Raw genomic sequence first — 142,125 nt, 5'->3', positions numbered from 1 at the left:
GGGTGTGGCAGTGACGGCGGCTGGCAGGGCTGGAGGTGGGGGCGGCAGCGGCCATGTGGTTTGGGCCAGGGGTGATTCGGATTGTCCTGCTTTGCGGCAGGGTCTCCCTGCTCCAGGCATGGTGGCCGTGCCGAGGGAGCCGTGCAGGGACAGTCACTGCCGTTGCCATTCTCCATGCCTGTCCCTCAGGACAGATCACCATCAGCGCCCTTGGCATCTGTGGCCTGGCTCGCACAAGCAGCCTGAGGTTGTGGCAAGGGCACTAGGCCAGGACTCACAAGTTCTTGAGTTGGTCCCAGTGCTGTCAAGTGGCTGGTGCGCACAACCTCTCGGGGCCTTATTTCCTCCATCTGCAAATGGGTAGGTGCCCGCTCACCACTCCAGTCTGCTGCGATGCTCAAAGGAGAACAGCAGCCTGATGCTTAGCACCTTGGCCGAGGTTCAAAGGGGCCAGGGCTTGCGTGCCCTGAGTGTGGCCACCTCCGAGCTGGGTGAACTTGGGCAAGCCACTTAACCGCTTTGTGACTCCCTCCTCCCATCCACACCATGGTGCAACAGTAGTATCCACCTCTCAGGGTGGTTAGGAGGGCCGGATGGCGATTGCTGGAGGAAACGGTAGCTCTCATTTGCAACTGGAAATGAATGGGAAAGTCCCTCGTAAATGACGCAATGTCCTAAATACAATTAAGGGAGGCTTCTATGATGCTGGGTAATGGCATTCTCCTCCAGTGCTCTTTGAAAAGTCTGCAGAAGGTAGGGCCCTGGAGAGGGAGCCCCACGCCCTCCCCAGAACTGCAGGGCTAGGAGCAGGGTTTGGGGCCCTGAGAAGCAGTCCTGGACACACACCGTCCCCTTCATTCCCTCAGAGCCACACCCACGGGGAGCTCTCCAGGGTGGGGCAGGGAGAGGATGCGGGGCTCTCCGCAGAGTTCCCTCCTCTGTGACAACCTGCGGGATCCAAAATAAGGTGACCGTAGTGGGGAACGGGCCATCTTATTTGCTCTGCCTGGTTGGTGGGTTGCTCTGAAAAGGACATAGCTTCCCGTCCATGCTCTTCCTGCCAAAATCACTTGCCCTGAATTCAGTCATGCAGACGCAGCGGAAAACCCAAACTGAGGGACAGCTTGTAAGATAACTGGCCTGGAGGCTTTAAAAAGAAAAAAAGCAGGTGTCCCAGATGCCACAGAAGGGGAGCTGGGTTGGAGAGACATGACAAGTGCCCGCAGTGCTTCGACTGATCTGCGATTGGCTCCTGGATCAAAACAAAAAGCTCTGTATAAGAAAGAACACTCTTGGAGCAACTGGGGAAAGCTAAAAAAGAACCATATGCTAGCTAGGGGATTCATCAGTGCAGAGGTTTGTGAGGATGATCGTGGCAAGGTGGTTGTCTAGGAGAATGTTCTAGTTCTTAGAGCGCGCCTGGGGAAGCATTTAGAGGTGGAATGTCCTGTCTACAACTCTCAAGTGTGTGTGTGTGTGTGTGTGTGTGTGTGTGTGTGTGTGTGAGATACGCACAGAGAGGAAAAAAAGCAGGGATGACAATCCAAGTGAAGGGCGTATGCACGTGTGTTGTACTATTCTTTTTTAAAAATTTTATTTATTTATTGGACAGAGACAGTGAGAGAGGGAACACAAGCAGGAGGACTGGGAGAGGGAGAAGCAGGCTTCCCACTGAGCAGGGAACCCGATGCAGGGCTCAGTCCCAGGACCCCAGGACCATGACCTGAGCCAAAGGCCCAATGACTGAGTCCTCCAGGTGCACCTGTACTATACTTTTTTTAAAAAAAGATTTTATTTATTTTTGCGGGAGAGCAAGCGCACAAGCATGGGTAGGAGAAGGGGCAGAAGGAGAGGGAGAAGCTGACTCCCCCTGAGCAGGGAGCCTGACACGGGACTCAATCCCAGGATCCTGGGATCATGACTCCAGTCGAAGGCAGATCCTTAACCGATTGAGCCACTCAGGTGCCTGCATGATACTATCCTTGTAACTTTTCTGTAGGCCTTGAAAATTTGTGAACAAGAAGTTTGGAGATAAGTCCTGTGGGGCCGTCACAGAAGTGTCCGACGTCTGTAGGACAAATTCGCCTCAACAACGTCTAGGGTGAAGCCAGAGTCCTAGGGTCAAGGGGAATCCCATACCCAACTTTTGCCTGATTACAGCCCAAACTCTGCCTAATCCCCCTCACCCCCCACCCCCAGCTCTCTGTGTTCCTTACGGCCGAGGGGCCAGCACCCGCCCCCTCCATGCCAGGCCCTGGACAAGCCACTGAGCCATGAAGATGTGGCCTCTGCTTGGTCAGAGTCCACGGTTCATGGGGGTCAGCCCGCATCACTGCAGAGTGTGTTGTGGGTACGGGAGTCAAGGACTCACAACAACTCACAGGGGTCCCGGGGGAGGCGGAAGCAGAAAATATAATGGCAGCCACTCTGGGAACTGGGAACACCTAGGGGCCAAGCGCAGAGCTAGGCTTTCGCTGGGCATCCCTGTGTCTCCTCCTCCCCGTGGCTGACCATGCAGGAGGCACTTTTTTAACAAGGTGGAAGTTCTGATTCAAAGAATTCAAACCACTTGCCTAATGTCACACAGCTAGAGGATGGCAGCCAGTCTCGGCCGTGAAGGGGTTTCAGAAGCAGACTGGGAGAGCCAGGCACGCCAGGCAGGGAGTGGGACAACCGAAGGGAAGACGTGGAGGGAGGAGGGCACGGGGCGGGGTTTTCAGCCTGGGCACTGGTGACGTTGTGAGCCCAAGAAATCTCTGTTGCAGAGGCTCTCCTGTGCCTTGTGGGGTGTTAGGTGGCATCCCAGCCTCCTGGATGCCGGTAGCCCGTAGCGCCCTCCACTCCTACCTGAAACAACTACAGTCGTCTGCAAACATTGCCGGACAGCGGGGCTGAACACCTGCCTCCTGCCCGGAGGTGAAAGGCCACTCTCGGCGTAGCCCGGCTCCTGGCTGGCAGTGGACGGGCGGACAAGCCCCAGTGGGAGTTCTGGTCTACCTCTGCAGTTTCCTCCCACAGAGCGGGGAAGGGAAGGCTGGACCTGGTGTACCCCACACACTGCTCTTCCCTCCATCGCTGCCCTGGTGGCTCTCCCTGGGGATCCAGCGAGTGACAGCCCCATTGGGACCCGTGAAAGTGACCAGAGACAGGCCAAGCCCTGTTCATCACCCTCAGGCCCGGAGAAGTTCTCCCCTGCCAGCACCCCAGTGTTCCATCCCGCAGTGTACTTCTAGGGGTCCCGGTGGCCTCAGGGTGCCTGGCCAGGCCTGGCATTCCAGACAGTCAGCAATGAAGGGAGGGATCCTGTACATGAGCTGACCCCTACCTCCATCCCTACCCAGGGCGGCTAGAGTTCTCCCTGCAGCCCAAATGAGGGTGCTGCTCTCCAATTTTATTTTATTTCATTTCATTCATTTTATGGTTATCTATTTATTTATTTATTTGACACAGAGAGAGAGAACACAAGCAGGGGGAGCAGGCTCCCTGTTGAGCAGGGAGCCCAATGAGGGGCTTGATCTCAGGACCCCGGGATCATGACCTGAGCAAAAGGCAGACACTTAACCGACTGAGCCACCCAGGCGCCCCCCTCCAGACAATTTTAAAAAGACTCCAAGCCAGGTGTCTGGGAATTTGCCATCAGCACTAAAGTGCAGCCAGTATGTGGTGGTATGGCCAAGCCAGCGTCCTTCTCCACCCCAGCCGACCTGGACCTCTGGCTTCCCCGAAACCAGCCTCTGGAGCCTCAACATTCTTCTAATGGGGACCCTCCAGAACCTCCTCCCCACCCCTACCCTTCCCTATCCCACCCCCACCCGGCTGCCCTACTGATTGTTAGGTATTTTGACCATCTCTTTGTCAGCCAGCAAACATTTATTGCAAACCTATCAGGGGCCAGATCCTATGATAGGCACTGCTCTCAGCGTGTTCCTGAGCCTCCAAGGGAGAGAGCCATATGAACGCCTTAACATAGCACAGCAGGTGTCAAGACACTGGCCCGTAGAGAGTGCCCTGGGGGCCCCACGGAAGTGGAAGCACTTGCGGGGGATTCTCAGGTATGCAGACTGGGTCTTGAAGACTAAACAGAAGTTCATAGTGAAAGACAAGGGGAGGAATTCCAGGACGAGGGACCAACATGTGCAAAAACACAGGTCATCCATAGGCTGTGGAGAGAAAATATTAGAGCCCATATTTATACTCATTTTTAGTCTCATACTTATTTTCTGTTTTATAGACACTTAATGATGCACATGACATATTAACATAGTTATATATAGAACATTTATATAGACATATATAACATTGATATATGTGTATATAATATGTATGTAAAATATATGTATAATATGCATATATGTATATATAAATACATATTATATATAAATTTATATAGAAGTATAAGTACTTAACATGTATATAATATGTGATTTATATGTATATATGTAACATTTATATAGATATGGTTTATTTTGAATATATGTATTTTGAGGTGCACATCCCCACATTTTTCCTGATATATAATCCAAATTTTGCCGAGCCTGGTTCAGGACGTGCTGTATTTGAAGGGCATGTAAATGCCCAGGATGCGGTGTCTGGGCTTGGAGCTAGCCATGGGCGTGCATCAGGGAGCCAGCCTCGGGCGCTGGGTGGGAAGGAAGGGAGCAGTGTTTAGAGCGAGTGGAACAGAACAGGGAGGAGGAGGAAGTAAGCGAAGCAAGTGTTTCTCAGCCTGGCTGCCCTTTGAATCACCTAAGGAGCTTCTAAAAAAGTCCTCACTCCTAGCTCCTTTGATTTTTATTGGCCTGGAGTGAAGCCCAGACATCATCTTCTTTTAAACTCCCCAAATAATTCCAGTTGTGCCCAGAATTGAGAACCACTCCCCCAGATCAGATTTTTTCAGACTTTTCATGCTTGTGTGCTCCCTAAAAGGATTTTGGAAAACAACATACCCCTTTTCATGTTTGTAAGTTGATGTCCAAATTTTGAATCATAATTTTGTTTTATTTAAAAAAAGTATTTGAGAGAGAGAAAGCACAAGTAGAGAGGCAGGGAGAAGGAGAGGGAATCTCAAGCAGACTCTGTACTCAGAGTAGAGCTGGGCTTGGGGCTCATTCTCATGATCCTGAGATCACAACCTGAGCCGGAACCAAGAGTCTGATTCTCAACCGACTGCACTACCCAGGGGCCCCCCCATCATAATTTTAATAGTGGCAAATATATCATTTCCTGCATGTTATATATATTTTCTCCAGAACTCAGAGTTGCAAATTTGGTTTATTTAATTTATGGAAAAGGTCTGCCATAGAAGCTAATTATCAACATCAGAATCCATTGCCAAACCAGTCGGTCTAATTAGACTCTTTGTCAAAAGAAAATCTGGGTACATTTTTCAATTCAGACAAATATATTAATACATAGCCTTGTGACAACCATCTCACTTCCATATTCTACTTCTAAGCTAAATAGTATGCAGAGTCTTGTCACCTAGAATTGGTCCCTTCAATGTCAGAAAATGCTTTGTCACCAATATTTATAGCTGATACTCAGTGTGCTTTTCTGAAGGGTCCCTCCCTCAGGAGTGTACACACTCTAATTGCCCCTTTGTTCAGTCCCCAGTGGTTGGCACACATCTAGATGATGCACCATGGTCAGAGTGGGGTTGGGTGAAAAGTAAACCTTACTTGGAAAGCTAAGTGAGACTAAAAGGGAAAACTGGCTTGATGTTTGACTGCAGAGGCAAACAGGTTCATTTTAGAAAGAAGGACCTGGAGAAGTTGAGGATCTGGAAATTGGTATCTTTTTAAAATTGTTCATGGTAGATCGATACATGTATGGTAACTTGTTACAAGGAAGATGCCTATGCAGTTCTGTGGGGGCCAGTGTTTTTTCTATGTATGCTCATGAGGGGGGGAAAAAAAGAGCTCTGATCCCTCCCTCACACCACACACATTAATTCAAGATGGGTCAGAGACCTAAATGTGCAAACCAAACAGTAAACCTTCTGGAAGAAAACACGGGAGGGAATCTTTACAAACAGGCAAAGATCTTTTGTGCAGGACATAAAAGGCTCTTCTATAATTGTTTTTAATTTAAGTTTTAGTTAACACACAGAGCAATATTGATTATAATTTTTAACTGATAAATTGGACTTCATTAAAGTAAAAACCTCTGTTTATCAAAAGATGTCATTAAGAGAGTGAAAGGGCAAGAGAAGGGGCGCCTGGGTGGCTCAGTAGGTTAAGCCTCTGCCTTCGGCTCAGGTCTTGATCTCAGGGTCTTGGGATGGAGCTCCGCATTGGGCTCTCTGCTCAGCAGGGAGCCTACTTCCCTCTCTCTCTCTGCCTGCCTCTCTGCCTGCTTGTGATCTCTGTCTGTCAAATAAATAAATAAAATCTTTTAAAAAAAAGGGCAAGTGAAGACTTTCACAATGCATATATCAGACAAGGGACTCATGTCCAGCATATATAAAGATCTCTTTCAAATCAATGAGAAAAAGGACAACCAACCCAACCAAAATTTGGGCAAAGACTTGAAAGAGAGGCTATTTAAAGGGCTAGTAAGCATATGAAAATGCTCTCAACACTATTAGTCATCAAGGAAATGCGAAACAAAACCTCAGTGAGATTCTGTGATACTCATCAGAATGATGAAAATTGAAGCGATCAACAGTAAGAAAAGTTGTCAAGGATATAGAGCAGCTGGAGCATTTCTACATTGCCGGAGGGAGAATAAATCAGTAAAAACCAGACCTACCCCTACTCTGGTCTCAGAAATTCCACTCTCAGGCATATATCCAAAGCAAAGTGGTAGCTGCAGTTCAATTAGTGTGCAGGCAATAAGGAGGTACTTGTAGAGAATTTAGGAGAGTGATAAAAACTAAAGTCGATCTGCTTTGGGGGCTCCTGGCTGCAGTTGGTAATGTTTGACTCTTGATCTCCGGGGGTTGTGAGTTTGAGTCCCATGCTGCGACAGAGTTTACTTTAAAAAAGGGGGGGGCACCTGGGTGGCTCAATGGGTTAAAACCTCTGCCTTCGGCTCAGGTCATGGTCTCAGGGTCCTGGGATCGAGCCCCACATCGCATGGGGCTCTCTGCTCAGCGGGGATTCTGCTTCCCCCTCTCTCTCTGGCTGCTTGTGATTTCTGTCAAATAAATACATAAAGTCTTTAAAAAAAAAAGATAATCTGCTTTTTATTATCACTATGCACCAGGATCAGCCATTCTGAACAATGATAAAATGTCCGCTACCCCAGAACATCTTTTTTGGCCTCAGTTCTAAACAATGGCTGCAATTAGCATTGAGTTTTAAAAATGCATGTATAAGCTTCAATGAGCATAGTTGCAGTACAAAACCTTTCAGGAGCACTACATTCTTCATGGAAGCTAATTTGGAGGACGTCCAGGTACGCACTTGGCCCCCAGCACACATGGGTTCTGTGCATTCGTGTATCTAGTTAGTGAGGGGTTGTTTTTAATGGTGGTAGAATATATGTAATCTGCAATCTGCCATTTTACCCATGTTTGAATGTACAACTCAGCAACGTCAGTTACGTTCATATTGTTGCGCAAACATCACCACCACCCATCTCCAGACCTTCTTGTCTTCCCAAAGGGAAGCTCTGCCCGTTAAACCCTCACTCCCCACCCCTTGTCCTCCTGTCTCTTGGTAACAACCTCTAATATACTTTCCATCTCTATGAATTTGTCTACGCTAGGTACCTGCTGTACGTGGAATCCTACAGGATTTGTCCTCTTAGGTCTGGCTTATTTGACTTAGCCTAAAGATCTCAAGTTTCATCCATGTTGTCACATGTATATGATTATATCTCCCCCTCTATTGATTGATTGATTGATTGATTTTATTTATTTGACAGAGAAAGACAGCGAGAGAGGGAACACAAGCAGGCAGGGGGAGTAGGAGAGGGAGAAGCAGGCTTCCTGCTGAGCAGAGAGCCCAATGCGGGGGTCGATCCCAGGACCCTGGGATCATGACCTGAGCCGAAGGCAGATGCCCAATGACTGAGCCACCCAGATGCACCATATTTAAAGATTTTATTTATTTATTTGGGAGAGAGAGAGGGAACAAGCTGGGGGAATGGCAGGCAGAAGGAGAGGGAAAAGCAGACCCCCCACTGAGCAGGGAGCCCTCTGCGGGACTGGATCCCACGACCCTGAGATCATGACCTGAGCCGAAGGCAGACACTTAGCCCACTGAGCCACTCAGGTGCCCCATGATTACTTCATTCCTTTTTATATCTGAATCATATTCCATCATACCTGCATTTATTTTATTTTTTTTAAAGATTTATTTATTTATTTGACAGACAGAGATCACAAGTAGGCAGAGCAGCAGACAGAGAGAGAGAGAGAGAGGAAACAGGCTCTCTGCAGAGCAGGGAGCCCAATGTGGGGCTCGATCCCAGGACCCTGGGATCATGACCCGAGCTGAAGGCAGAGCTTTAACCCACTGAGCCACCCAGGTGCCCCACCTGCATTTATTTTGAGAATAATTTCCTGAAGGTTCAGGACCATGTAACACTTATAGGCACCTTATATAGAAAAATTTTTTAAAGGTAACTATTGGTAGGTGCAGCCAATTAGATGGCTCTCCCAGACAGAAAGGAAGGAAGACAGCCACCAAAGAATATGCGCCTGACAACTCCATTGACATCAACTTTAAAGACATGGGCTGCCTGGGTGGCTCAGTGGGTTAAGCATCTGCCTTTGGCTCAGGTCATGATCCCGGGTCCCTGGGATCGAGGCCTGCATCCGGCTCCCTGCTTGGCAGGGAGTCTGCTTCCCCCCTCCCTCTGCCGCTCCCCCTGCTTGTGCGTTCTCTCTCTCTCTGACAAATAAATAAAATTTAAAAGAAAAAAAGTAAAGATAGACAAGTTTTTCTAAAGTTTTTTTTTTAATCCCAGTTAGTTCACATAGACTGTAATGTTAATGTCAGGTGTACAATACAGTGATTCCTCACGTCCATGCATCACCCCAGGCTCATTGCGACACGTGCCCTCCTTCCTCCCCATCCCCTATGTCCCCCACCACCCCGCCTGTCTGGGAACCACCAGTTTGTTCTCCATAGTTAAGAGTCTACTTCTTGGTTTGTCTCTTTCTCTCTTTTTTCCCTTTGCTCATTTGTTTCATTTCTTAAATTCTACATAGGAGTGAAATCAAATAGTATTTGTCTTTCTGTAACTGACATTTCACTTAGCGTGATACACTCCAGCTTTATCCGTGTCATTGCAAATCGCAAGATTTCATTCTTTTCATGGCAGGATAATATCCCATAACATTTTATGGAGTAATAGTCCGTATTTCGTATCGATATCTCATATCTTCATTGTCTCTTCTATTGATGGACACTTGGGCTGTTTCGTAATTTGACTATTGTAAATAACGCTGCTCTAAACTTTGGGGTGTGTGCAACCCTTTGAATTCGTGTTTTGTATTTTTGGGTAAATTCCCAGGAATGTGATTATGGATCATAGGGCAGTTCTACTTTTAAGGTTTCGAGGACCCTCTATACTGTCTTCCACAGGGGCTGCCCCAGCCTGCATTTCCACCAACCGTGCGCGCGGGCTGCCCTTTCTCCACATTCTCCCCCGCACCTGTTGTTTCCTGTGCTGTTGATTTTAGCTGTTCTGACAGGTGCGAGATGACGTTTCATTGTGGTTTTGATTTGCATTTCCCTGAGGCGGAGTGATACTGAGCATCTTTTCATGTGTCTGTTGGCCGTCTGTCTGTTTTCTCTAGAAAAATGTCTAGTCATGTCTTCTGCCCATTTTTAATCAGATTATCCATGTTTGGGGTGTTGGGTTTCATAAGCTCTTTATATATTTTGGATACTAACCCTTTATCAGGTATGTCATCTGCAAATATCTTCTCCCATTCTGTAGGTTGCCCGTTGTCTCGTTTTGTTGATTGTTGCGAGAACAGGCAAACGTAACCGGTGGTGGAAGAAGTCGGGACAGTGGTTACCAGGGTGGGGGGGACAGTTATTGACTGACGGTGGTGGATACTCAGACGTATACATTTATACAAATGTATCGAGCTTTATACTTTGGATTAATATATTTCACTCTATGTAAATTATTCCTCAATACAAAAGAAAAAAAAATGCAGGCTCCAAAGGGGCAGAGATTTTTGTCTGTTGCGCTCAGCTCTGTATCCTCAGAGGCTAGAGCAGGGCCTGCACGGGGTAGCACGCGGAAGCACTGAACGAATGAATGAGCTTCAGACAGCTCTCAGCTCTGTGACAGCATTGCTCTTACCATGTAAGTCCTGCAAGGCTACGTGTATGGATCTGTCTCCCTCGTCACGTCAGTTTCTGGCCTTGGGGATCAGGGACCTGGTGGAGGGGCAGTGAGCAGCGAGGCTGGTCTGTGCCTGGATCAGGACAGTTTGAAGACCTCAGTACATTCCCCCCATCCCCTTTAAGGGAATCACGATGGGTTGGTCTCTGGAACCACGGAGCATTCAGGATGCATTCCCAGGACTTTGAGATGGACCATCAGTGTTAATAGAATGAAGGAAGGAGAGAAATAAGGACCCTGGGGCCATACCGACCCCAAAGCCCTTCGCATTCCCCAACCTTAGACCACACTGTAGGCTCCACTCCAGCCCAGGGTCCCTCTGTGGCTGCCGGCTCAGCTGGGAGGTCTGCCCCTGACCCCCCACAGCTCTTCCAGGTTCTCGTCTGTCCCACTCTATGGTGGACGCTCCCTTCTGATTGCCTCCAGCAGCTTCCCTGCCAATCTCTCTCTTTCTCTCTCCTTTTTTGAATAGAATTTTTTGAAATGTTATTTCTTTTTTTTTGTTTTGTTTTGTTTTTAAAGATTTTGTTTATTTATTTGACAGACATAGATCACAAGTAGGCAGAGAATCAGGCAGAGAGAGAGAGGAAGGGAAGCAGGCTCCCCGCTGAGCAGAGAGCCCAATGCGGGCCACTATTCCAGGATGCTGGGATCATGACCTGAGCCGAAAGCAGAGGCCTTAACCCACTGAGCCACCCAGGTGCCCCGAAATGTTATTTCTTACCACACAACCATGCATGTTTATTTCTTCTCCTCTCTTTAAAAGAGTTCAGTGGGTCTCTTTCCTCTCTCTCGCTCCAGACCTCTCTTGCTGGTCTCCAGCTCCCATGTCTGACCTTCCAGCATGACTCATCCTGAACCTGACTTCCCCAAAGCCTATGTTCACATGGAACGCCTTTTAAAACCAAGAGAAATTTGGAGAGGGCAGTGGCTTTATTCACAAGCGCTAATAATCCCTGTTTAGGTCTTTTGTCAAATTACAATCCAGATGTGGCAGTGGATCAGGACACCCAGGAGGGGCCCTTCACAGAAGTGACAGCAGTGAGAAAGCTCCCCGAACACTGGCTCCAAGAGCCGAGCAGTGACAGAGACACACCTAGTCATGCCTGTCTAGCACCGGAGAGCTGTTCTCCAACGGAGGGAGGCGACCAGTTTCTTGTTTTCAGTTTTTAAATCCTTGGGGATAAAGCAAAGGACACTGGATTAAAAGCAGCAGGAAGGATTGGGGCTCCAAATCGGAAGAATTGCCAAAGTGATGGTGAGAACACGGAACCTGGGCGTGACCTGTCAGGAGCAGTGGGGCAGGCCCCTTCTAGAAAGCCCTGAGCACAAAGACAATTCCTGATTCAGCTGAATTTATGGGCCGAGCTGGAGCCAAGCCTGGTCGTCATGACCTACCACCGTTGCAGGGCCAGTGAGCTACGTCGATGGGGAGGCAGGGTCACCAGATGGCCAGGGAGTCTGTCCCAGCCAAGGAGGGCTTCTGGGTGGGGCTGGTTCTGTAAAGGCCTGTCAGGAGCCCAGAGCAACAACAGATTGACCTGTGAGGGTTAGCTCTTGTCCATTTTCCTTCCTGACCAGCTCCTCCGCATCTGTCAGGATTCAACACAGGTACTGCCTCCTCCAGGAAGCCCTCCCTCAGGGTTCTGAGCACACAACAGCGCACTGCGGACTCAGTTGCTTCCATCTCCAGACTACAGATCCCTGGGGGTGGGGCAGTGGGGGGTCACCATTGTGTCCCTTGTGCTTGACATGCTTGGAAATTAGAAGGGAGTGAAGGAAGGAAAGAGGAAGGGATGGAGAGAAAGACAAAGGGAGAAGGGAGAGAGGGAGGAAGAGAGAGGGAGGGAAAGAGTGAGACAGGAGGATGGAAGGGATTGGGGGAAGGGAGGAAGGGAGGGAGGAGTGGAGGAGGCAGGGACTCCCTGCCCAGAGCTGACACAGATGCCCGAACTCACCCCTGTTCCATAGACAGAGGTTTGCCCATAGCAACGCTACCCCAGGCTTTCTGGCAGCTGGGACTCGGACTGCCCCACATCCCACCCCCACGGCCCCCACTGCAGGCCCAGTCCAGGGAGAGGGGCAGCCCAGGCTGGCGGTCCCTGAGCATCTGGGCTGGGGGTTGCAGGGGCGGTGATGGGCACAGGCTGGTGGGTGAGGGCAGACAGCTCCGGGGGACCAAGGGAGAGCTCCGTGGCGAATTGCTATTAGATCTGGTTCTTGTTCATTTCCACTTGATTCACACAATTCCCGAGCTGCGTTCTTACGGGGAAATGTGCTTTCATTTAATTTAATGTTTTCCACAAAATGATGATAACCTTCTTGTTCTTCCTGAATATAAAGGAAAGAAGTGCATTATAGCAAATAGCAACAAAGAATACAAGAATGACCTGAAATCCCAGGTAAGTGTTATCAACATGTTGTTGCTATCATTCTAGAATTTATATATCCACATATGTACATTAACATATTTTTTTAAGGTTTTATTTATTTATTTGACAGACAGAAATCACAGTAGGCAGAGAGGCAGACAGAGAGAGAGGGGAAGCACGCTCCCCGCTGAGCAGAGACCCCTATGCGGGGCTCGATCCCAGGACCCTGAGAGCATGACCCAAGCCGAAGGCAGAGGCTTAACCCACTGAGCCACCCAGGCCGCCCCATGTACATTAACATATTTAAATGTAGAAAGGATTTTTGAAAGCAGATACAACGGGAATGGTACTGTACATCGGGCAATGCAACCTGCTTGTTTCCGTTCAGTGATGCCTTGTGAACGCTCTTCCGTATGAGCAAATCCATTTTTGCATCATGATAGCACCTGTCAATATTTTGAGTGAATGAAGGTCCCGTCATTTATTTATTTAACCTTTTTGAACATTTAGGATTTCCCCCCGGGTTTTACTGTTAAAAACGACCTTGGGGAAGATGCAGCCCTCGTGGCGTCATTTTTAGGACACACAGACCCAAGCGCACTACAGAACGTGGTGGAGTTCAAATCACAAGTTTTAGAAAGAACTTGCTTGTAAATCAGCGACTGCGTCATTCGTTGATGTCAAAAATTGTGGTAAAAAATCGAGAATTGGGCAATATCTGAAACTGAGATGACTGTGAGTGAGATGAGAAAGGGAGGGGTTTTGTCCCAAAAGGAACACTGCGGAGATGTTATCTATCGATCATCAATCTCCCGTCCTTCCCTCCTTCTTCTTTCTGTCTTTCTCTCTTCTTTCTTTCCTTCCTTCCTTCCAAAAATAGACCTCTCCACATACCTTTGTTTTGAACAGACTGTTGCCTGTAATCATTCCGCCTACCAGTTAACTGACAGCAGAGTATACAAAGATATTTGTACACCCATGTTCACAGCAGCGTTGTGCATAATAGCCAAAAGTTGGAAGCAACCCAAGTGTTCGTTGATGGATGAAGGAATAAACGAAATGTGGTATATGTGTATAATGGAATATGAATCAGCCTTTAAGAGGAAGAAGATTCCGACACATGTTACAATGTGGATGAAACTTGAGGACCTTTTGTGAACTGAAATTAGCCAGTCACGAGTAGACAACTACTGTATGATTACATTTATATGAGGGACCTAGAATAGGCAAATTTGTAGACAGAAAGAAGGATGGTGGTTGCCAGGGGCCAGAGGGAGGGGAGAACTAGGAGTTCATGTGTAATGGGATGGGAACAGAATTTCAGTTTGGGAGGATGAAAAAAAGGATGAGAAATGTCGTGATGTTTGCAGTGTGCGTGGACGTCATGTTACAGAGTCGTACACTTAAAAACAGTTAAAATGGTAACTTTTATGCTATGTATATTTTACCACAGCTGAAAGTTAAATTTTATTTTATTTTAATTTTGAATTTTTTAAAAGATTTTATTTATTTTATTTGACAGACAGAGGTCACAAGTAGGCAGAGAGGCAGGCGGAGAGAGAAGGGGGAAGCAGGCTCCCTGCTGAGCAGAGAGCCCGATGTGGGGCTCAATCCCAGGACCCTGGGATCATGACCTGAGCCAAAGGCAGAGGCTTAACCCACTGAGCCACCCAGGCACCCCAAATTTTATTTTATTGTTAAAAGATTTTATTTATGTATGTATTTAGAGAGAGAGAGAATGTGAACACATGAGTTGGGGGGAGGGTGGAGGGAAATAGACAATCTTCAGCAGACTCCATACTGAGCACAGAGCCCCATAGATGAGCTCAGTCCCACAACCCTGAGATCATGACCTGAGCCTAAATCAAGACTCAGAGGCTTAACTGACTGAACTACCCAGGTGCCCCTACATGTTAAATTTTATTTTATTTATTTTTTTAAAGATTTTATTTATTTATTTGACAGACAGATCACAAGTAGGCAGAGAGGCAGGCAGAGAGAGAGAGAAGGAAGCAGGCTCCCTGCTGAGCAGAGAGCCTGATGTGGGGCTCAATCCCAGGACCAGCAGAGAGCCCGATGCGGGGCTCGATCCCAGGACCCTGAGATCATGACCTGAGCCAAAGGCAGAGGCTTTAACCCACTGAGCCACCCAGGTGCCCCTACATGTTAAATTTTAAAAACTCAAAAGAAGGGGCGTCTGGCTGACTCGGTTGGAAGAGCATGTGACTCTCGATCTGAGAGGTAGGAGTTTGAGCCTCAAGCTGGGTGTAGAGATTACTTAGATAAACAAAACTTAAGGGGAAAAAGCTCAAAAGGCAACAAACCCTCATGGGAGCATACACAAGTCACTACTAAGACGAGTGTCTGGAGTGGGTCGGGTGGGGACTGAAGTGAGAAGCAGGTGGAGAAGGGAGGTAGACTTTCACTATGTGCCTTTAATACTTCTCTAATGAATGTATCGCCTGTTCAAACATTAAATATGTCATAACTTGTTTAAAGAAAAAGAAAGTTCTTTCTGATATGGAGCCAAAGATCTGTCCTACAACCATGTTGAACAAGACAGATGCCTCCTCTAAGTGACAGCCCTTTAAGTCCTTAAGAAGATAATCTGCTGACTCTGAGCATCTTCTTCAGCTCATTCTGTTCCTCCTTCTCAGTACCGGGGGACTGATCACTGCAGAGGGGTGTCTGAGTCTGCGGACTCTCTGGCGGACACCTGTAGTTTGGGAATATTCAGCATCTACTTCTCCCCTGTCCCATAGCACCCTGCCTCTCCTTTGGAGAATCTCCTACTGTGCACAGTCTCTGAAACAGATGTCCCAGCATCCCAATATGAAAGCAAAATGTAGCGGTGGGTCCTCCCTCTGTCTACACTGGCCCAATTAGAAGGAAAGCATGTGACTCAACCCATGAACTCCCTTTTCCTGGGCTTTGGTCTTCAGAATATTTCAAGGAAGCTGGGCACCTAAAGGTCCTATGTATTCTAGCAGTGATGGGCTAGACTGTTTGGATGGGACAGTCTCTATGCTCCTCTTTTGTGGGGGTACCTGCTGCCCAGGCCTCCAGACCCCCTTGGTTCTGGCCCATTTGCCAGTCCTGGCCTTCCAGCCTCCATCGATTGTGAGCCCTAAAGGCCTTACAAAATTTTTTGCTTAATTTAACCAGAACCAACTTCTATAGTTTATGAGCAAGAATCCTGTCTGAAAAAAAAGCCCCAACTGACATATGAATTTGGAGGATGTGACATTGAGTTTTCCCAGGATGGCCTCAGCAATTTCTCCAACCCCACATGCTTGTTGACAGTATAACCTCGCCACTCCTTCCATGGAGAGGTGGAGTCTAGGTCCCCTCCTCTTGAGTCTGAGCAGGCTTCTACAGGTAAAGTATGACAGAACTGAATGCCCTGTGATTTCTAAAACTAGGTCATAAGAAGCCATGTCTTTTTTTGCCTGTCCCCTTAAGAGGCTTGCTCTGGTGGGGAAGCCAGCCCCCATATAAGAAACCCAACTACCAAGTGACACCTGGATGGCTCCATTTGTTAAGCATCTGCCTTCAGCTCAGGTCATGATCCCAACATCCTGAGATCAAGTCCTGCATTGGGCTTCTTGCTCAGTGGGAGGTTTGCTTCTCCTTCTCCCTCTGCCTCCTGCTTACCCTGCTTGTTCTCTCTCTCTCTCTGACAAATAAATAAAAACTTAAAAAAAAAATAAATCCAACTACCAAGATACTGGACAGTCCCAGATGGAGCTCCCAACCCACAGCCATCATCAACTGCTGCGAAGTGAGTGTCATCGTGGACATCCAGCCCAGTCGAGCCTTCAGATGATGACAGCCCCATTCCACAACTGCCTGGGGGAACCTCAGCAAGAATATCCCAGGTGAGTCTTCCCAATTTCCTAACCTGTAAAATTATGAGCAAAAAAAAAATTTTTTTTAAGTAGGCTCCTCCTCCGGGATAGAGGCCAATGTAGGGCTTGAACTCATGTCCTTGAGATCAAGACCTAAGCTGAGATCAAGAGTCAGGTGCTTAACCCACTGAGTCAATCAGGTGTTCCCCAAAAAAGATTTTTTAAGCTGCTATGTTTGGGGATGATTTGCTAAATAGCAATAAAAACTGGACATTCTGGCTGACTTGGTTGCTTACTTTGCCCCACAAAAAATTGTATATTGTCAACCAAAAGAAAGATAATGTGTTAAAAGCAATAAAACTTACATTTATTGGAGCGCCTGGGTGACTCAGTGGGTTAAGCCTCTGCCTTCAGCTCAGGTCATGGTCTCAGGGTCCTGGGATCAAGCCCCAAATCAGGCTCTCTGCTCAGTGGGGAGCCTGCTTCCCCCCCCCCACCCCTCTCCCCACCTCTCTGCCTGCTTGTGATCACTCTCTCTGTCAAATAAATAAATAAAATCTAAAAAAAAAAAATTAAAGAAAAAACCCTACATATATTGAGTCCTGCCACAGGACAGATCCTTTTCATACATTACCTCATATAACCCTCCCGAGTCTGTGAGCTGGAGACAACTTTTCACTGGTTGAAACGAAGCCAAGACAAGACTGTAGCTCACTGAGTGTCAAACTCAGAGCTGGTGTTCTTCCTGCTGGAACAAAGCACCCAAAAGCAAGAGTAAAGGAGCAAGTCAGGGAAGAAAGTTTAATTTAACCACATGACATTGCAAGATTATAGATGACTACAGCTATGTGATTGTGGTAAAGGGATTAACGTGCCCCTGTTCCTTGGGCCCATGCATTGGTCAGATGAGTGGCTGAACATGTTATCCATGTGGAGAGCCTGGTGGTGAGAATTTCTGCAGAACCTTTTGGTGCATTCATGCTTGTAAATCACCTCCACTAATTCTCAGGTAAGCCTGTTAAGACCTGGGCTGAGGCCCCCAGCAGGCAGTTAACTTGAAGACGAAGAAACAATGTATTAACATTAAGATGGGACATAGGAGGTGTAGTAATCCCTGGGTGAGTTCCTACCATGAGCAGGGCACCTCCTGTACATTATCCCATCCCTAATGCCTACACAGTGACATCAGTATTCCCCGTGGAGGGAGACACATTTGCAGCTGATTAAATTATTTGTCCCCAACATCACACAATGAAGAAGAAGTGCAGGCCAGAGAAGGGTCTCATTGGGCTGGAGTGTAGGGACCCAGAAGGCAGCCGATGGCCAGCGAGGCCCTGCGCTGAGACACAAGCTTAGGAGCCACCGTGAGCTGAGGGCACAGACCGCAGGACCTGGAGGAAGAACTAGCAGGGTGTGGGGTCCCCAGCAGGCCATGAGGTCAACAACACTAGAGAAGGGGCGATGTCCCCATGGACCTACAGGAAGTCTCTCCTCTGACCCCCTCTCAGCAGCGCTCACAGCCTTCAGAGCAGTCATAACATGGCATGGGTCTAGGTGTTTGTTACTGATCGCGGGAGACCGTCACAGCCGACCCGCAATTCGTCGGCTCTCTCCAGCCACGTGCTTCCGCGAAGCCCCGCCTCTTAATGCCGGGGTCCGACCACGTGACCGGCGTGCGCCAATGACGAGGCAGCGAGCGTCAGCGGCGCGGATGATGCAATCAGGGCGTGAGAAGCACCTGCGCGCGGGGCCTGCCCTCTGGGGACACTGCTGTCAAGGGCAGAAGCCGGGGCTAGGGGTCCTGCCTAGGGGTCCCTCCGTGAGAAAAATCTCAGACCCCTGCGTGTATTTCCAACCCGCACTAGCTGTGCAAGTAAAAATAAAGGCGGGGGAAGGGGGCGCGGCTCTAGCCGATTCAAACTGCACAACCTAGAGCTTTGGTTCAGTGGGTGTCACCCAGAGGGAAGCACCCGAAACCGGAGCTCTGCTGCGCATGGCAGGGCACTTGCCCCCTCCTAGGCTGGGGCGGCCGAGTGGGGCCTCTGTTTATGTGTACACAGCTGGGGGTGGGGTAGGGAGGCCATCCAGAGAGCAGCCAGGTGTAGGGCGCCCTGAAAATCTCTGGGAAGGCCAGAACTTCAAGGCTGTTTGGTCCTCCAGCCCCTCACTGAGTGTGGAGGGGGATAAGGTCTCGGGTCCCTTTAGTCATAAGGCTACGAAGAAGCTTTCCTGGTGGGCAAGTGGGTGGCGTTCAGTTGTCCTGCTAGAGTGATCATGTGTCCCATGGCCCAGGGCAGGCATGTTTACACCTGCTCTCCTAGTGTAATTATTAATACTGCCCCCTCTCACTCTGGTTTTGGTAATAACTAGGGTCACCCTAGTTATGGTCCCACTTGATCCCCAAAACCAAAGGAAGAAGATTTTTTTTTTCCTTTTTTTAAAGAGAAGGAGCTGGGGAAGGGGCAGACGAGGAGAGGGAGAGAATCTTAAGCAGGCTGCCCACCCAGTTCGGAGCCCAACGTGGGGCTTGATCTCTCGACCCTGAGATCATGACCTGAGCCGAAATCAAGAGTCGGACGCTTAACCGACTGAGCCAGCTGGATGCCCCAGGAAGATGTTTTTAAAAGAGAACGTGTCCAGGAATGAGAGATACAAACGCTTGTCTTGCCCCGTTGCTGACAAATGGGGCGGGGGTAGGGGGGTGGGAACCTTGGAATGTTTTCTCTGGCTGAATCCAAGAGATTGGATCAGACAGGCCTCTTCTAGCTGGGGAGTTAATGTGAGATGTGAGTCAATGGGGGAATCTGTTTTAAGACCTTTCTGAACCCAAACCGAATACAAGTAAGTACAAAACAGACAAACAGTAAGGAAATGAGCGGCCTTCTCAGTGGTCAGGGAAAATGTTGAGCACCTGGCAGACGCGGTGAAACACTGAAGGGAAAACTGTGAAGCGGTCCAGAAGGCAGTCTGTCCTGGAGGTTGGACAGGACCTGGTAGGAGGGGAAGGGAAGGGAAAGAGGAAGAGACTTAGGGACCAGGAGGTTACGGTGTCATAGAGTCGGGAGAGGGGAGGGGAACGCTCCAGGCAGTAGGGCCAAAAGGTATCAGTCCTCAGGGACATGAACATTCTCGGCGTCACCTGGACCTCTGGAATTTTCATCATATGCGGCTCCGTCCTGCGGGAGGCCAGCTGCAGCATCCCAGGCATGGGAAGAAAGATTTCCTAATCCTCTCTCCCACTTAGGACTTAAATTGGCTGAGCCTACTTGCTCAGGCTCCCCATGGTCTCCCCATGGTCACACGCAAAGGAAACACCGATTTTACTTCAAATGTCTTGTTTATGCATTTCCTGGAGGCTTTCCTGGACTTGGGGTCAGGGCAGAAAAGCGAAATCATCTCCTCCAATGTCAGGCAAAATCCTCCTTAGCCATCTCTAACCCTAGACACCCACTTCTCAGTGCGACTTCGGCTCATTTGATTCCCCTTCCCTGTAAACTGTAGAGCGGTGGTTCTCAAAGCAGGGTCCCCAGACCAACAGCAGAAGCCTTACCTGGACACCTGTTAGAAATGTAAATTCTTGGGACCTGTGGTATGCAGAATTCTGCCCTCTCCCAATTCTTAATTCCCAGAACCTGTGAAAATGTTACTTTACTTGGCAAAAGGACCGTCCGATTGATTAAATTAAGGGTCTTGACCTGGGGAGATTATCCTGGGTTATCTGAGTGGGCCCAGTAAAATCAAGAGGTTTCTTATAAGTGAAAGGGGGAGGCTGGTGTGTTGGGGGCGGAGAGGGAGATGTGGACAAAGGAGAAGCAGGAGGATACGACCGTGGGCTCTGAAAAAGGAGGGAAGAGCCTCAATCGAGGCAGAGGGGCTCCCGAAGCTGGGGCAGACAAGGGAACCGGCCTCCTCCAGTACTTCCAGAGGGAACGCAAAACTGCCAGCACCTTGACGTCAGCCGGCTGAGGCTTGCTTCGAACTTCTGACCTGTAGCACTGTAAGGTAATAGATTTGTGTTGTTTAAGCCAGTAAGTCTGTGGTGATCTGCTAAACGAAGCAATGGCGTGGACCTCGAGGGCATTACGCTAAGAAAAAGAAGTCTGACAGAGAAAGACACATACCATATGGTTTTGCTTATAGGTAGAATCTAAAAAACAAAGCAAAACAGATAAAAAATCAGAAACAGACCCATAAATACAGAAAGCAAACTGATGGTTGCCGGAGGGGAGGAGAGGAGGAGGGATGGACAAAATGGGTGAAAGGGAGTGGGAGATACAGGCTTCCAGTTATGGGGCGAATAAACCACGGAAATAATAGGCACAGCATAGGGAATGTAGTCAGTGATGCTGTGACAGTGCTGCGTGGTGACAGGTGATAGCCACACTTGCGGTGCTCACAGCGTCAGCATAGAGTGAATCATTAGGTTGTACGCCTGAAACCAGTGTAACCCTGTGTGTCAACTCTGCTTTGATTAAAGAAAAATGCAACAGTAGGAAACTAACATGGGCTCCAACCCCCACCGGCTGAGTCAGAAACGGCCCTGGGGCCCGGCACCCTCCCTGTGTGTCCCAAGCCTTTCCTGGGGTGCAGAGATGAGCTCAACTTTGAGAACCAGTGCTCCCAAACAGTGTGGGGACTTTCACTGTGCGGCAGACTCATCTGGGGAGTTTCTAAAACATATGAACACCCAAGACCCCTGTCCCTCCCCCCACCCAAGGTCTGAATTAATTGGTCTGTAGGAGGGCTCGGGCACCCCGCTTTCAAAAGCTCCATCTCTGATTCTGGTGCCCTGCCAAAGTTGAAAGCTGAGATTCCCTTCCCTTTCCTGCTTCAGCCTCTGCCCACCCCCCCTCCACCCCCACCACGGGTTTCCCGGTTTTCGGTTTTCCTCTCTGCCTTTTCTTCCCTCTCTGGGCTGAACAGTCAGTGGGACTTCATCCTGGGATGGTACGGGACAGGTTTGCCAGTAGTACTACTAATTAAAGAAAAAAAACCCCATATATATATATACATACACCCATATATATATATGCCGGTCACAGTCTCAACAGTGAAGGGTAGAGATTGAGTCACACATACTCCTAGAAGGAAAAGATCTTGGAGAAGCCGCTGGTCCAGCCACATTCTTCCCAGATGAGAAAACTGGATCCCGGAAAGAGGACGTGACTAGTTCAAGGTTATACAATGAGTGAGGCTCAGAGCCTGGGACAAAATCCTAGTTTGTCGCCCGCTGTCCTTTCCCCTGCCCAGGTCACTCTGAGCCAGTTCCTTGGCGTGAAAAGCTGAGGGTTCAGGGAAGAGGGCTGGCGCTTTAAAACCATCCCCCAGGTCCAGGCAGAAGGGGGCCTGCGCAGTGAGCAGGTGCCAAACCCTGTGGAGGTGACCTTGGGCTGGGGGTGGGGGGTGGGTAAGGCAGGAGAGATTCTGATGGCCCGAGATAAGCGAGAGTTTCGGGGGAGGAGAGGCACTCAGCTGAGACTATCGCCAGCAAGCGGAACAGCTAGCCGGCTCCCAGCCACCAGCACGGGGCCCTGGGCTGGGGCGATGAGGGAAGAGAGGGCGGACGGAGGAGGGAGCCGGGGGCAAGGACCTGCAAATACATAATCACCCTCTCTCCCCCACCCCCGCAGGGGCCTCCTGCTAACCGGCGGGGCATCATGGTGATGGTCCCCCGTTTGGCCTCAGGTGTCCCCTTGTTAACCTCCCTTCAGCACCTGCAGGACCCTGCCTGGTTATAAAGTGGCAAGTTCAGGAGGGGCGGCAGCTTGGTGTCTTCAAAAGCACAGGCAGGGGGCGCCTGGGTGGCTCAGTGGGTTAAGCCTCTGCCTTGGGTCATGATCTCAGGATCCTGGGATCAAGCCCCACATTGGGCTCTCTGCTCAGCGGGGAGCCTGCTTCCCTTCCTCTCTCCCTGCCTGCCTCTCTGCCTACTTGTGATCTCGGTTAAATAAATAAAATCTTAAAAAAAAAAAAAAAAAAGCACTGGCAGTGTTTGGAATCACACAAATGCAGATTCAAATCCCACATTGGCCGGCACTGTCAGCCTGGTGACCGGGGCTCTCTGAGCCAGTTTGCCTTCCAGTGAAATGGGGCCAAGGATCCCTGGCCCTTGTGAGGGTTTTGAGGAAATGCCTACTTCCTCTGCCCAAAAGTGAGGATGGTGGTGGTGCTGGTGGGGGCAGTAGCACCTGCCTGATTGCGCCTGACGGAGTAAGTGAACTCGTAGATACGAGAGGGTTCTGGCGGGGCTGGGCTCAGTGGGCGTGGCAAAGCGGCAGACTTTTTTTCTCCCCCCCCCCGCCTCCTGTTTTGTGGTGCCCCCAGAAACTCTAGTTGCATGATAGGACCTGAGAGGTTTCCCAATCTGCAGAAACATCCATAAGACCTAGAAAAAAATGATTGACTTCGAACTACGAAAGGAAACCCGTAAAGTCAAAATTAGTGAATGCTTTGTTACATGTACTATCACTTTAACATTATGAACTGCGTTCCTAAACATTTAAAAACATTAGAAATTCAAAAAAAAAAAAAAAACATTAGAAATTCCTTTTAGGCCGGGTTTTCTTATCCTGCAAGAATTGCGGGGATGATAAGGAATCAGAACCAATCATAATTTAGGTAATTTGTGACCAAATACCTGAAAGGCAAAAATTGTAAAAATCATTTTAGTAGATCACTGGGATGGGGTTGAAAAATGCAAAAAATGTAAATCTGTTAAAAATGTATAAATATGTAAATATTTACATATAAAAAGTTTAAAGAGGGGTGCCTGGGTGGCTCAGATGGTTAAGTGTCTGCCTTCTGCTCAGGTCCTGATCCTAGGGTCCTGGCATCCAGCCCCTCATTGGCTCCTTGCTCAGTGGAGAGCCTGCTTCTCCCTCTCCCTCTGCTGCTCCCCCTGCTTGTGCTCTCTAGCTATTTCTGTCAAATAAATAAATAAATTCTTGGGAACCTGGGTGGCTCAGTGGGTTAAAGCCTCTGCCTTTGGCTCAGGTCATGATCCCAGGGTCCTGGGATCGAGTCCCGCATCAGGCTCTCTGCTCAGCGGGGAGCCTGCTTCCTCCTCTCTCTCTGCCTGCCTGCCTACTTGTGATCTCTGTCAAATAAATAAAATCTTTAAAAAAACAAACAAACAAATAAATAAATAAATTCATTCTTAAACAAAAAAAAAGTCCTTGAAAAAAAAATGTAAAGAAATGGAGACACTCCAAATTCATGATGATCCTTTCCTTGGCAGTGAGGGGGGAGGGGAATACAGAATGTTTCAACTACCTTGGTAACTTTTTATTTCTAAGGGAAGGTGGCGACTACCATACCACATTATTATTTATAATAATAAAGCTAATTCTGTATTTTTTTTTTACTTATGAAAAATGCAAGGAAAGTTTAAAATATGTTTTGGCAACAAAAAGAAAAAGAAATGTCCCCCATCATTTCAAACGATTTTATGTCAAGTTTATATTTAATGTGAAATGTGTGTGGAAGGGGGATCCTTTAAAATGTTTTCCATAATGTAAGGCAGGGCTTCCAAAAGCCCTGGGCTCCTCCAGGCCCCAGAGCCCTTACTTGGGATGAAGGATCAGCTGCCACCGTGGGCCTTGCAGAACCCAGTGGATGTGTCTTCTTCATGAAGCGTATGTCTGTCTCGGAGTGGATTTGTCTGTCTCTCCCTGTGTCCTGAGTAGGGGGGTACAGCTACATGGTGTAGGTACATGGAGTAGTGAGAAAGCCAGACAGTTCCAGGAATAGTGGTCTGAGCCGACATGGGGGCCGCTCCCCAAAGCAAGGCTAGAAGAGGTCCCGCCGTGTGCGACAAGGTGCTGGCTTGGCCAGATGGCCTGAGAGGTGCCTCCTTCACCTCTGGGGACTGGAAGTGGCTGTCTGAGGCCTGCCGATTAAAAAGAGATGTTGATAAGGCACATGGATGAGAGGGAGCCGGCAGGTTTCTAGGGGAGCCTTGCTGGGTAGGGAGGCAGAGAGGGGAACAGTGTGTGGAGTCTCAGAGATGAAAGACAGGGAGACGGAGAAGGGGGGCTGTTTGGTAGTATACGCCAGACTGCCCAGAGCATCCCCGGGCCCCACCCAGGGCCCTGGCTCATTGGAGCGCCCCAGAAAAGGGAAAGGTCCTAAATAAGAATCTGGGGGACGCCTGGCTGGCTCAGTTATTTGAGCGTCGGACTCTTGATCTCAGCTCAGGTCTTGATTTCAGGGTTGTGAGTTTGAACCCCGTGCTACTTTAAAAAAAAAAAAAAGGTAGAATCTGGAGAAAGCCTTCCTACCTCTAGAGAAGATGGCAAGGGACCTCTGGGCCAGTCCTTTGCTGGATCTGACTCGGGGCCTTGTTTGGCTTGAGATTAGAAGCCAGAGTCCAGGGGCGCCTGGGTGGCTTAATCGATTAAGGGTTCCACCTGATTTCAGCTTAGCTCATGATCTCAGGGTCGTGAGATAGAGCCCCCTCTCCCTCTGCCCCCCCCGCCCCACCCCACCACCTGCTGCTCTGTCTTATAAAAAAAAAAAAAGAGAGAGAGAGAGAACCAGAGTCTAAGGAAGAAGTCAGCCAGCACCTGATCCCCGGGGCTGGGCAGTGACCGCTTTGTCATCTACTCCTGGGTGTGAAAGCAAGATAAAGATGCGACATAATCAAATAAATCTGTGTCTCTGTCCCAGTTCCCCATAAGGGACTCCACAAAACCTTCGTAGATTGCTAAGTGACAAGACCACTAGGAGCATCTTTTGTTCTAATATTTGGTCTTTGACCCTAGTTCTTGACACAGAGTTCCTAAATCCCTTGGAATTTCCTGGGTCATAGGGGTGTCTTTTGTTCTGGGGCGGTGACCCTGGGTGGGCTCCTAGATAGCTTCTAGGCTGCTCACCAGAGAGACGGACCCGTGATCAGAAGCCTGGAATTTTCAGGAGCACCCCATCCTGCAGAGAGGGGAGAGGGGCTGGAAATGATCTTGCCGACATGAGGCAGCCATAAAACCCCCCGTCAGGGGTTTGGCGGGCTTCCAGGTTGGTGAACACATCCACACAGGGAGGGTCAGGCGTCCCGATGCCACGAGGACAGAAGCTCCTGCATTAGGGACCTGCTCAGTCCCTGCCCCGCCCCGTGTGTCTCTCCTCTGGCTGTTCATCTACGTCCTTTATCACGTCCCCAGGGGGCGTGTACAGGAGACATGAGAAGTTTCTTCACTCGAAAGGTTTCCATGAAATTCATTTTTTAAATTTTATCCAGCGACTTTTATTTATTTTTCTTAAGGTTTTATTTATTTATTTGAGAGAGAGAGAGAGAGAGAGAGAATATGAGTGGGGAAGGGGCAGAGGGAGAAGCAGGCTCCCTGCTGAGCGAGGAGCCTGATGTGGGACTCGATCCCGGGAGCCTGGAATCATGATCTGAGCCGAAGGCAGCGGCTTAACCAACGGAGCCATCCAGGAGCCTTTGGACAATCATTTTTATTTTCACAGATCTCACCTTGTGCACTGTAATAATACTAATTCACCTTTACTGGATTAACCTTTTCCAGGTGCCATGAGCTTTACATTTACTAAAGTGCTTTCTATGGATCAGCTTGAGTCCTTGGAACAACTCTGTAGGGTTGATACTATCAACATCCTCATTCGAAAACTGAGGATCAGAGAGGTCAAGTGAATTTCCTGTAGTCACACAGCTGGTGTGTGGTGGAGGTGGGACCCACCCCAGAGCCTCCCTCTCAACCACGACACTATCCTACAAGCTCAAGCATGCCAATCTCTGACGTCCACAGTGGGACTCGAATGGGCCTTTCTCCCATTCACCACACGTCATGAAAGTTGCCAAGATTCCTGTGTGAGTGGTGGGGGCAGTGGAGGGATGGGGGCGGAAGGAGGCTCCGGGAAGGACTGAACTGAATGTCCCTCCAGCCTACTGGTAGTTGGACGTAAGCTGATTTAGAGAATAAGCAGACGTGCTATTTCTCATATTCTTGGTAGTAGCTGCAAAGCCTGCTGGCCCTACACCCAGATCTTATTTAATTCTCAAGGGAACTGTGTGTCCATTTCACTGATGAGGAGAGAGAAGCTCCTAGAAATTCAGAGACTTGTTCTGGGAAGTGGCAGAGGCTGCATTCCAGCTCCAGCTCAGCCTCCCAACAGAGAACTGCTTAGACTTCTCCAAAAAGCCAAGGGGGAAGGTGGGCAGGTGCCCCACACCCCTTCCGTGGGGGTGGCAAGGCTGCGTGAGCCCGGGCTAAGGAGCTGGGAAGGGAGCAGTTAAGGGAAGGGTAGCGACCACTTCAAGGTGTCCTTCAAGCCAAGTTTTCGAGGGAGGAGTAGAAAGGAGCCAGCAGAAAAGGGGGAGGAGGGAGAGAAAGCATCAGGTGTGAATCTCAGGACCCAGGCAACAGGCTCCGGGCCCAGGGGCCCTTTGGACAGTGCAAGTGCACGGCTGAGAGCTTTGCCCAGGGTCCCTATTCCTCAGACTCAGCTCCCTTCCTTTCCTCCTGTCCAGCATTCGTCAGGGCTGCGCTGGCCAAGGGAACTCACAGTGCAGCCTGGTCCTGGCTCCCTCCCTCAGCCCCCCTGAATTTTGTCACGTGACCCAGCCTGGGCAAGTCACACGGCTTAAGTCCTTCAGCTTCTCAAACTTCAGCGTGTGTTCAGTCGCTGGGATTGGTGCTAAGACGCAGATTCTGACTTGTCAGGTCTGGGATGGGGCCTGGCATTCTGTCTTTCTGTCCTGATGTCAGGCAAGGCTGCTGGGCCAAAAACCACATTTGGAGTGACATCCTGGAAACTGTCTACTGAGTCCCTGAGGTCTGCCAGGCATTGTGCAAGCTCCCTCTGCACTCGTGCTGTGTACTAGTTACAGCGCTGTTCTGAACCGGGGCTTAATATATACTTTTCAGAACAGGGAACCGAGGGTCAGGAAGGTGAAATATTTTACAAAGTAAGTAGCAGAGCTCGGCTTTGAACTTGGGTCTGTCCAACTCTATAGCTGATGCTGGGCCTTCAGCTGGGTAGAGGGACAGCTACGGGCTGAATTGTGCCACCACCCCCCCCACAAAAAAAAAAAAAAAAACCCTCAAAAGGTGAAGCCCTAACTCCCAGTGGGGATGCGTTTGGAGTAAGGAAGTAACTAAGGTTTAATGAGGTCATAAGGGTGGCTCCCTGATCTGATAGGACTAGTGTCCTTATAAGAGGAGGTATCAGAGGGATGCATCCTCTCTCTGCTGTGGGAGGAGGGCTCAGTGAGAAGCTGACCAGCTACAAGCCAGAAAGAGAGGTTGTACCAGGAACCAAATTGGCCAGCACTTTGATCTTGGGCTTCTAGCCTCCAGAACAGTGAGGAATAAATTTCTGTTGCTTAGGCCACCTGGTCTGTGTCTATGGTACTTTGTCCAGGCAGCCCCAGCAAACTAAGACAGGGACCCAGCTATTACCAGTTAGCCAAGGATGACAATTAAAATGAATGCCCCACCCCCCGCATGGAATGTTGTTCAAACTGAGTGGTACTGGAGGAGACCCAAGATGATGGTGATGACGGTGACAGTGATGGCGGTGATGGCAGTGATGGTGATGACAGTGATAGAGGTGATGGTGGTGATGATGATGGTGGTGATGACAGTGATGGAGGTAATGGTGATGACAGTGATGGTAATGATGGTGGTGACGGTGATGACGATGATGGTTGTGATGGTGATGGTGATGGTGGTGACGGTGATGACAGTGATGGTGGTCATGATAATGGTGGTGATGTTGATGGTGATGGTAGCAATAATAATTCACACCCAAGCCAAAGCCACCTGTACCCTTCACAAAATGAAAACACAACAAAACAAGCTCAGGACAACGTAGTTATCCAAAACCTCACACTCTAAATCCACGCATGTTTCAAGAGACGACTGGAAATGATACAGTAGTCAGGTACCATCCACTAATTTGCTCCCTGTTCAGAGATGACTGAGTCTTCGTCCTTGTGGGGCAGACAGATAAATAAACAAAGCCTGCTTCCTAGGTTAGCCAGGCCCCCCGCGCCTGTGTGTCAGTACAATATAGGAGTGTGGTAGATTCGATGCCTGAGAGGTTCTCCCAGGGGAAAAAAACTAAAAAATTGAATGCTGAGGAAAAGATGAAACACAATGTCTTTTTAAATGAATCACTGAATTGACACAAAAATGAGCAATCCACAGACCCGCAAACCGGAGTTAAGAAGCCCCAGAGCCTGCCAGTACCCTGAGGGTTTCTGCAGGACACTGGAGACCATGAGCTTTTGCATTCTGCGGCCTTCCCTTCCCCAACCCCCTGTGAGAGATAAACCTTCGGGTCCACCCAGGATGTAGGGGAGAATGTATGCATGCATATATACATATATTTTACTGATGCAAAGACTGTATGGCACGTCATTTATAAATAATAATAAAACATAAAATAATAATAATAATAATAAAACATACACTTTACTGTAAATTTTTTAATAAAGATTTCATTTATCCGAGAGAGAGAGAGAGAGATCACAAGCAGGCAGAGAGGCAGCAGAGGGAGAGGGAGAAGCAGACTCCCCACTGAGCAGAGAGCCCGATGTGGGGCTCGATCCCAGGACCCTGGGATCATCACCTGGGCCAAAGGCAGACGCTTAACCGACTGAGCCACCTGGGCTCCCCTATTTACTATAAATTCTACACCGTTGATTTGCTTGATTTTTGCCAAACTCTCGCCTCCTTAGCCGACTTACGGTTGCCATTCACTGTAGTCTTAACGTGAATGTTGGTGAACACTTTTCTCGTTGATGTGAACGAGGAAGAGGAAATGAAACAACCGAGACGTATTGGAACTTCACTCACTAGTCAGTAACGTGAGCTGTTGCTTTGCTTTGGCAGAGAATTCTTTTCCAGTGGTGGGAGAATACTTCCTCAGGTGTGTGTGTGTGTGTGTGTGTGTGTGTGCGCTATTCAGAGCCTAATGGCCACAGACATAACACACTTTGCAGTTTAATCTGAATTATGATCATTTCCCCATCGCTTTCTTAGGTCGAGACAATAAAACATTAAACCAAGGCTTGATTTGCGGTTCTTAGGACGGTGTGTGGCACACGGGAAGGACTACCGAAATGCCGGCTATTATTTATTATTATCTGCGGTCCAAGTCACCCAGGGACGTCTCCTGAGTTTGAGTGCGGCTGGCTGCTGGCTTGTCTCCACATGTGCCTGGAGAGTTACGTTCCTGGGTCAAGTCCCAGAGAGGGGCAGGAAGGTGGGCAGACCCTGGTGGTTAGGGAGGAGTTCGGGCTGGGGGAGTGGATAATGCAGTGGGTCACGGGCAGTGAGCGTCTTCCCCTCCCACCCACCACGTGCTGCGAGGGTAGACGGCTGGGGCCCAGGACAGGCACGGGTTCCATCCCCACAATGGCATCAACAGAGTTGAGTCAGAGCGCACTGTTTAGACATGGCTCCTCTCTACCATTCTGCTAATAGATTTGGGTAACTCCCCAAATTCTAAATTTATGGGCGTGGTTTTCTTTTTCTTCTTTCCTCCCTTCCTCCCCACCCCTGCACCACCATATCTACTGCAGCTGGTCTCTGGGAATCTTGGGGATCAAAGGCTCATGGGGTCCCAGGACCAGGGTGATACTACCCATTGGGCTCTGGGAACATCTGGAGGGAAGTATTCATCACAGGAGGCCCTTAAGTTTGAAACAGGCCCCAGGGAAAATGTGCTGGGCTGGCTTGGAAGGCATTCGGCTCTCCTTTGTATGATCTGATTTAGAAGACTGACTCTTCCGTGCCAGGAAAGGTGAAGTTCATTGCCAAGGTAGACAAGACTGCGCTTGGCAGACTTCACCAGTGGAACAGGGATTCCCTCACTCAGCACCTGTCTTACTGGGGCCACCCCCGTACCCTGGGGCTTCATATTTTAGTGGGGGCCCGCTCCCCAAATGACTTGGGATTGTGGACGTGGAGGGCGTGGATGACATGGGCTCTGCCTCTCTCCCACCAATGTTTTCTCCTTCACTCTTCAGTCGCAGGCCTGGACAGATTAGGTGGCAGATACTCAGAGTTGTTGGCTGCAAACAACTCGTTTGGGCGCGTGTAAGCAGAAAAGCAGAAAAGCTTTTGTGTGCCTCTGAGAGGCTGGGCTCAAGCGCTGGGGCAAGGCAGAGCTGCCGTAAGGAGATCTCATGGTCGCCCCAGTGGAGTGTGGCCAGATGGGGGCCCTCCCAGGGCCGATGCTGAGCACACAGCTCTGCCACCACCACCCGCAAACTGGCACTCACTTCCCAACTGCTAGGCTCCGAGGTTGCATCTGATCGGTGGACGAGGGTCACACGTCTATGCCCTAACTGCAAAGGAAGCTGGGAAGGTATGTTTCTGATTTCTACTTTAGGGAGACACAGACTCCAAAGGTGGACGCCATCCTAAACACCAGAAAGGTGTTTGCGGGCAGCCGAGAGGAAGGATAAATATTCACACATAATCAGTGATGTGAAATCACATGACCCGGAGCCAATGACCTGCCTTGAGAATGGCCCCCGGGGCCCCGGCCCTGTTGCCTGGGTCCTGAGATACTCACCCTCTTGCTCCTGAAGGCGGTCCTGCCCCTTGCCAGGAGACTGCCTCCTCTCTGCATCCCGTAAGTGATGGTTTAATTATTGCTTGTATGTTTGATTGGGGTCTTTGTAGGCAAATGCAAATACTTTCAAGGGCCAGGCAGGTAAATGAGTGAAGCAAGTAGGCAGAAGGGTGTGCTCGGGGCAGAAGGACTGAAGGGGAGGCCATTCCCCAGATGTTTCCATTTGGAAATATGGACCCAGTGACCAGATAACTCTGTGGACTTCTCTCCACGAAACATCCAGATTTAACAATAACTGGTCAAATATTCTTGATCTGTTAAAAAAAATTTTATTACAAAAAACTCCAAATGTACGGAAAAATAGAAGGATGGTATAATGAACGATCACATCCAAATATACTCCTCACTCGGATTTAACACTTGGAACATTTTGCCATGTTTCATCTACTTTTTTTCCTGCCTATGTATTTTATAAGTTTTTATTTTAAGTCATCTCTACACCCGATGTGGAGTTTGAACTCACAGCCCCGAGATCAGGACCCACATGCTCCACCAACTGAACCAGCCAGGGGGGGCCCATCCTGTTGAAGTATTTTAATGTAACAAAATCAGAAGAGCTAATAAAATATTTTATCCTTAAGTACTTCAATAGGTATCTCTTCAAAACGTAGATATTTTCCTAAGTAGTAGCTACTTAATAATACTTAAAGTTAACAAATAGTCTTTACTCCGTTTTCTTTTGCTACCCCAAAGGCGATGCTTTAGATGGATTGTTCAAACCAGAGTCCAATCGAGGACCAAGAATTGGTTTTGATTGTTATGTGTCTTAAGTATCTTTAATCTAGAAGAGACTGGCACTGTTTTGTTTTGCTATTTTTTGTGTGTGTGTTTACGGATACTGATTTGAAGAACTCAGACCACTGTCTTGTCAACTGTCCTATGTATCTAGACAGGTCTGATGGTTTCCTTGTGATGTCACTTACCTTGTTCCTTTATCTTCTGCATTTCCTGCAAACTGGAAGTTAGATCTAAAGGCTGGATTAAATTTATGTTAGCATTTTGGCAAGCATGTGTCGTGGGGTGATGCTGAATGCCTAATCCGTGATCTCAGAAGGCCCAGGTCGCTGTCGCTATTAGTACAGATGTCCGATGAAAGACTAGGTTGAGATGATTCCCTACCTTATAATTATGTATTTTCTTCCTTAGATCCATCATTGCCCCAGAAACACTTTACCAGATAGGTTAGCATCCACTGATACTCCTTGCCCTAATCAATTACTTCATTAGGGATTGCAAGAGGGGTTGCTATGCCTTCAACATTTACAAGCCTGCATTGCTCAGTACAGAAGAGCTTTCTTGTGTCATCAACTGGGGCTACGTGGTTCTCCTGAAACTGGAACTATGGGTTCCTCCTGGAAGATAGAAAAAAATGCAGCATGTTTTGGCTTTAACATTTCTCAGAGTAAGGAGTTGGTGTAACAGCTTTGGCCAATCCCGTAGTCCCCTTTATCCTGGGGGTATGTTCTAAGACCATGGATAGTACTGAACCACATATATACTATGTTTTTTCCCATACATACATACCTACAATGAAGTTTAATTTATAAATTAGGCACAGTAAGAGATGAATGACAATAAAATAGAACAATGATAATAAGAGCAATATGCTGTATGTAATATATCGTATGTAAGTAATATACTATACTAAGACTTATGGGAGGGCAGACTCTCTCTCTTAGAATATCTCATTGTTCTGTACTCATTCTTGTGATGAGGCGAGATGATAAAATGCCCACGTGATGAGATGAAGCGAAGTGGGAGACGTAGGGCCAGTGGCTTAGCGTTAGGCTGCTACTGGCCTTTTGATCGTTTCCCTCTAGGCTGCAGTTGACCGAAACCACAGATAAGGGGGAACGACTGAAATGACAAAGTGTTCTCCTTTTTTAGCATCATTGTGGACGGCTGGATTTTTCTGTGTTCAATGTTGTATAATCAATGAGAGACTTTATTCTTCTCTGATGCTCAAATTGTACTGGCTTTGGCCAGCGGACCCCTTCGAGATGGTTCTGTGGGAAGTTTTTTGGTTTTTTTTTTTACCTCTCTCTGCTGACTTTGGTCACCTTTCCCCTTCCAGGCACAACGTGATGTCTCTGATTCCCAAGGGAACGGTTCCTGCTCCAGCCCTGACATTAGCCATTTCTGCAGGAATTTCAGGTTCTTTCTCCAAGTATTTTAAAGGCAGCGGGCAGGTGAAATAAACCATGTTCCTCGGCTGGATACAGCCTATGGCGTGCTAGTTTGCCACCTGGGGTTTCCAGTTTCTGTGGTTTTATGCTACGAGACACGGGCAATCGAATGTCTCTGCATTTGTTGTTGCTGTCGTTGTATTGTCATTCTTACTTGTTGATTATTGTTCTTAAACAATAATCAGTGTTCTTAAACAATAACAGTGCAGGACCCACCTATCCATAAACGACTCCACTCACTGTAGCCTGTGAATACGCTCATTTCATGCAGAATCCTAAGGAATAATTTTCTTTCTTTTTTTTTTTTTTAAAGATTTTTATTATTTATTTGACACAGAGAGAGATCACAAGTAGGCAGAGAGATGGGCAGAGAGAGAGGAGGAAGCAGGTTCCCCACCGAGCAGAGAGCCCAATGAGGGACTCGATCCCAGGACCCTGAGATCGTGACCTGAGCCGAAGGCAGAGGCTTAACCCACTGAGCCACCCACGCATCCCAAGGAATAATTTTCTAATCATCTAGGTTTGTCTTGTCAGCTGCCGCATTTGGTCCCACTTCCTTGGGATTATGCTGTGTCCCTCTCACACCTTCCTAACTGTGACAAGGTGAGATCTCCATGATATACTCTTACGTGGGTGACAAGCAGCAGGTCCTTAGAAATCGGCATTCTCATCCCACGCTATTGGGAGTGTACATTTGTGTCACTTTTCAGGAGGACAGCATGGAGTATCATTCAGGGCTTCTTCATTTACAAGTGACAGTAAAAAAATCGTACAAAACTAGCTTAAACAAACAAGCAAAGGATAGTCATTGACTCAGTTAACTGGGAAGACCGAGGGAGGGATGGCTTCAGGCACAGCTGGATTCAGGACATGGCTAAGACCATCAGGGCTCTGACTCCTTATTTCTTGACTGTTTCTCTGACTGTGTCGGCTTTATTTTCATGAGACTTGATCTACATGGCAGGGAAGACGGCCTCTTAGAGCCTCAAGCCTGTATCTTTGTGGCTTCAGATCAAAAAGGGAGAGAAAGGCCCCCTCTCACAGAAGCTTCATATAAAGTCTCAGGGAGTACTCTGATTAACTCTCTTTGGATCTTATGCCCATCTCTGAATTGAACATGCAGGCAGGGGAGGAGAGTACTCTTGCTGCCTCCAGTGGCAAGTTCAGCCCTGCAGAGGAGAGGTTCAAAGTGACCGACAGCCCACAAGGGCCAGAGAGCATAGGGGAGGTGTGGCTCCCTAAGGGAAAAACAAAAGGCTGTTATTAGAAGAAGTGGGACAAAGAATTCTGAGCAGGGAAGCACATGAGATGTCCCTTACATTCAGAAAAAACAAAAAAAAAGTCAACAAAGACTTTAAAGCAGCCTGCCTTCCATCTAAGAGAATGATTCCACATCAAAGAATTCCTGAAGAAAAAAAAAAATCACAGACAAGGGCAGATTTGAGTCCAAGGATGTTCATAGTCACAACACTGTTTATAATAGCAAAATACTTTAAGAATCTAAATTCCACTAAGAAGAGATTAAACAACTTAGTGCACATCCGTGTTATTGGGAGGCTAAGCAACGAGCGAAAATGATCATTATTTCCTTGTATTTCATGACCAGGAAAGACCTCCATGATGCACTGTTAAGTAGAAAAGGCAGGCTACAAAGCAGAACACATATTATAATCTCATTTTTTAAATTGGGTAGATACCCATTGGGAAATAAACATTGTCAGGAAAACACATCGCAGGCTTAATAGAGGTTACCTTTGGGTGATTATTTCAATTTATTTAATTTGTTTATCTGAATTTTCTATGATAAGTACATATTACTTTTTTATAAGAGATCATTTTTTTTAAGGAAAGAAATCAGGATAAACACACAAAGACACTCAAAGAATAGACGTAACAAGCAAGGACACAGAACGGGGGTGACCCATGGCCATGGGCACGAGGTCAGAGAGGCTTCAATGCAAGGACTCCAGGCCTGGAGGCACCTGGGGGGACACTGCACCCCTAATCATCCACTCTCCTTCCCCGTCATCTTCACGACTCCCAGTTACCACACTAATCGCAGGGTGGGGTGGGCAGGACGGGCTGACCCGGCAGGCTGCCACTGGCCCTCAGCGGAGAGAAGTCAAGTCGTCCTCGTCTTTGCCCTCCTCTGTCCCTGCCCATGGATGCCGCCTTTTTCCAGCCAGCCCTATCCCCACTCCAAGCCCTGCCAGTTCCGGCAAGAGCAGCTCAGGCTGGTCCCCGGGGCTCTCAGGTTAACTGAGCAATCATCCAACCTAGGAGTAAAAGCCAGCGGGCCAGGAGGCAGGGAGGGCCGATAGTGACCTGGGAGGCTCCCATTGGCCTGGTGCCCTGACGTTCAGCTCCCCAGCATGGGCTCAGCAGACCCCACCCCAACTCTTCCTTTTACTCCCCCAAGGGCTGGGATAAAAAGCTTCCTCCCTCCAAAGACCTCCAGCTCCAGACCAAAGTCAGCCTCTGCACAGTGCCTGTTGTGGGGTGCTGGGCCTTCCAGCCTTGGGTCCCTGCTGTGTCTCCACTTGGCGAACGCTGAAGGATCTGTCCTCTAGAGGCCTTGATATCATCTAAATTGTCAGCTCTAACTTGATTCCCTCTTTTAGACAAGCACAGTGGGCGGTCCTCTCGAGTCTCTAGTAGCAAATTAAAACCGCCAGAATTAGAATCTCTGGCTACGGAGAGAACCAGAGCCACGAGGCACAATTTGCTGGATGTTTTGTTTCCCAAGAGAAAGGGGGGGTGGGCAGAAAATCACTATGGTTAAGTGTTGGGAGGAAGGGGCACTTCAGGCCAATAAAGGAAATATATATTCAAGAATTGTCTGGAACACTCCTGTTCTAGCATATAAAATTCACATAAATTTTATATGCTACTCCATGATATAGCTATATGTCTTTTTACAAGATTTTTTTTAAAGATTTTATTTATTTATTTGACAGAGATCACAAGTAGGCAGAGAGGCAGGCAGAGAGAGAGGGGGAAGCAGGCTCCCTGCTGAGCAGAGAGCCCGATGTGGGGCTCGATGTGGGGCTCGATCCCAGGACCCTGGGATCATGACCTGAGCCAAAGGCAGAGGTTTAACCCACTGAGCCACCCAGGCGCCCCTTTTTAAAAGATTTTTTAAAAAGGTTTTATTTGTTTATTTGAGACAGAGAGAGCATGAGTGCGGGAAGGAGCAGAGGGAGAAGCAGACTCCCTGCAGAGCAGCAGGGAGCCCGAGGCGGGGCTCGATCCCAGGACCCCGAGATCATGACCTGAGCTGAAGACAGAGGCTCAACTGACTAAGTCACCCAGGTACTCCCTTTTTCAATATTTTTAATGAAAAATTTCAAACATAATGGTTTTCACAGTGAACATGTCCCTATAGCCATCACCCAATGTTTACTATTAACATTTTATTATATTTGCTTTATCATATCTCTCCAACTCTCCATCCTTCCATCAATACATTTTATTTTTTTATGCATCTCACAGTAAATTGCAGACATCAGTGACTTCCCCCTAGTTACTTCAGTATATTTATCTTTAACTCGAGCTCAGTATTGTTAATGGTTTTAAAAAATTCATTTTAAGTAGGTTCTATACCCAATGCAGGACTTGAACTCATGACCCTGAGATCAAGAGTTGTGTGCTCTACCAACTGAGCCAGCCAGGCTCCCCTGTTTTTAGTTTTTTTGAAATGAAATCTACAAGCAATGAAACACAGAATCTTAAGTGTGCATTTGCCCAATTTTCACAAATACATAAACTTGTACACCCCAAGACATAGAACAAGACCTAGAACCCTACCATCATCCCAGAATGTTTTGTCGTGCCCTTCCCTGTCAATACCTGCCCCCCAGGCTCTCAGAGGACACCGTTGTTTGGGTTGTTTCCACCATTGGTTAGTTCTACCTGTTCTAGAACTTTATAGATATTGAATCATACAGAATGTACTCTTTTGTGTAAGGCTTATTTCACTCAATATAATGGTTTTGAGTCACCTTTGTTGCTGCACATACCAGTAAGTTATTCTTTTTTTTTTTATCTAGAGTAATATTCCATTTTATGAATATAGCACTATTACCCATTTTCTTATTGACGGATGTCTGGGTTGTTTCCAGCTTTTTGGCTATTGTGAAGAAGTTGCTATGAACATGCCTGTATAAGTCTTTTTGTGGACCTAATTTCATTTCCCTCAGCTCAACACCTAGAAGTGGATCATAGGGTTGGTGTATAACTAGTTTTAAAAGAACTGGCTTTTTCTAAAGTGGTTGTATTATTTTATATTCCCACTAACAATATATGAGAGTTCTGGTTGTTCCTTATTCTCATTAGCCTTTGGTGGGGGTCAGTTGTTTAAAATTTTAGCCATTCTATTGCCTATGTAGTAGGATCTTATTGTTTTTTTTTTTTTAAGATATTATTTATTTATTTGACTGACAGATCCCAAGTAGGTGGAGAGGCAGGCAGAGAGAGAGAGAGAGGAGGAAGCAGGCTCCCCACTGAGCAGAGAGCCCGATTCGGGGCTCGATCCCAGGACCCTGAGATCATGACCTGAGCCGAAGGCAGAGGTTTAACCCACTGAGCCATCCAGGTGCCCCAGGATCTTATCGTTTTGATTTGCATTGCCCTGATCATTAATAATATTGTCTTTCGTGTGCCTATTATCCATTCGTGTATCATCTTTTGTGAAACATCTGTTCAAATCTTTTTTTTTTTTTTAGTTTATTTATTTTGACGCACACAGCGCAAGCATGCAAGCAGGGGAAGGAGTAGGCAGAGGGGGAGGGAGAAGCAGCCTCCCCACGGAGCAGACTTGCTTTCCTAAGAAACATTTGGGTTTCCTAGGAAGCCACAGAGATATTCTCTGTTTTCTTCTAAGAGCTTTATGGTTTTAGCTTTTATGCTTGCATCTATGATCTGTCTTGAGTTTCTTACTTTTTGTGTATGGTGTGAAGTAGGAGATAAGGCTCTTTTTTTTTCTATTTGGATATCCAGTTATTCTAACCCCATATATTGAAAGGATTTTTCTCTCCCCCTTGGATTCCTTCGGCGCCATTATCAAACATCAAATGACTAAATAAGCGTGAGTCTATTTTCAGCTTTCTGTTCTGCCCCTTGATTTATTGGTTGATCCTTATAATGGTACCATGCTATGTTGATTAGTGTAGTTTTATAGTTAGTCTTAAAGTAAGGTAATGTAAGGCTTCTAACTTCTTTTCAAGATTGCTTTGGATAGTCTGGGTCCTTTGCATTTCTGCATAAGGTTTAGAATCAGCATGTCAATTTCCTTAATTCTATAAGGCTATGGAGATTATGATTTATGAATTAAGTCTGTGAATCAATTGAGGAGAATTAACAGTACCGAGTCTTCTAATCCATGAACATGGTATGTCTCTCCATGTGTTCAGATCCTTTAAAAATTTCCCTCAGGAATGTTTTCTAGTTTTCAGTGTGTAAATTTTGCATACTTTTGTTAAATTTATTCTTAAGTATTTTCTGATTTTTGTTTTTATTGTAAATGGATTTTTTTTTTAAGGGAGGGGAGGTGTAGAGAGAGAGAGAATCTTAAGCAGGCTGCATGCCCAGTGTGGTGCCTGATGTGGAGTTTGATCTCACAACCCTGAGATCATGACCTGAGCCAAAATCAAGAATTGGATGCTTAACTGACTGAGCCACCCAGGCACTCCCGGATTGAATTGTTTTTTAAATTTTACTTTTCAACTATCTACTACTAAAAAATATGGAATGCTTCACAAATTTGATTTCATCCTTGTGCAGGGACCAAGTTAATCTTTATCATTCTTGTTTCAGTATACGGGTTGCCAAAGTCTAAAAACATAATATGATCCACTCCTGTGAGGTTTTTTTTTTTTTTCAAATATTTTATTTATTTATTTGACAGACAGAGACAAGTAGGCAGAGAGGCAGGGAGAGAGAGAAAGGGAAACAGGCTCCCTGCTGAGCAGAGAGCCCCATGCAGGGCTTGATCCCAGGACCCTGGGATAAGGACCTGAGCCGAAGGCAGAGGCTTTAACCCACTGAGCCACCCAGGTGCCCCCACTCCTGTCAGTTTTTAAGATATGCTTCAGGCAAGGAAGTCCCTTCTTTCCTGGGGCTCCTTGTGCTCCTGGCATATGGCCACAGACCCCTACACAGAGCATTATGGGATCTCTGCCCAGAGTACCTTCTCCTCTGGGTCATTATCTGGCTCTCTGAGGTTGGATGCCTACATTCTCCTCTACAAACTCCACACAATCACATCAGCTGTGATTTTGTAAAATGATTTATCAGTCCTAAAACATGATGGCAAAAAAAAAAAAATGCTTCCTGAACAAAGACCTGATCTATTGGCTCCTTCCTCACATTCATCCCCAAGTATGGAGAAAGAAAATCCTGTCTCATGGACCTAAGGATATCCAGAAAGAGTGAGAAGAGAGGCACATCTGTTAGGCTCTTTAAAATCCATTTCTAACCCCTTGGGTGGGTCACTGTGAGCCTTGAGGAGAAGACAATGCCTTCCTCAAAAGTTGGGTGGCCACAGCCTGCCGGTGCTCTTAGAGCACAATGGAATGCTCTCGTGAGCCTCAGATGAGACTGGCCTGACATGCTTTCTAAGCGAACCGCAGTTTCACACATTCCTCTTTTTCAGTTGTAGTGAAATACACATATCATAAAATTGACTGTTTTAACAACTTTTTAAAAAGATTTTATTTATTTATTTGACAGAGAGTCAGCGAGAGAGGGAACACAAGCAGGGGGAGTGGGAGAGGAAGAAGCAGGCTTCCTGGCAAGCAGGGAGCCCGATGCAGGGCTCGATCCCAGGACCCCGGGATCATGACCTGAGCCGAAGACAGACACCCAATGGCTAAGCCACCCAGGTGCCCCTGTTTTAACAATTTTAACGTGAACAGTTCAACAGCATGAAGTAAGTACATTCACACTGTTGTGCAAACATCACCCCCATCCATCTCCAAGACTGTCTCTCATCCCATATCACAGTTCATCTTACAAAATATGTTCCATCTGACCTACGCTTTTGAAGAATGAACTAAAAGAAGATCCCCCAGCTCTTCACTCCTAAACCCCTCGGCAGCCCTGGGATTCACCATGGGTAGAGATCCTTCGTCCTGACACCTATTGGCCCGTCGGGTCCTCACTGGCTCAGCCCAGCCCAGATCCTCCCTCCTGAAGGGGTGGGGTGGGTGGATTCCTAGCGGGTGGGGCCTCCACATTAGCTTTCGCCTTCCTCTGTGGTCTGGCCTTGGATCCAATAGGGAGATTGTGGTCCTGCCCACCCCCCCCCCCACTCGTCTGGCCTTGGATCCATTAGGGAGATTGCGGTCCTGCCCACCCCCCCCCACTCGTCTGAGGTTTCCGTCCCTTCCCGCCCTTCCATCCACCAGGCCCCACAGTGTTCCTGAGCTTCTACAAGCCCCCACCAAGTGTAGGGAGGGGAATTTGAGACCCTTCCTCAAAGGTGACGCTAACCTCCCGTGGGCGGAACCTGAGGCTGGTGATCATTCTCCCGGAGCTGACCTAGTAGGTGTGGCAGACTCAGGCTTTGGGCGGTTATAACTGACTTCAGAGAAGTTGGATTCTAGAGTTTCTAGAGCCCGATCAGTGGCCCCAGGATTGCTGCATTAGCCCCATCTCCCAATGGGCTTCTGTGAGGAGCCCGGGCTTCCTTCCCAGGGAACCTTCCTTTCATCCTTGGGTTCTCACATCAGTGAATGGACCCAGTGTTCCAAACCATTTCCGCAGGACCCAGGGTGAAGGATTTCTGAGCCCTGTGCAGGCCTGATAAGGCAGGCCTGGGTCACGCCTCACTGGCTTCAGCCACAGCTTGGTTTTCTCAGCCAGAAAACAGGGCCAGTCCCACAGACTCTGGGATCACACTGGCCTCGGACCCAGTTTCCCAGGGAACACTGCTGGGGTAGGAGTAGACATGAGGTTTGAACAAGAGACTGGGGTCCCAGACCTGTGGCCAGCAGGGGTCAGAGAGATGACAGGGGCAGGGGTGAAGCAAGGACCACCCAGGCTGCACCCCTCCTCCACCACACGTCTGAACCACAGCCCTGCCCCTCCAGTAAGTAGAGGGACCACTCTGTGAGCTGTGTGACGTCCAGCACCTTACTTAGCTTTTCTGAACGTACTTACCCAGAAGGGGTTTGGGAGATTAAACGTGAGTGCGCCTAGTGCGATGCCAGGCGTACAGAAAGTGTACGGCAAACATTTTCCTTTCTGCTTTCTCCTCCCTCTCGGCTTTACGCACATAGCCCTGGCTCTGTCAGCGAAGCTAGGCAAGCAGGCAGTTCCCAGAAGGGTCAGGGGAGCCATCATTTATCCTTCGTGCCCAGGAAGACTGCCACAAATGCACGGCTTCCCCTGAGACCCCCCCAGGAGCACTGGGGCCCTGAGCAGAATGGAGAGTTGAGCAAATGACCGCTGTGGCCGAGAAACAAGTTCTGCAGAAGACCTACCCCTTGTCCAGACCCACCAAGGACACACACTCTTCCTGTCATTGCCAGTCAAAATTCCCAGACTTGAGACCTCAAGGCTCCATGTCCGATGGGAGCAGGAGTGGTCGGATGGTGGGGGAGTGGTGTGTGGCCAGCAGAGGAAGGACATTTTTATCATCATTACCCTCAAGTAGGAACCAGAGACTCAGAACTGGGGAGGAGTTTAGTGACATAGCCTGGCACCCCACTGCCACCCAATTCAGCTAGAATCTTTGGGGGCAGTGGGTAGGGCCAGTTTTGGGTGGTTTTTTATTTATTTTATTTTATTTATTTTATCAACATATAATGTATTATTAGCCCCAGGGGTACAGGTCTGTGAATTGCCAGGTTTGGATGGTTTTTTAAAGTCCTCAGGTATTTCTAATGTGTAACCAGGGTTAAGAACTTCTGGTTTAGTCCAACCTCCTCTCTGTAGAGATAAAACCATACAGGGGGAGGGGTGCCAGGGTGGCTCAGTTGTCCTGATTTCAGCTCGGGTCATCATCTCAGGGTTGTGGGATCAGACCCCACGTCACGCTCACACGCTGGCCTGGGCATGGAGCCTGCTTAAGATTCTCTCTCCCTCTCTCTGAAAAAACAAACAAAAAACAAAACCCACACACAGGGGGAGAAAACCCCAGAAAGGCTGAAAGAAAATATGTAAAGCGAAAGAATTTAGTTCAGAGTAGTTGCGCTAAAGAGGGAAGCTATTATGATTTCATTATTTCTGCTATTGCTCTAGACAAGGCTGGCTTCACTGATGCGTGCCTTGGACGGTCACACGGGCCCCTCATGATTAGAAGGGCCCTGTGCTCGGTTTAATGCTCTGCTGTTTTGAAATTTTGAATTTTTTTAATAAGGGGTCCTGCGTTTTCACTTTGTGCTGGGTCCTGCTGGTCCTTGGACCTACATCCACAGTTTTTGTTTTTTCTTTCTTTCTTTCTTTCTTTTAAAAGATTTTATTTATTTATTTGATAGAGAGATTACAAGTAGGCAGAGCAGCAGGCAGAGAGAGAGGGGGAAGCAGGCTCCCCACTGAGCAGGGAGCCTGATGCGGGGCTAGGTCCCAGGACCCTGAGATCATGACCTGAGCCAAAGGCAGAGGCTTAACCCACTGAGCCACCCAGGAACCCCAATCACATAGTTCTCCCCACCCCCAATCCACGGTTCTTAAAAGCAAAGTGGATTATCATCCCATTAGAGAAAGATGAAGAACACAGGGCTGAGAGAGGCTTGCTGGTTGTGAGGGGCTGGCCTGGCCCTCCATCGCCAGTGAGGTCTCCCTTCCCCAGACCAGGGAGGAGGCTGTCCTTAGATCTCCTGGGGGGAAGCAGTATAAGACTTTCAGTGCTCCCTCTAACTAGTTGTGCAAGACCCTCTGAGCCTCCGTTTCCTCAGTAAAAGGGAAGAAATAATGTCTGTCTTGCAGGATTACTGTGAGGAGTGCCCAGAACCACGATGTCCCTCGAGATGCTAGAAATACATGAATGACTTCCCCCGTCTTTACAGGAACACAGAACACATCGTGCCCCAAAAGAATGGGACCCGTGTGCTCCAGGTGCAGCCTTGCCAGCCACCCCAAGGTCCTTTCTTCTCCCTGAGAGGCCGAATGACAGTCAGTTCCCAGACTTCTGCTCTTCTCACCCAGAGGAAGGACAAGCAGTTCTGGGAAAAGCTTTCATTCTGCCGTGGGACACGCAGGCTTGGGAGCCCCTGGTGAAGGGTTGCTGCTACTGCCCTCTAGTGGTAGTATAGCGGTTTCTGCACAAATTCCCACCCTGGGAAATGCTTGATAACACACTACATTTCAATTACAAAAATAATTTATTGCTACCCTGCTAGGCACTAGGGTTACATAGACAAATAAAGCACAGTTCTTGCCCTCTAAGAACTCAAAGTTTAGAAAGTAAAGCGAACACTTGGGGCGCCTGGGCGGCTCAGTCCGTGAAGCCTCTGCCTCTGGCTCGGGTCATCATCTCAGCGTTGGGCTCCCTGCTCAGCGGGGAGCCTGCTTCTCCCTCTGCCCCTTCTCCTAGTCATACTCTCTCTCTCTCTCAGAAACATAAATAAAGTCTGGAAAAAAAAAAAAAAAGAAAGTAAAGCGAACTCTTAAAGAGCCGGAATAGAGTGTAATGTGTAAGTTATAATAAAAAAGCCTCCCGACTTGTGGTTCCAGACAAAACGGGGGTAGACATATTTAGTCCTATTTTTCCTACCAAGTAAAGCTAAAACCCCTGGACAGTCTGTGTAAACCAGACATAGGAAGACTCTTTGAGGCTGAGAGAAGAGGCAGACTTGCTAGCGATCTTGAGATGCCAAGAATGACATGGCAGTGAGTTTCTTGGGTTTTCTTTTGCCCTTTTACATCTGACTGGATCCTGGAGAAGCTCATGTCCTAATACCTCAATGGCTGCAGCCCACAAAAAGCCCCAAGAGAAGTCTGCTTTCTCTAGTCAAAAGACAGGACAGGGGCAGACAAAACAGAAAACTTGCAGACATTAATCACTCCAGTCCAGTCAAATTCAAACAAACAAACAAAAGCCCCAAACAAATGATATCCCAGCCCCTCAGCCAAGACTGAGTGGGAGCCTATGCTTACCTGGTGCCAGGCATAAGGAGGCAGTGGAGATCCCTCAGGGAACCTCGACTTCCAAATCCATCCATTGGGAACAAGATGCCCTCCCTGCCCTGTTTGGGTTATGTCAGAGGAGGCACAGGGGAGAAACAGGATGCCCCCCCCCACCCCATAACGCGGTTCCCCCACCTGCAGTGTCAGCGGAGGAGGCCACAGAGTGTGTGTGTGTGTGTGGGGGGGAAGCAGCCCCATATTTTTCAAGTGATGGGAAAAAAACAAAAAGAACTGTCAACCCGGGATTCTATATCCGGTGAATGTCCTTCAGGAATAAAGGGAAAATAAAGACGTTCTCAGATGAAGGAATTTACTGCAAGCAGACTTACCCTAAAAGAATGGCTAATGGAAGTTGTAAAACAGAAAAAAAGGATAGAAGATGGAATCTGAGAACATTAGGAAGAAAGAAAGAACAAGGGAAAGAGGAAACGTATGGGTAAATACTTTTTTAAAAAGCTTTACTTCTCTTTTTATAAGTTGAGTTTGATGGTTAAGGCAAAAATGATAACCAATGTGGTTATCAATATTTGCAAAGGAAATAGTTAAGACAATTTTAAGTGAGGGAGGGTAAGGGACTCAAAAAGAGGTAATATTTCCATACTGTATTACAACTACATTTCACCAGACAGTGGTAAGTTATATGTACATATCATAATACTCAGACAAAACACTGAAAAATCTAGACAAAGAAATACACTAACGAACAAAATTGATAAATCAAAATTTAATTTAAAAAATGTTCAACTGGGGGTGCCTGGGTGGCTCAGTGGGTTAAGCCTCTGCCTGTAGCTCAAGTCATGATCTCAGGGTCCTGGGATCGAGCCCCGCATCGGGGTCTCTGCTTGGCGGGGGGCCTGCTTTCCGCCCTCGCTCCCTGCCTGCCTCTCTGCCTACTTGTGATCTCTCTCTGTCAAATAAATAAATAAAATCTTTTAAAAAAATGTTCAACTGGGGCGCCTGGGTGGCTCAGTCAGTTAAATGTCTACCTTCCACTCACGTCATGATCCCAGGGTCCTGGGATCAAGCCCCTCGTCAGGCTCCCTGCTTGGAGGCGAGTCTGTTTCTCCCATTCTCTCCCTCTGTGATCTCTCTCATTCTTATTCTCTCTCAAATAAATAAATAAAGTCCTTAAAAAAATAAAAAATTTTTTAAAATTATCGTGAGGGAAGCAGGGGGAAAACAAAAAACCAAACACCAAAAACCAAAACCAAACAAAAAAACCCCACAGAGAAAAAAATACAATGGCAGACTTAAGCCCTAATATATTACACACAGATAGTTTAAATACACCAGTTAAAAGATAGAGACTGGCAAAAGAGATTTTTTAAAATGACTCAATTATTTTTCATGTAAAGGAACTCACTTCAAATATAATGATATAGATAGGTTGACAGAAAAAGAATGAAACCAGATATACTATGCAAACACTCATCAGAGAAAGCAAGAGAGCTATATTAATAGCAGACAAAGTGTTTCAGAGCAAAGAAAATCACCAGTTATATAGAGAGATATTACATAGTGATAGAAGGGTCAATTCACTAAGAAGACATACCAATTCTAAATGTGTAAGCACCAAACAACAGAGATGCAAAATACATAAAGCAAAATAATGAGAGAACTGAAAGGAGAAATAGACTTATCCACAATTAGAGTTGAAGACTTCAACATCTCTCTCTCAACAAGTGATAGAACAGCTAGACAGAAAGCACAGATACAGAAGAACTCAAAAACGCCACTAACCAACAGTATCTAATTGGTATTTTAGAACGCTCCACTCAACAGTGGCAGAATATACATTGTTTTCAAGTGCTCAAGGAGCATATATGAAGATAGATCATATCCTGGTCCATAAAATAAACCTCAATGAATTTAAAAGAATTGAAATCATACAGCGTGTGTCCACCAAATCAATGGAATCAAACTAGAAATTGAAAATAGAAAGATAACAGGGAATCTGCAAACAATGGGAAACTGAACAACACACTTAAATTAATCCATGGGTCAAAGAGGAATTCTCAAGAGAAATTTAAAAATATGCAGATATGTAGAAAAAAAAAAACATAAGGTGTCCAAATTTGTGAGACACAGCTGTGCTGAGAAAATTTATGGCACTAAATGCGTATCTTAGGAAAGAGGAAAACTCTCACCTCAATAATCTACATTCTTACTTAAGGAATCTAGAAAAAGAAGAGCAAAACAAACCTAAAGCAAAACGAAGGAAGAGAGGGGCGCCTGGGTGGCTCAGTGGGTTAAAGCCTCTGCCTTCGGCTCAGGTCATGATCTCAGGGTCCTGGGATCAAGCCCCACATCGGGATCTCTGCTCAGCAGGGATCTTTAAAAAAAATGAAGGAAGAGGAAAATAAAGAGCAGAAATCAATGAAACTGAAAACAAGCAAACAAAAATCAATGAAACGAACTCATTCTTTAAAAAGATCAATAAAACTGATAAACCTCTAGTTAGACTGATATTAAGAAAGAGAGAACACAAATTACCAATATCAAGAATGAAACAGAGGTTTCACTGCAGACCCTGCAGACGGGCAGAGTCCTGCACTGAACCCACAACTTTTACCAAGCCTCCCAATGTCATCTTCACCATCTGAATTTTAACTACCTGACAGCTCTGTGTATCCCCTAAGGGACCTTGATCCACGGTTCCCCCTTTCCTTGACCTTCCTACAGTATACCATAAACAAACTCCCCCTTTGTCCTTAGACTCTACCTGAATATCCCTTTAACTTCTTGCCCTTTTGGAAATCTGGCCTCTTCTATTTGCAACAGGAAATACTTTTTAGTCAGTAAATATTATCCCCCCCCTCCGACTATGAAACAAAGCAATACAGAATTATAGAAAAATTTAGAAAAGTGTTATATACTTTAAAAAAAAATCAGCATAATGTCATCACCATCACAGACAACTTTCCATACAGTTTTAACAGTTTAAAAATATACACATAAAAAAGTCGGGGGTTCTCACTGTTTCGCCGTCCTTTTTTCATCTAGTGTTACCTATAAAAAGCTACATAACGTTCCTTCCCTTTAGGGTGTACTATACTTTAGTCATTCGCACTTGCGCTGTTTTCCAGTTTTTCTCAAGTCAGATACCTATGATGTACATACACGTCTTTTATTCGGATCTAATCACCTTCTTCAGAGAAACTCCTTGAAATTATTGGGGAGGGCGCCTGGGTGGCTCAGTAGGTTAAGGCCTCTGCCTTCGGCTGGGGTCATGATCTCAGGATCCTGGGATCGAGCCCTCTCTCTCTGCCTGCCTCTCTCCCTGCTTGTGATCTCTGTCAAACAAATAAATAAAATCTTTAAAAAAAAATTATTGGGGAAAAAGAGGTGAACTTTTTATTATCATTTATTATTTTTCTTAAATTACAGAAAACGAAAGTCTTCGTCATCGGATTCTACCCCATAGACAATCGAGGGTGGCTTCATTCCAGTCTGAGTACGACCAGCCCCAACGCCCTCCCAGTACCAAGTTTGCAAAGTCTTAGTAAACAACCTCCCAGCAGCCCTCAACCCACGCCTGCGCACAATCGCCCCAACGCAGGCCTCGGGCCCAAAAGGGAAACTTAAGGACACGCCCCCGAAGCACAACCTCTTTAAATTTTAAAATGAAGGCCCAAGCCAATGAATGCTAAGTTTCCCCCGGAACTCGGAGCCCCGCTCAGAGCCACGCCCTCCACCAATCAGGCAGCGAGCTTCTCCGCCTCCCTTCCAATCAGCGCCAAGAATGGAAGTTACTCCCGTAAGCGACGTAAGGCAAGCGACCAATAGGAGCTGAACTTTGGGGACCAACTCCGCCAATGGCAGGAGCACTTGGAGAGCGCGGGAGCTTTTCCATGAGAGCTCCTGAGGGAAGAGGTGAATGGCGCTGGTTGTCTGAAGCTAGGGCCGAGAAGAGAGCCGCGCGGGCCCAGGCCGGAGCCCCGGGGCGGCGGCGCGGCCGACATGGCCTGCTGTCACAACGTTATGCTGCTGCTGGACACCGCGGGCGGTGCCGCCGGCCGGAGTCCGGTCCGACGGGCCGCCCTGCGCCTCCTCACCTACCTGAGTTGCCGATTCGGCCTGGCCAGGGTCCGCTGGGCCTTCAAGTTCTTTGACTCTGAGGGGGCGCGGGGCCGGCCGTCGCGCGTGTCTGACTTCCGCGAACTGGGGGCCCGCTCCTGGGAGGACTTCGAGGAGGAGCTGGACGCCAGGCTCGGGGACGGCGCCCACGGCGCCCACCTGCCGGGCCCGGCGCCCCGGGCCAGCCACACGCACAGCGCCCTGATGGAGACGCTGCTGGACTACCAGTGGGACCGGCCCGAGATCACGTCGCCCACGAAGCCGATCCTGCGCAGCAGCGGGAGGAGGCTGCTGGACGTGGAGGGCGAGGCCAAGGAGGCCGAGGCCGCGCTCGGGGGCTTTGGCAACGCGGTCTTCCTGCTGGCCCCCTGTCCGCATTCGCAGAGGGAGCTGCTGCAGTTCGTGTCCGGCTGCGAGGCGCAGGCCCAGCGCCTGCCGCCTCCCCCGAAGCAGGTGATGGAGAAGTTGCTGCCCAGGAGGGTCCAGGAGGTCATGATCGCCCGAAAAATCACCTTGTACTGGCTGGATACCACCGAGGGGCCGAAGGTAAGTCCGCGGGGAGCTCACACGGGGCGCACCGTGTCCCGCTGGCGGACCAGAACCTGGCAGCGTCTGCAGAGCAGCGGGGAGACCCAGAGCGTCACTAGCACCGCAAGCATGGGTCCCTTCAGGGGGGAAGTCCCGGGGTCGCAAACTGCGACGACAGGTAGGTCCTTGGTACACACTAAGGTAAGCGTGTAAGGCCCTTCACAATTTGGGCCCTTCTCTGCCTCCCCAGGTGCTGTTTTTCCTACACAGGACGAATACTCAGCATATGGAAGCATCGTCTAGTCGGTCAACAAACCTTGACTGTGTGTTCTGTCTCACCGGTCGCCCCGAATGCCAGTGCTCACTCTTCTGTGCCAGCCCAGACCTCGAACACCTTGCCCCGTGACCACTACTCAGTCTCCACTTCTGAATGTCCCCGCGCTTCTGTGGCACTCCCCCTTTCCCCATTATGTCTTCCAGTTGTGCAAGTCTCTCACCGTCCATCTAGTCTAAAAATACCTCCAAGGCTTTATATCCCCTGAAGATGCATATTGAACATTGTGCCAGTTTAGTAACTATTTTATTTGTTGACTAAAGGAATAAATTTAGATACTTATAGTCACAAATGGCTCATTTAGATTTTTGTTAGGCAGTGGGACCCCCTGCTCCTGTCAAGTACCCCGAGATAAATTTGTATTGTTTTTAAGGTTTTATTTATTTATTTGAAAGTGAGAATGAGTTGGGGGGAAGGGCAGAGGGAGAAGCAGACTCCCTGCAGAGCAGGGTGCCCTCCTCCTCCCGCTGGATCCCAGGACCCTGAGATCATGACCTGAGCCGAAGGCAGAGACTGAGCCACCCAGGCCCACAATAAGTATGTATTTTTCCCCTTGCCATTTTTCCTCTTGTCACCTTCATTTAATTAACAAATAGTCATCGAGAAGCCATTGCATTGAGTGCTTACTACACTGTTAAAGTTGCAGAAGGTGTGGTGGCCAGCTGGGGTGGTTTACCTTCCAGTGAGGAACATATATTAAACAGATAAGAACAAACAGGTGAGCAGCAGGAGGTAGAAGGGTGTGGAGGGAGCTTCATGAGTGGGAGAGGTAAAGGGGGGAGGAACAGGAAGGTTGGGAGAGAACATTCCAGACAAAGAGCAGGTATAAAGATTTGAAATGGAAAGGAGCTTCGTTTGTTTTGGAAAGCACATGTCTGTAGGGCCTAGGCAGTCAAAGTGCAGATTTTCTTCTCATTGATGGGCAGTGGCTTAACCAGATGAAAGATGTGATTCCACTTACTGGAAACACATGTGACTAAACTAGGAGTGGGTTAAATTGCAAGATTACAAATGGAAAATGAGCAGGTACTTAAAGAATGATAAACGTTAAAATTTCATGGAGCACCTGGGTGGCTCAGTGGGCTAAGCCTCTGCCTTCAGCTCAGGTCATGTTCCCAGGGTCCTGGGATCGAGCCCCACATCGGGCTCTGCTCAGGAGGGAGCCTGCTTCCCCCTCTCTCTGTGCCTACTTGTGATCTCTGTCAAGTAAATAAATAAAATCTTTAAAAAAGAAAAAAAGTTAAAATTTCCAATGTGCTTTCACATACAAAGCCCAAAAAAGACATGGTAAATGCAAAATAAGACAGCAGTGGCTTGTCAGAGAAAAGGAAAGAACAAAGTTGTTTAAGGGCCTTTGGTGGAGAAAACGGAATCCTAGAACTTAAAATTTGTTAAGGAAGCAAATCATGTGTTGGACATAGTACACAACACATAACTGCTTGATTTGGGGTAATGGATACCAAATCACACCAAAGACTTTGTTCTGGAATTATATCAAATACTGGCTAAAAGTAAATCTTAGCAGATTGGGCTTGGAGAGTCTTCTTTTTTTCTTTTTGGAATAGCATTTCAATAAGTAGATTGACGGTGTCTTTTTAAAGATCTCTTCCAGTTCTGACATTCTACCATATGAGGGGATGGGTTTTCTCTGAGGTTTCCCTTCTCACATCTGCTATGTTGTTTACCCTAAGAAAATGCCCATCAAACAAGCTTCTCTGGAATTTTTTTTTTCTGGTGAAGATTCATCTTTTCCTGTTCAAAAAGCCTCTGCCCCACCACACTTCGGAGACAAAAGGGAGTTTTAGGTTAGTCCCTGGAGAACTCTCACTACAGGGGTAGAGAGAAGGGAAGGAGAGATCCTGTTTTGCGGAGCTCACAGTCTGAGAGACAGAAGTGGAAGAAACAGACCTGGACCCACAGACTGGGGGAGGAGGGATCCAAGCACAGAACTCTTTACAGGATAGAAGGGAGCACAGGAGACCACTGGCATGCTTTTGACTTTGTACCTCTGATTTATTCAGCACGTACATATTCCATATCTGCTGGGTGCTGGGTGTACCATTAGTGAACCAGACAGATGTAGTTCCTGCCCTCATGGAGTTTATAGTCTTTTTTTTTCCCCAAGATTTTTTTTTTTTTTTAAAGTAATCTACAAATCTCTACACCCAATGTGAAACTCGAACTTAACCCCGTTATCAAGAGTCCCATGCTCCAGTGACCGAGCCAAGCAGGTGCCCCCTGAATTTATAGTCTTGTGGACATTTATAAATCTCCAAACTTGAAATTATCACTAAAACTTGTCTCTCACTTAATCTGCTACATGCATAAAAATGAAAAATGTAACCATACTCTTTGTAGTGTTTGTGGTTTTTTTAATCATGTGCATATATTCTCATCAAAAGTTGATGTCTTTTTCAACTCTTATTAAAGCTTTACCTTTCAGGCACCTGGGTGGCTCAGATGGTTAAGCATCCGCCTTTGGCTCAGGTTATGATCCCAGAGTCCTGGGATCAAGTCCCGCATCGGGCTCCCTGCTCCTCAGGGAGCCTGCTTCTGCCTCTCCATCTCTCATGAATAAATAAATAACCTCTTTTAAAAAAAATAAAAAGCTTTACGTTTCAATTGATAAGCAGTTTTTTTTTTTTTTTCCTAGCTGTCCTCTAGCCAGAATATCTAACAATTTCAACAAATTTTTTGTTTCCCTTTGGCAGAAAATCCTAATCAGGATCTATGGTATATGAACTAGCTTACCATTCTCCCCCATAGCGGTGAACATAGGCATGGACATATAGATGGTAACAGCAAATATTAATTAATTAATTTCCAAACTGCCATGCATAACTGGAACAAAAATTTTATAATATATTGTTTATCTTCACTATATGAGATATTTTCTCTTGTGCTCTGATATTTTCTATTTTGGTTTTTTTTTTTGATGCTGATCACGAGCCAGTCAGTTGATCCATCAAAGGATCCATCTGAGTCCGCCCAAGGGTCATGACCTTCATTTTAAAAGCACTCTCCAAGATAGTTCTTGGTTCTTGGACTAGTCCTTGCTTTGTTGTGACCTTGGGTACTCTTATGGCCCTTTTTGAACTTGAGTATATGAAGTTTGGAGATGACCAGGAAGACCTCACATTCCATAACAACTTATGATCTATAGTTGTTAAGTCCTGTGGATTAAGCAAACCAGCAGGGTAACTGTATTTTGGGGTAGGTGCTCTTCTGCCATGTTCCTATACTATTTGAATATTGTCATGTTATACTGTGATGCTGAGTTAAATATTTCATGTTACTGCGGTTTTACTCACTCTACCCCCAACTTTAAGATTCTAGAAGACAGAGACTAAGTCTTGCTAATCCATGGCATATAAAGGTTGCTCATAAAAGTTTGTTAAATGAACCAAAGCATGGAAGATAAAATACAGTGTGTTCGGGAAACAGTGAATGATTCAGTGTGCCTGGAAGGTAACAGTGGGCGAGGGAAAGATAATGTGTTTGGAAAGGTTGCTTAGGGCTGGGCTAAGTCCAAGACTTGCTCTACTGTGGAGGCAGTGGGAAGTCCTTGAAAGCTTTTAGAGAAGTAGCACGATCAGATCCATGATCTGGGAGAATGCTGAGAGCAACATGAGAGGCCGGACCCAGGAGGGAGAGGCTGTACAGTGGGTCCAGGCAAGAGATGACAAGGGCTGTGGTGAGAGCAGGCTGCATGGTGACAAGATACTGGCTGTTGGTTTGTGGCTTAATTAATACAGTAATCGAGTAATTTGATCCTTTAATGTAGATGTCAGCTTTACTTTCTCCCACTCCCCCCAAACTTGATTTATGGATGCTTCATTTATAGCCCCTGCGTTTCTTTGTCATTTTTACTTTAGTTGTGGGACTCCCCGGACCACCTCGGGTACTGGGCCGTGTGTGAACTGCTCCACGTTGTTGGCGGCACGATCTTACCGTCCGAGACTTTCAGCCAGGACTGTACTAAAGCTGGGGAAATGCTGCTTGGTAGTGAAAAAAAGCCGGCGAGTGAATCTGCCCCGTCTTCCTGGATTTCAACTCTGCCACCTGATGCCACTTTGAACTGTCTGCTCTATAATTCTGCCTACGAAGCCTCCTTTCCACGGATGGAAGGAACGTTATTTCTCCCTGTTGAAGGTAAGCAAATACTCTCTCAGGGAGCGTTATGGTCTCAGGTACATTGATTTCTTCCAGGCAAGCCTGTGCTTTTCACTTTCGATTTTCCAACAGCCTAGGCACTCGATTAATGCTTGTAATTAAAAGGGGTCTGTGCAGAGCACCTGGGTGGCTCAGTTGGTTGGGCGACTGCCTTCGGCTCAGGTCATGATCCTGGAGTCCTGGGATCGAGTCCCGCTTCAGGCTCCCGGCTCCATGGGGAGTCTGCTTCTCCCTCTGACATTCTCCCCTCTCACGCTCTCTCACTCTCTCTTTCTCTCACTCTCTCTCAAATAAATAAATAAAATCTTTAAAAAAAAATAAGCTGTGCAGAATCAGGTAGCACGGGGAAGTGTTAAACACGGGCACCGGGTAACTGCCAGCTCCTCTTTAAAAAGAATAGTGAGTGATTTTTAAAGAATTTCCCAGCTGTTGAAAAGAAGGATAATACTGTTCAGGTGCCCAGGCAAAGGGGTGGTAAGATTTCCCACCTCATCAAAAAAACTGATAAATGGAAGGCCATAGGGAAGCAATGATTGAGAGAAGAAAAATCAGTCACCAGCCTCTGAAAATGGTGCTTTTTACCAGGAAGAGCCAGCATGTTAGACTCCTCAGAAGTTCACTGCATGGTCCGCTGTATAGTGAATCTCACTTCTGAATCCCATATCCACACAGAAGATGGGTACATAAAACTATGTTACATACATTGTGTGCAGTTTAAGGAAATTTCGAGAGTAGTTTTTTTTTTTAAGATTTTATTTAGTTATTTGACAGATCACAAGTAGGCAGAGAGGCAGGCAGGGAGAGAGGGGGAAGCAGGCTCCCCGCCGAGCAGAGAGCCCGATGTGGGGCTCGATCCCAGGACCCTGAGATCATGACCTGAGCCGAAGGCAGAGGCTCAACCCACTGAGCCACCCAGGCGCCCCAAGAGTAGTTTTGTTGCAGTAGTTTTGTCATATGTAATCTTTAGAATTCAACATTCTCCTATGATGTGATATACTCTATTTTATAGATTTAAGCCATGTTGTCTTTTTTGTAAGTCTCGAGTATTGCTTCAATACTTCTTTCTGAGGCATGATTACTGAGAATTTCTGACACTCAGTTGGATCCTTGTGATTCTGTTCATATATAGCTCTTCCTATAGAACGAAATGCACTCGCTCTGCTGGCCTGTTAGCAGTGGGATGAGGGCTGAACCGTGAAGGGACAATACCAGTACCACACTGACAATCTCATTTTTTTTCTTCTTGCTATTAAATCTATTTTTAGTAACGATTATATTAAAATTTTAATATTCCTTATCTCTAACAGGCAAAGAAACTCAAGAAACATGGACAGTCACCCTAGAGCCCCTGGCCATGCATCAGAGACATTTCCAGAAACCGGTCAGAATTTTTTTAAAAGGCACCGCAAGCCAGTGGTCTCTCCCAGCGAGTAGCACTTTGGGCACTGAGAGCTGGATGCTACAAAGTCCGGAGAACAGGTCAACTCAGAGGGTGTTATTCCAGCAGCTGGTAAGCAGGCTGACTGCTGAAGAGTTACACCTGGTAGGTACCTGGCGCATGCTCAGTCCTTCTGGTCTGAAACCACACTGGTGAGGTGAAATTAGTGTGTTTATGAAGTGCCGAGGAATGTTCTACGCGGCGTGGTTTCAGTGACACATGTAGCATCATGACAGTGCTCCTTAGTGACGAAACAGTTTATAGAACTGCATGTACCTTGATCCCAATTAAGTTAAATTATAGTCACATGGGGAAAAAAGGCAGTGGGCTGAATGGAATGCAAGTATTAGTTTAGGGTGGTGAAGTAATGCCTGGTTTCTAGTTATTTTGTAAGCATTCTGTTATATATTTATTAACTTTATATAATCAATATAATTTTTTAAAAGCCCTGCACTATAACATTAGATTGTAATAGTGTTCAGTAGTTACACAAACTCAGAAATGTCTTCTGAAAAATACATATTTATCCAGATTTGATTGAAAGGTGATGGTTATTTTTAAAAGACGAGCACATTTCTCACCTTACTTTGTGTTTCGCCTTCGTTACCTCAGAAGGCTTCCATCTTCCGGATCCCATTGTGAGACACTCAGAGAAAAGCTGTAGAGTCTCTGAACCGGTGTCCTAAGAGTTGTGTGTTCTGATAGAGCACTGGGTCGGGAGTCAGGCAGTCTGAATTGGGTCTCAGCTCTGCTGCCCAACCGTGTGATCTGAATAATTCCCTTAAGTCGTAGTATTGGTGTAAGGGCCTATTTAGCCAGAGCAGCTCCATCCTGGCCCTGCCCCTCCCCATTCAGGGAATTTACTTAAAAACAAGTCCCAGAAACCAGTCCCAAGTAACAAAGCCGAAGTACAGGGGTAGGTCAGGCCAGGTGGAGGCATTCAATCAGTGAGGTGCATACTGTCTCCTAGCTACCGAGGAGTATGGGCCCCGCCCTTTGGGTGCCTTTTGGGTACCCATTCTGACCAAGGTGATAGGCTAGTTCAAATATCTACTATAGGATAAATTGTAATTCAGTTGGTCACTTATGTGTGACAGGGCTGTGCAGCTTTCTCTGTGTTACAATCTCATTGGTCACCTGTGCGTGGCCGGGCCCAACCACATGGCCTTTGCCCTTAAAAGCTAGTCTGTAAGGCAGAGGGTCGTCGCCTCTTTGCAAGAGACATCCCTGGCCGGTCAGTTTGATTCTTGATGCTTGGCGTGAAATAAAGCTTTGCTTGATCTTCTCTTTGTATCAGTCTCGCTCCTTTGACCGTGGACCCAACAATTGGAGTTAAGAGCATGGGTTTCGAATTCATATGCTCTTGGATTCTGCATCTTAGTACCTGGGTGACCTTAAGCAGGTTGCTTATTTCTCAGCCTTAATTCCGAGATAATAATCATTTCTACCTCAGAGTAATGTTGTGAGGTCCTCAGTTTTGAGGACTCGGTGAGTTATAATCTCATCGTAAGTGCTTAGTAAATATTCCTGGGAACCTTAGCTTTTTCTTATTTGTAAATTGAGAGATTAAGGTTATGTGGTCACTAAATTCAATTCTAGCACTTATACCCATCCAGCCTGTCTTTTCCACAGTTCTCACTTTTCTAATAATAATCATCAGGAGAAACTATCATTTTGTCTTTTACTAAGCTACATTCTTCTTTAGCCATGGGACAACATTCTTCTCAACTAATTAGAACTTTTGACGTAGGTTGCCAGTGTGGACCTTGGTGAAGGCTGGCCCCCCATCACGGGAGTTATTTCCCCGCTCTCCACCAATGCTACAATTCTCACCGTGTTCCGCACCGAGGAGGCTGAATTTCAAAGACCTTTTCTCCAAACAGTTGTGGCAGAGAGCCCCCAGGATACAGCTTCCCTTGTTTCTGATGTTATGGATAGTGTCTTGAATCAGGTTCACAATCCAGTTGAAGATCCTGTTACCTGCGGTAAGCTTCTGAACCAATAACTAACATACTCCCAGGCAGTGAGTTTATAGTTTTTTCCACTGTCAGAATTTTTTTTCAATGTGCTCTTTGTGAACCCCAATATCTATTATAAAACAGATAAAAGCAAGCTACAATACTTCAGGCAATTTAAATCAGTATTATTTATAGAAATCCTAAAGCACTTCTGTGAAACTGCTTTGAAATCAAAGGTATAAGGTGAAACTTGTATTAATATATTTAATGAAGACAATATAAAAGTATTGTGATTCTGTCTACCTTCCAGTCTGTTGCATTGTTACTAACACAATACAAACCTTATTTATGCTGGGTGGATAGAAATATAATCAATTTGATATTTATTCCACAGATTTATTGAGTGGCTGCTGTGGTAGGCGCTGTACTAAGTAATGGCAATGTGTCAGAGAACAAAATAGAAGTCTCTGTTCTTAGTATACTGTCTAGTCAAGGGAAACAAGACCATAAATAAGGAGGTTGCGTAGTATGTTTGAAAGAGATAAGTGCCATTGTAATAAAGCAGGAAAAAAGGGGTGGGGAGTGTAAGGGGTGGGAAGGAATACAGGAAGAACATTGCTGATAGAGGCAGCTCAAGCACCAAGACTCTGAGAAGGTCGTGTGTCTGGTGCGTTTGAGGAACTATGAGTTAGCCTACATTTGTACATTGCTGGGTAGCATTTTTCATAGACAGCATAGGCCCATTGGAATTGGTGATGTGGACGAAGGAATGTTGTTAATGATGTGACTTTGTGTGCCTTGTGTCAGAATGCCACCTGTCCAAGGGAGGGTCGAGTGCTTCCACTTTGGGCCTAATGCCTCTCTTTCCATCCTCTCCCATCGCTGCTCCTGTCCCCGTAGCTGCTCCTGTTCCAGAGTGGGCCCAGCAGGAACTTGGCCGCACTGGTCCCTGGAGTGCAGCTGTTGTGGAGAAGTGGTTTCCTTGCTCTAACCTTAGTGGTGCCAGTTCAAGTTTGATGGAGTCATTCGGGTAAACCTTTTTTATTTCTCTGGATATTGACTGATGAAATCAGCTCTCACTTCTCTCTACGTATGGGTTGGTTTGTGTAGCATACCACATTTTCTAAGTATAGTCCCATAATATTAAAAACTATGTGAAAATGGAGACCATTTTTTTTTTAAAGATTTTATTTATTTATTTGACAGAGATCACAAGTAGGCAGGGAGACAGGCAGAGAGAGAGGAGGAAGCAGGCTCTCTGCAAAGCAGAGAGCCGGATACGGGGCTCGATCCCAGGTCCCTGGGATCGTGACCTGAGCTGAAGGCAGAGGCCTTAACCCACTGAACCACCCAGGCACCCCAATGGAGAGCATTTTAAATGGTCATAGAGTTTCAGTTTTACAAGATGAAGAAAGTTCTGGAGATGGATGGAGGTGATTGATGGTAGCTTAATTATAAATCAGCTTAATACCCCTGAATTTTGTACTCGAAAGTGGTTAGGATGTTATATTCATGGCATGTATATTTTGCCACGATAAAAAAAAATTGGAAAAAGTAAAAATGCACTCATTATGGAAGTCAGAAAATATTTAGTATTAAAGCTCAGTAAAAATGAAAAATAACATTTAGTTAATGCAGCTAAGTATACTTCAAGGAAGATTCATAGAACTTACCTTTTAAGGAAGAAGAGCTAAAAACCAGTTAATTAAGGGTCCAGTACAGGAAGTAACACAAGGGAGTAAACCCCCAAAATAAGACAGTAATAAAAGATAAGAATAAACATGAATCACAGAAAAAAAAAAAATAGAAATCAACAAATATAAAGTGATTCTTTGAGAAGCCAAATAAAATAGAATTATCTATAGCAAAATCAATTTTTTTTTTAATATTTTATTTATGTGAGATAGAGCATAAGCAGGGGGAGTGGCAGGCAGAGGGAGAGGGGAAAGCAGGCTCCCCACTGGTCAGGGAACCTGATTTGGGACTTGATCCCAGGATCCTGGGATCATGACCTGAGCCAAAGGCAGACGCCTAATCGACTGAGCCACCCAGACACAACCACATTAGAAATGTTTTTACATTTCTAATGTAAATGTAACATTTACATTAGGGGTGCCCGGGGCTCAGTATAGCCTACGATTCTTGGTTTTGACTCAGGTCATGATCTCAGGGTCTTGGGATTGAGCCCCACATCAGGCTCTGTGCTCAGCAGGGAGTCTGCTTGAGAGTCTCTCTGCCTCTGCCCATGCCCCCCGCCCCCCACACTCTTTCTCTCTCACTCTCTCTCTCAAGTAAAGAAATCTTAAAAAAAAAAAAAAGAAAGAAAGAAATGTAAGAGATAGAGAAGAAATTCAAAATAGTATGAAGAGGTAAAGCTAAGGTTTATTTTTGCCATAGAGATAACCAGTTGTTCCAGCACCATTTGTTAAAAGATAGTCTTTTTCTCACTCAGTTACTGTGGCAGCTTTGTCGAAATCAGTTGGCCACCATCATCTAGGTCTATTTCTGAAAAGAATCTGGTCCAGACAGTGTGTTAATATCACATTGTCTTGAGTACTAAAATCAGGTTGTCTTAGTCCTCTCAACTTCGTTTGCTTTATTTTCAGAATTTTCAGAATGACTTTGACTATTCTAGATCCTTTGCATTTCCATAAATTATGGAATCAGTCTGTTAATTTCCACCAGAAAAGCTTGCTGGGATTTTTGACCAACAGTGCACTGAGTCTATAGGTCAGTCTGGGAAGAATTGACTTAATAACGAGTTTTCTGATTCATGAGTGTGGTACAGTTCAAAAGGGCCAAGATGGAACAGGTGCACTTTCCCTTATAAGAAAGCATTGTTTACCATAAAGCTCTAGTGAGTAAGGCAGTGTGGGATGGGTGCAATGATTGACGGAGAGACCCATGCAACAGTAAAGTGCCCCCAAAATGACCCACACCTATATGGGAGCTCAGCATATGACAGAGGCGGAATTATACATCTGGGAAAGAACAGACTGTTCAATAAATGGTGGTGTGACAGTTGGCTCTCTCGAAGAAAAAGAGATTAAAATTAGATTTCTACTTCACAGCATACACAATAATAAATTCCTAATAATATTTTAAAAATAAGTGTGAAAAGTAAAGCTTTAAAATTGTAAGAAGGGGGACCTGGGTGGCTCAGTCGTTAAGTGTCTGCCTTCGGCTCAGGTCATGATCCCAGGGTCCTGGGATCAAACCCTGCATCAGGCACCCTGCTCAGCAGGAAGCCTGCTTCTCCGTCCCCCACTCTCCCTGCTTGTGTTCTCTCTCTTGCTGTGTCTCTGTCAAATAAATAAATAAAATCTTAAAAAATTTTTAAAAAATTAAAAAAATAAATAAAATTGTAGGAAGGATACTTAACTGGCAGGGGAGATACCATGATCACGAAGGTGGTTTTCCCAGGGCAAGGCTTATCCATTGCACTCCGAATGTGCTGACCCCTGCGATTTCCCCAAATGTGGGAAACTCGACTGCATAATTTGTGGTAGTGGGGGACTGTGTTCACGCTTTCCCCTGTAAAAAGTGAATAAATAAAATTGTAAGAAGGGAAAATGAGTAGTTGAGGCTGGGAATGGATCTTTTTGCATAAAACCTCAAGCGTTCCAACCATGAATGAAAATAGATGACTATAATTTAAAATTTTCTGTATGATGAAAAGGACTAGTCATAGGCCTGGGTGGCTGTACTCCATACAACTAGCAAAGAATTAGTATCTAAATTAGTACAGAGCTCCTAGAAATCAACAAGGAAAAGACAAGCAATTGGGCAAAGAATGCAAACAAGCAGTTCACGCAATGAAATCTGGGGCAGAGCAGTAATGTGAAAAGCTGCGAAACAGCTGGGACAGCTGGCCGGCTCAGTCCGGGGGGCAGATGACTCTGGATCTCGGGGTCCTGAGTTCAAGCTCCACGTTGGACATAGAACTTACTTAAAAAAAAAAAAATGCTCAAACGGAAATGAAAACCACAATAAGAAAAAACCTACAAGATTCTATTTTATACCAGTAAATTGTCCTAGGTCCGTAAATCCGATCTAGCACGAGGGAAAATGAGAACACTTTAGACGATGGAATTATAAATGGTTACAACCATTTCAGAGAGCAGACTGTATTCCTAGTAAAGCAGAAACTTACTGACAGCCAGCAATTGCACTTACACGTGTCTGCATTAGAGAAGTTTCTGCACAAACGTGAGAGCTGCGCTCGATTGCTCACTGCAAGTCGTTAAAAGTGAAAAAGTGGAAAGAATCAGCCGTGTCTCAGTGGGGAAATGGAGAAACAAACTATGGTATAATTATACAAGGGAATATTACAGAGTAGTGAAACTGAGTAAGTTAGAACTACTTGTATGCTCGTGAAAAATATGTTGCATACAGACAAAAAAGTGCAGAGGGATGGGTGTGACATATGATATTTTTAAAAACTTAGAATGTACATAATGGCAATTTATGTTGGTTTCCATACAACGTATGTCTCTATAAATAAACACAGGTCTAGGAATACCTCTGGAAGGAAGGGATGGGAAAAGATAGAGTGGGCTTTTTTGTGTCTATTATGCTTAATTTCGTTAAAAAAATCTGAAGTAGGGGCACCTGGGTGGCTCAGAAGGTTAGGCTCAGGTCGTGGTCTCAGGGTCCTGGGATCGAGCCCCACATTGGGCTCTCTACTCAGCGGGGAGCCTGCCCCCCCCCACCTGCCCCTCTGCCTGCTTGTGATCTCTCTCTCTGTCAAATAAATAAATAAAATATTTTTTTAAAAAATCTGAAATTGATAGAGTAAAACATTAGCAAACATTTAATCTTGTTGGGATGTACATAGCTAATAATGTTTTCTCTACTGTATATTTGAAAGGTTCGTAAGTTCTAAATTAACAGAAAAACAAACCCTCCCCTCAGTGAAAGGCAATCCCAGCACTTGGGGAGAATTAGTCTGCTTCAGACATGCTACGGTGAGGCTGAGACCCCCAGTAGATTCAACGCCCATCGCTGTAACTTCCTCCTACTTTAAATCAGATAATATCACATAATGGAGGACAGTGAAATACAAGTAATGCATTTTGAAAGTGTTGCCATGTTCTTAGTTTGCTTAGTGACTGACACGTAGACCTAGGCAGAAGAGCATTGGATATGTGATCACCCCCAACGGCCTGCTTCATCCCCTTCTCACAATCCCAGATCAGTTTACTACAATGCAAAAGAATGGTTTAGGGGTCGCTGTGACAATGTTCTGTTACACCGTCTTACACTTCATTGACACTGAGTAAAAAATAACTATGGGATAGTTGCCTGCATGTACCCTAGGATGTGAAGAATCTTGGTAGTAAGTCAGCCCTGTGTGTCATGATTAATGGTTTTGTGAACAGGTAGCTTCCGTTCCTGAGTGGTTTTTTTGTTTTTGTTTTTGTTTTGTTTTGTTTTGTTTGAGGGACTTAAACAACACGCATTTATTGTGTCACAGTTATGGAGTCTACAAGTGTGATTATTAAGTCTGTTGCATGGGTTGGTTTCTTCTGAGAGCTGTGGGGGTGTGTTGGGGAGGTCTACTGCATGTTTCTCTCCTATCTTCTGGTGTAAGTGTTTAAATTGTGAGAAGCGAGGGATATTTTCCCTTCCAAGCCAAAAATATTTTTGAAGGCTTCTTGTGCAGACATCTTTTGATTAGCTTTTAAAAGGATCATGAATTTTGTTGTTAAAGCGTTTTTGGAAAAACCAGAATTTCAGCTTTATCCTAGACCTCTTGCTTTGTTCACAGATTACTGCAGGCTGCCTCATCTGATAAGGAAGAGTCTTCCAAAACTGAAAGTGAGTTAACGTGTTGCCTGTCCAAGCTCTACCAGAGGAAGTCTCGGGAAGAGTCCGCCGTGTCCAATCCGGAAGCCAGCAAAAAGAGACGTAAGCACACCGACTGTTTCTTGAGGCAGTCTTGTTTGAGCGTGTGTGTTTTAAAAGATTAGCATTCCCTAAAATGAGGTTGAAATGGTCACTGAATGAGAGAAGGACAAGTTCTTATATTTCAAATTTGAAAAAGATTACATGAGTTACAAAAGTGATGTTTAAAAATCGCCCACAATCCTACTTTCTTAATAAACCGTTTCCATTCTTAGTTATGACAGAGATACAAATCCAGCCTTGTGCGCTGCATATAAATACCTATCTGCTTCCTTGCCTGTTCAGTTACTATTCTGCCTCGTCGCTTCACAAAATTTACAAAAATCTTACATTGTCCAAGAGATTTTCAGTTTTCATCATTGTAAATACTAGACTGTGCATGATGCAGGTGATTTATTCTTTGAGTGCCTTCCTTAGAATAAGTTGTCAGGAACAAGTGACTGTACCAAAAAGTGGGAGAGAGTAGCTTTCAGGAGAGTTACGTCACAACTCTGACCATCGGGGAACACCAAATGGGTCTGGCATTGGCCTTACTAAAAATCCTCGGGTCCTGTTGCGATGTTTTGTTCCTAAACTTCAGTTTAAAGAAGAGCTCTCTCTCTCCTCCGGGCTGGAGGTACAGAGAAATGCACGAACCACCGAAGGGCTACGCTTTCTACTCTGTCACAGAATGCTTCATCTGACTTTCTGACTTAAAGTGGTTCCTAAATCAGCAGCAGTGAAAGCTATTTTCCTTTTGTCTGCACGCTGTTGTCTTGGAAGGAGGGGTCCCTCGGACTCCCGTGCGGCGGAAGATGAGCACCATGTGCCGCTCCCTGAAGATGCTGAATGTGGCGAGGCTGAACGTGAAGGCGCAGAAGCTGTGTCCCGACGGCGGTCCGGAGGCGGCCGGGGAGAAGGGCGTCCCACGGGCGGCCGGTGGGAGGACAGCAGATAAATGGGAAAACCGAGGAAGGACACTACGAAGCTCTAAACCTAAAGGTATTCCTCAGTTCCATAGCCTTTTGGTGTCTAAGGCCAGGTTGACTCTTTCATACCCTCAGATTCTTATAAGTTTCAATTCTATCCCTCAATTAACGAACAATTTATCAGACATCAGCTGCATTCCTCAAAGTGTGTTATGGGGAACACAATAAAAAGAAGATCATGTCCTGGTCTCAGATTATGATCCAACCGCAAAGGTGATAATAGTTCATATATGCAGATGCGCACACACACACACACATATGAAATGCACAATGAACTAATGCAGCCTAATACATAAGAGAGCCAGGAATCTCCAACAGGAAGGACTTGCTTGTTGGGAAACTAAAGACATACGAGGAGCGGAGAACAGGAAGGGCAGCCTTGGGCCGCAGTAGGCTGAGGAGGCTTCTTGGGAGCCAGGGGGAGCCCAGGCTGGATGCTGAGGAGTTGAGATGGCAGCACGGTAAGAGAGCGCATGCTAGGTGGGGGACTGGCCTAAGCAAAGTCACAAGAAGGGCCATGGCACAGCCATACGACAAGTGGTTAAAGCAGCTTTCTGCATGGAGGAAGGGGAAGGGGAAAGCTTTGGGAGCAGTCTAGGCTATTGAGGTCTTTCAGAGTTGGGCAGAAGAATTTCGTCCGATAGTACTAATTTTGCCATTCTTTATTTCTTTTCTAAGAAAGGGATAGAATTGCAGTAGGTTTCTCCTTCTCAGGGCACATTTAGAGCCAGTCCTGTGAGAGAGCTGTAAAGATAGCTTAGGGACTTGAGGCAATAACTGCATTTATTTAAAAGACAATAACTTTGATTTCTTTTGAGAATTCTGGAATAAATAAATAAATTCTTCTTGAAGGGTGGGTTTTTTTTGTTTTGTTTTGTTTTTGGCCTGTGGAATGTTAGATTCATAGACGATCATCAGTCTGAATGAGACAGAATGTCTTTAATGAGCTAGTAAAAGTATTCAAGAACGTGGATGGTTCGTTCATTCAGGAGAGAGCAAAATTAACAGCATTCAAGACTATGTGCTATTAACAGTTTCTGGACTAGATTCTGAGCAGAGATAGACCTGCCCGACAGTGGCACACAGCTTTTTGATAAAGGTGCCTCGGTAATCCAGTGGGCAAAGGGTAATCTTTTCAACAAATAGTGTTGGAACACATGGGTATCTTTATGGAGAAAATGAACTTCAACCTTACCTCTTACTAGTGTTTCAAATTTCTGCTCTAGATTGTTTCATTCTAATGTTGCTTATTTATGCTTTCTCCCATTTAAAATGGCTCACACTATAGGTTTCTGGATTTGGGTTTTCAGAGAATCATTGTTTTGCTTCTGTTGATCTCTCATTTCTTTTTTTTTTTCTTCCTATTCATTTTTGTTCCTATCTTTCTTATTGCCTTTATTTTTGGGGTTTACTCTCATGTTATTTCTTGTGTTGGACCCTTAGCTGATTGGTTTTTATTTTATTTTATTATTATTTTTTAAGATTTTATTTATTTATTTGACAGAGAGAGATAGAGATCACAAGTAGGCAGAGCAGCAGGCAGAGAGAGGGGTGGGAAGCAGGCTCCCTGCTGAGCAAAGAACCCGATGCAGGGCTCGATCCCAGGACCCTGAGATCATGACCTAAGCCAGAGGCAGAGGCTTAACCCACTGAGCCACCCAGGCAACCCTGGTTTTTATTTATTTATTTATTTTTTAAAAAGATTTTATTTATTGTGGAGGGTGCAGAGAGAGCGCGTGAACATGAACAGGGGGAAGGGCAGAGGGAGAAAACGCTTCCTGCTGAGCAGGGAGCCCAATACGGGGCTTGATCCCAGGACCCCAAGATTATGACCAGAGCCAAAGGCAGACACTTAACTGACTGAGTCACCCAGGTGCCCCTATTTTTTTTTCTTTAAGGGATTATTTAAGTCTATGAATTTTCCTTTAAGTTTAACTGCATTATACAAGTTTGTTATATTCTGTTTTCACTGATACTTAATTCTAAGTATTTTCTGACATCTATAACGTGAGGGAATTTTTTAATCCAATCTGATAGTTTCTTTTACTCAGCAAGCACATTTGTAAAATAAATGTTTATAATTACTGATAAGCTTGGAAGTTTTTTAGTGTCTTATTTTGTGCTTTCTATAGTTTTTATTTTTTCCTTTCTAGCAGACTATGTGATTAATCAAGTTCTGTTTATTCCTCTTTTTTCCTTTCTGCTAGGTTTGGAGGTTATATAGTTCTGTTTGGTTTTGCTTTTTTTGTTTTTTTGGGTTTTTTTTGGATTTTATTTATTTATTTGACAGGGAAAGAAGAGATAATGAGAAAGGGGAACACAAGCAGGGGGAGTAGGAGAGGGAGAAGCAGGTTCCCTGCTGAGCAGGGACCCTAATGTGGGGTTCAATCCCAGGACTCCAGCCAGGATCATGATCTGAGCCAAAGGCAGACGCTTAACAGCTGAGCCACCCACGTGCCCCTGTTTTGCTTTTTTAAGATTTTATTTTTAAGTAGTCTCTACACCCAATGTGGGGCTTGAACTCATAACCCTGAGATCAAGAGTTACATGCTCTACTGACTGAGCCAGCCAGGCACCCCTATAGTTTGTTTATTTCCCATAATCGTTATCCTTTAATTTATAACATGCACATTTGATTTGCAAAGCCTTAAAATGACCATCTCTGCAGTTTCTCAGCCTCCACACTGTTGACATTTTGGGTGGGATAATCTCTTTGTCCTTTGTGCTGTAGGATTTTTAGCAGCATCCCTGGCCTCTGCCCACTAGATCCCCACCAGGCTGGCAACCCAAACACAGTCACATGTTCCCTGGGAGGCAAAAGTTCCCAGTTGACCACTGACTTAAACAATACAATGACTTCAGCTAAATGCAATGATCAATTTGATTTTTTTTCATAGATTTTAAAACAGAAGAGGAGCTCCTGTCTTACATACATGAAAATTACCAGAAGACTGTGGCCACAGGAGAAAACACATTGCATTCATGTGCTCAGAATATGATCTCAACCATTAAAGCATTCCTAAAATCCAAAGGCACCAAGGAATTAGAAGTAAGAGAGTATGGGGTGGTTGGATGCTTGTTGGCGGGTTTGGCCATATGTGTTGGGAAATGACTGTTACGTGGTGTGTGATTCACAAGTAAGATAAGCAAGGGGGTGAACATAATTCCAGACCTTGGAAGGTTGACATGGTGAACTGGTAAGACAGAAACCCAGGAAATAGGACAAGTGAGTGTAGTGGAAATTACACGTACTTCTTTTCTAATGAAATCTCTGTCCTGAACTACACGTTAGCTGCATGAATTAAGCTGGTGGTTCTTACCCAGATTCACCTGGAACATTTTTTAAAAAATGCTGATGCCTGGCTTCCTCAAGACCAACTGAGGTTGTTCCTGGGTATATGTACTTATAAAAAGCTTGCTAGGTGATTCTTATGCACAGGGAGTGTTGCCAACCACTAGTTTAGACCATGCTATTGTTTTTATTCATGGTTAGTGGTGAAAGCCAGGCTCCTCTCAAGTGGACAGGACTTGCTTATGGTCCTTATTTATATATATATGTATTTATTTATTTAATTTTATTGATTAAATGATTGTAGGCTCCACGCCCAACGTGGGGCTTGAACTTATAACCCTGAGATCAAGAGTTATATGCTGTACTGACTGAGCCAGACAGGTACCCCTACACCCCTAAGGAATCTTTTTTTTTTTTTTAAAAAGGTCAGATATGCAGGCTTGTATCCATGTTCCCTTGTTCTCAAATACTTTTTACCATGTTACTTTTGAAGATAAGGAGAAAGAACATTTTTTTTTAAAGATTTCATTTAAAATAGAACATGTAAGCAGAGGGAGAGAGAGGGAATCTCAAGGAGACTGCATCAAGCGCAGAGTCCAGTGGGGGGCTTGATCCCACGACCCCGAGATCATGACTTAAGCTGAAACCAAGATGACACTCAACCGACTGAGTCACCCAGGCACCCTGCACATTCATTTCACTATTTTTCATTCAAATGAAATAAGGGGGCAATTCGTAAGGGACGTACTTCCCTTCTTAGGACGTTAATGAGCTGTGAAATAAATTAGAAATAATATGTAACCCAGTAGTCTCCTACGTAATAATTTTGTATTTTCAGATGAACTGCGTGAATCAAGTGAAAAATAGCCTCTTAAAAACTAGCAAAAGTCTTCGACAGAATCTAGGGGAAAAACTGGATGAAGATAAAGTCAGAGAGTAAGTAACTACCTTGATATATTTACTTTATATATGTAGGTATGGGGGGAGTATGTATGTATTTATTTATTTATTTATATCACTCCAGAACAGCTCCAAGATTTGCTTGGATCCACTTAAAATGGATTGATTGACTGATTGATAAATAAATACAAACTAGATTGCCAGTTGCTCCTAGAGGCTGATTCTCCGTGATGTTCTGATGTGCAGTTTGAGCTACCCTATTTAAAAGTAGTGTCTCTTCTCCTTTTCGGTTGTCAGTTCTTCTGTAAACAGATCTTTGCTTAAGGAGGGAGCGTGTAGTTAAATGGCACTCGGGATGGATATGACCCAAGTATTTCATTCTGTCAAGGTGCCAGCTTCAGGTGTTTCTTCGTTTGGAGCTGTGTCTGCAGTGCCCGTCCGTCCACGAAAACACCGCTGAGACGGAGCAGGTGGTGAAGGAGGCAAGTATATAGCCCAGCGCCGCCGGAGACGAGCCCGAAAGGCTCTCCGCTTCCCTGCAGGAGGCACGTGGTCATTTTCGGTTATCTTCTTCAGGTGACAGGCTTGCTGCGCACGGTGTGTTTGACTGAGGATTCGGCATACCTAGCAAAGTTTCTGGAGGAAATCTTGGGATTGTGAGTTTGATGACTATTAACTTTAGAACTGTCTTACCAGGAACTGCATGTGGTTGGTATTATGTGAGAATTACGGAATTCTAAGGACTGTCTGTCCTGCTGGATGCGGGGCGGAACGGAGAGGGCGGAATGGTGACCGTCGCACAGTTAACCAATCTCTTCCGCAGGTATATCGACTCCATCCCGAAGACACTTGGAAATCTTTATGACAGCCTGGGGTTTATGATTCCTCAGAAGCTGGCTGGTGTCCTTCCTCTAGATTTTTTCAGTGACGACTCCGTGACACAAGAAAACATATCACCCCTTCTCTCTGTGCCTCTTCCGTCAAGTGCTCACAGATCAGTGTCTGGTGGCACTGAGTCTGACCAGCTGGAAGAGCTTCGCACCAGATCGGCTAAGAAAAGAAGGTAGGAGTTGAAGGAATTACGTGCTCTGTTGTAGGTCAGACAGAGGGCAGTTGTCTTGGTATAGAATTTGTTGAATGACTGGTTCTCCTTCTGTCTGAATCCCAGAAGCCATCTATAGGCATTCCTAACATGCAGCATCTAGCATCCTGTATTTTATTCGGGGAATACGCAGGATTGATAACATAGTCCACAGTGCCCTTGTTTGTCCACATAGGGTCTCAAGGAGCCAGGAGCCTTTTCTGAGATAAGCTTCGGGCTTCGGTGACTTTGTTTTCCTTGATGCTCCCTGTTGTTCGTAACTAGTTGAACTGATAGTAGCTAACTTTTGGAAATTGTGAGGTTGCCATGTTTTGCTACAAATTCAGACCAATGCCAAGATAACTGACTTTTATTAATTAGTGTGTTATTTTCAACTCTGATTCTTTTCTCATTTACTCATAACCTCTGTTCCATGTGTAATGGCTGTTTGTTTCTGTTTTTAAAAGGAAAAATGCATTAATAAGACATAAAAGCATTGCGGAGGTTTCGCAGAATCTTCGACAAATTGAGATCCCCAAAGTGTCCAAGAGAGCTACAAAAAACGTAAGTTTTTCCCAAGGGACAGGAGATAGTGCCACCAGATCTGTTCCTTCCAGCATGAGTTGATGCAATAAATAAGCTTGAAGGGGAATGCCTCTGCTTTGAGGGAGTGGGACCCTGGAGGATACAGAAATAAAACGAGAGGGTTTTATGAATGAGTATTCAACTGGAATCCAACAACTGAAGAACTACAGGTTTGTTAAAGATAAACCATTTTACCCATGGGGTGCCTGGGTGGCTCAGCAGGTTAAGCCTCTGCCTTCAGCTTAGGTCATGATCTCAGAGTCCTGAGATCAAGCCCCGCATCGGGCTATCTGCTCAGCGGGGAGCCTGCTTCCCCTCCCCTCTCTCCCTGCCTCTCTGCCTACTTGTGATCTCTGTCAAATAAATAAAAATCTTTTAAAAAATTATTAAAAAAAAAAAAGTTAGTGGTGTTCACATCTTCAGTATGCCTTGAAAAAAGATGGAATTCGGATCAGAAATCATGGAAAATCCAGAGGTGGACGGCAACAAAGGTGTCAGACCTCCTTTCTCTCTAGATGTTACAATGATTTGCAGTCCTTCTAGCACTCCTAAGTCAGCCTGTATGTGGTAGTTCATTTTTTAAAAAATATATTGGCATAATTGGAAACAAAAGCTTTAAAAACACTTCTGTTGTTTAGATGCATCTAGATTTTTAGACTATCGAATAGTGAATAGATTAGTGCAGTGAAGTCCTGAAGCGTGTAGTCATCCTCTAGTTTATATAGCTTTACCCTTAAGTGTCTCGTCTCCATTTTTTTTTTTTTAATTCAAGATTTTATGTATTTTTTGGGGCGAGAGAGGAGCGGATGAGAGGGAATCTTGAGCAGACTCCACTGAGCGCGGAGCCTGCCGCAGGGGCCCAATCTCACAACCCTGAGAATTTCAAAACCCTCAGATAGTGACTTGAGCCAAAATCAAGGGTCTGGTGCTCATCCGACTGAGCCACTCAGTCGCCCCTCCTCCGTTCATTCTTTAGAAGTAATCCTTGATGACTGTTTGTTGTGTCTGTTCCAGGCCCTTTTCTATATATACCAATAGCACACATCAAAGATGTCTTCATTATCTGTTACACACACACACACACATTACAAACAGTTGTACAAACCTGTTATACTCGTTCTGTTCGTTTTTTTTTTTTTTCCTTTTCCCCATCATGGACTTGTTTCCATGTACATACAGATAGGCCTTCCTTCCTTTTCTATTTCTAGAGGTCTTTCTGATGTTTTAATGTCTGCTTTGGATGGATGTATCAAAATTTGTTTCATTCTATGGATATATATATTTTTTTAATATTTTATTTATTTATTTGAGAGGTAGAGAGAGACAATGAAAGAGAGAGAGCATGAGAGAAGAGAGGTCAGCGGGAGAAGCAGACTTCCTGCTGAGCAGGGAGCCCGATGTGGGACTCAATCCCGGGACTCCAGGATCATGACCTGAGCCAAAGGCAGTTGCTTTAACCAACTGAGCCACCCAGGTGCCCCTGGATATATTTTTTTTAAGTTTTATTTATTTGTCAGAGGAGCTAGGACACAAGCAGGGGAGTAGTAGGCAGAGGCAGAGGGAGAAGCAGGTTTCCGCTGGGCAGGGGGTCCGATGTGGTACTCGATCCCAGGACCCTGGGGTCATGACCTGAGCCGAAGGCAGACACTTAACTGACTGAGCCAGCCAGGCGTCCCTCACTATGGCTATTGAGGATGTTTCTTATTAATGCAGGCTTCCGTGTCCTTAGAACCTATATCTGTTTTTGTGCATTTTATAAGTATTCCTGTTAGGGATTCCTACAAGTGGAACTGCAAGGACCAGAGGATTTCACGTGGAATTTTTATTCTTTTAAATGAACGTCGGTTTTCTCCTCTTCCAGGAGAGCTCCTGTCCTCTTCAGCAGCCTCCGCTTCCGCTGAAAGATCCAGTACAAGGTACGCCGGGCTCTCGCAGTGCACACATTTATTCACTAGCATGACAAACTCCGCTTAATGGCATGTATTTTAGCAGCTGCATATAGTTGTAAATGAGAATTTTGTATAATTGTTGCTTAATGAAATATGTCCAAATGCATGGAGAATAAGGTATTCACATGCTCTCAAAATACTGCATTCTGCAAAATCACTGGTCGGAAGTCTTTCTTAAAATCACCATTACTGTGAAAGCCACAAAAAGGAAAAGAAGCGGTGATAAACTGGTTTGGGTGAAAGCACTTGACGTGACCACTGAGCGCACCACGTGATCCCTGCTTCCATCGTAACTTTCATGGGCCGGTGTTGGGGGGTGGGCGGTAAGGGATATTGCTGAGACCACGAGAGAAATGGGCGGATGTATAGTACGCCGGGTGCCCTGCCCTTGATCTTGGGAGATGTGCGCCAAAGTGCAGGGAACTAAAGGGTTGGGATGTCCTCACCTTACCGTGCAACTTCGGTGGGGAAAAATTGTGTAAACAGAGAGAGGTGCAGGGAGAAAATCAAATTTTGATGGCTGATGAATTTTAGTGTTGAGTCTATGTGTAATGTGTTATTCTTCGAAGCTTTCTGTCACTATTAAACTTTTAAAACCTTGGGAAAACAAAGGAACAAATCAAACTTGGCTGTCAGGTCCTAAATCCATTTCAGGTATTTTTTTGAAACTTGGGTGTTTTTGGTGTCCTTAACAGTAATGTCGGTCACCAGTATCAAATCACCAAATATCAGGGCTCCTCCCAGCTTGTGGGTCAGGGTTAATTTGGTTTGTATTTGTTTTTTTATATATATATATATTTTAAATGTATTTTTTTTTAAAGATTTATTTATTTATTTGACAGACAGAGATCACAAGTAGGCAGAGAGGCAGGCAGAGAGAGAGAGGGAAGCAGGCTCCCTGCTGAGTAGAGAGCCCGATGCGGGGCTCGATCCCAGGACTCTGGGATCATGACCCGAGCCGAAGTCAGAGGCTTTAACCCGCTGAGCCACCCAGGCGCCCCTGTTTTTTTATATTTTTTAAGATTTTTTTTTTTGCTTTTTAAATTTGACAGAGATCACAAGTAGGCACAGATCGAGAGGGGAAGCAGGCTCCCTGCTGAGCAGAGAGCCCAATTCGGGGCTCGATCCCAGGACCCTGAGATCATGACCTGAGCCAAAGGCGGAGGTTTAACCCACTGAGCCACCCAGGTGCCCCTGGTTTGTATTTAAATGACCTGCTCTAAGAGGATTTTATCCTTAGTGAGTTTTTGAGTAGCCGCCTATGGGACATCTTGCTTCAGACTCAAATGCCATCCTGCTAGCTTTGTCAAGGAGTTTCTGACTTGGGAGCTGTTTCTCCTAACTTTGAATCTGAGTTGTCACAAAATTCTCATGCCCTGGAGTCAGGAAGAGCATAACCCAGCCAATTCGTAAAATAGAAGAAGAAGAGATTTGTGGAATTGAAAGGAACAGTTCCTCTCCTTGGAGCTGAGCAGAATACAAAGGAGTAAAAAGGTCCAAAGCGAGGAAAACCATCGCAGTAATGGCGTATAGTAAAAGGACTCTGATCTACATTAGCCAGCCTCTTAAGGATTGTGTCCATTTTACAATGAGGACAGCCTCTAAGTGATGTGGGCCTTCCTCACGTTCCTGAAAAGTTGGATTTAAACGGACTTTGTGGGACACCTGGGTGGCTCAGTCGATTAAGCGTCTGCCTTCGGCTCAGGTCATGATCCAAAGGTCTGGGATCCAGTCCTGCATCAGGCTCTCTGCTCAGCTGGGAGCCTAGCCTGCTTCTCCCTGCACATGCCGCTTGCCCTGCTTGTGCTATCTCTGACAAATGAACATATAAATAAATAAACTGAATTTGTAACGGTAAATAGTTTGCATCATGTGAGTATAGTATTTAAGGAAATCTATTAGTAAATGTGAGTATTAGTAAATGTTGCTTTTCTTTTCTTTTCTTTTCTTTTTTTTTGATGCTTTCAGAAGTGACCAAAGTTCGAAGAAATCTCTTCAACCAGGAAATGATTTCTCCTTCAAAGAGATCGGCAAAGCGGGGGTTACCTAGAAGCCACTCCGTGTCCGCAGTGGAAGGTCTGGAGTGTAAACTTGACAACGGCAAGAGGACCAAAGGTACTATATTTTAAGACAGCCAAGACAAAGGGGGCTCCTGTATCCAAAGCAGCCTCCAGACTTGGAGAAGCTCACTGATCTTCTGTTTTCCTCTCTGTGGTTACCACCAGTCTTCCCCTTGGGGTGTGTCTCCCTCCAAGCCTGCATGAAGACTTAATCCTGGTGTCTGCCCAGTCTGCCCCACAGACAAGCACCTACTTTACAAAACAAATGAAAAACAAAGGAAGGATAGTGACCAGTTGTTTTCAAATCTTTTGGAGGTTTTTGTTTGTTTGTTTTGCTTTTTGCTTGTTTTGTTCTTTTAGTAATTAAATATGATTCACCTGTGTTGGTTAGCGTCCCAAAGTTATGCAACCATCATCATGAATCTCGGACCATTTTTAATCACTCTAAAAAGAAACCACATTCCATTAGCAATCACTCCCTTTCCCCTGACTTTCCCAGTGGGAGGCTGGGTTTTCTCTCTTCTTGGTCGGTCTAGTTAAAGGTTTGTCAATTTAATGATCCTTTCAAAGAACTAACTTTTAGTTTTAATTGATTTTTTTTAATGTTGTTTTTAATTCTTGATTTCATTGGTTTCCTATGCAGCCTTTATCATTTCCTTCCTTCTATTTGCTTTGGTGTTAGTTTGATCTTTTTGAGCTTTTAAGGTTAAGTTTAGGTTATTGATTTGAGATCTTTTTTTTTAATACAGGCGTTACAGGTGCAAATTCCCTTCGAAGCACTGCTTTAACTGTATCCTCTAAGTCTGGGTGTATTTTGTTTTCATTATCTCAAAATATTTTCTGATTTCCCTTGTGATTTCTTCTTTGACCCATGGGTTATTTAAGAATGTGTTAACCTCCCTGTACTTGTGAGTTTCCCAAATTTCCTGCTGTTGTTAATTTTTTTTTTAAGATCTTATTTATTTATTTGACAGACAGAGATCACAAGTAGGCAGAGAGGCAGAGAGAGAGGAGGAAGCAGGCTCCCTGCTGAGCAGAGAGCCTGATGCAGGGCTTGATCCCATGACCCTGGGATCATGACCCGAGACGAAGGCAGAGGCTTAACGCACTGAGCCACCCAGGCGCCCCTGCTGTTGTTAATTTTTAATTTCATTCCATTGTGGCTGGAAAACAAACCTTGTATTTTAATCTTGTTTACTGAGACTCATTTTATGCTCTACCATTTTTTCTGTTAATGGAAAACGTTCTATGTACGCTTGAGAATAACGTGCATTCAGCTTTTGCTGGGTGGAGTGCATTACTATTCATCTGTTTGATCTATTTATTTTATAATTGAAAATTAATTCCCGGGGTTCCTGGGTGGCTCAGTCATTAAGCGTCTGCCTGCGGCTCAGGTCATGATCTCAGGGTCCTGGGATCGAGCCCCACATCGGGCTCTCTTCTTGGTGGGAAGCCTGCTTCTCCCTCTCTCTCTGCTTGTGTTCCCTCTCTTGCTGTGTCTCTCTCTGTCAAATAAATAAATAAAATCTTTGGGAAAAAAAGAAAGAAAATTAGTTTCCTTTATCTATTTCACCCATCCCTCACCCACCTCCCCTCAGGCAACCACCAGTTCCATGTATTTAAAAGTCTGGGGTTTTTGCTTTGTTTTTTAGATTCAACATGCAAATGAAACCATATGGTATGTGTCTTTCTCTGACTTACTTCACTTAGCAAAATGCCCTCCAGGACCATTGATGTCGTCACAGATACCAAGATCTTATTCTTTTTTTATGATTGAGTAATATTCTATTGCATATATACCACAGCCATTTCCATCTGTCAGTGGACACTTGGTTGGCTTCCACATCTTGGCTCTCTGTAAAGCTGGAGTAAACATAGGGGTGCTTGTATCTTTTTGAATTAGTGGTTTCATTTTCTTTGGGTAAACACCCAGTAGTGGAATTACTGAATTGTATGGTCATTCTATTTTTAATTTTTTAAGGCACCTTCATACTGTTTTCCCCAGTGGTTGCATCAGCCTGTATTCCACCAACAGTGCCCGGGGCTACCCTTTTTTCCACATCCTCGCGAACACTTGTTGTTTCTTGTGGTGTTGATTTTAGCCATTCTGACAGGTGTGATGTGATAGCTCATTGTAGTTTTGATTTCAATTTCCCTGATGATAAGTGATGTTGAACATCTTTTCAGGTGTCTCTTGGCCATCTGGATGTCCTTGGATCAGTGTCTGTTCTAGGTCTTCTGCCCATTTATAATTGGATTATTTTTTGGCGTTGACTTGCCTGAGTTCTTATTTTGGATAGTAACCCCTGATGGGATATGTCATTTGCAAATAATCTTCTCCCACTCAGTAGGTTGCCTGGTCGTTTCTTTGGTTTCCTTTGCTGTGCAGAAGCTTGAAGTTGCTAAGGCCGGTGTCAAAGAAGTTACTGCCTGTGTTCTCTTCTAGGATTTTTATGGTTTCAGGTCTCGCATTTAGGTCTCTAATCCATTTTATTTTTGTGTATGGTGTAAGAAAGTGGTTCAGTTTCATTCTTTCGCATGTAGCTGTCCAGTTTTCCCAGCACCATTTGCTGAAGTTACTGTCTTTTTGCCACTGCGTATTCTTACCTCCTTTGTTGTGGATTGGTCATATAAGGGTGGTTTATTTCTGGGCTTTCTGTTGTGTTCTATTGATCTATGAGTCTGTTTTTGTGCTAGTACCATGCTGTTTTGATTACTACAGCTTTGTAGTAGCTCTTGAAATCTGGGATTGAGAAGATTGTTCTGGCTAATTGGGGTCTTTCATGGTTTCATAGCAATTTTAGTATTATTTGTTCTCGTGTGAACAATGCTGTTGATTTTATTTTTTAATTTTTTTAAAATTTATTTATTTGTTAGAGAGAGCGAGCAGGCACAGGCAGACAGAGTGGCAGGCAGAGGCAGAGGGAGAAGCAGGCTCCCCGCTGAGCAAGGAGCCCGACGTGGGACTCCATCCCAGGACACTGGGATCATGACCTGAGCCGAAGGCAGCTGCTTAACCAACTGAGCCACCCAGGCGTCCCTGCTGTTGATATTTTGATAGAGATTGTATTGAATGTGTAGGTTGCTTTGGGTGGTATGGACATTTTAACAATATTAAATCTTCCAATACATGGCATGGTATAGCTTTCCAATTATTTGTGCCATCTTCTATTTTTTTCATCAGTGTTTTATAGTACTCATCATACATGTCTTTTACCTCCTTGGTTAAGTTTATTCCTGGGTATTTTATTCTTTTTGGTACAATTGCAAATGGGATTGTTTTTCTTTTTTTTTTCTACTTTTTTATACTTTATAAAATTTTATTTATTTGAGAGATTGAGTGAGAGAGAGAGAGCCCACGAGCAGGGGCAGAGGGAGAGGGAAAAGCAGGCTCCCTGCTGAGCAGGAAGCCCAAAGTGGGGCTCAATCCCAGGACCCTGGGATCAGGACTTGAGCCAAAGGCAGATGCTTAACCAACTGAGCACCCCAGGTGCCCCTGTTTTCTTTTTCTTTCTGCTACTTCATTATTAGTGTGTAGAAATGTAACAGATTTCTGTATATTAATGTCTTGCAACTTTACTGAATTTATCAGTTCTAGTAGCTTTTTTTTTTTTTTTTAAGATTTTATTTATTTGACAGATGGAGATCACAAGTAGGCAGAGAGGCAGGCAGAGAGAGAGGAGGAGGCAGGCTCCACGCTGAGCAGAAAGCCCGATGCAGGTCTCGATCCCAGGACGCTGGGATCATGACCTGAGCCAAAGGCAGAGGCTTAACCCACTGAGCCACCCAGATGCCCCAGTTCTAGTAGCTTTTTGATGGAATCTTTAGGGTTTTCTCTATCTGGTATTGTGTCATCTGCCTATAGTGACAGTTTTACTTCTTCCTTACCAATTTGGATGCCTTTTATGTCTTGTCTGACTGCTGCAGCTAGGTCTTCCAGCACTGTGTTGAATAAAAGTGGTTGAGAGTAGACACTCTTGATCTTGAGGAAAAGCTCTGTTTTTTGTTTTGTTTTTCACTTTTACCATCCTTTATGTTCTTTTTTTTTTTTTTAATTTTTTATGAGGAAAAGCTCTGTTTTTCACCATTGAGTGTGATGTTAGCGGTGGGGGGGTTTTCATCTATAGCCTTACTACATTGAGGTATGTTCCCTCTAAACCTATTTTGTTGAAAGTTTTTATTGTGACTGGATGTTGTAGTTTGTCAAATGCTTTTTCTGTATCTATTGGGAGGATCATTTAGTTTGTATTTTCTCTTGTTCATGTGAGATATCACGTTGATTAGCAAATATTGAATCACCCTTGCTTCTTTGGAATAAATCCGACTTGATTGTGGTGAATAATTTTTTAATATATTCCTGGATTCGGTTTGCTAATATTTTGTTGAGGATTTTTGCCTCTGTGCTCATCAGAGATACTGGCCTGTAGTTTTCTGTAGTGTCTTTGGTTTTAGTATCAGGATAATGCTGGCCTTGTTGAATGAATTTAGAAATTTTCTTCCTCTTTTATTTTTTGGAATAGTTTGAGAATTTGGTTTCTTTTAACAATTTTTTAAGAAGATTTTATTTATTTGTCAGAGAGTGAAGAGCGTAAGCCAGGGGGAGCAGCAGGCTTCCCGCTGAGCAAGGAGCCCGATGTGGAAATTGATCCCAGGACCCTGGGATCATGACCTGAGCCACCCAGACATCCCTCTTTTAATAATTTTTATCGCTTTATTGATATTTTCATTTTGTCATACATTGTTTTCCTGATTTCATTTAGTTCTTCATGATTTTCTTGAGCTCATTAAGCATATTTAGAAAACTTGATTTGGGGATGCCTGGATGGTTCAGCTGGTTAAGAGGCTGCCTTCAGCTCAGGTCATGATCCCAGGACCCTGGGATCGAGTCCCTCATCGGCTCCTTGCCCAGCTGGGAGCCTGCTTCTCCCTCTGCCTGCCTCTCCCCCTGTTTGTGCTCTTTCTGTGTGTGTCTCTCTCTGACAAATAAATAAAATCTTTAGGAAAAGAAAAAAACAAACTTGATTTGATGTTCTTGGCCAGTGACTTTTTTTTTTTCTTTTTTGGTGTATTGAGGGCATCAGCTCTGTTTTCCAAACTTTTTGTAAAGCATACATTATTCCATGTTGTGTGTGGTCACGGAAGTTTCTATCTGTGGTTAATCAGTGACCTGACAAAGATTTCCTTAAATGTCTGACTCCAAAAAGGGAAAAACAAGAAGGTATTCTTGTCTCTTTAAATCTTCCCAGGGATGAGGTGCCTGGGTGGCTTGGCTGGCTAGACGTCCGACTCTTGATTTCAGCTCAGGTCATGATCTCAGGGTTGTGAGATCGAGCCCTGAGTCAGGCTCTGTGCTCCACATGAAATCCACTTGAGTGTCTCTCTCTCACTCGCATACGTTCTTTCTCTCTCTCTCTCTCTCTCTCTCTCTCAAAATAAATAAAAATCTTAAAAATCTTCCCAGGGTGCATTGAGGGAAAGCTGCTGCATCCTGAGAGATCCAAAACCAAGGCAGTTGTCTGCACCAGCCACTCAGGAGTCCACAAAGCACACAACCCCAGGTTTGGAGGACAGAGTCCCCACTGTCTGTCTGCTCTACCACCAGCCAGCTGCTCTCAGAATGTGGGCCTCTCCCCACAGCCCCACAGTGGGGCTGAGGAAGGAGATCATAGCTCTCTATGCATGGCATTCCCTTCCCAAAAATCAGCATCTCCCTTTCATATAAAGCATTTCCCTTATTGTTACAAGTGTCCAGTCGGGTTCCATAGTTCCAAAATACTTGATTCTGATCATATCCCCCCCAGCTTACTAGTTGTTTTTGGTGGAGAGACCAACCCCAAGAGCTTCTATGGCACTAGTCTGTGGAACATCACCCCCGTTCCCCGATTATGATTAATATCTTATAACAGCCTCATTCAAATTAATATCAGTTTAATTTCAGTAGCATTCTAAGACTTTGCTCCTATAAATTCAGTTCTGTTTCCTACTCCCTCCTTCGTGCTATACTGTCATACACATTATTATTATAGTTCCTTCATTGGTGCTAATTCTTCCCACAGATGCCTCTCCCCTTCAGTGCCCTTTCAGTCTAAAGGACTCCCTCTAGTGGGGCAGGTCTTCTACTTAAAAATTCTCTGTTGTGTTTTTTGGGGGGAGTTTGTTTTAATCTGGGAATGTGCTAATTTCCTTCATTTTGAACAATAATTTTGCTGGATAGAGAATTCTTGGTTAAGTCTTTTCAGCCCCTTGAGTACATCATCACAGTCTTTTTTGTCCTTCCTTTCTCGTGAGAAACCAGCTGTAGCCCCTCTAGAGTTCTTTTGTACTTGAGGAACTCCCTGATCTTGGGCTCCTTCCAAGACCCTCTCTCTGACTTCGGACAGTTTGATTAGGATTTGTTAAGTGTGGCTCTCTTTGACTTTATCCTACTTGGGTTAGTGAGGTTCATGGATGTGTAATGTCCTTCATCAAAGTTGGGAAGTTTTCAGCCCATATTTCTTCAGATGTTCTTTGTGCTTCTCTCTCTTCTCCTGGGAGTCCCCGTATGTGGATGTTGCACTTGACGGTGTCTGAGACGGTTTTCCTCATCCTTTTTCTGCCCCTCCGACTGGATAACCTAAATTAACCCACCTTCAAATTCGTTGACTCTTCTCCTACCTCATATCTGTGGCTAAGCCGTTCTAATATTTTCATTTCTCAGCTTTACAATTTCTGCTTGTTTCTTTTTTTAGGATTTCATTCTTTTTATTGATGCTGTCTTTGGGGCAAGTCCTCAGTCTCCTACTTCCCTTTGGTTCTTTGAATGTGGTGTTTTAGGTCCTTGAACATCTTTCAGCTAATTTAGAGTCTTGGTCTAACAAATCCAGTGTTTGGAATTCCTTAGGGACTGCTGCCACTGACTGGTTTTTCTCTTTCCCTGCACCTGGACCAAACTCTCTTGCTTCTTGCATGTCTCATGTTTTATTGACAACTGGACATAACAAGGCAGTTCTGATAGACCTGCTCCTCCCAGCCAGGCTTGGTTGTTACCATTGGTGCCATTGGTTGCTGGGTGGCTTTCCTGAACTAACTCTTTAAAACCTGTATTCTGTCCTATGTGGCTGCTGACATCTGCTCAGTTAGCTTAGTGGTCCCGCTGGTGATCAGATAGATTTCCTTCAATGCCTGGAACCAGTAAGTTTCTCAGCCTTTGCCGAGGGTCCTAGGTGCCTTGGCTCACCTGGGCTCAGAGAGAAACGTAAGCTGCCTGGCTGAGTGCTGGAGGCCTCGAGGTTAGTCGCGGTTGCCAGCTTAGGCCTCAGAGGTTTCTCCAGGGCATACACACACCCCTACGTTGCATGGAGTTTGACGTTCCCAGGAGTATGTTTTAGGTTTGCAGAGGCCCCTGTAGACGTCTCCTTCCCCGGTGTTCCCTTTTAAACTTCTGGTTAGCATGTTGGCCCCCACTGTTACCACTCCCTCTGGCAGCTGGGACGCTTAATGGTCACTGCTGATTGGTTTCAGTCAGTGCTCCCTGGACAGAGGTGGTTTGCACTCACTGAGTTCCGAGGTCCAACAGAGACCACGCTTGTGCATGGGGTTTTGCAGGAAGCTGCCAGACAGGTCTGATGATGACAGCTGAGAGTGGCACTTTGGAGGAGCCTCCATCCCGTTCAGCCCATTCACAGGCCCCCGCGCCGTTGGTTTGCAGGGTGGTTGCAGACTATTGTTTCTCAAGGCTACAGGGCAGGGGAGAGGGGGGTCAGGACCCAGGCAAGATAAAATTCTGTGAAGCTTGCTGTTACTAGGATTCAGTGTTTCCTCTTGGATAAACACTCCGCAGATTGTTATAAACTGGTTAATTTCCAGTGTTCTAAAACTGATTTTGCCCATTTTTGCCCAGTGTTCTCATTCCTTTTATGGAGGAGAGTTATTTCTAGAGGTCCTTATGCCACATTCCAGCTGATATCCCTTCTCTTCCTAGTTATTTTTTTTCTTTTTCAGGGAGAGAGAGAATCTTTTTTTTTTTTTTTTTAAAGATTTTTATTTGTCAAAGAGACAGGGAGAGTGCATAAGCAGGGGAGGGGCAGGCAGAGGGAGAAGCGGACTCCCCGCTGAGCAAGAAGCCTGATATGGGTCTTGATCCCAGGACCCTAGGATCATGACCTGAGCCGAAGGCAGATGCTCAACTGAGCCACCCAGGCGTCCCACTTTCTAGCACTTTTAACTCCCTTTAAACTTGACCTCCCATGAGCAGCTTAGTTATATACTCTACTGTGGAAATTTATGCCAGCTGGCTGGATCTTATTATTAAATACCTTAAAGCTGTGTGGCATATCAGCATTTTTGCATACTTCAGTTCATTTAATCATAAATATAAGAACCACTGGTGAGTGAATGTATTAGCTCTAATAAGTGTTTTGCTTTGTTTTTCAGGATTGCTTATTAGAGAAGAATTTTATAGTATTTTACGTTGGCTTATTATTTAGTCTGTAATGCTGATAAACTGTTGTATCATGTTAAATTGAGTCCTGTGGTTGGTCAGACATTAGCCCAGAAACCATTAAGTGAAAACAAAAACCACTCCGGCATGAGTAGTAAGCCGTACCTAAGTTCAAACTGTCCCCCTGGGGCTTGCTGCCGCTTTTTGATAAGGTTAAGTGACATTTGTGCGGTTTACATCTTAGGTTATCACAGACTGCTGACGAGGAGCGTGGCTGAGACTCCCATACATAAGCAAGTGTCCAGAAGGCTCCTTCATAGACAAATCAAGGGCAGGTGAGTATTATCCTTGTCCAGCTGCTTTGTGCACCGCCTCGGCCTTGCTAATGGTCTTGTGGGCTTGCAGTCCATCTCCACAAGCCTCCTGTGACTCCCATCTTAACTGTCTTGCTTATAACCAAAGAGTGTTGAGCGGTCTATAAATTCTTTGAGGGCTGGAGAACCATACAGAATGTACTTTTCCTTCTTTCACTTTATCTGTGGTGTTGCATGTGTCCATAGTTGTTCGTGTGTGTGTGTGCGTGTGTGCGTGCACACGTGCTTGCATGCCCGTGTGCTGAGCAGCCTTCCATCAAGTGCATAGTCAACATTTTAAAAAACCACTCATCACTGGATGGAGGGAGTCACGGCTGCTGGGCAAGGCTGGAAGTCTAGGATCTCAGCTTGGCCTGTGGGTGTGGCTGGGCCACAGTTTTCCGTGGCAGTTAGTGTCTGAAAGTTCGTCCTGCTAGGCTGTCCCTTTCCTGGTTCCAGCTAAATGAGAACTGGATTGAAGGGCAGTTTTTGTACCTGTCGATGTGTTTGGGTTGTCTTTCCCCCCAGCACCCAGTCTGGGAGCTATGAGGCAAAAAGGTAACCAGAAGCTCACTGTCCTGTCTCTCCTGGGATCTTGAGGTCCCCAGCCAGTCTGCCTCTTTTCACCACCTTTTAGTCTGTAGTTCATTTTATGTATAACGTCCTGGGTTTTTAGCGCGCTTCACAGGAACAATGGGGAGCCCCGGCAAGGCTTCATCTAGACATTATTTGTGTACAGATTTAACAAACTTGCGTAAGAATCTGTAGGACAAATTGCAAGAGGTGAAATTGGTGGGTTAGAAGGCATACATATTTCTAATTAATTGTTATATATTGTAAAACTGCTTTCTAAAAAAGCATCCTAAACATTTTGCTTTGGACCGTATAGTGCGCGAGCATGCCAGCACTGGCGGTATCAAACCCTGTGGTCTTTGCTGCTATGTGACGTGAGAGGCTGGGTCTCTAATGTGCATAGAGCATGAGCTGATAATGAGGGACACCGAATAACCCTTACACTTGTTACTCCTTAAGGTCGTCTGACCCTGGTCCTGATATTGATGTTGTTGAAGAGTCCCCAGAAAAAGGAGCGGACGGTATTGCCTCCATTTGTTTTGCGTCGCACACGGGGCTTGAACTCATGACCCTGAGATCAAGACCCGAGCTGAAATCAAGAGTCAGATGCCTAACCAGCTGAACTACCCAGGAGCCCCTCTACTGTGTTGCATTTCAACTAGTTTCTGTGAAAACCTCTCTGTACTTGAGTTGTCTGTCACTTAGCATATCCTAAGATATTTTACAGATGTTGTGACAGCTCTGGGTCCACAGTATAGATCAGTAAATATTTATTAGTAAATGGTCTCTTACACAGAATTTACCAAGGGGACTTCTGGAGAAATCTTTTTCCACAGTAGAAATGGAATTCAGGGTACAGGCCAAACACTGTGTAATACAAACAGCTGTGGTTTATTTTAAAAGTGCATGTGTGGTCATCTGGCTAGCTCCGTGGGTAGAGTGTGTGGCTCTTGATCTCAGGATTTTGAGTTCAAGCCCCGTGTTGGGTGTAGAGATTATTTAGAAATAAGATCTTTAAAAAAAAAAAAAGTGATGCAGGGGTTTCCTAAAAAAACCTTTTTTAATGATTCAAGTAATTTGCTTATTGTATAAAAATCAGAAAACAGAAGCAAAATTTTAACAGTCACTTCGTAATCCTACCACTTAGAAATACTGTTTAACATTTTAGTTTTAATAATACTCTTACAGGTGTCGTTTCTGTACAAATGTATGTAACATAAATAAGAAAACTGCAACTTTTAAATTTTAAGAATTTTTTACAAAAGTCACACTATACAAAGCTCCCCCCGCCTCAACATCGTGGTTAATAGGCTGGCAGTTTGAGACTTGTGAGGGTGACAGTCTAGTGGCTCAATGGTTTTTTTGTACCGTTTGGGGCCATATATCATACGCTTTGTAGTTTGTTATGACACTTCAGAAGTCTCCATCCTTGTCAAATTTCCATCTTATATGTGGTATTACATAAATTTTACCCATTTCATACGTGGGAAAATGTAAAAAGCTTGCATTTCTCCCTGGTTACTAACTGGGATTCTGGTTTTGCAGACGTAAGCTTGAGACGAAGTCCTCGAATCAAGCAGTTGTCATTCAGCAGGACAAATTCTGGTTCCTTCTATTCTGGATCTCAGCCAAAGTCTCGAAGTGTGCAAAGAGTTCACTCATTCCAGCAAGAAAAGTCAGGTAAGATGCTTGTTCATCTGCCTTCGGAAGTCTAGGTCTACTTGGCAGGAAGTGTTTTTGGGAGAAGTACAAAATTTGACATTTTCCTGCTTGACGCTGGAGCAGTAGAACAGGTATGTCCATGAGAGGTTCAGGGTGACGAACAATCCAGGACCTTCGTTAACAGTGTCCTCCCTCTGGGTGTTTACAGCTGGTCATCCACACTATCCTTACGGGTAATTAGCCATTCAACAGGAATTACTCATTATTTCCACCTGTGCTCACATTCTACACTCAGATGTCCTAGCTAGAAGGTGATACAGGTTTGGCCTTCATGCTTTTATCCATCATTAGTCTGGAACCTCAGTCATGTGCTTTTATATTTACAAATAGTTTTACTTGCCTAACATATAAGGGCTGAAGTTCATATGCCAGCTTATTAAAATTCAAGATGGCAGCCATAACTATAGTTGCTGGCATAACTAGGTGGGATCCCTCCCCACTCCCTCTTGCTCTAAAACATTGTCAAACTGTCATCTTGTATGGGCTGGCTGTTCTATTAGTATCGGGAGGGCAGCAGCTGAGAAAGACTCACTGTTTTTGACTTGCAGGCCAAAGAGAAAATTCTCCAAACCAAAGTATTCGTTCTCCCAAGAGGCTGCTTTTTGGGGCATTGTCTGAGATGGTCAGTCCCTCAGAGAAGGGTTCAGCTCGAATTCAGAGATCTTCAAGAAACCCACCGGTCTCTGAGATACCCACAGCTCATCAGGTATAACATTTCTTCAATGTTTAAAAAAATGTGGTCTTGAGGGGAAAACAGATACATGGCCCAGAAAACCCACGGAGTCTGTCAGGGACGAGCAAGCAGGTGATCTGTCACTACTACTAGCTCTTCGGGGGTGGTGGGGTTGATCCAGATGAATGATCACTGGGTATGTGGGGGTGTAAGGCAGCAGTCTGGCTGAGGCTGTTGTTGGGGCGGGGGGAGAAATAGAAGTGCTCTCCTCTAGTCTGTTAGGGTTACCCACCATTTTTATCATATGCTACGTATATATCTTTCTGAAATGTGCAGGGGTCAGTCCTCTGTTTCCCTTACATTGCCTGCCCGATTCAGTCACTCTGGACTGCTCCCTCTTCCGGGACAGAACCAGTCAGTCCGTCCTGCCACTTTTATTTACAGACTGAATTTGATACCCATTCCCTCTTCTCCCTCCTGTGCAGTTGCTGCCTGCATTCCTTTTCCCGCTCATGTCCATCCTGCCCCCAGAGGCCAGAGTGATCTCTCACACTGCATCACTATGCTTAAAGCTCTACCATTCTTTGTTCAAGCAGGGTTTTCTAGGTTTTCCTAAAATGGAACACTCATGTTAAAAAAATATTTGTTTGGAAATCCAATAAACTGCTTAGAGGTTGGGGGAGGACCAGGTTCTGGGGATGGGTCTGAAGACCACCGATCTCTAGGGCCAGGTTCAGTCCTCCCCAGACAAGCATGGGCCTCTGTGGGCTGCCACTGCACCCCGCTCCCAATAATCCACTTTCCCGGCAACATCGGAGTGCACGCAGCTGCTGCTGTTCACTGTAGGCACAGAAGACTATACAGCAAAGGCACAAGAGTTCCCTCTTCCCCACTTCCCCACCTTTGGCCTTTACCTCTGACACCCATTCTTAAAGACCTCCCTGTTCCTGTCCCCCTTTCCTGCGAGCTGGGTAAGAGAGCCAGCCCGCTCTTGTGCTCCCACATTGTCCCATGCACGGCCCTGTCCGTGCACTGGCAACACTCTGTTTTCTCTGGCTGTTCCTCACTGAATGTGAAATGCCCAGTCGACCAGGATTCCCTTGAGATAATCAGATAAGGTTGGAGAAACAATAGGTGTCTGATCTCCTCTACCTGTCGGGAGTGTGTCACTGCGTTTTGCAGAAAGAGAGGAAGAGTCTCCTCCCTGAGATGTTGTCTGTACCTTGTGTGGTATATTCGACGCTCCACCCTCCCGTCACACACCCGCATGGGGCCCGGCACATAGTGGGGGCGTGGCGGGCACATGTTGAACGCAGGTGAACAGCAGAGGCAGACCAAGTCAGACATCAGAAGGAGCGGTCTCCTTGAAGAGAAAGGTAGCTGTGAGCGGTGGAGGGATACGTTGTTAGAGGCAAAGCCTGGTTTAGCTGGCCTGTGCACGTGATGAAAACTTTTTTTGTCCCGGACCCAAGATTAGACTCAGTGTTTGGTGCTAGAAAAAGTAGCCAAGTGGAATCTGGGTCATGGCTGGACGCGGAAGCGTGTCACTGTTGGGAAGCCAGCTTATGGCCATGCTGTCGGCCGCCCAGATATCTCCCATCTGCCTTTCTGTTTTAGAGAGGACTAAAATGCTTGAGAGAGAGTACGGGTTATTATGATATTTAGGCACTGAAATAAGCATCTCTTTATAGACTCCTAAGAAGAGGAACCAGAAATCTCCAAGCTCTTCTAAAGCTACACCAAGAAGGCTCCCTCATTCGCCACGAATGCCACTGTGCACCCCTGAAAGTCGGCAGAAGCCCCCTACGGAGGTGACTCCTGCCAAACAGGTCATTTTTAAGGAGTCCTTAAGAGACTCCTCACATGGCTGGGGCTCACCATCTCAACCCAAAGTCACTCCTCAGAAAGGACACTCCCTGGCAAAAGGAGGAACCTCTCCTCTTGAAAAGAAGACACCAAGAACTCCCAAAAGGCCGAGGGGTCAGTCACCTGGATTTCTGAATTCTCCTTGGCCACCTTCACGGACTTCCAGTCCCGAGAGCCCTTCCGGCCTGGAAGCCCTGATCAGGAGTAAGAGTCTGACTCCCGTCAGGTCTGCACTGAGAACGCCTCCCAGAGCAGCAGCCTCGGAGCCAACACGCTACGGTCCCTGTGTCCCCGGGGCTTCTCAGGCAGAGGCTCTCGTGCAGAAATGGAAGGATGAGGCCCTCTCAGTCTCCAAGACACCGAGGAGCACCAATCTGACTTCTCCCCCACCTCTTTCTCTAGAAAGACCTTTGACCTCTCCCTTAGCTGAGATTCCCAAGAGTCCATTTGAGGAATTTTCGATAGACTCTCCTCCCCCTGAAGAACTGGACTGGGAAGAGCCCCTGAAAGCACCCACCGGAGCCTTGTCTCTCTCCTGCCCTGTTCCTTCCACTCCCCCCCGAATCTCGCAGATAACCCAGTCTGACCCCGTGCCCCCTCGGCCCCCTTCCAAAGTTGAAAAAAGGCAGAGAGAGACCCCTAACCTGGACCCGAGCACCTCAGCTGTGCCTAGGGTTCCCACAGCTGGCAACCCAGCTGCCCTCACAGACGCTAGAAAGAACCAGAAGGAAGTGACCCTCTCTCCTCAGCCTTCCCCGGAAAGACACGGTTACTCTGGGACCGGCTGCGGGAGTGACCGGCCTATGTCCTCTCCTCTTGTCGCGAGTGACACAGACGACCTCGCTCTCCTGGACCAGGCGGAGCACCACAGCCGCGACGGCACGCCAGGTCACGTCACGCCAGCGGAAGAAGGTGAGGCGTCAAGGACAGTGGTGGCCCAGGAGAAGCCTTCTCCGTCCAACCCCGGGAGCGCGCCGTCCCCTCCTTCCCGCGGGCCCGGCTCTCCCCCGGCCCCGTCCTACGCCCTGCGCTGCACCGCGGACAGAAGGCAGCGCCGGGCCGCCACGCAGCCGGAGACCCTGCAAGCTCCGACTCGGCCCTCCCGAGCCTCTGCCAGCCCGCAGGCCTACGAGGTGGAGCTGGAGATGCAAGCTTCCGGCCTGCCCAAGCTGCGGATTAAAAAGATAGACCCCAGCTCCCTGGCCGAAGGCGAGCCTCGGAGAAGGGAGGGCACATCCCTGGGAGAGGAGAGCGCCCTCCCCGCACTCAGCATGCCTGGGTCCACCAAGGCCTCGGGGAAACCTGAAGCCACCTACGTGTCACCCCCCTGCCTTCGCCCCTCACACAGCACCCCCGGCAAGAGCGGGGGACAGACCTACATCTGCCAGTCCTGTACCCCCACCCGCTGCCCCTCGAGCACCCCCTCCCCGTTTCAAACAGACGTCGGTGTCCCCTGGACCCCGTCTCCCAAGCACAGCGGGAAGACCACTCCTGACACCATTAAAGACTGGCCGCGGAGGAAGAGGGCGGCGGGCGGCGGCGCTGACCTTCTTGCAGGCGTGTCGCTGCTCGAGCCAGAGAGAAGGGAGCGAGGCGGCCTTGAACTTGGCAGCAGCAGGACTCCCCTCTCGGGGGATTTTGAGCTTGAGGGCGTGTGCCGGCTGCCAGACCAGTCACCTCCCCGGGACTGCGTGCCTCGGGCTGAGGAAGCGTCCCGGGGACAGTTCGGGTTGGGTTCCAGGAAGAGGCTCCTTCCTGCCGAGGAGGAAGCGGAGGGTCCGGCCAAGAGAGCGTGTGAGGAGCTGAGAGGAGACGCAGAGCCGAGCGGGAGCAGGGAGCCGTCTCCGAGTGCAAGCGGGCGGCACCTGCCCTCCGCGGGGGACGACGACGTGTTCCTTCCAGGTGAGTCTGCGGCCTCGGGGTCGCGGCTGGCGGTGCTGGGCACAGAGGCATCGGGAGGCTCCCTCGTCTGGGGGCGCCGCGGGGCCGTGCTCACCCTGTACCTTCCCGCAGCTTCCACGCCCCCGCCCGGCTGGGCGCTGCGCAGCTGCCTCTCGGCCAGCGGCCTGCAGGCTCTCACCCACTCTCCGCTGCTGTTCCAAGGGCGGACGCCTTCCTCGCAGTATCACGAGGCCAGAGGTAACTCGTTAAGCGAAGGTCCTGGAGACTTACGTGGCTCTAACTCGGGTCCTTCGGGTGACTCCCCAGAGGTAGCTCAGGGTTGCCAGACAGTCGTGGGATCGTGGAGGAGTCGGGAGCGCCCGAGCTGGGACAGAGGACTTTGTCCCTGCGGGGGCCTGTGCTCTTCCCAGAGAAACTCCACCGCTGGAACTCCAGTGTGTCGTGAAACAGCTTCTGGAAGTAGTGACCGATGTGGCCCTCTGTGCGGTGTAGTCACGGGCACCCGAGGAGCATGTGTCGGGCAGCACAGGTGGCAGGTGGCATGCTGGCAGCCCGCGCTGCCCCTCCTGGGGGGGTGTCACACCTTTGTGCTTAGATTAGGATTAGAGACCGGCTGTTGTGCTCAGCCTTCAGACACAAGGATTCCCTTTCCTCGACCCCACCTGGGAAAGGACTGGCTTGCCGGTGCTCAGTGCACTACCAGTTTAGAAACATCTAGAACTGTAGAGGAACACAGGAGGCTGTGACCTCCTGTGATTCCCTTCCCCCAAGACCAGGATTTAAATGTACAACCAGCTGAAGGAATTCAGACTACGGTACGGTGCTTTCTGTCACTAACCGCCACCAGCCCCATGCTGACGTGAGGGCACAGAGCCCAGTAGAAAGCGCAGGTTCCCTTCCTCAGCACGTGAGCCCCAGGCAGGGCCGGGGGGACGTCCTCTGCATGTGGACCCCCTCCCGTTCAAGCCCCTTTTCTGTTCTGTGCTCACATCCTGCATGCCCTCTTTGTCTTGTTCTAGATGAGGACGCGGAGGTCCTCCCCCCAACGGCCGAGGAGTCTCCTTTCAGCCGAGCATTCTCCAGGAGACGCCCCATCAGCAGAACTTACACACGGAAGAAGCTGATGAGCTAGTTAGGATGGAACTGGGGGCGGGGGGGCTGAGTTAAAACGACACCCACCACTGAGCTTGGCCAGAGCCACTGCCTTCCCAGGACAGACGAAGTGCTTGGAGAGCAGTTTGCTCCGGCCGTGTCAGGAATTCCGGCCTCCTTTCTTACCCCAGAAACTCAGTTCATCTGAGCCAGGGCCTGACTACTCTGTCCCACGTCACCCTGGGTTGGCTGCACAGAAACAGAAGCGGGGCGCTCCGGACGGAGGAAGCTCGAAAGATGAAGTCAGCCCGGGCCCCAGGAGCCTGCAGATACCAGGGCCCGGTCTCAGGTCTCCGTGATTCCCACAAGAGTCCCTTCTGGGTTTTACTCCCCCTCCCGGGAGGCCTGCCGCCCAGCCCTGCCCCTTGCTAGAGGCAGACAAGGAATCTTAGAGCAGGCTTCCCTTCCAGCCCCCGCCTCTGGGAGACCAAAGCCAGTCCGACAACCACCCTCTCACTTGGGAAGTGGGAGAAAGGGCTCCTTATGGGTCCCTCACAAAGCTGAAGGCTGTGCCCGACAGCAGAATGAATTTAACTTCCTCACGTCCTAATAAAACCCTCTCCAGCGATGCAGCATTCAGTGCCTTTCTGTTTAAACCTTGAGGCCTCAGCTTGACTTACCCTGGCGGAGCTCCAGTGGCTCCGAGTCAGCCCTGTCCTCACCGTGCTCGGGGAGCCACAGCCGGGGGGAGGGGTTGCAGCTCTCACTTGGCCCTGGCTCAGGGGTCTGACACGCTTTCAAGCCTGTCGTGTCCTCAGATCAAATTCTCTTGTCTTGTAGGGGAAACTAAGTCAAACTCCTACTCCTATTTCTCCTTTCAGAGACACTCATTTATTATAAAATGGTTTTACAAAACTCTAAAAATAGGCAAAGCTTCCCCATTCCCACCATAAACCTAAGACCATTTAATACCCTACCCCGTCGCCATTGACAGTTCTGGGTCTGGCGCTGGCTGAACCCCAGAACGACGGGCACACAGACGCAGGCTTGATGCAGATGCATTTTGCAAACTCTCAAGCCAAAAGATGGCAATATGGTGCGGTAGCTCAAAGGAAATAGGGGGCATCAGTCTGCATATTTAAAAAATTGAGTCCCATTCATTTGGGCTGTAGCGGGAATTTGTAGACTCCAATGGGGTCAAGATCAGGACCTGGCTCTGCCGTGGGAAATCAAGACTGTCCTTCCCAGCAGCAGCGGCAGGCAGCTGGACTGCGCAGGGGGCTCAGAGGGTCCCCCCCTCCCAAGGCGGGCTCTGCCCACGAGCCTACAGGGGGTTTTTCCTGACGTCAATCATCCCTGGGCTGGCTCTGCGCGGGTCCCGCCGGGCCTTGGCCAGGGCCCCGAAGTTCCAGGGCAGAGCCACCTCCGCGCCGGGGAGCACCCGCCCTGCCAGGGGCTCGGGGGCCTCCCGCGGCCGCGCCTCCTCCACGGAGCCCTGCTCCTCACCGCACAGGCTCGAGCGTTTCCACGTCAGCGGGAGCGGGGCCCGGACCAAGTCCCGCACCTCCTCCCGGGCGCGGGGGGCACCGTCGGGGAGGGGCTGTGGCCGGAGCAGCTCGGGCGCGGCGGGGAGCTCCTCTTCGGTCCCCGGGGGCGGTCTGCTCTCCAGGCACAGCGTCCTCTTCTCCGCACCTGGCGCTGGGAGTGAGGGCGCTGTTGTCAGAGCCGGAGGCCGCGAGCGAGGCGTGACCCGCCCCTGAACACCTGAGGTTAGCGCGGTCTCCCAGCTCCCCGCAGGCCTCAGCCCGACACGGCAAAAGGCGGGGAAACGCGGGCCAGCTCGCTGGTTCGGGGGAGAATTACCCCTGCTCGGGCAGGCGGCGCTCCAGCTACCGAGTTTCTGCTTCAGTTCCTGGTTCATCCACATGTGGCGGCCCAGCTCCTTCTCCAGGGCTTGAATCCGGCTCTCGTAGTGCCTCTTGCTGTCTGCTAGCCCCTCCCCAAGGTGATCTGCAGGGGACAGACCCAGAGCCATAGGGGTGCGGGGTCGCGGGCCAGCGGGGGTGGGCGGGGCCGGCGGGGTGGGCGGGGCCGCGGGCCAGCGGGGGCGGGGCCGGCGGGGGTGGGCGGGGCCGGCGGGGGTGGGCGGGGCCGGCGGGGGTGGGCGGGGCCGGCGGGGCGCTCACCTCGGCTCTGCTGCAGCAGCAGCTGCACGCTCTGCTCGTGCTCCTTCTGCTGCAGCGTCAGCTGGCGGTCCATCTCCAGGCGCTGCCGCTCCAGCGCCACCTCCAGCCAGTAGACCAGCCTCTGCTGCTCCTCCAGCTGCATCTCCAGCTCGGAGAAGGCAATCTGCTGCTGGTGCTGCTCTTCCCGGAGCGTCACGACCTGTCTCAAACCCAGACACGCTTGGCCCCTGGCCCTGGCGGCTCCCTTCCCCAGACGGTGCCCCCGGTGGGGGAGGGGTGGGGGGGAGACGAGATGGGAACTCGGCCAACTCGCCACCACCGCCCCCCCCACGCTGAATGTCACCAGGAAACCGCCAGGGGGTCCTGCTGAGCCAAGACAGGGCCTCAAACACCTGGACAGTCTTCTAGGCAGTGATGGCCCAATGACAAAAAAAGAGTCCGCGCTTTTTTTAACCAGATTTTTTTGACCAGATTATTTTCTGTCCCTGCCTCAACCTCCTTCCTCCCTGTCACATGCTCCTAAGCGCCCAGGCAGAGCCTTGAGTGGTGGGATCTCCCTGGGGCCAGGATTTCTCAACCCTGGCACTACTGGTATGGTAGGCAGAAAATGTGTGGTTGTAGGTGTCTGTCTGGTAGGTTGTAGGGGAGTCAGCGGCATCCCTCGACCCCCACCCCCACTGCGGTGGTAACCGGAAGCCTCTCCGGACATGGCCAGGTGTCCCCTGGTGGCAAAACCTCCCTGCTGAGAACCACTGATCCAATGGGTACACTGAAGGGACCAATGGACAGGGGCAAAGTGAGGAGAGGACTGGGTCTTAAACTTTCACTAAGAAAGGCTTTAGAAAGGAGAGTCTGAGGCAGTCCTGGAGACGAGTTAGCCCCGATTCTGTCCCTGTACTTGGGAGGAAACAGGGCCTTCTCTGCAGCTGCCATCAGACACCCCCGCCCCCCCAAGCAAGCACCAGAAGGTGGCGGCAGGAGGCCTGGGAGCCAATGACCCACCTTGTCAAAATACTTGCAGAGCAAGGCTCTGGTCTCTGAGGACGAGAGGTAGCTGAGCTTGGCCATGAGGTTCATCTCACACTGGGACAGCAAGGAGGCCGAAGCCCGCAGCACCCGCTGGCGGCATGTGATGGCCTCGTTCTTGTACTCGATGGCCGCGTCCAGGGCCTCAATGGCCTCGTCCAGCTGGAACAGCGTCCGCTCCTCCTGTGGGACACAGGCACGTGTGCAGGGAGAGGCCTGGCTTCTCGCGCCCACTCCCCAAGTGACAGACCTGGGCTGACAGTGCCAGCACCTGGCCACAGGGGAGACAGCATGTCCCCTCGTCCTGAGCAGGCAGTCAGCACGTCAGGAACAGTGTCCCTGCCCCGTATGGCAGGGACAGGCAGTTTCCAGCCTCGACCCCGGGGGCGGCCAGGACTCTGAGAAGCCCCTTTCCGCAGCAGACTGCCTCTCCTGTCATCCACACCAGGAAGCCGAGAACACTCTACACGGAAGGGCAGGCGTGGTGGGTCTGCCGCGGAGGCACCAGCGGGTCTGCGGGGCTGAGCAAGGCTCTCCCTGCTGCTCAGGGACTGGCCGCGTGGTGCGGGGCTGGGCCGCTGACACTCCTTCCCACCCAGGGAGCCTAGGCGCGAGTCACGTGGCTGACCCTGCACAGGACGCGGGGTGCACCCGGGGTCCTCCTGAGGTAGGAACCTCGAGGCCCTGGCCCGTGCGTCCCAGCCCAGGGGTCCAGAGCTGGCACCAGGGCCAGGCCAGCATCCCCCCAGCCGCCAGCCCCCTCTGGATCTCACTGGCGGGGAAAAGCACATTAGGGAAGCAGCAGGGCCCAGCGCCGGGCCGGGCCGCGGAGCACGGACGGATGAGGGAGCAGCGAAGCCCGGCCGTGGGGCTCACCTCGGGCGACAGCAGGCTGCCCCGCCTCAGCTTGCCGTCGATGTCCAGGCGCTGCTTCAGCAGCGAGTCCTTCTCCTGGCGCAGGGCGTCGATCTCCCCGCGTAGGCGCTGCTGGCTCTGGGCGCTGCCCTGCCGCAGCTGCCCGCTCTTCTCCGACAGCTCCTTCTCCAGGTGCTCCAGCCGGCTGGACACGCGCACGATGTCCTCGCTGAGGGCCTGGGGGCGGCACCGCCAGGGGTCAGGGCGGGAGTAGACCCTGTCGGCACAGGGCGGACACAAGCGGCCCAGCCCCACCCGGGGAGGCCAAGGAGGCTGCCGGCGCTTCCCTCGAGAAGCCCGCCAGCCAGGAGCGCTGCTCAGTGGGCAGGCCTGGCTCTTCGTCCTGCGGGGGCTCAGCGAGTGGGGCCTCGGAGGAGGGGCTGGCCCCCAGGCATGGCCCAGGACACAGACAGGACTGGAAAAAAGGGGACGGCGTGGACCAAAAGAGAGCAGGCCCCTCCAGGAGCCCGATGTGGGGAGAGAGGACTCTGCGAGCACAGGAAGTTCCGGACCATCCGGCAGCGCCCTGAGAGCTTCTGGTCTCCAGAGGGCTCTGTGACAGCAACAACGGGTCGGGACCCCTGTGGGGACCTCGCCGGAGCACCGGCTCCTGGCCCAGGCTCTGGTTCTGTGTTTGACACACCCCCTTGCCATCCGCGTGGCAACATGGGGCTTCCGCTCGACTGAGGTGGAAACTGGCTCAGAAGGTCTTATTTAGGAGGAAGCCATGACATGGGGTGGAGAGAGGCAGGCCGGGCCCAGGTCTCTGCCTCCAGCACCAGGGAGGGCTGTTTCTCCTCGGCCGTCCCCCGTTTCTCCACCTGCCGGTCCTCGTTCTGCCCGCGTAGCCCCGAGCAGCGTCTTCTACCCGCACATCAGAGCCTGCAGCGTAAACACCCTGACGCCCCCGAGGCCCCAGGGGCCCGCAGGCTGTAGTCCCGTAGGAGCAAGCATCACGTGGCTGGGACTGACCTGGCAGGGATGCCACCCGGAAGCAGCTCACCTGTCTAGACCTCACCTGGCGGGTTATCGTCCGCCAGCGGAGGAACCTCAACTGGAAGGAGCCACTTATCGGAATCTCACCTGGCAGAACCTCACCTAGCAGAAAGCCAGCTGCCAGGTCTCTCCCGGCGGGACCTCACCTGGCTGGACCGCAGGCGTTTGCTCTCCAGCCCCGTCTTCTCCTGCATCAGGGCCTCCTTCTTGGCCAGGATGGCCTCCCGCTTGTGCAGCTCCTCCCCCAGCTCCTCCAGGGCCCGCCGCTGCTGCAGGACCTTCTCCATCTCCTGATCCAGCCACCTCTTCTGCTCCTCAATCTTCTGGGGGAGGGTGGGGGGGCGCGGGGAGGGAAACTCAGCTCTGGAACCGGGCCGATGGGCGGCTGCCCAGGGTCGGGGGGGGGGAGGGGAACGGCCACCCACCCCCCCACCCCCCCACGGGCGCGGCGCCCCCCACCTGCTGCTGCTCCAGGCTGACCACGGAGCCGTTGCTGCCGCTGCGCCGCTTCCGCTGGAAGGCCGCGATCTCTTCCGTCTTGATCTTCAGGATCTTCTGCTGCTGCTCGTGCCTCCGCTCCAGCTCCTGGGGACGCACCAGGCGAGCGGCTGAGCGGCGGGGCCGTGGGGGGCGCGCCGGGTCTCTCCAAGAGCTGCCTGGGCTCCCCAAAGCCCCGGTGGAGACGGGCCCGCCGCCCCGCATCTCACGGGGCCCCGCTCCACGCACAGCCCGCCTCCCGCCCGCCCCCAGGCCGGAGGACACACTCGGGGAGGCCAAGGGACCTGCTCGGGAGGTCACACAGCCCCAAGTGGGCGCCCCCCCCCCCACCCCAGCCGTAGCCTGCTGCCCCCGCCCCGAGACTGACCTGGACGCGGTGCTGCCGCTTGTTCATCTCGGTCTCCAGGCGCCGCTTCTGCTCCGTCTCCTCGCGCAGCCGCCGCTGCAGCTGCCCCTGCTGTTGTCGCATGAGCTGCACGTGCCGCTCAAGCTCCTGCAGCCGCTTCTCGCGCTGCGCCGACAGCGACGCCAGCCGCTCCGTCGCCTGCTTCCTCTCCTTCAGCACCTGGACCGACACAGCCTCCGCTGGGCCACTGCCCGCCCACACCCCGCCGGACACCCCACCAGGGTGGGCAGGACCCAAGGCCAGGGAAGGGATAGAGGGGCGGACAGAGGGGGACGCATGCTCTGGGGCAGGGGGTCATGGACTCAGGACATCAGACTGGTGATGGGGGGGGCAGCCTGACGGTAACTAGGGACCAGGCACCCAGCAAGTGTTCTGCATCAAGCAATTCTGACCTTCCTCTGGAAAAGCGGGATTATCATTATGCCTCCTTTACAGCTTAGGAAACTGAGGCACGGACAGGTCAGGAAACCTGAGCAAGGACACGCAGCTAGTAAACGGCAGAGGCGGGATTCAAACCCAAGCAGTCGGGTTCCAGAGCCCGCATTCCCGACCATTCTACTAACGTGTCTCCCGGACACCGGAACTGAGAAAAGAAGGAAGGAAAGAGGGATGGCCAGCTGGACAGATGGATGGATGGAAGGGTGGGTGGACAGATGGATGGATGGGATCACAGAAGGGTAAAAAACAGGATGAAGAGATAATGCAGCATCAAGAAAAGGCAAGAGAAAGACAAATGGACGGGCGGATAAACGGACAGTAGGTCACATCCACTGTGACCAAAAGTGCTGGGGAAAATCGAAAGCCGTGATCACTGGTTGACCCATGAGCTGGACCTGGGTGATCAGAGGCGCCTCACCCCCTCCCTTGTCCTTGGAATGTGGGTTCTGCCTGCCTTTCCCGCTCTCACAGGGGGATCCAAAGACATGGCCTTGAGACAGTGACGAGGAGCTGGGAACACTGCACGGTTCCTAAGACGGAACCCAGTGAAGGCCTCTTGATAAACTTTTAAGATGTAGCAGGTGGGCGTGGGGATTTGCCAAAGACAAGCTTTGTCAATAAATTCCCTTTGCTTATTAAACCTGCCACCTTCCAACCTGGAGTGGCTGCCTCTTTGGTCTCTCCCTGCCCTCCAGATGCGGGGACCAATTTAAGATTTTATCTGGGAAGCTCCCAAGGAGATTACCACTGAAGGAATGGGCCTTGGGGGAAAAAGGCATCGGAGGAAATCCTGAGCTGGTCACAGAACTCTGTGTGTGTGGCAGGGAGGGGCGGCCCCTATGTCAGACGCTCATGGACAGCCGTGTGAGGACAGGGGCACCCTGAAGATGCTGGCTGATTTAGGGGATTGTGGGCTGGAGCAAAGAAGCAGAAGGCAAGGCTGTGCAGTGGGCTGGCCTTGACTGTCGGCAGTTCATGTGGCCACTGAGGCCCAGCTAGAGGCCTTGGCCTGAGTTAGAACAGCTGAGATTAGAGACGGACGTGGGAATGTCCCCAAGTCTGCTGCTTTCTGGGCTGGCGGACAAAGTGGGAGAGCAGAGTATTAAGCAAGTTATGAGGACGAGGGCACGAGACACCTCCGGTTGACATCTGGGCTTGTGACAAAGCCTGGTTCAGACACTAAGAGAGGGACTCTCTAAGGAGGTGATCAGAATGAAGAGGAGAACGTTGTGGTAATTGAGGAGGAAACAGACAATGTGGTCCATACCCCGACACAAAGGGCAATTTTATTATTTTTTTTTAAGATTTTGAGAGAGAGAGAGAGAGAGTGAGTGCGGGCGAGCACAGAAGCAGGGAGAGCAGCAGACTCCTGGCTGAGGAAGGTGCCCGATGCAGGACTCGATCCCAGGACTCTGAGCAGAAGGCAGACGCTTCACTGACGGAGCCACCAAGGCGCCCCCACAAAGGCAAAAATTTAAAGAGCAATCACCCCAAAACTCCTAGAAGAAAACCTGCACACTTTCTCCGCCCCTTAAATTTGTATCTTCCAAAGCCCCGCCCACAGAGACTAAAGAAAAAAGTGGCGAAGACCTCCTGCAAACTGCTGTCAGTTTCCTCGCCCCAAGTCCCGTCCAGAGCTTCCGGAAGATGAAGGGTACGAGTGTGGGTGTGTGGACAGTGATTCTCGGCTAGATGGCTACAATGAAAGCTGAACGGATACAGGAAGTTGCAGGAGAGGTATGGGAAGACTGGGGAGGGGCAGGACCTTAGGCTCGCCTCATCCCAGGGTACAACTACGTAACATTCGCATTGGTCCAAAAGACCCAGAAAATGACCCAAGGATGGCAGATCAAACTCCACAACTAAATGCATCGAAAAGGGAGGGAAGGGCGGAGGTGTGGGGAGCTAAGTGGACCACAGGACTGTCCATGGGAGGGACAGATGCCAAGGAAGTGGAGAACGGAGAGAAACAGACCCTTATACCAGGGAGCCCCCAAGGGAGACAATCACCATAGCATTTGGCTTTGAAAACCAGAGGGGCTAAATTTTCAGAGTTCTTAAAACTAGCAACTAGCATATTTAAAGCCTGGAACTATAAAATTCAGCAGGCTCAGCTCAGGGAAGAGCCCTGAGGGCAGCAGGAAGTCAAGTCCCTGCTCTTAAAGAGACAGTACAACACATGAGCCAAGGAGATACCGCACAGAAGCAGGGTTTGAAAAATGCCTGGCGCATACAGGAGGGAGAGTAATTCACTAATCTCAGAGGTGTTCTGGAGGGACAGAGGTCACTGGGAGACTCCTCCAGGAACATAGGAGCTGGAAGGCACCATCCCCCTCTTCTGCCCCCCAGCATCAGTGCTCTGCCATCTGCAGGAACAAGGCAGCACCAACATTTACTACTCAACTTATGCACACTGAGCCTCATCCCAGCCCACCATGCTCAAGTGGATCTGGGCCCTGCAGCCAGGCCTGCTGTAGTCCCAGCGAGACAGAAATCCTCCCCCAGAAGAAGGCCGCAAACCCTGCAAACACTCTGTGCCCCATGCTTTACAGATGTGCCTTCTCCAACCCCGCAGTTGGCAGGTTCCCTGTCACTAAGGACCAGCCCGCAAACCTTGCTAAAACTGGATGCCCTGTCCCCGTGCAGGTCGAATCTCTGCCCCCTTTAATCAGCTCTTGGAGGAGCCCATCCAAACCCGGGCCACAAGCGTGGTGGTGTGCAAACAGCCCCGACAGGAGGCAGCACCACTCCAAAGTGACTCTTGCCATGAAGGAGAGGGACCTATGGCCACACATACCAGACTGCAAGTCCCATCAGTGGGCTGGGGGCAGACATCTAGCCGGGTTCTGGACGACAGGGGACGGTGCACTGCAGGGAACTATGGGACCTCTTCCCCAAAAGGCCACTAATTTCAAGAGGAGGAGCTGTAGCTAACTTTCTAAACACACAGAAACAGACACAGAGTTAGACAAAATGAGGAGACAGAGGAATATGTCCCAAATGTAAGAACAGGACAAAAATCACAGCAAAAGACCAAAATGAAACAGAGATAAGTAACATGCCTGATACAGAATTTAAATAATGGTCATAAAGATACTCACCGAACTTGAGAAAAGACTGACAGACATCAGTGAGACCCTCAACAAAGAGATTAAAGAAGAACCAGTCAGAGAATAGAATAAATGAAATGGAAAAGACACTAGCGAGAATAAGTGGACAAGAAGCAGCAGAAGAATGGAGGACAGAGTAATGGAAAGTAATCAAGGCAAGCAGGTGAGAGGGAAAAAAAATATGCAAAATGAGAAGAGACTTAGGGAACTCAGTGACTCCCTCCTGTGTAGTGACATTTGCATTATAAGGACCCAGAAGGAGAAGAGGGAGAAAAGAGGGCAGAAAATTTATTTCAAGAAATAATAGCTGAAAACTTCCATAATCGGGGGAAGGAAACAGATATCCAGATCCAGGAGGTATGGAAACTCCCCCAACAAAATTAACCCAAGGAGGCCCAAACTAAGACATTTAGTAATTAAAACGGCCAAAAAAAACAGTGATAAAGAGAGAATTTTAAAGGACGTTAAGAGGGGCACCTGGGTGGCTCTGTCAGTTAAGCATCCACCTTCGGCTCAGGTCGTGGTCCCTGAGTCCCAGGATCGAGCCCCACATCTGGCTCCCTGCTCAGTGGAGAGCCTGCTTCTCCCTCTTCCTCTCCCCCCAACTCATGTTCTCCCTCACTCAATAAAACAAATAAATAAAATTTAAAAAAAATAAAAGCAGTGAAAACAGTTACGCACAACAGATTTTTCAGCAGAAACTTTGCAGGTCAGAAGAAAGTGGCCTTCTAAAATAGGAGTAGGGGGGCGCCTGGGTGGCTCAGTGGGTTAAGCCTCTGCCTTCAGCTCAGGTCATGATCTCAGTGTCCTGGGATCGAGCCCCACATCTGGGCTCTCTGCTCAACGGGGAGCCTGCTTCCCTCTCACTCTCTGCCCTGTCCCCTGCCTACTTGTAATCTCTCTCTCTGTGTCAAATAAATAAAATCTTTAAAAAAAAAAAAAATAAATAAAATAGGAGTAGGGACGCCTGGGTGGCTCAGTTGGTTAAGCCGCTACCTTTGGCTCGGGTCGTGATCCCAGGGTCCTGGGATCGAGTCCCACATCCGGCTCCTTGCTCGTCAGGGGACCTGCTTCTCTTGCTGCCTCTGCCTGCCTCTCGGCCTGCTTGTGTGTACACTCTCTCTCTCTCTCTCTGGCAAATAAATAAAATCTTTAAAATAAAATAAAATAGGAGTAATAAAAAAATAAAAAATTAAAAAAATTTAAAAAATAGGAGTAATAATGGGGCACCTGGCTGGCTCAGTGGGTTAAAATAGGAGTAATAATGAATTTCCCAAACAAAAGCTAAAGGAATCTATGACCACTAAACCAGCCTTGCAAGAAATGTTAAAGGTGGCTCTGAACGGAAAGACCGTAATTAAGAGTAAGAAAAGTAGCAAGCACGAAAGCAGTAAAAATAACTTTATTTGTAAAAATCAGTGAAGAGACTCTCAAAAGGATGTAAAGTTATGACACCATATACTTAAACTGTGGAGGGGAGGAGAGTAAAGAATGGGCTCAAACTCAACCCACCCTCAGTGAAGACAGACTGCTACGTGCGGAGAATATAATACACAAATGTATCGGTAACCGCAAATCAAAAACCAGTAACAGATAAGCAAAAAATAAAAAGAGGAAGGACTCCAAGTACATCATTAAAGAAAGCCACCAAACCGTGCGAGAATAGAGCAAGAGAATAAAGGAACCAAGAGGAACTACAAAAAACCACCATCAGATAAGGAACAAAATGGCAATAAGTACATACCTATCAATAATTACTTGGAATGTAAATGGACTAAATGCTCCAATCAAAAGACAAAGACATAGGGTGACGGGATGGATAAAAAATAAGACCAATCTATGTGCTGCCTACAAGCGACAGGTTTCAGTTGAAAGTCACCTGCAGATGGAAAGTGAGGGGATGGAGACCATTCATCATGCAAACGGCTGTGAAGACAGCCAGAGTAGCAGCACTGATATGGGGCAAAATGGACTTTCTTTCTTTCTTTCTTTCTTTTTTTTTTTTGTTAAAGATTTTATTTATTTGACAGAGAGAGAGAGAGAGAGAGATCACAAGTAGGCAGAGAGGCAGGCAAAGAGAGGGGGGAAGCAAGCTCCCTGCTGAGCAGAGAGCCCGATGCGGGCCTTGATCCCAGGACCCTGAGATCATGACCTGAGCTGAAGGCAGAGGCTTAACCCACTGAGCCACCCAGACGCCCCAAAATGGACTTTCAAACAAAGCCCTTAACAAGAAAGGACACTATACAATCATTAAGGGGACAAGCCAACAAGAATTAGAGATAGATAAGATAGGAGATAGAACAACTGTAAATATTTATGCACCTAACACGGGAGTGCCCCAATAAATAAAGTAGCTAATAACAAGCATAAAGAAAGTAATCAATACTAATACAATAATAGTAGGAGACTTTACCAGGTCATTTACGTCAATGGACAGATCATCCAAACAGAAAAATCAACAAGGAGACAGCGGCTCTGAATGACACACCGGACCAGGACGGATCTAACAGATGTATCCAGAACATTCCATCCTAAAACAGGATATACATTCAAGTGCACACGGAATACTCAGCAGAATAGACCATATATTGGGACACAAAACAAATCTCAACAAATTCAGAAAGATCAAAGTCATACCCTGTGCACCCTCTCTGACCACAACACCGTGAAACTAGAAATCAACCACAAGAAAAGATCTGGAAAGAACACAAGTACATGAGGTTAAATATGCTTTGAGGCAATGAAGGGGTCAACCAAGAAATCAAAGAGGAAACCAAAACATACACAGAGACAAAGAGAACTGAAACCATGACACTCCAAAACCCCTGGGATGCAACAAAAGTGGTTCCAAGAGGGAAGTTTGCAGCAACACAGGCCGACCTCAAGAAGCAAGAAGAATCTCAAAAAAACCCAACCTTATACCTAAAGGAGCTAGAAAAAGAACAACAAAACCCAAATCCAGCAGAAGGAAGGAAACAAGAACGATTTGAGAAGAAATAAATGATATAGAAACTAAAGAAACCATAGAACAGATCGATGAGACCAGGAGCTGGTTCCTTGAAAAGATCAATGAAACTGATAAAGCTTTAGCCAAACCTATCCAAAAAGAGAGAGAGAGAGAGAGAGAGAGGGGGGAAGGACACAAACAAAATCAGAAATGAAAGCAAAATAACCAACAGCACAGAAATGCAAAGGACTATAAGAGAATATTATGAAAAATGATACACCAACAAACTGAACAACCTAGAAGAAATGGATAAATTTCTAGAAACATAACCTTCCAAAAATGAACTGGGAATAGAAAATTTGAACAGACCGATTATCAGCAATGAAACTGAATTGGTAATTAAAAAGAACTCCCAACCAACAAAAGTCCAGGACCAGATGACTTCACAGGTGAATTCTACCAAATGTTTATTTCTTTATTTTTAAAGATTTTATTTTAGGGAGAAAGCATGAGCAGGGGAAAGGGCAAAGGGGGAGGGAATCAAGCAGACTCCCGACTGAATGGGGAGCCCGACACAGGGCCTAATCCCAGGACCCCAAGATCATGCCCTGAGCCAAAATCAAGAGTCAGACACTTAACCGACTGAGCCACCCAGGCTCCTCTCTACTGAACATTTAAAGAAGAGTTAATACCCATTGCCCTCAAACTATTCCAAATCCATTTTTTGGAAAGATTTTATTTATTTGACAGAGATCACAAGTAGGCAGAGAGGCAGGTGGGGCGGGGGGGAAGCAGGCTCCCCGCTGAGCAGAGAGCCCGATGCGGAGCTCGATCCCAGGACCCTGAGATCATGACCTGAGCCGAAGGCAGAGGCTTAACCCACTGAGCCACCTAGGCGCCCCTCCAAATCCATTTTGGAAAGCTTCCAAATCCATTCCAGGAGGCCAGCGCTACCCTGATACTAAAACCAGATAAAGATGTTACCAAAAAAAGAACTGCAGGCTAGTATCTCTGACGAGCATAGATGCAAAAATCCTCAACAAAATACTAGCGAACTGAATCCAACAATACATTTAAAAAAAATCATTCACCACAATCAAGTGGGATTTATTCCCAGGATGCAGGGAGGGGTGGTCCAATATTGGCAGATCAATCCACATCGGTACGAGAAAGGATAAAAACCATAGGATCATTTCAATAGGTGCAGCAAAAGCACGTGACAAATGACGACGTCCATCCACGATAAAACACCCTCAACAAAAGTAGGTTCCCAGGGAACAAACCTCAACATAATGAAGGCCACAGATGATAAACCCGCAGCCAACACCACACTCAATGGTGAGAAACTGAGAGCTGTCCCCCTAAGGTCAGGAACAAGGCAATGGTGTCCCCTCTCCCCACATTTATTCAACACAGTATGGGAAATCTTGCCGCCAGCAGTCGGACAACACAAAGAAATAAAAGGCAGCCAAATTGGTAGGAAAGAAGCAAAACTGCCACTATATGCAAATGTCATGCTAGATACAGAAAACCCTAAAGACTCCACCAAAAGAACCTGCTAGAACTGATAAATGAATTCAGTAAAGTTGCGGGATAAAAAATCAAGGTACTGAAATCTGTTGTAGCTCTTCACACTCATAACAAAGTAGCAGGAAGAGAAATTAGGAAAATTCAAAATATCTAGGAATAAACCTAACCAAAGAGATAAAAGGCTTGTACTCTGAAAATCATAAAACACTGATGAAAGACACAGAAAATGGCACAAACGGGAAGACGGACCATGCTCATGGACTGGATGAGCAAATGCTGTTAAAATGTCCATTCCAGCCAAGCAATCTACACATTTAATGCAATCCCTACCGAAACACCAACCGCATTTTTCACAGAGCTAGAACAAACAATCCTAAGATGTGTACGGAACCATAAAAGACCCCCAAATCGCCAAAGCAATCTTGAAAAAGAAAAAGCTGGAGGTATCACAATCCCAGATTTCAGATTATGTTACAAACCTGTAGTAATCAGAACAGTATGGTACTAGCACAAAAGACACGTGGGGTGCCTGGGTGGCTCAGAAGGTTGAGTGTCCTATTCTTGATTTTGGCTCGGGGTCATGATCTTGGCGTCCCAGGTTCGAGCCCTGAGACAGGCTCGGCAATCAGTGCTGAGTGTACTTGAGGATCTCTCTCTCTCTCTCTGTCCCTCCCACTTGTGCATGTGCTCTCTAGTAAATAAATAAATATTTAAAAAGACACATGGATCGGGATGCCTGGGTGGCTCAGTGGATTAAAGCCTCTGCCTTCGGCTCAGGTCATGATCTCAGGGTCCTGGGATCGAGCCCCACATCGGGCTCTCTGCTCAGCGGGGAGCCTGCTTCCCCCCCTCCCCTCTGCCTGCCTCTCTGCCTACTTGTGATCTCTGTCTGTCAAATAAATAAATAAATGAAAAGACACATGGATCAACAAAACAGAATAGAAAGCCCAGAAATAAACTATGCATATGGGGTTAATTAATTTTTAACAAAGGAGGCGAAACTATCCAACGGGAAAAAGACAGTCTCTTCAACAAATGGTCCTGGGAAAACCAGACAGCTACATGCAAAAGAATGAAACTGGACCACTTCCTCACACCATATGCAAAAATAAACTCAAAATGGGTTAAGGACCTAAATGTGAGACGTGGAACCATAAAAATCACAGAAGGGAGCACAGGCAGTAACTTCTCTGACATCAGCTGTAGAAACTTTTTTCCAGCTAGGTCCCCTGAGGCAAGGGAAATAGATGCAGAAATAAAGTTGGGGCCACATCAAAAGAAAAAGCTTCTGCACAGCAAGGAAACCATCAACAGAACAAAAGGTAACCTATGGAATGGGAGAAGATATTTGCAAACGACATATCCAGTAAGGGATTAGTATCCAAAATACATGAAGAACTTATACAACTCAACACCAAAAAGACAAATAATCCAATTAGAAATGGGCAGAAGACTTGAACAGGCGTTCCTCTAAAGAAGACTTCCAGACAGCCAACACACGTACGTAAAGATGCTCAACATCACTCATCGTCAGGGAAATGCAAATCAAAACCACAATGAGGTATCACCTCGTGCTTGTTAGAATCGCTAGAATTAAAAAGACGAGAAGTAACAAGTGTTGGGGAGGGTGGTGGGTGGGAAGGAAACCTCATGAACTGTTGCTGGGAATGCAAATCAGGGCAGCCACTATGGAAGACAGTCTGGAGGGTCCACAAAAAATTAAAAACAGAAATACCATATGGGGGCGCCTGGGTGGCTCAGTGGGTTAAAGCCTCTGCCTTCGGCTCGGGTCGTGATCCCAGGGTCCCGGGATCGAGCCCCACATCGGGCTCCCTGCTCAGCGGGGAGCCTGCTTCCCTTCCCCTCTCTCTCTCTCTGCCTGCCTCCCTGCCTACTTGTGATCTCTGTCAAATAAATAAATAAAATCTTACAAAAAAAAAAAAGAAATACTATATGATCTGGTAATCAGTATTTACCTAAAGAAAATGGAAACACTAATTTGAAAGGATAGAAGCACCTCTACGTTTATTGCAGTATTATTTTTTAAAGATTTTATTTATTTGAGGGACTGAGCAAGAGAAAGCACAAGCAGAAGGGAGAGGCAGAGGCGAAGGGAGAGGCAGACTCCTTGCTGAGCAGACAGCCAGATTCAGGGCTCAATCCCAGGACCCTGGGATCATGACCTGAGCTGAAGGCAGGTGCTTGACTGATTGAGCCACCCAGGTGCCCCTCACTGCAGCATTATTTACAATAGCCAAGATAAGGAAGCAGCCCAAGTGTCCACTGATAAATGAATGGATAAAGATGTGATATATATACACAATGACTATCATTCAGCCCTAAAAAAAGAATGAGATCTTGCCATCTGCAACCACATGGATGGACCCAGAGAGTATTATGCTAAGTGAAATAAAAGACAAGTACTATATGATCTTTGCCAGTATGCAGAATCCAAAGAACAAATGAACAAACAGCACAGACAGACATCACAAGCAGACCCACCAGCACAGAGAGCAAACTGATGGCTGCTAGCAGGAAGGAGAATGGGTAGAATGGGTGAAGGGGAGTGGGAGGCCCAAGCTTCCAGCTAGGGAATGAACAAATCACGGGGATGAAAGGCACAGCATACAGAATATAGTCGGTGCTACTGGAACAGTGTGGGGTGGTGACAGGCAACAGCTGCACTTGTGGTGAGCCTGGCACAAGCACAGACTTGTCAAATCACTGTGTTGTACACCTAAAACTACTGTAACATTGTGTGGCAACTAGACTTCCAAAAAAAAAACAAACCCCAAAACCCCAGCAGATTAAACTATTCACAGATAAGACCAGTCTGGCTGGGTAGACTACAGTATTGACTACAGTATTGCCCTAGGCTTCCGTACATTTGGCTGATCTGTAGTAGGGTCTATTCCCCCATATGTCGGACTGGGGACCCCAGCAAGGCACCCAATCCTGTAAAGATATAGAAGTCACAGGAAGCAGCTGTGGTCCCAACTCTTCCCGAAGAGCAAGGTGTTGTGCTGCTGAGAACACCAAGCCCCATCATGCCTGGGAAAGGGAAAATCTACCAGAACTTGCCTCGGGATGTCCCATCAGGCTGGGTGAGTGACTTCACAGCCCCAGGTGAGAGGGAACTGTCCAATCTCCACCGGGATTCTGTTGTCCTGCTACAAGCTGGACTTGCTGAAATGCACCACAGGTGGAACGGAGTATGCACCATCGAGCGAGGGAAGAAGGTGGGGGCTGGGTACACCCCACCCCCGTCCATCTTTACACACCTGACCGTGCCGCCTCCCCCAACCAACACGCATGGTATGCACAACCAGGCCAATTTCCTAAAGGGGTCAACCTGCATCTCCTCAACGCCAGGTGGACATTGTTTCCAGTAATACGATGTGGCCACCATCTTGGTTCCTTCCTCTGGCCTGGTGGTTACAGCACACATAGAAGCCCTTACTGAATTCGTCCAGCAAGCCTCAGATGATAGCCAACAAAGTCTGTTCTTACTGAACACTGATGTCTCTGTTGAGAACAGCTACCCTCCAAAACAGCATGGCCTGGGACACTGTTACTCCACGAGGAGGCACCTGTGACATTATCCAGACAGACTGTCGTGTGTTCACAGCTGAGTCTGCTGACGTATGGTCTTTATTAAATCACCCAAGAACATAAGTGAACACCGAGTGATCCCATTCCCAGCCTTGGGGATTCAGAAATCAGTGGTTCACATCATGGGGCTCTTAGAAAAAGCAGTGACTCATTTTGGAATTTGGAATCAGTGTCTTATTCTGTATTCTCTCTTACATGTGCCCATGTTGTTCCTGGGGCATCTGCCTCCAAGATAGCCTGAGGACCACCAAAAGAGCCACCCTGAAGTGAATCCAACACCTTGCTGATGGCTCAGAGCCCACTGCAGAAAGAGGGGCACCCAAGACAAGTTCCCGTGCTTAGTAAACCTGCCGCCTTCCTACTTGGAGTGGCTGTCTCTTCCTGCCGTTGCTTCCTGCCCTCCGAGTGTGGGGACCCATTTCGGGTTAACCAACAGAGTGATAAACACGTGTATGGATGAGACAGACATACAGATGGATGGGTAGAAAGACAGAGGGAAGATGGAATAGAGAGGTAAGTGGCCAGGGAACCGGGAGGGGAGGGTTGCATGAGGAGGGGGTACCTTGCTTTCGATGCCCACCCTTCCCCTCTCACTGGTCTCCAGCAGGAGCGGCCTTCCTGCCTCTGCTGTGTTTAAAGCTGAGCCGGCCCCACTCCCCCAGGGCAGCCGACTTCTGTGGAACACCAGCCTCACCCTGGGAGGCCGGGAGGTCGTTCACCAAATCAGCCAGAAGTCAGGGGCACGAGGGCCTGAACATCCACGGCTTCCAGTGAACTTGGGCCCTGGGACCCATGTGTCTCGAAACCCAGGACTCCAGCCACCACCCCAAGGTCCCAACACTGACCTGCACCTGGCTCTGGGCGGCGGCGACCCTCTTGCGGAACTCCTGGAGCTGGGAGCGCTCGCCTGGGTCCTGAGGCTCCTTGCCCTCAAGCTCCCGCAGCTGCCTCTGGCTTTCGCTCAGCTCAGCCCGCACCTGTTCTGCCTCCTGCTCCAGCTCCCGGATGTGCTGGCTGTGCTGGCGGTTCAGGGCCTGGGCTGCCTTCCCTGGAAGAAAGCGGGGGGCGGGGGGGGGGCGCCTCAGCACAGGCTGCTCCCCTCCACCAGGGAGGACCATCCCTTCGCTCCCCTGGGTGGGGTTCCAGACGGCTGTCAGCCATGGGCACCTGCATGGGTTTTGCCAAGCTTTGGTTCCACGGGTACCGTGAGTTACTTACTTAATCCACTTTCTTTTAAATCACTCGCTTTTTAAATGAGCCTTATTGATAACAGCAATCCAGGGATATTATGGATTAACCTGGCTTTAGTTTTACCTAATACATGCTAACAAATACAGAACGTGGGCCTGCATATAATTAAGCCTCTAGAATTAACTTTGCAGGAAATCTGAGGACAGAGGAACAAGTTAAATAACACCACAAGGAAGCAAATAGGCAAACCCAGAACACAGGGGTTGGGAGGTGAGGGGTTTGAGACACGTGAGAAGGAGCTAGAAGGGAGACTTCAGAGGCCTAACAAGCACGCACAGCACGTGGGACACGTGGGGAGCTGGGTTCTAGCAAACCAGCGGTCTGCACACACTGCCCAGGAACTGAGCGGACGGGCCCGTGCCTTGGGCATCCAGGTGACGGCAAGTTTTGTTAGATATGCTCACAGCATTTCGGTTAAAATGTCCAAATAGAGGCACACCGAAAGGTGTGGGGGCCCAATGACAAGATGCCAGGGATTTGCTTCCAAACCCTCAGCAAAGAGAAAAGGGAGAGACGAATGCGGGGGAAAAGCTCGTAATGCTAAATCTGGGTGGTGGGTAAGGGCTCCACTAGTCCAGTCTCTCCCTGTGGGTTTGAAATTTTTTATAAGGCATTTTGTAATAAACATATAACTATTAAAATAAAAAGGCTCGGCTGGTCACTACCTCACACCGTTCCCAGCCCCTTGACGCGCATCGCCGGTGGCAGACAGAGTGATCTGGGGACACTGTTTGCTCCATGTGCATCACAGGGCCTAACTCAGCAGGCTACTAATCAATACAGCTCCTGCTACTACCACCAGGTAATTCGAACCAGCCTAATCACTCCAGCTGAATTAACTCACTTCAACAACCCATAAAACAGGTACAACTACCAGCCCCACTTTAGAGATGAGAAGACCGAGTCAGAGAGGCGCTATCCTACTTGCTCAAGGCCCTCCAGCTGGGAGAGGCTGGCCAGTTACCAAACCTAAACCATCTGGCCCCTGCTCCTAACCAGCCTCAGGTGGGAGCCCCACCCGAGAGCCCACCCCCTCACCTGTGCGGACCAGCTCGCCAATGAGCTCCTCCTTCATGCGGATGTTGATGGCCAGTTCTCGAATCTTCTGTTGGGCTTGGGCCAGCCGCCACTCAGACGCCATGGCAGCTGGGGTCTGACGGGGTCGAGCCGGGGCCTTGCTCCCACCACTGACTGTAACAAGCCCACTGTCAAGGCCGCTGCCCCAACAGGGGGAGGTGGGGGGGGGGAAGAGGCACCCCCCGGGCAGGGGTGGACAGGGACAGCCAGGGACGAGGCGTGGACCGTCCAGGAGGGCAGTGCAGGACCACGGAGGGAAGGGTCAGAGCCCTCTCTGCCCGGACCCAGCTCACCTCTGGGCCCTGGGATGGCTGCACCCACTTCCTCAAGGGTAAGCTCTGGGCCCTTCCTGTCGAGGGGACTCCCTGGGCGGGCCCCCACCCTCTGGCTCCACTTGCTGATCCCGTTTCTGGAAGACAGAAGCAGGAGTGCGTACGCTTCCCCACCAGAGGAAGGAAGAGAAGCCGCTGGGCCTGCTGTCCCCTCAGAGTCAGTGGAACCCAGGGTGGCAGTGTGGGAGAACTGAGGCCCGGGGCTGAGCAGTCGGGGGCACTGAGGGCCGCCTTGGAGACTGGGAACCGGGAACCCCACAGCACGTTCGCCCCAGGGAGAACCCTGGGTTCCAAGCCCACCGCCCCCATCTGTACCGTCCAACGGGACCTGGAGGTGAGCGCAGCCCGCGACTCCAGCGGGATCCTCCCCGGGCCCAGCCTGAGCGCTGAGCGGCTTCCTGTCAGGTGGGCAGCGGGGCCCACTCACCTGCGCAGGTGCAGGGTCCGCGGGGGCGGCTGCTCCGCCTCTTGCTCCTCCTCCTCCTCTGCCGCCGATGAGCCGCTTCCGCTTCCGGGCCCGTCTGCCTCCACCTTGGCTCCCGCCTCTCTGCCATTTGTCACCTGCTAGGGGAGTGCGGATGGCCTCAGGACAGGAAGCCTCCAGGGCACCCCCCATCAGTCACTTACCATCACCAGCCTTTGCCCCACCCACGCCTCCCCTCCCCACCGCCCATCCCAAGTTGGAGCGGGAGCTCCCCCTCTCCCCCCACGGCACCCACAGCACCTGGGCCTCCTCAGGTGACAATCTGCCCTTCCTTTGTACACACGCCGTGGGCACCCAAGTCCGCACTCTGCCCGAGTGCTGGGTGTGTAACAGACTCCTGCCAAACTCACGCCCTCCCTCTCCTCTGTGCCTCGGGCTGTTACAGCAGACCTGACTCAGCTTTGAGGAAGACCCAGGAACAGCCTTTGTCCAAAAGGTCATAAGCAGGAGGACAAGTTCAGGGAGATTAGGGCTTTTGGAAAAGTATCCTTGCAAAGACAAATCGGGTGGCCTGGAGGTATACGAGCTTCCCAGCCAGTGCCGGAAGGCAGAATCCCCTCTGTAACCTCCTCACTCCACAATCTCCAGCCAGATCCGGGATGCCCAATGGCAGCAGGTCCTGCTGAGCGGCCCGACAGAGTCACCCAAATGTTGGCCCTTCCCCTAGGGGCACCGGAAAGGGGCATCTCCCAGCTGGTCCCAGGAAAGCCCAGGGTGAGCGGCACACTCCCCGGCACTGCCCTTCCCCTGCCTGAGACTGTCCAGTTCAAGAGACGGCCTGCCTCGCCACCTCCTCACCTCTCCCCAGTTCTCGGGGCCAGCTTCATCCCCAGGAAGGCAGGCAGGAGGCACCATGCCCAGTGCGTGGCTGTGGGCACCCCCCAGAGGGGCTGTGTGAGGCCGAGGCACAAAGGACCCAGGAGGCAGACCCTGCAGGAGCCCTGGGGCCCCCCAGCCAGGCCGCACCAGTTCCAGCCGCAGCCGCAGCTCTGCCATCTCCTGCTGCTGCTCCCGCAGCCGGTCGCTCTGGAAGACAAGTTCCCGGGGCGGATGGGAGACGCGGATGCGGAGGGCGCATGGACGCCGACTGGCGGAAGTGCAGAAAACTGTAGAACAGGTCTGAGGCCACCCCACCCTCTCTGGGCTAAAACCGAGAAGGGCCAAATATCTCTGACCACCTCTTGGGCCCCCGCACGCCCCCAACACACGCTGCACTAGTCCAGGGTCAAATTCTCACCGCGTTCGATTAGGCCCTACCCCGCCCTCCGTGTCAATCCTCCACTTTCATGCCAATCACAGCCGCCAGAGGGCGCCAGCAGCAATGCTGATTCAGTCACCTTGGGACAAAAAGGCCTGACTCCGGGGACAGACCCGCAACCCCCCCAGTCCCACCTCTCATCCCCGCTCACCGCCATGCCGCGCGCCCACGCACCCGATTCTGTTCCTCACCTCCACGCTTCTGCCCAGCTGTGCCTCCCCCCTCCCTTCCCACCCTCTCAGAAGCCGGCCCTGGCTAACTCCCTCTGCTGCGGAGACACGGCTCAGTTTCCCCTCGAGGAAGCCCGCCACCCACCTGCAGTTTGTACTGCTCCATGGCGTCCTCCAGCGCGGCCAGAAAGTCTCGGTTCTCCTCCTCCAGCCGGGCCACCTGGCTCTGCAGTGCAAGCAGCTGCACTGCCCCGTCCTCGTCCTACGGGGCAAGGAGAGAGGCTTCAGGGGCACGAGCTGGCAGGACAAGCTTGCCTTTCTCTGGGACACCCCCGCCCTCCCTCTGCCCTGCAAGGGGCTCCCCTAGTCCGACTTGCTACTCCGCTGCAGGCCCTGCCTGGCAATTGGGGCTCCAGAGCCCACCCTGCCAGTGGTCCCCTCTGCAAGCTACTGGGGCCATCTCTTGTCATTCTTAATCACACTTTTATTGACAATAATCACATCACCGCTATTACTAGGACCAACCTACTGAGGCTCCACAGCGTGCTGGGTTGGGCCCTTGATACACCTCCGGCCCTTACAACATCCCCAGAAGGTAGATACCAACGTTAGCCCCATTTCACAGACTGAGACCCTGAGGCTCAGGGAGGGTAGGGAATGCGATCGAGGTGATCGGCAGAAGGGCCTCTGAATCGGGAATGGGCTCTGCCGATGGACACGGGGCAGGAGCATGGCTGGCTTGATGAAGACCTCTTCCTTCCCCTTCCCTCCCTCCCCGGGGCCACACCTGGCCCTTGGCCACCGTCGGCCCGCCGGGCCCCTGCGTGGGCTGCTCCTCGGCGGAGGCGCTCTCGATGCCGCTGTCAGGCCCGGAGGCGGAGCTCAGGGCGCTGCGCTCGCCCTCGACGGCGCACAGCCAGTCGCGCACCTTGCGGGCCGCGGCGCCGGGCAGCCCGGGCTCGGCCTGCAGCTCGCGCAGGAGGCTGTAGGCGGCGTCGGTGCGGGCCCGGTAGCGCGCGCACTCGGCGCCCAGACGCGCGGCGGCGGCTGCGGCGGCGGCGGCGGCGGCAGGGGCAGGGGCGTTGGCGGCGCCGGGGACGCGCCGGCCGCGGTGGATGATGCGCGTCTCCGAGCGGTGGCGCGGGGGCCCCCGCGTGCCGGCCGCCGCCTCCTCGGGGGCGCGCTCGGTTTCGGGCCGCCAGTTGACCGTGGCGCGGTTGCGGATGTTCTGCGCGCGGCTGGCGTAGTTGAGGGTGTTGAGGGTCTCGTCGAAGTCGGAGGAGGAGGGACTGACGCAGGCGATCATCACCGTCTTGGCGTTCCCGCCCAGCGAGTCTTTGAGGATCCTGAGGACGCCAGGTGGGCCGCGTCAGGGGCCCCGGAGCGCCGGGACCTCGAATCGGACCCCGCGGGCCGGCAGCTCAGACTGGTGGGCGGCGCGCCCCGGAAGCCAGACCGGACCCATCCCCTACTCGCCTCCCCCTACCCCGCCACCTTTCCCCACCAGTGGCCCGAGAGAGGCGCCCCTGCTCGCGTGGGCCATCGGCCGCAGGGCCCTCACCGGGTGATCTTGGAGTCCCGGTAGGGGATGTGGCTGCCGCGGCGCTGAGGGTCGCCCAGGGCGCTGATGACGTTGCCCAGCGCCAGGAGGCTGCTGTTGATCTGGATGCTCTCCTTGAGCCGCTCGCCGGTGCTGCCCGTCTTGAGCACCCTCTCTGAGCCCGCCAGGTCCACGAAGTGGAACTTGGAGACCAGCAGCTGGCCCGCGGTGGGTCGGGGTAGGCGGCTGGGGGCGCGCCCCCGCTGCTCCAGGGTCACGGTGAAGACAGTGTGTGAGCGGCTGGACAGGCGGTTGAGGTGTGTGGCCCCCGTGTGCCGCGCTGCGTTGCCCATCTCCAGGAGGCTCAGCACCTCGTCTAGGCCCTCCACGTCTACCTCCTTCACGCCACACAGCACTGCGGGCACAGAAGGTGATGAGCCCAGGGCGGGGGCTGCCTGGGACTGACCGTCCAGGAGGGCAGACAGAGCAGGGCTGGCCCCCTACGGCTTTTCCCGACCCAGATGCCCCTTCCTCATACCCACTGAACCCCGGGGGGGGGGGGGTCCCGCCCATGGTGACCCGGGCAGAGGGGCTCCAGCTTGCCCCAAGCCCACCTCAATGCCTTGCACTCTGAGTACAGACGTATATACTGAACTCAGTGGAGACATGAGACAGGAAGGCAAAACCTTCCAGAGCTTGGGTTCCCCAGTTAGGAGGTACCCCTGGCAGACAGGTGAACTGCCCCTCAGCAGGTGAAGCCCCACTGCCAGCAGAGGAGGCCCCGGGAGTTCCTCACCAACGTTTCCCCGATCATCCTCCCGAAGCTGGATGTCTCGGCTGGCAGTGCCCACCTCCAGCAGGTCTCGGAACTCTTCCTTATACACTTCCAGGTAGGACACGTGCACGAGGCAGTCCAGCAGGTCATTCTCATCAATCAGCTTGAAGGCTTCAGCCATGGCCCGTGGGATGATGCCCTGCTCATCCTCGTGAAGGGAAGCTGGGGACACACCACAGAGCCTCCTGCCACCGTGCCTTCAGCAGGACAGGGCTCAAGGCCCAGAGGCCCCTGCCGGCAGCTGGAGGCCGACACTCCAGCATGAAGACAGCAGCAGAGGCCAGGATGACTGGGTAGCCTGAGCCAGCCCATGCTCCAGGGTGGTCAGGCAGAATTACAGAATGTCAGAGTTGGAAACAACCTCTCAGGGTACCACCAACCTCTTTTATGATGTAAGCATCCCCTCCACCTTGGTTTGATTACTCCCTGGGACAGGGAGCTCGTTATTAAAATCCGTGCTCAGTTATCTAAAGGACCTCCTATATTTATCCCAAGGAAGTAATAAGAGGCTCTTAAGAGGGGCGCCTGGGTGGCTCAGTGGGTTAAAGCCTCTGCCTTCGGCTCAGGTCATGATCCCAGGGCCCTGGGATCGAGCCCCGCGTCGGGCTCTCTGCTCAGCAGGGAGCCTGCTTCCTCCTCTGTCTCTGCCTGCCTCTCTGCCTACTTGTGATCTCTGTCCAATAAATAAATAAAATCTTTAAAAAAAAAAAAAAGAGGCTCTTAAGAGCAGCACTCTGCATAACTCAAAAAAAAAAAATGCAAATGCCCTAAGATCCAAAAGGGGATCTGGTTAAATAAATTATATACACCATAGAATGCCATAGAATGCCAAGCCATCATTAAAAAATTAGCTTGAAGCAGGGCACCTGGGTTGGCTCAGTGGGTTAAAGCCTCTGCCTTCGGCTCGGGTCTGGTCTCAGGGTCCTGGGATGGAGCCCTGCATTGGGCTCTCAGCTTGACAGGGCGCCTGCTTTCCCCTCCCCCTCTACCTGCCTCTCTGCCTGCTTCTGATCTCTCTCTCTGTCAAATAAATAAATAAAATCTTTAAAAAAAATTAGCTTGAAGAATATTTAATGATAAAGAGAAATGTTTATGATAGGTTGTTAAGGAAAGAAAAAACGGGGCGCCTGGGTGGCTCAGTTGTTAAGCGTCTGCCTTTGGCTCGGGTCATGATCCCGGGGTCCTGGGATTAAGTCCTGCATCGGACTCCCTGCTCTGCGGGAGAGCCTGCTTCTTCCTCTCCCACTCCCCCTGCTTGTGTTCCCTCTCTCGCTGTCTCTGTCTCTGTCAAATAAATAAATAAACTTAAAAAAAGAAAACAGGATATGAAAGAATGGGTATAATATAATCCCATTTTTTAAAGGTAAAATAATTTCCTCAGGAGGAAAAAACTGGAATGCTAACAGGGTGAGTGCTGAAAAGCAATCATCAAGTAAGTTATTTTTGTGTGTGTGCTTGTGTTTTTCTGTATTTTCCTAATTTTTCCATGACGAACATGGATACTTTTATAACCTAAGAGAAAGCAGTCAGGGCACCTGGGTGGCTCAGTGGGTTAAGCCTCTGCCTTCGGCTCAGGTCATGATCTCAGGGTCCAGGGATCGAGCCCTGCATCGGGCTCTCTGCTCAGCGGGGAGCCTGCTTCCCCCCCGCCCTCTGCCTGCCTCTTTGCCTACTTGTGATCTCTCTCTCTCTGTCAAATAAATAAAAAAATCTTAAAAAAAAAAAAAGAGAGAGAGAGAGAGAGAGAAAGCAGTTTTTGTTACTTCAAATGGGGGCAGTTCCTTAAACTGGCCCCACAGCATCTCTCCCAAGAGTCTGCTTCTGAGCCCCACAAGCTGCTTGTTCCCTCACCCCACGGTAGGCAAAGCCCGGCTCTCCCAGGACCGCTCCCATTCCAACAACTCTGACCCAAACACGGATTCCTGACCCTCAGCAGCCATCCCGACAACAAGCCGGCTTCTGTTGCCTGTCCTCCCACTGAGATCACCACAACCACACAGTGTGGCCTCATTTCTGAGGAACCGCAGGGCCCCCACCTCCAAGGACTCTACCGACACGGCTGGTCCCACCCTGGGCGGCAGATCTGAGGAGGAAACCTCCATCCCCAGCACTCCCACCTTCGACAGGTAATGGCAGAGGCGGAAGTTTAAGAGACAGGGAGGCCCGTCAACGCGGCTGGGGCCTCCAGGACGGTCACTCACCCACACTGGCCTCCCCCATGGTGTACGTCTTCCCGGAGCCTGTCTGGCCGTAGGCGAAGACGGTGGCATTGAAGCCCTCAAAGAAAGCCTCGAGGAGGGGCTGCACGCAGGCCTGGTACACGGCCTCCTGCCCGGCGTCCTCATCCAGCACCACGTGGAAGCCAAAGTGTCGGTCTCGACCGAGGGTGACGCGGCTGTGCTCGGGCTCTACCGTCAGGCAGCTCTGGTGGCCGTGCAGCAGCTCCTTGGGCAGCAGCGGGCGGACGCGCAGGCCCACCCTCACTGGGGCCTCCTCGGCCCCGGGCAGCCTCTGGGTCTCCAGCCCCATGGTGCGAGGGTGGGGGCCTGGAGAGAAAGAGACCCCTCGGGTCAGCACCTGTACTCCAGGAGCTGGGCCGCCCCCTGCAGGTAACCAGGAGTGGGATCCTGGGGCTCCTGGGGCTCCTGGGGCTCCTGGGGCTCCTGACCTCCAAGAGCGGGGAGGGAGGCTCATTCAGGTTCAGAACGTCCTCGCGCCAGCCTGGTGCGCAAACACCGCGACGGCCAACGCGCTCCTGCTCGGTAACCCGTCATGGCTCCCATCACCGGCAAAATAGGCCCTCACTCCTGCACCTGACTCCCACGGGCTTCTTTGTTCCGGCTCTACCCTTCCCCCCGGACCCCATCTCCTAAAACACATCTCCACAACCACCACGGCCACATCCGGGAACTCCTTTCCCTACTACCCACTGGGTTCCCCCATAATCTCTGCCTTGGTCACCTCACAGGCCCTGCCCCACCTTCCTGAAAAAAGTCAGATCCTTCAAGAACAAGTTCCCACCACCCGATCTGCCAATTCCATCTCCTAAATATCAAGTTCACCTGCTGCCCAACCACCCCCCCCCAATCCTACTGCCAAAGCCCGGGGCCTGGCCACTGACCCCTTCACCAGCTGCCTCGCTCCTCTCAGTCTCCCTATGCCCTCCGCCAAGGCAACCAGGGGCATCTTTGAAAATTGCAAATGCAACCCTGCTTAAACTCTCCAAAAAGAGGCTCCGCACTGCCCTTGGTAGTCAAAACTTTAACAGCCCTGCCCACCTCGTCACTTCCTGCACCCCACCTTTGCTCACCTTTCTCTGCAACACACTCCCATGTCTCCGGGCTTGGGCTGGCCCTGTCTTCTTCAGGGAGCCAGGGACGCTCCTCTGCTCGGTGTCCCCCAGCACTACACACACACAGTCAGGAACCCTCCTGTCCCGCTTCGCGCTGTATCTCCAGCGCCCAGCACGAGGTCGGGCGCCTAGTAGCTGCCCAGCAGCGATGATCAAACTGCACCCCGAAAACCTTCCCCGCCCGGGTTCCCTTCTTATCGCAGCCCGCACCGCCCCCTTCCCACCGGGCCCACAGCTCTCGATTTGTCACTAACTTCTCTCAACACATGTAACGGTTCGTTCTTTCCTTCAATCACCCAGTCCCTGCTGGGTGCCGGGCCCTGGGGACACAGCGGTGACCATCGCGCAGTACAGTGGGCGCGTCCGCGCGCCCCGCACCCTGAGCTCTTCCAGCGCCGCGCGGTCCCGGCTTCTCGGAGGCCCTGCGCACGGAAGGCGCCGGGACAACTCCGCCGGTGCGGTCGGGCGCTGGAGGAGGCGGGCACGGGACAGGGGCTCCCGGAGTTTGCAAAAGTGATTGTAAATGCGAACCCGACCCTCGCAGCGTCGGCGCTCGCTCCTCCCGGCCAGGCCCGGGATGCTGGCCTCAGGATCCTGGCTTAGCGAAGGGGGTGCTCCCGCCCGCCCAGGAAGGGGCCTTCAGGAGGCTGGTGCGCAAGGACAGGGGCTCCGCGTGCTCTGTCAGAGCTCCCCAGGTGCTGGCTCCCACCGCCACCCGGCCCAGGCCTGCGCGGGGAGGGGGCGAGCGCGCGCCTTCCCCCACCCACCCCGTCCTGGACCTCCACCCCTCCCGGGCCCACACCCACCTGCTTGGGTGGGAGCACAGTCCCCCGGCGGTGCAGTTAGGCTCCGAGCCTCCGCGCGGCGCGCTCCGATGCCGTCATCGGGACCCCCGCCCCTCAAAACATCCCGCCCCTCACCCGCAACTCCGCCCGCCCGGGCGCTCGGGGGCGGAGGCGCGAGCCGGGCGGCGCCGCAGAGTCTGTCCGCAGACAGGGCGGGGCCGGGGCTGGAGGGGCGGAGGGGAGGGCGGGGCCTTGTCCGAGGGAGGCGGAGCCACACGTCCCTCGGGGGTCCCCCTGCGCCGTCCCAGGCCGCAGGCGCTGGGCTCTGCCGACTTGCGGGATTCTGGGGACACGCCGCCCACCAAGGGCCACCTGATGCTCCGGTCTGGAGAAGCCCACATGCTCATGGAGCGGGGCACCGAGATCTTACAATGCAAGTCGCAACAGGTGAGAAGACGAAAACTAGGACACTTTCCGCTCCGCGAGGGGAGGTTGGATTTTCCAACCCTAGACCCTGAGTAACAGCGGTCGAAGGATAAGCTAATCTTTGTCACTAATTCATTCGTTCAGGTGCAGACGTTCTCTCCTCCCGCCATTGGACCCCTGTATGGCATCGCGGCACTCCCTGTGTCCCCTCAGAGCTCAGCAAACCTCCCCCTTCCCTATCCCCAGGGAGCCTCCACCTCGCTCTTCTCGCTAACGCTGAGAAGGATCCATCCCCCCCCGGGGGATTTTCGAGACTGGGCTGGCGGCCCACTCCACCCTGTGTGAACGGGCCCTGGCTGCACCCTCTGCACTCACACGAAAAGAGTCGTCGCTGTGCCCCTTCTCCGCCAAGACCCAGAGTGACCCAGAACGGGGATGGATGACGCCGCCGGGAAGCTGGCATGCGGGACAGAGAGCAGGACGGAGTCTGCCCCTGGGGGAGCCTCACCAGGGCGGGCTCCGACAAGGCCTGGCCCCGGGGTGCTGGCTTGGAAGCCCCCAGTTTAGAATGAGCAGGGCAACCTCTGGTCTACTGGTAGACTCCCCGGCCACCCAGCCTCGGGGTCCTGGAGGGACAAGTGCGCCGGAAAGAGGCCACTGGGAGGTGAGGTCGTAGAGTTCTCAGCCAACCTTTCCAGTCAGGGAGGTTACTCTGGGGGAACGGCTGGCGGGAACCTGTCGGAGGTACTCATCCTGCCTCTATCTGGGCAGGTGCTGCCCCCACACATCGCTTCCAGTGTGCTCCCCACCGTCCCCGCCAGCACTTCTGCCATCCTTGTCTCCTCCTCTCATCCTGCCCCTGGGACCTGACTGCCCCTCCCCTGCAGATTCCCGTCCAGGCAAAGTTCTTTGTCCTCTATACCCTGGTCATCCAAGTCACCATCAGGACCACTATAGAGCCTCATCTGGGCCCCTGCAAAGCCTCTTCACTGGTCTCCTCTGTCCCTGTAACACACGACAATTAAAAAAATAATAACAATAAAGAGCACAACGTGAGAAGGAGGCAGGTAAGAATGGTCAATGTCTTGGACAGTGACCTTCCAACTCTTTTTTTTTTTTTTTAACCTTCCAACTCTTATTCTCTGTGTGTCTTAGTCCATTTGGGCTCATACGACAATGTCAGATGCTCAGACTGGGCGGTTTATAAACGGGAAACATTTATTTCTCAAGTTTTTGGGGCTGGGAAGTCCAAGATCATGGCACTGGAAGATTCCATGTCAGATGAGGGCGCACTTCCTGGATGTCTCAGAGGGCCCACGCCACGGGGTGCTCACACGGCAGGAGACCAAGCTAGCTCTCTGAGGTCTCTTTTGTATGGACATTGACCCCACCCATGAGGGCTCCGCTCTCATGACCTAATTGCTTCCCAAAGGCCCCACCTCGAGGGTTAGGATTTCAATGTATAAACTTGCAGGAGGACACAAACATTCAGACTACAGCCCTACAATATACAAGTACACACATATATATTACACACACGTATAATACACACATTATCCCTTGTCCATTGTACCCACTACACCGAGAGGTCCTTGAAAGGAGTGTGCCTTATTTACCCCGTGTCTCTTTCCCTTGGCCCACGGCCTGGCACCGTCACTCCATAGCAGTTTTTAGTAAAAGTTATTGAAGAAGGGAAGGAGAACATCTTTGCATTAGCAGAAATATGGATACGGGTCATTACAGCTCATGTGTTCACACTGTAGGCAAAAGGGACAGAAAAGCATTTAGGACACATCTGGAGAATCAAGAAGCATCCCCTTGATGGCGCGTTATGCTTTCGAAGTCAAGGCCCACCTCCTGTCCTCAGCTCAGCGTCCCGTCTTCAGTCACCTCTGTTTTGCACTCTCAGTCCTGAGCCCCCCTCCACAAAAAACCAGTAGAAATGTCTACTTCCCCCCATCAAAAAAATGTTTCCTCATTTCTAAGACTCAACATTTTCTCACGCTGTAACATTTGTGAAATGGGAGTTGGATCTTGTAGTCATTGCCAGGGGAAATTTGGCCCTGGGAGAGGTGATGGGAATGTCCACCTGCTGCCTTAAGGAGATGGTGTCTTCACCTCTGTGACCCCTGACGGACTGGTGGCACTGGGAGCACCACACACGATTGAATTTTAATTAAAATCTGGAAACACATTTGTCACTTTAAATGTCATTAGAACTCTGATGTAGTAGCCAAATTTAATTTGTTATGTATACACAAGATTGCCCATCATAGACTGGCAGTGTAAGTAAAGGCTCTAGAAGTTGCCAAGTCTCTCTGGATAGATCTGTATTAGGAAGGCCTCAGCTTCAAGGAGCACAAACCAGAGCTCGAAGTGGCTTGAACACAAGGCTGTGCATTATCTCAGCTGCAAGACAAGGAGGAAGCGGCTCTGGGGCAGGTTGAGTCAGTGGCAGTGTGACGGAGGACCTGGCTTGTCCCCTTCTCTGGCCATCACCTTCTACCATAAAACATCCAGAGGAGGGAGAGAGAACTGTATCATGCGGCACTCTTCGGATCGAAGGAACTTTTCCTGGGAGCCCTAAGAGCAGCTTTCCCTCACGTCTCTTGTACCGCAAGGCTTAGGGCTGCCCCCCGGGAAGTAACCACTGGCAAAAGGGCGGAATGACTATGACAGCTTGGAATATGCACATGAGACGGGTCTGCATGGTACTGGGAAATGTGAGGGTTCATTTTATGTATCCACTTGACTGGGCCATGTCGTGCCTGGATATTTGGTCAAACATTATGCTAGATGTCTCTGTGAGGGCATTTTTGGGTGAGATTAACATATAAATTGGTGAACTTTGAGTAAAGCAGATTGCCCTCCGCAATATGGGTGGGCCTCATCCAATCAGGTGAAGGCCTGAACAGAACCAAAAGGCTGACCCTGACCCAAATAAGAGTTTTCCTGCCTGACTTTCCTGGAACTGAGACTTTGGCTTTGATTCTGCCTTCAGACTCAAAGTGAGTATCGGCTCTTCCTGGGTCTTGAGCCTGCCAGAATTTGGACTGGATTGGACTAAAGCTACACCAAGAGTTCGCCTGGTTCTCAGAACTTCAGGCTTGGACTAGAATGAAAACACTGGCTCTCCTGGGTCTCCAGGTTGCTGCCTCACCCTGTAACTCTGAGGACTTGCCAGCCACTGTAACTGTGTGAGTTAATTCCTTGTAATGAATCTCTCTGTGTATATATGTGTGTGTGTGTATATATATATATGTATGTATGTATGTATGTGTGTGTGTGTGTGTATATATATATATATATATATATATATATATATATATACCTCCTATTGATATATATGCATGTACTTCCTGTTGGGTTTGTTTTTCTGGAGAACCCTGACTAAGACAGGAAGTCATCCACAACCGCATCCTAGAATTTTAACGATAAGAGAGGCTGGTCATCTATTCATGTATCACGAAGGATCCTTGTTCAGCTACCAAGCATCTATCTGTCAGAAGCTGCCACACTTCTGGGGTATAGAATTCAATTAAGGAAAAAAATAATTCAATTAAGGAGAGACTAAAAATTCACCTATTTGGGAAAAATCAATGCAAGCCCAGTGTTCTCTGACATGCTGTAGAAAGAAAGACATTGTTGGTCCCAAATATTCTTTTTTTTTTTTTTAAAGATTTTACTTATTTATTTATTTGGCAGAGAGAGACACAGCGAGAGAGGGAGCACAAGCAGGGGGAGTGAGAGAGGGAAAAGCAGGCTTTCCATGGAGCAGGGAGCCCGATGCAGGCCTCAATCCCAGGACCCTGGGATCATGACCTGAGCCGAAGGCAGATGCTTAACGACTGAGCCACCCAGGTGCTCCAGTCCCAAATATTCTAAAACAGCTGGGGTCCTGAGCTGGAATGACATGGAGAATGCCTGTTATCATAACAGTCAAAACAATTCATTCAGACTTGGAATGTGAAGAAGCTGGAAACGAAACTTGGATCTTCGTGCATATAAATGTAACAAATGTTGGCGAAACCTCATATTTAAGAGAAGGAGGTACAATGATAATTATAGTTATTAAGCTTAAAGAAAATAAAATTAAAACTTTTATGTTATAATACAATTTTGAGAGACTTTTGTGATGTTAGAGGTCACCGGAACCATCGATGTGAATTCATGACTTTGGAAAGAATTATCTTTTTTCTCGCTCTTACTAGTGTGGTGTGATGTTTTTTTGCCTATCACTAATATGCACATGGAACCGTCAAGTATGCATAGCCCAGCGTTCAAACTGTAGGCTCTGTCAGTATCCCCTAGTAAAGGTAGCTGACTCCAGGTACAACTGGTGGCTCAGTCAGTTGAGCAACTGACTGTTGATTTTTTTTTTTAAGATGTTATTTATTTATTTGACAGACAGAGATCACAAGTAGGCAGAGAGGCAGGCAGAGAGAGAGGGAGAAGCAGGCTCCCTGCTGAGCAGAGAGCCCGATGCGGGGCTCAATCCCAGGACCCTGGGATCATGGCCTGAGCCGAAGGCAGAGGCTTTAACCCACTGAGCCACTCAGGCGCCCCTGTTGACTTTTTTTTTTAAATTTTATTTATCTATTAGAGAGAGAGAGATAGAAGAGAGTGTGAGAGAGCTAGCGGAGGGGGTGGGGAATGAAGGGCAGAGGGAGAAGCAGACTCCCCACTGAGCAGGGAGCCCGGCACTGGGCTGGATCCCAGGACCCCAGGATCATGACCTGAGCTGAAGGCAGATGCTTAACTGACTGAGACATCTAGACGCACCCACTTCTTGATTTTGGCTCAGATCTGATCTGAGTCGTGGGATGGAGCCCCAAGGTGGGCTCCATGCTCAGTGGGGAGTCTACTTGGGATTCTCTCCCTCTCCCTCTACACCGCCGCTTACCCCCCTGCCCCACCATGCTCACGCACGCGTGTGCTCCCTCTCTAAAATAAATTGAAAAATCTCTTGAAAAAAGAAGTGGCTGATTCCACATACTAGGTCAAGAACTGGGATGATTTTTTGTGATCAAAAAACTCAGATACTGGGGCGCCTAGGTGGCTCAGTGGGTTAAGCCTCTGTCTTTGGCTCAGGTCATGATCTCAGGGTCCTGGGATCAAGCCCCGCATCGGGCTCTCTGCTTGGCAGGGAGCCTGCTCTCTGCCTACTTGTGATCTCTCTCTCTGTCAAATTAAAAAAAAAAAAAAAAACAATTTAGATACTTTTAAAATGTCTGCTGTACACCTGAAAGGAAAAAGGCTCCCACCTAAAAGGGCCAAAATATGACAATTGGAGCACCCAAAAAGTGAATAATAATTATAGTTAATTGAAAGAAATCAAGTCTGTGAAAATTTCTCTTAAAATTTTGACAAGCTGCCTTATTATTTAAATGGAAAAGCACCAGAGCCGAGCCAGCTGAGCCAGCCACTGTGAGGACACTCCAAGAAGGGCCAGCAGTGGGGATGGGAGCACCTGCCCAACCATGTACGAAAACATCTTTTAAACTACTGTAATTCAGGGGTGCCTGGGTGGCTCAGTCATTAAGTGTCTCCCTTCAGCTCAGGTCATGATCCCAAGGTCCTAGGATTGAGCCCCGCATCAGGCTCCCTGCTCGGCGGGAAGCCTTCTCCTTCTCCAACTACCACTGCTTGTGTGCTCTCTCTTGCTGTGTCTCTCTCTGTCAAATAAATAAATAAAATCTTAAAAAAAAAAGAGAGAAGAAAACTACTGTAGTAGTTACTGGCGCCTGGGGGGCTCAGAGGGTTAAGCCTCTGCCTTCAGCTCAGGTCATGATCTCAGGGTCCTGGGATCGAGCCCCACATCGGGCTCTCTGTTCATCAGGGAGCCTGCTTCCCCTTCTCTCTCTGCCTGCCTCTCTGCCTACTTGTGATCTCTGTCTGTCAAATAAATAAAATCTTAAAAAAAAACAAACTACTGTAATTCAGGCGATGTGTTCATGCCGCAGGAACAGACACACAGAGCACGTTTGGGAACTTGGTCTATGACACGGCTGAGAGGAGTGATCAGTGGGTCAAAGCCCAGCTAGTGCATACATAAGGCCCAAATTGGTCTCTTACCCCCACCTGAATACAAGAAAACATCATTCAAGCCCCAGACATCATCAGGTCAGAAGCTCCCAGCGGACTCCCAAGAAGAATTCTTAACCTTCCTGCAGTGCACACTTCCACTGAGGAGAAACAAAGAACTCAAGAAATTAGAAAGCACGTATAGGACAATCAGTTGTCCATGTGGAAGAAAGAAATTGGATTCTTACTTCAACCACAGAGAAAAAATAATTAAACGCAAAAAGCAAACATAAGAATAAATGCATGTTGTCGTAGTCACAACCTGCAGGACATTTGTTACACAGCAATATTATAGCAAAGGCTGACTAATCCACATTGTTTTATTTAGGGCTTTCTATCTCTCAAAGTGGAATCAATTCTAATACAAATGACTAAATTAATATACTTGTTATTGTATATTAATTTTACCTATGTATTAAATACAAAATGCATTTGTCTTAGTCCATTTGGACCACTATCACCAAATACCACAGACTGGGTAGCTTATACACAATGGAATTTATTTCTTATAGTTCTGGAGGCTGGGAAGTCCAAGATCACAGCGCCAGCAGGGTCACGTTCCGGTGATGGCCCTCCCCTTGGTTCATAGCAATTGCCTCTTGCTGGGTCCTCACAGGGTGGAAAGGGCAGGGGGGCTCTCTGGGGCCACTTTTCTAAAGACACTAATCCCATGACCTCTTCACCTCCCCAAAGCCCTACCTCTTCATCCTATCATCTTTGGGGATAGGATTTCAACACATGAATTTGGGAGGGATACAATCAGATCACAGCCATATTTGTATAATTAAAAAAATCCCTAGTGAAAATGAGTGACTCTCAGAAACTTCACCTTGAGTGGAAAGAAAAAAAAAAAGCAAGTCTCAGAAGAATACATATCATTCCACTTACAGTTCAAAGCCTGCAAAACGAAAGAGCATCAGAACGAGGAACCTATCAAACAAAGCAAAGGTATGGTAAACACAAAATTCCAGGTTACGGTTCCTGGAGGCAGGGCCGGGGTGGGAATGGAGAAGCCAGACAGGAAGTTCTAATGGTACCGCTCACGTTCTGTCTCTTATGCTGAGGGGTGGGTAGGGGAAGGGTCCCCCAGGACGACATGCAGGCTTAGTCCCCTCTCTGCAGACAGGGGAGCCTCTGGCTGTCTGCTAGCTATCGTGAGAAACTGATGAGAGACGCAGACGTTTCCACTAACTCAGGGTTTATAGGAATCTGTAAAAGAATTTGACTTGTTTGTTTGTAACCAACATTTCAAGATTTCAAATAACTTGGCGTATGCATCTTATAAGTTTTGATTCAGTATGAAGTGTTTACATGTTTAGGATTAATTCTGCTTCGTACAATGAGCATGAGAGTCCGAGTCACAGATCTCTCTCTCTCTCTCCAGACACAGAGGTCCTTTAGATATTAAGATCCTAAATAATTATGGAAGAAAAAAGTTGTACATAACCGCATGGGTCAATGTATTTTGTGGTCTGTAATGGTTCTTTTTCCCCATCTCCGAAAGCTGTGATGGAGTTGGAGGTGTCTTTCGCGAGCTGGACTAGAAGAGGGGGGCTCTGGCATCCCAGTGGGAAGTGGAAGGCTTCCTGAGGTCGGGAGCACCCAAAGATGAGAGTGGGTGAGCCTTCACACCCATGTGAGCAAGGAAACTTGCTAAAGCGATGTGTCTCCGAACAGGGAAAAGTCCCACACCAGCCAGTGAAGCCGTTTCTGTCATTTAGAGGAGATACTTGGCTCTCGTTTCTCTCTAAAATGTGTTCAGAAGCCCCAAGGGCCAGGCTCAGAACATGGTGCTATCTACTCAAGAGGTTTCTAATGATAGAAAGAATCTTTGACAACTTCAAGGGTTTGTTTCCTGGGCTGCGCTAGTCTGTACGCTGGCCCCCCCCCCACGCTGAGGGGTGAAGGGTATGGGCCTGGTCAGCAGGTGTGTTGACTGCTACAGTCCTGTCAAGGCCCCAGCTCTTCTCGGTTCTGAGAAGGCAGTTTTTGTGCCAACAGGGGTACGGTCTAGAAGGAAGAGCCACAGGACTCTGGAGGACTGGACAGTCAGGAGTGTGGTTTTGGAAGCTCCAGGAAGAAAGCAGCATGGGCAGGTGAGCCCAGACAGCCGGCTGTCTCTCTGCCTGAGGTCACTGCACCAGCAGCTGCCATGGGAGCCCCGCCACGGCGAGGCTGGACTCTATCTTTGTAGCCCCGGTCACATCAGCTTATAAGGGCCCCCCGCCTGCCAGATCACACTCTCTCCCCCCAGGAAACTCCTGGAGAGGTGGCATGGATTGTAGAGGTGGGGTGGGGTGCCCAAGGCTAGCTCAGAGTCCTGGGCGTGTCCACCCAGCATGTCCATCTTCAGATTCCAAACCCAAGCATCAAGGACAAGGACTCATTACACCAGAGTCAGTTTCAGGAAGCTGGGCTTTCAGCTATGCAACAGAGTCGGGGCCGAGAGGGTCCTCATGGTCTGAGGGGAGCCAGTGAGGGGTGTGTACATGGACATTTAAAAAGACTGACGGAGTTGTAGCGATTACCTGCGCAGCTGCCAATGACAATAACAAGAAAAATGGAGTTTGGGTTGGAAGGCTACTTGGTGTTATCTAACAATATTTAAAGTGCACAGCATGCCATGGTTCCATGTTACAAATTTCTCCTATAGATATACCTACACAACTGCACAAAACATTTTTGTATACAGACATTTATTGTAGCACTGTTTGCCGGACCAAATAAAAGGAAACAACCTTAAAGTCCACCACTAGGGAACCACGTAAATCAAAGATAGCATATCTACATTTTGAAGCACTTACTACATGGCCATTAAAAAGAGCAAGGAGCAAAAAAAAAAAAAAAAAAAAAAAAAGAGCAAGGAGGACTTACCGCAAGGATACACAAAGATCTCTAAAATGTATTGTTAAGTGAGGAAAGCAGGATCACATCCCACCGCTGTGTGAACGAGGTGGGCTTGCCCATGCGCAGCCTGGACCTGGAAGGCTACCCGAGAGACTGACAGCACGGGGGGGGTTTGTGACTGGGAACCGGGGAATTCAGTAAGGAAGACACATCCTTTTGCAATATTTGAATTTTTAAATTGTACTTGTGCATTCTCTATATTTACCAAATATTGACATTTTCAGAAATAGGACTTGGAATGAAGTGTGGCTACTACAGAGTCCATACAGGTGTCTACGTAGCTGAAACTTTATAAGGTGAAGGGCCACCATCCTCGTCCCCTGACCCTGGGGGCGCCGGCATTGAACGTACAGATGGAAGGCAGGAAGGATGCAAACGGCAGTGTGGATGTGAGCCAGGAGGTGGCGCTACAGAGCCCAGGCCAGGACTTAACCAGAGAAAAGTACCCGGTATTCGGAAAGGGGGTCTCATATTTATATAAACATAAAACACCTTTTGCACCTCATTGTCGCGCCCTTCAAAGTAGTCTGCTGAGTCTGGATACTCAGAGGAATCGCTGAGCTCGGGCCCTAAACATATGTCAGAGACTCCGGCTTAATCTCTGCCGACAAAGGATGGCTCTAATTTTGGGAAACATTCAGATGTCATTTGGCTACATGTTTGGTTAAGGAAGTGAGAGATCAAGTCAGGCAATTAATTCTTTGGTTTAAAGAACAAAACAACAAGGCAGAGACTCAAAGCAAGCTGCTGCTTTAACGCTTCTTAAAAAGAGGTTCTGACCGCTAAGCCGGAAAACGATGCTAAAACGATAATGCGTGCCTCGGGGGACGCCGCGGGAAAGCGGCTCGGGTTCCCAGGGGACAGCTTGGAAGAGGTCACCGCTCCCTCGGAGGGGCGGGCTCTGTTTCTGCGCGGAGAGTGGGTCCAGGCCTCGCCCTCGGGGCGGCGGGCGGCCGGCCGGGCAGAGGCGCGGGGCTCAGCTCTTCTTGCGCAGTTGGCTGTACTGCGCACGGCCCAGGATGGGCTCCATGACGCTGGGCCGGAAGAAGCTGTCGCTGACCCTGCGCCTCGGCTTCTCGCGGGCCACCGCCGGGAAGGCCGGGCGCAGCGCGGGGGGCGCGTCCACCCTGTCCTCCGGCGCCGGGCTGGAGGGTGCCCCGGGGCTGCGCGCGGGTCGCAGGCTGCCGCGGGGCTGCGAGGGACGCCGCGCGGGCTCCGGGCCCGCGGGCGGCACCCCAGACGCCCTGCGCTCCGCCTCCTGGCGCACCACCTCTTCGATGTCCCGGAATTCGCTCTCGGGCTCCATCAGGGACAGCCTGGGGAGCTGAGGGCCCAGCAGCCGTGTTAGGGCCCCGGCCTGGCCCTCGTCCCTGCCTCTCCCACCCGCCGCTTCTCCGGGCCTCTCGCATGCACCCCTCCCAGGAGCGGCTTTCGGAAGGCGCAGCCTGGGGTGTGGGGCGGAGAAGCAGGGGAGACATCTTGCCCTCGCCAATGGTCTCCTCGGTCCACACCCCCAAGGCAAGGCAGGCAGCCCCCTCCCAAAGTGCCCGGACCCCTCGGGTCGCCCTCAGGGCTCGCTCCACGGAAAAGCAGCGGATTTCCTGCCTGAGCTGTGCGCTAAGCATAGCCCACACGCTGTCCCAGTCACGGTCAGGGGACCCATGCCTGGCCCTGTCTGGAGCCCAAGGAGAACAAGCTGGCAGCCAAGATCCCCGCTGGCCTCTTGGAAATGAGTAACTGAGTAAGCCCCGCCCCCAAGGGGTGGGGTCCTGAGTGGGCCTTCCGGAGCCTGTGCAACCTGTAATTCACTCTGGGAAGAGGCCAAGGGACTGCTAGAGAGGCAGTACAGGTGGCTCTTGGGTTTTTCCTGTTGTTAATAGGTGATAGGATTGGGATGGGGCAGCAGCTGTGCCCTGGAATAGAGCCCGCCTCCCAGGGTGTCCTGGAAGCCTCCCTCTGGCCCCTTTCCAGGGAGCAGATGCAAAGCATACCGAGGTGAGGGCTGGGCCAACTGGGGACCCTCAGACTGATGGTCAGAAGCAGGGGCTGTGGGGAAAGGTCTCAAGCTAGGGCCACTGTCTCTATACTCTTAGGGCTGGCAAGCGCCTCCTACTAAGGCCACAATCTGTCAAAATGTTTCTGGGGCGCTGAGGATCAGGAGAACCACCAAGATTAGGGAAAGGAGGACCACTGCAGCCCCTTGGGTCAAATCTGCTTCCCCGTCCTTCCCAGGCCGCTGTAGTGGGACTCACCGGCACGTAGTGGACCACCGTGTCGACCACGTTGTCAGTGACGCCCTTCAGGGCATCTGACAGGGACATGGCCCTCCCCTTGGTGGAGGAGACAGCGCTGGCCGGGGCGAGGCGCAGCATCCTCGCCGCGGAGCCCAGCACAGCCGCAGGCGCCCACGTCACGGCGGAGATGGTGCTCTGGACCGCCTTCTGCAGCGTGTGGGCCACGCCGCCCAGGAGGCCTTGCGCGCTGGACAGGGCTGCCACCTGGGGGCCGGAGCTAGGTCAGCACCTGCTGCGGCGCGTCCCCGGGCCCGTCTCCAACCCGCGGCCCCCAGAGCTGGAGGGAAAGAACGTGGACACCAAATGGGCGAAACTGTCTGCCGGTTTCTTCCCAGCTGCGTGGCCTTGGGCAGGTCACTTGCCTTCTCTGGGCTTGCTTCTTCGTGGGCACCATGGGGATGAGAGTCTCCGCCCTGCCTGCTTTCTAGGGGTGAGGGTCAGCTGAGAGAAGGGCATGGAAGTGCTTAGCCGGCTGTCTGGGGGTACGGTGAATGGCGCATGCGCGCGCTACGTCTCTGAGTCTGGGGGCGCAGACCCCTGTTTCACCCCGTGCCTCTGCTTCGCGCCCCTCGAGGGTGCTGTGGGATCTTGCGGCGTCTGCGCCCCCACTCAGCCTCTGCTCGCCCCCTTACCTCGTTGAGCTGGTTCTCCTCCGTGTCCGATTCCTCCTCCTCCTCCGTCTCCTCTCCCTCCGTGTCCGTCCGGTCGTCGTGGTCCTCGTCCTGGGCGGCGGCGAGGCTGTGCAGCCAGGGCACGCGCACCTCACTCCGCCGCCGCGACACCACCTGCATGGCGGCCGACGCGCCCCACTGGGCCAGACTGCTCTGCGGGGTGGGCGGGGGGGGGGGCGTGAGCTGCAGGCCCCGCACACCTGCAGCCACGGGGGGGGCCGCACCCCTACCGCGGGCGCCAGGCCCCGGCGCACTGTCCCCCAAACTTGACACCGAGTTCTCACTGACACACCTGGGGCGCGCACGTCGGGGGCGTGCAGCTCTGTGAGGTTTCGTAAGCACGCCCGTGTGCAAGCTACCACAGATCAAGAGAGAGGCCATTTTCAACACCCTGTTGGTACCCACCACACACACTCCCTCCGGGGGACCTCATGGGGACCTCTGCCAACAGAGGGTGGGTTCTGCCCATTGTTGAACTTCATGTAAATGGACTCATGCAAGGTGGCTTCTTCCGTGAATAGCGTCTTCTGTTCCACATCGTGCTGGGGACTCATCCGTGCTATTGCACGTCAAGATAGCTCCCTGCTTGTCACTCTGTCGTATCCCATGCAGCTCTACCACAACCCACCCACTCTGCTGGTGGCGGATGTCTGTGTTGCGTCCAGTTCTTGGCTAAGGATAAAGCCCGATAGGAACATTTGGACGTGTCTCTGGGGACACGTAAGCTCTCACTTCTGTTGGGTTGAACTGCTGGGTCTTAGCCGGGAGGGGTGTTTAGACACGCCTTGGAGGTCTCTGAAGACGGAAAATGTCAAGAGAGCCCCAGTGTCCCATGGGCAGAAACAGACCCCGGCGGGTGGGCTAGCGCCCCCTGGAGGCACAGCCTGGCTCACTCCTAGCCGGAGGGAGCGCCCCCAACCGGGCTTCCTCATCATATGGCTCCAGGAGACACCACTATGTTTGGTGTGAACAGGGTGCCCGAGGTTGTATGGTACAAGGCTGGGACACGGGTCAGTTGCAGCCCCCACAGGTGAATGATCCCCCAGGGTAGGGGACAGAAGGGAACCACTACTCTCATATCCCCACTGGAGCCACAGAACCTGCCGACATTTGTTTGAATGAATGAGTCAGGCCTGATGATGCTTTTAAAAGTGTTATCCAAATGATGGCTGAGAGTGGTTTTGTTTTGTTTGCTGACCCTTAGGCTTTAATTTTTAACTTTTATTTCCTTATTTGCCCTTTGTTTCTTATAAAGGTTCTTATGAGAAAATCTATTCTATATCTGCTAAAATACGTAGTGGGGGGTTGGGCTATGGTGGGGAGTTACCCCTGCCTGGGCCTAGAAAAGGCAGTTTTACCTTAGGTTCAAGTAGGACGCAAGTTAGAAGCCTCTGGAAAGGAAATGTGAAAACCTGGGGGCAGTCAGGGTCAGGGATGCAGCCCAGCCAGCGTTCTCTCCCCAACAGAAGGGGTTTGGGGCTTTGCTTACTTACAGGTGACACTCCATGGTCCCTGGATAGCAGCTAGGGGTCTCTGCTCCCTCATAGGTGGGGGGGGGCATAGAAAGAAACCCCTTTGAGAGGGTGAATGCTGAGGGTGGGACTCAGAGGGAGAGGGAGAGAGACAGAAGTGGACAGCAGGGAGGACCACCCCACCAAGGCAGGCTTGTCCTTGGCTCATGTCCTATCCTTTCCCTCTCCTGGAAGCCCAGACAACTGGCTCTCCACCCCCTTAAGCCTCTTATCCTTAGACCCAAATTCCCAGCCCAAGTTGGAGGAGAGAATGTTCCTAGGACCAGAGGTGGAGTTGGGTAGGGACTGAAGGGACCCAGACTGGGGGTCAGCCAGAGCTCAGGGCAGACACTCACCAGAGGTGCCACACCTGGGATCCACATGGCCAGGGCGTGGCCCTGCTTCAGCACCCGGGCTGTGGTCTGGAAGGTGTGCCGAGAGAGGGTGTTGGCCAGGGCCCCAACCCTGTGCACGAGGCTTGGCTTGGCTTTGGGGGGCTTCTGGGTCTGCTGGGGTCCTGGAGCAGGTGCTGGGTGGGATTTGGTGGGAAAGACAGGAAAGCCAATCAGAGACAAGAGAAGCTGGGGCTGTGTTTAGGGTTGGAAAGCGGTTACGGAGCTCCACAAGTCTGCTGGTGACTCGGGTCACTCCCTTTCCCCATTTACAAATGGGGAGAGGAGGCTAAATTAGGATAGTTCACTCTGGAAATCTTGTCAGGCCTTCCCTGTTCCGGGGCCGTGGCTGGCTGAGCCCCGGCTGCCTCTTGCTGATTCCCAGGCAGCATGGGTCCCCAACCCACTTCCCAGGGAGGGTCTGTCAGCCCCCCTAGTGGCAGATACCTGACTCTTCCTTGGCGGAAGGGAGGAGAAACTCTACCATCTTCTCAACACCACCCAGGGCTAAGTCGGCCCCTCCAGAGGCCAGCCGGCCAGCTCGGGTGTTGGCGGCATACTCGGCAGTTTCTTTGGCTACCCCCCAGGCAAGCTCACAGCTGGCCAGAGCGGCCCCCAGGACCTTGTCTGAAGTGCTGGCGATGGGCACGCTGATGCTGTTCCTGGCACTGCGAAGGCGGGTAGAGATGGTGTCCTTCAGCTCAGAGGCGATCTGGGGGAGATGGGGCAGGGAGTCAGGCCTGTCGGTCTGGTAGGCCTGAGCCTGGCCTCCAGGAAGGCCTTATTTAAAGGCTCAGGGGAGAGGCAGCTGGCGGGCCCAGCTGGTAGAGCGTGTGACTCTGGAGCTCAGGGTCGTGAGTTCCAGCCCTATATTGGGCATAGAGCTCACTTAAAAAATAAAATAAAGGGGGGCGCCTGGGTGGCTTAGTGGGTTAAGCCTCTGCCTTCGGCTCGGGTCATGATCTCAGGGTCCTGGGATTGAGTCCCGCATCGGGCTCTCCGCTCAGTGGGGAGCCTGCTTCCCCCCTCCCTCTGCCTGCCTCTCTGACTACTTGTGATATCTCTCTCTCTGTCAAATAAATAAATAAATAAATAAATTTTTAAAAATAATAATAAAATAAAATAAAATAAAGGCCCAGGAGAGGGCACCAATATCTGGGCTCCTTGATTAACCTGGGCTTAGAAGGGAAAGGGCTCCGATCCTCCCTGTGCATGGATCTCTTGGTTTCTTTGCACCCGACTTCTGCCTGGCAACATCCTAACCAACCTCACCCCTCAAAGGCCACCTCCTCGATGACACCTGGCTTGATATTTGCAGGCACACAAGGCGCCGCCACTCCCAAATGCCTCGAATGTCTCGCCTGTCCTTCCCTCAGAACGTGCTCCCATTCCCATCTGCATTGAGGTTGATTCAGAGCTGTGGGTCATCTTCCTACCAGTTCCATATTGAAATAATTTATCTTTCTTTCCTATTAGTCTGGGAGCTCTTTGGTGACAAAGATGCTCCTCATCTGGAAAAATGTGGAGAGCACAGGCCCCAGAGCCCAACAGGCCTGCTCTCACATGGCCTCCACGGAAGGCTGTGCAGCCAGGGAGAAGTCACTAGTTTTCTCATCTGTAAAATGGGAGGGCTCCATAAATCGCACTGTGGCCCCCCGGCATAGGGTAGGGCTCAGTAAATGTTTGTGGGATGAGTAGACAGTTGGTCAGCGAGATGAAGCTCCTTCCCCAAAGCATGTGATATGGCCCTTGTCTAGTAAATGCCCAGTGCGTATACGCAGCTAGGTAAAGTGACTGTTTCAGTCCCATGGTCCATAAGGGGCTGGATCTTGAGGACCTGGGACTGCAAATTCGGGATCTGATGAGTGTGGCCCATGAACTTAGGTGACTAGAGTTACCACGGGGCCCAGTACAGGCTCACCGGGTATCCTGGGGCAGGGAAGGCGGAATGGGGGGGATCAGAAGCCGTGGGACCCCCCCCAAGCCCCTGTTTCAGTTTACCCCCTAGGCTGTGCTTGCTTTCCAGAAAACCTGCCTTCATTTGGCACCACAAGGAGAGGAACGAGCCCCCTGTGTGGCCTAAGGGGCAGGCAGCCACCCCCAAGCCCGGAGGGCACTCGTCGTAGAAATGAAAGGCTGACACTCACGGCACCATCAGCCTGTGCCCTCTCCTCCTGAGAGGTGGGACAACAGAGGACGGGGCACGTTAGAGAAGAGGAAAGGGCCTCACCTTTTCAGGAGGATACTGGAGGGCTGGGATCTTCTCCTCCAGGTGGTCCAGGCCTCGGCAGGCCAGCTCGTTGGCAGCTATGACTAGAAGCGAAGGCCACAGTGGGGTGAGCCACAAGGACCTAGCAGGGGCCTCTGTGCCGAGAAAGGGGCTTTAGAGCCCTCGAGCCCCCCCAGGTCTGCTGCCTCCAAAGCACCTTGGAACCCGAGCCCCCCGCCAAGCCCCTTGAGCTCCCCATCCTCTGTGACTCCTTGAACCAGACTGGTGTCCTCGCTCTGTGTAGGAACTCTGGAGTCAGGCAGATCTGCACTCAGAGCCCGATGTGTCCCTCTGCGGAGTGCAGCTTCGGGTAAGTCACCGCATGCCTCAGCCTCAGTTTCCCCGTCTGTCAGATGTGGACTAAGGGTGCCTACCCTGCAGGGCTGTGGTGAGGAGGAAGTGGCAGGAACTCTGTGAATCACCAGCAAATACTGGGCTCCCCCTCCCTGTCCTCCCTCCTCTGGGTGAGGTCTGGGGGGGCAGGGAGGACAAGGTGTGAGAGGAGCAGCGGCGGCGCCCTCGGATGGGCCCTGTGGGGGTAGGGCCGGCACTGCTTCGTCCTCGAGGTGACCAAGTCCCAGCTGCAGCCAGCCCAGGCCCTGAACTGTCCACATCCTTCCTTCTAGCCTCTAGGAGTGAGATGATCAGTGGTGGGAAGAGGGTGGCAGGGGAAGAGAAAGGAGTTGCCCCCAGAGAGGGGGGCAAGCGCCAGGGGACACAGATGCTTTTAGAGGGTACAGGCTGCTGAGGACAGAGCTCTGCAGTCATGATCACGGAGATCAGTTCTCTGTGATTTCATACACTCTCTCCAGATAGCTCACATTTCTTCACAACATCCTCCAGCAGCAGAGGGCCCAGATGACTTGGGCCATCTTCTGACTGGGCGAAGTGAGACCCAGGGTAATTATGAAGGAGTCTGTGGGCGGGGAGGCTGGCCCAGGGCGGAATCCTCAGACACCCATAATTCTCTAATCAGGATGGTGGAAGGTCCTAGACTCCTTGGTGCTGCTGGAATTTCCCCTGGCCCTGTCGAGAGCCTTGACTTGGATGCACTTGGGATGGGCCCTGGATGACGTGTGGAAGTGCTAAATCACTATATTACATGCCTGAAACGAACACCCACTATATGTTAGCGATCCTGGAATTAGAGAGGTCGTCCTGTCCCCCTCGTCCCCTCCCCAGGCTCTGCTGGGCCAGACCTAGTGTCTGCCGCCCCTGCTTCTGCGTCAGACTCTGCCAGCTCCACAGCTACTGCCAGATTTGGGGCCAAAGTGGGCATCTGGTCTACCACGAGCCCCACTCCCACCACTGTCCACACAGCTCTGCCCATCCCCTCCCCTGCCCGTTCTTTGGCCCATCACTGTCATCCCAGGAAAATGCCATCTGGGCTATAGATGGGACATCTCCAGATGAGGAGAGACTTAGGTCCACATCTGTACTTGTCTCTACAGCCGTCTATACTGTAGCATCTCTGTCTGTAGAGAAGATCATGTAACGGGGTGTAGGTGGTTAGAAAGGCCATGGGACAGCCAAGAAGGCACACAGACATGTCAGCGGACAGACAAGCAAGCTCTCAGACAGAAAGAGAGACAGATAGGTGGCGCCCTGCCGGTGCCCCAAGGACTCACACTGGGTGGAGAGCCTGCGGACCACCGGCTCCATGCTCCAGGCCGCCAGGCTGCTGGCGCCCTGCACACCCTTCTCGTAGGCGTTGCAGACAGAGGCCACCAGTGGGTGGGCTTCCTTGGTGCTGGCGTAGGTCTTCTGGAAACACTCACAGGTGCCGCTCACCACCGGCAGCTGCAGGACCCGCTGCAACGCGCTCTCCTGCTCCTGGCGCGGAGGAAGGCAGGCAGGCAATCAAGGGGTTCCCCAGCACGCCCCCGCCTCACGGGAGGGCAGCCCGGGGTCGTGGAGCCCGCTGCTGAGGCTAGCCTGCGTGCCGGGGACCTAGGAGGAGCCCAGGCCGCAGGGGTCTCTGGATGCCCACAGGAAAAGCCAGAGCCAGCCTGCTCTGCCCTCCTGGTTCAATCCAGGCTCTGCAGAGCTACGGGGTCGCGGCCTCCCTGCCCCTGTGTGGGCTGGTCCCCGGCCGGGCACGCTCCCCTTCCCTGCCATACCCCTTCTCGTCTGGCAGAACGCCCGCTCCCTGGACACGGCTTGAGCATCCCTGCCTCTGGGAAGCTTCCGGACCCTCCTCCTTCACATCAGCACTCCCCTGGCTCATCTCCACATCCCTCACACGACCCTGGGATCGTGTGTGTACTCGTCTCTCTCCCAGCCGACTGTCATCGCTGCATCCCCAGTGCCCAGCCGAGGGCCGGTGCAGCGAGGTCGGCTGAACAAATGGAAGGGTCAGGGCTGCGCCTAGGAGGGGTAAGTTGGGATCTGCCCAACTTCGCAGAATCACAGAAGACGTTTAGGCGTCCGGGAGCCTCTGTAGCCAAAGGGCTTCCCACAGTCTCTCCGGCAGGCTTGTATTTTTATTTTTTTTAAATCTTTTCCAATTTCTTCATTTTAAAAAAATTTAAATTCAATTAATTAACATATCATGTGTTACTAGTTTCAGAAGTAGAGGTCAGTGGTTCATCAATTTTATGTAATACCCGGTGCTCATGACATCACGTGCCCTCCTTAATGTCCATCGCCCAGTGACCCCATCCCCCCACGTTCCTCCCCTCCACTGCAGGCTCGTGTTGAGATGCCTCCTGGGATGGACCTTGCCCCTCATAGGGCAGCCTGTGGCCCCTGTTGGACAGCGCTGCTGAGCTGCGGTGTGCCTGCACCCGCAGCTCCACCCCTGCCCTCTGGAACAACACCGAGCAAATCTATTTCATCATGCATGGGCTGACCCTTCACATGTCTGAAGGCAACGTCTGCCTTTAGCGCTCCTTCTTCCGTGTCAAACAGCGCAGGATCCTAGCTTAGCTTACTGGCCCGGTCTGGTGGTCCCCTCCAGATACGCCACAGTTTAGTGTGGTCTTTCTTAAGCATATGGCACTCCAAATTGAAGACACCACTCCAAGTGTGGTCTGAGCATGTGGGGTACCGTGAACCTCTCGCTTCTCATTACTGGGGTGCTGCGCTCTTAATAATGCAGTCATAAAATGAAACTTCAGGTCACCCCAGAACCTCAGTGAACAAACACTGGTCTTTGAGTAAAGAATGTGGGTTCTAGTTCTGCACAGGGAAATATTTACTTGGTGCCATTATGTTCCAGGCACTGATCGGGGTGCTTGGGAGACAAGGCCTGAATTCTAACAGTGACCCTCTGAAGGCAGTGCTAACACTTTGCCGGCGAAGACACAAAGACCCAGAGGTATGAAGGGACTTATCCAAGATCACACAGCACTTTGCTGGCGAGGACACAAAGACCCAAGATCACACAGCACTTTGCCGGCGAGGACACAAAGACCCAGAGATGTGAAGGGACTTATCCAAGATCACACAGCAGAGTCAAGATCCCAACTCTGGCCTGAAATGGCGTATGTGCAAGATTCACTTTGAAATATCACCAGGTGGGAGAGTAGATGAGAGCGCCGATGAGGCAGGAGGGGCCACGAGGTTAATAATGGCTGTTGCAGTTAGGGCAGAACATTAATATTCTTTTGTCCGCTCTTCGGACTGCTAAGAATTCTCCAAAAAAGTAAAAGTAAAGTAAAAAAAAAAAAAAAGTAAAGACAGAAAGCTCCCGAGGTCCTGACTTGGACACGAGCTCTCGCTGCATTTCCACGGCTCTGCTCTGGAGGCGAGGACCTGGGCTCTTCTCTTTGTAGGCCGAGTTAGGAGACCCATCAAGGAGACTCATAACAGCAGGCTACCATTTTTTAGCTTTCATTTTGCAGGCAACTTTGAAATTTGAACTAGAAAAAGATTATGACTGTAAACAAGGGAATATTTTCTTTAACATTTGGACAGAGCCTTTGGGGGTTGTTGTAGGCAAAGCCACAGAGGGAGAAGGAGGTCCTGGAAAAGTGGGAGAATAAACCACCAACCATTAGGCTGGGTTAACTATGCACTGATTCATTTTACGCCTGTGTTCCATGATCTAATATAAAACTTGGTGGTGATTCTGACTGCAAAAGTTAGCTAAAGCCTAAGATGAAACAAGATGGGCATTATATAGGCTCACAGTTTTTTAGGTTTCACCGATGATTTGAACTGTGCCTAAATCAGAGAGGCCTTGCCTGGAGGGGTCGGGTACCCCTAAAGGTGTCACACCGCCCCAAGTCGCAGTGAAAACCAGGCTAGACACAAAACCCTGGAAACAATGCTCCTCTAACCCCTTCCCATATGCAGCACAGGCTGCGCGTCGTGTAACTCCGAGAGGGGCCGTTCACATATTGTAGAACACGCACACCACCCCGGAGTGACAGAATGCAGTGGCCTGGCATTTGAATCTACGTCCTGCCTGGGGGGACAAGGTGACAGCTTCTGCATAATGGAGACATAACTTGTTCTGAGTCCCCTGAATCTCTCCCTTCTCCTTCCTCCCCCACACAGTGGTTCCCCCACTTCCCATATAGGCCCAAGTTACTTACGGGGAGGTCTCCATCCAGCAAGGCTGGGTCCTTGTTGACGGCCATCATAGCTCTTCAAGCTGCAAAGCAGAGCCCCAGGTCCATCAGAAAGCCCTGAGCTTGAGATCTGCAGGGTCAGGCCCCTACCTCTCATGGTTCTGGCGAGGCCCAGGCTGCTGGGGAGCTCCAGCTCCCTCACCAGAAGACATTAGGTTGGAGCACGAATGTCACAGACAAACAGCCACAGCCTAGATCCCACTGTGGGGAGCTGCCCCGCAGCCTACTTGTTTTTTGTTGTGTTTTTTTTTTAAAGATTTTATTTATTTATTTGACAGATAGAGATCACAAGTAGGCAGAGAGGCAGGCAGAGAGAGAGGAGGAAGCAGGCTCCCAGCCGAACAGAGAGCCCGATGTGGGACTCGATCCCAGAACCCTGGGATCATGACCTGAGCCAAAGGCAGAGGCTTTAACCCACTGAGCCACCCAGGCGCCCCACACACAGCCTACTTGTTAACTGAAGTTTCTTATGAGGGTTCAGGGTAAGAAATGACAAAAAAAGGGTGGCTTTAAGAATTGAGAGGTTTTAGATGATGGTAAGGGGTCCCCACATGAGGATCCAAAAGAGACTGAAAGAATAAATTTCAGGTTTAGTCTTTTTTTGATGAAAGAGTTCTACATCAATTTCTCTTTTTTTAAGTGAGCGTACCTGCCGGTCCTTCCCAGAACGCTCCACGAGGAAGCAACTCGTCACCTAAAACCAGCCATTGCGGCTGTGTTCTGGGAAAGCTGGCACCCCAGAACATCTACCCTCCACTCTTGGTCATTCGCCTTGGATCATCTCTCCCTCAGCAGTTTCCCTGCAGGCGTCTTCATCTTCAGGGCAACTCTCAGGGGACCCCCTACCCTCAGCTTCTTTCCTTTAACTCGCAAAAACCAACCAGGTAAGGCGGATGTTCGCAGGGCCCCGCACTCACGCGAACGGACGCTGCCTCAGTCCCACACAGCCAGGCTGCCGAGTGTCTCCCCCAGCAGAAGCAGCGCCAGCTGCTCCAGGGACGCCTTGGGCAACACTGCCAACGCATCCCCGGCAGAGGAGGGCGGAGAGGAGGAGCGGGCTGGGTCAGGCGGTTGTCATGGTTATTTGAGCCAGGGTGCCCTGCGCACCTCCGAACTTCTGTAAGGAGATTTGAGCAACTAGGAGGAGGACCGCAGAGCTGACAGAGATTTGGCCCCAGGGGAGGGATTGTTCCAGAGCCATGAAATATCAGCTCGGTAACATGTTTCTGGCTCCCAGTTCTCAAAAAACTGTCTTCCAGAGGGAAGGTGTCAGAATATAGGTCATAAAACTCATAAACTGTCAAGTTCTATAACCTTTGGCTCCTTTTTTAACCCATTTCCCTCATGCCTTATATTTACTATTAAGAGTGTATTTTGAACAGTAAGATTTAAACCCACACAGGAACAGAGTTCACCTGAATGTGCCACTCTTTGATTATTACAATAAATTGCTCTTGGGGCGCCTGGGTGGCTCACTCGGTTAAGCATCTGCCTTCAGCTCAGATCATGATCTCAGGGTCCTGGGACTGAGCCCTACATTGGGCTCCCTGCTCAGTGGGGAGCCTGCTTCTCCCTCTCCCCCTGCCCCCCACCCCATCCCTACTTGTGAGTACACTCTCCCTCTCTCAAATAAATAAATAAAATCTTTAAAAAAAAAAAAAAAAAAGATCGTTCCCCATGAAGAAGAGGACCAGAACTAGGGGATGACTCTCAACTTTGAGAGTCATTTCAACCTCTGAAAATTGCTAGATTTCAAGGAAGCTTATTGAACTCTATCTGGTCTATGGCGTCACCAGAAAATGCCTCGGGAGAGTCAACTGGACTTTGCCGAGTCTGGAGAAGTGTGCTGACCGGGATCTTCTTCCTGATCAATAGCAACCAGACAACCAAGAACTATCACCTCTCATCCCTTCCTCAGCAACAAATCAGGCAGGAGCCCAAGTTC

The 142,125-nt window shown here is 49.4% G+C and overlaps 3 protein-coding genes across 8 annotated transcripts; 1 reads left to right on the top strand and 2 right to left on the bottom strand.

The window, feature by feature from the left end:
- The first annotated feature begins 48,262 nt into the window (after positions 1 to 48,262).
- TICRR (TOPBP1 interacting checkpoint and replication regulator) lies at positions 48,263 to 90,934 on the top strand. The gene is made up of 22 exons (XM_080807661.1): positions 48,263 to 49,074; positions 53,266 to 53,542; positions 54,871 to 55,106; positions 56,752 to 56,986; positions 57,860 to 57,989; positions 62,730 to 62,869; positions 63,629 to 63,847; positions 66,732 to 66,883; positions 67,965 to 68,062; positions 68,415 to 68,508; positions 68,603 to 68,682; positions 68,850 to 69,089; positions 69,575 to 69,671; positions 71,554 to 71,608; positions 73,610 to 73,756; positions 82,365 to 82,455; positions 83,506 to 83,567; positions 84,592 to 84,726; positions 85,317 to 85,474; positions 87,133 to 89,209; positions 89,321 to 89,446; positions 90,229 to 90,934. The coding sequence occupies exons 1-22, from the start codon at positions 48,412 to 48,414 to the stop codon at positions 90,339 to 90,341; spliced, it is 5,625 nt and encodes a 1,874-aa protein (XP_080663787.1). The 5' UTR covers positions 48,263 to 48,411; the 3' UTR covers positions 90,342 to 90,934.
- Positions 90,935 to 91,172: 238 nt separating this feature from the next.
- KIF7 (kinesin family member 7) lies at positions 91,173 to 117,441 on the bottom strand (the record flags this gene model as incomplete). 6 transcript variants are annotated; one of them, XM_080809356.1, is made up of 18 exons in its annotated part: positions 91,173 to 91,999; positions 92,165 to 92,311; positions 92,488 to 92,686; positions 93,490 to 93,696; positions 94,390 to 94,605; positions 95,571 to 95,747; positions 95,884 to 96,009; positions 96,290 to 96,487; positions 108,811 to 109,013; positions 110,255 to 110,407; positions 110,587 to 110,702; positions 111,053 to 111,189; positions 111,908 to 112,135; positions 112,683 to 112,799; positions 113,340 to 113,883; positions 114,099 to 114,492; positions 114,874 to 115,074; positions 117,114 to 117,441. In XM_080809356.1, 18 exons carry the CDS (start codon positions 117,439 to 117,441, stop codon positions 91,626 to 91,628), a joined length of 4,065 nt encoding a protein of 1,354 aa, XP_080665482.1. In that variant the 3' UTR covers positions 91,173 to 91,625. The 6 variants fall into 6 exon arrangements, with proteins under 6 accessions (XP_080665482.1, XP_080665483.1, XP_080665485.1 ...); XM_080809357.1 differs by having other exon boundaries at positions 91,179 to 91,993; positions 113,325 to 113,883; XM_080809359.1 differs by having other exon boundaries at positions 91,179 to 91,993; positions 108,817 to 109,013; positions 113,325 to 113,883.
- Positions 117,442 to 129,442: 12,001 nt separating this feature from the next.
- PLIN1 (perilipin 1) lies at positions 129,443 to 140,192 on the bottom strand (the record flags this gene model as incomplete). Its single annotated transcript, XM_080808835.1, has 8 exons — positions 129,443 to 129,790; positions 130,719 to 130,964; positions 131,393 to 131,584; positions 133,299 to 133,471; positions 133,782 to 134,046; positions 135,565 to 135,647; positions 137,232 to 137,436; positions 140,145 to 140,192. 8 exons carry the CDS (start codon positions 140,190 to 140,192, stop codon positions 129,443 to 129,445), a joined length of 1,560 nt encoding a protein of 519 aa, XP_080664961.1.
- Positions 140,193 to 142,125: the final 1,933 nt, after the last annotated feature.

This window comes from Martes martes (genome assembly GCF_963455335.1).
Source record: "Martes martes genome assembly, chromosome: 7".
Lineage (NCBI taxonomy): Eukaryota > Metazoa > Chordata > Mammalia > Carnivora > Mustelidae > Martes > Martes martes.
The sequence above is the reverse complement of the archived record's forward strand: the minus strand, read 5'-3'. Positions and strand labels throughout refer to the sequence as shown.

Bases quoted from the DNA above. Each gene is read 5' to 3' on its own strand.
- TICRR (XM_080807661.1), top strand. From the start codon at position 48,412: ATGGCCTGCTGTCACAACGTTATGCTGCTGCTGGACACCGCGGGCGGT. The intron at 62,870-63,628 runs GTAAGCACACCG...TTGTCTTGGAAG, and splicing joins GGAAGCCAGCAAAAAGAGAC to GAGGGGTCCCTCGGACTCCC. The intron at 84,727-85,316 runs GTAAGATGCTTG...TTTGACTTGCAG, and splicing joins ATTCCAGCAAGAAAAGTCAG to GCCAAAGAGAAAATTCTCCA.